This window comes from Taudactylus pleione, unplaced genomic scaffold (assembly GCF_031769625.1).
Source record: "Taudactylus pleione unplaced genomic scaffold, aTauple2 ptg000284l, whole genome shotgun sequence".
In the NCBI taxonomy this organism is placed as follows: Eukaryota; Metazoa; Chordata; class Amphibia; order Anura; family Myobatrachidae; genus Taudactylus; species Taudactylus pleione.
In genome coordinates, this window is record NW_028284686.1 from 2,627,750 (window position 1) to 2,771,928 (window position 144,179).

The following is a 144,179-nucleotide window of genomic DNA, read 5'->3' on the forward strand; positions in this document are numbered from 1 at the left end:
AGCTCCGGCCACAGCCCGCAGCTCTGCCAGCCCGCCGCCCACCAGCACCCAGCAAGGCCAGGCAGGTAAGTTCTTACGCTGATGAGCTGCCTGTAACTGAATGGGAGAAAGTTGCTATGAGGGGATGGGAGGTGGACCAGTGCTGTGAGAGCAGGAGTGGGTCTGTGCTGTGAGGGCAGAGGGGGGGGGGGGGGGCTGTGCTGGGAGGGCAGAGGGGGGGTCTGTGCTAAAAGGGCAGAGGGGAGATCTGTGCTGAGAGGGGGGATCTGTGCTGAGAGGGGGGATCTGTGCTGAGAGGGGGGGGTCTGTGCTGGGAGGGGGGATCTGTGCTGAGAGAAGAGAGGGGTCTGTGCTGAGAGGGGAGAGGAGTCTATGCTGAGAGGGGAGAGCTGTTTGTGCTGTGAGGAGAGAGGGGTGCTCAGAGGGAAAAGGGGTCTGTGCTGTGTGGATGAAGGGTTGTGTGCTGAGTGGGGTCTGTGCTTTGAGGAGAGAGGGCTTCTGTGCTGTAAGAGTACAGCTGTTTGTGCTGTGAGTAGAGAGGGGGGCTCAGAGGGGAAAGGGGTCTGTGCTGTGAGTAGAGAGGGGTGCTCAGAGGGGAAAGGGGTCTGTGCTATGAATAGAGGGGTGCTGTGACGGGAGAGGGGTTCATGAATTAGGATTGAAAGTATAGTGATATGGATTGTTTGAGGGAGGGTGGCCCCAAAATCGGTATCTTGCCTAGGGCCCCATGAGGTCTAAATCCGGCTCTGAATAAGCCCCAAAAAACACAAAAGTCAATTTCACTGAGGAATTTCCCTAAACCAGACTTGGAGCGTGCACCTAATTATGCAGAGGCCGACAACTAGGCAGATACACAGTGAAATGTCATGCTTTGCAATTTCAGGAATTAATTTTTTTTTTATGTTATTGAAGCATTAGGCAATTAAGTAAAGTATCAACCTGCTTTTAAAAAAAGGGTGAGGTTTTTAAACTTCTGGGAACCTTCTATAGTTTATAAGTATGGTTATCTAGTAATAAATTCATTACATATAACACATAACATTTGGCTCATTACTTTCAGTGTATGAAGTATCTCTTATCTTTATCTGCACATGTAAATGAACGTGTTTTATACTTACTGCCCTAACCAAGATTTATTATTAATAAAAATGTGAAACTGGTAAAGAGCAGAGGTAGCACCTTGTGGCTCCCTAGTTGCTGTCTAACTACAAGTCCCAGCATGCCCTGGAGCCCCACAACTAAAGAGCCAAAGGTTGTTTATCCCTGGTAAAGAGAATAGAGATGTGAGCAGATACTGGATGTAGGGAAGAGGATGTCTTACTTATTCCTTTTAATATACTGTATTTTTCCAGGAAATGAATTGCCCCTTACACCAACTTCTAACCCCAAGAAAATATGTATAATGAAAATATAATGAGCCACCCTCTCAGTTCTAATTTGATATCGCTGCCAAAATGGAGCTGCCAAAAGATTTTGTCTACTAGGTCGGAAATGGAAACACTGCTTCATCCGTACATATCCCACATACTGTAATCATTTGCCAGATAACCAGGAATGTTACACTGCTCTGTTATAGCTGAGCACAAGTGATTTCTTCTGGAATTTCTACAAACACCCAACGGCCATTATTTAATGCTTTTCTAGATATGGTCTCTGCGTGTATTTGTGTAAGTATGTAACAAGCTAAGAGTTTGATGCAATGCAAATAAATAAAACGTAATGGAGCAGCTAGTTAAAAACTAAGATTTTATTTTTAACTAGCTTGTTAATAGTATTTAGAGGCAGATTTATTAACTAATTGTTTGGGGGAAACACCCAGAAAACAGTCGTTATCGGATGATCCCCTTAGAATGCATGAAAGGGTGACTACAGAAGATTGGAAACGCAGTAACCAGAGGTAATCATGCAGTTTCCGCCTGATTACCGGTAAATTTAGCAATAAGACTATTTATTAAGCCTCTATTGCAGGAAATATTGCAGATGTGTTACCTAAAGTACCGGATCAGACCACATCCCAATACAATGGTTTCGCTATTTATCAACCTCCGAAGCTAACGCTTTTAGGATTCCTCGCGACATCTGCTTCTCCGAGCAACTGTCCTGGCTCGGGGGGTAGGGGGGTGATCAACAGCCCCCAAGAAAACATTACAAAGTCACTGCAAATAAGTTTTGAGGCATTTGTCCCCCAAGAATTGAGACTGACACTTCAGAATAACAATACAAGTTGAGACAGAACAAAACACTGGTTCACAATAGATACACTATGCATAAAACATTCCATGTGCACTATGTATGGAACATTGTAATTGTATTGCAGCATTTTAGGGGCCTATGTATAGGGCCATTTTTGACATAAAATTATGCAGAAACTGCAGTTCTGCATAATTTTATGTATCATTCCTATGTACTAATGGCACAATGCAGGGGATTTCACACAAATCTCCGACAAAGTGCTAATTAGCACTTAAGATCGCAGTACCCATTATTATCAATGGGGACTACGATCTGACCCCTATGTACTAAACTCCAAACAGAAATGCTTTTCGGAGTTTAGCCCTGGTAGTTTACACTATCTTCAGATGGTGTGAACTACTGCTTGCCTATGGGGGCTCCATGTGCAGGAGAAAGATCTTTCGATCTCTCCCTCTGCAGCCCCCGGCCAATCCAGGAAGCTGACGCTGTGCGCATGCGCAGTGTCAGCTTCCCCCTGGGAAGTCTTTCACTTCAGTGAAAGACTTCTCTGAAATGCCGGGGATATAACTGACAGGGACAGTGGTTACCGCAACCGGTAGTACATAGCCGGGATATTTTTATTAAAAATGAAAATAGCCCCGGCGAGTTGGAACATTAATAATGGAGCAGTGCCGTGATTATTAATACATAGAACCTTTAGTCTCTATTATACTAGTGGAAATTTCCGATGCTTAATATTTTTCTTTTTTTTTTTAACTGATTTATAAAAAAAAGAGTTTTGAGATTTTTTAGTACAGGAAATGAGACATTTTGGGAAAGTATTCAGCAATTTGATTTGGGCAAATGTTTTTTCTATTTTGTGTATAAGGTTACAGGGAAGAGAGAGACAGATCAGTGACTTAATTATATATGTTCTTTCAGAGACTTGCTGCCTAGCTACAGCATATGGGCAGGCTTTCCAAAATATTGTGAGGCTAAAATAGGGAAATAACAAATTCTCTCACGCACACTGGGCCTGATTCAGAGCCGGACGCTATTTGCGGCCGCTCGTTCTGAAAAAGGGGCTGGCTATTTAAATTAAGCGCTCGCTCTTTGCGGTCTGTTGACGCCTCTATGTCTGAACGAGCGAACGAAACAAGTGCTCACTATTTTGGAAAAAACGCCCCCCTGGCCGCTCGCATCCTATGTCATCTCCGCTATTTATTTGATTAATCGAATACATTGAAAGGCGTATGAACTGCTCGCAGTGCTTGTGGTTGGATTTTCCTACCGCAATCATGCGAGCAGTTCAGGCTAAAAGACAACCAAGCTCTGAATCAGCCCCACTGTTTGTAACGACTGAGCATGTAAGAGAACCGGCATTCAGCTGACACCGGTTCCTTGATACTGGTATCCATGCGTTTAGATTTTTCTTCTAAGTGTTTTTTTTTTTTTTTACAAAGGATTAAGTGTCTGTCACTGGGACTGAATCACAGCCTTTGTCTCAACTAAAGCCAGTATAGACACTGAAGTGCCGAAAGTCATGGGATAGCAGTATGTAAAGGTAATGGTAGGTGGCGTCACCGTACTGTGATGTCTTAGAAATGAACAAAAATGGCAGCTGCTCAATCAATCCAGCAGTACTAATCAGGTGCATGAAAGGGAGGGGTCACACTAAGTAGATAAAGGAGGGGGATTTAACCCCCTATTATGTCTTAGAAATGCCCAGACCTGCATCATTTGTAATCTGACAACTCATGAGTCAGTCTGAACACCGGCTAGCCTGCTCATGGCAAGGCAATATGAATTATCGAAGTTCGAACAGGACATGAGTTCGAAGTTCGAACAGGAGTGGGTGCTCGACGGATGGGACATTCCATTTCTGCTGTTGGAAATATTCAACATTCCTCAAGCTACAGCGTCACATGTGTACCAGGAATACCCCATGGACAGCATTACCACCCACCGTAGACAGAGCAGTGGCAGACCACAGATGCTTAATGATCATGACCAGTGGCGTCTGGCCAGAATTGTCCGTGAGAACAAACAAGTGCCACTGGCACAAATCACACCCACAGTGCAGCAGGTACCAGATGCATATCCAGCAGTCAGTGCAGTGTTCTTTAGCTTCCATAGGTATGGGAGCAGAAAACCCACTAGAGAGCAGGACACAGCAACTCACTTGGGCTTGTGACGTTTATATTTGGACCCTGGAGGACTGTCAACGTTTGGCGTGGTCCAATTAGTCACGGTTCCAGTTGTTTTTCGGGCTGATGGTATAGTTCAGCTGTGGCACAGACCCCATGAAGCCATGGACCCAGTTGTCCACAAGGCACTGTGCAGACTGGTGGTGGTTCCATAATGGTGCGGGGTGTGTGCACGTGGCATGGGTTGGTTCCACTGGTCCACCCCAACAGATCATTGACCGGTAACCGCTACATTGCATTGCTTGATGACCATTTGTAGCTCTTCTTGGATTGCGTGTATCCCCACAACGATGGAATATTCCAGCAGGATAATGCACCATGACATTGGTACCAAGTTGTCTAGAATTTGTTCGAGGAGTATTCTGATGAATTGTGTGACCACCACGTTTTCCTGACATGAACCCAATCCAGCATTTATAAGACACGGTGGAGAGGTCCATTTGCACCCAAGTTCCTGCACCTACAAATATCAGGGAGCTGTGGGAACATCTCTCCAGAGGTCTTCTGTCCACTTGTGGAATCGATGCCACATCAAGTTGCTGCACTTTGCCGGGCAAGCAGAGTCCTACATGATACTAGGGGGTATATTTACTAAAGTATGAGCTTTTAGAAGTGGAGATGTTGCCCATAGCAACCAATCAGATTCTAGCTATTATTTTAGAGAAGGTGCTAGTTAAATTTAACGTAGAATCTGATTGGTTGCTATGGACAACATCTGCACTTCTAAAATCTCTCACTTTAGTAAATTTACCCCTAGGATCTATCCCATGACTTTTGGCACTTCGGTGTTTGAATAAAGAGCCCCCAGAAGACCTTCAGAAAGTAAACTTACTTCACCCAGTGTCAACCTCTTACTGTATGCTCATGAGTGCCTTTATATGCGCACCCCAGGATGCACGCAAATGAGGACATAATACTGGGTCCCTCTCAGGAAGCAGATTGTGATTCAAACATCTTTGCACTGCTACTTGTAGCAGTGAAAATTAGCACTACCGAGACTAACTCAACAGTGCTAGTGCACCGGTGTGAACTAGGGTTCACACAGGCGCACAAAAGCCCCGGCATCCAGCGAAAGGAGATGGACATGGCCTGAGGATCCCTCTTCATAAGCCAGGACTCCTTCCCGTAGGGAAGAAGCAGGGTGCAGGAGCAAACAACATCTGAAGATGGCGAATGTTCCTGCAGTCTAGCTCCGAAAATACTGTATTTTCTGAGCTTGTCGAATTTAGGTTCCAATACTAGTGTATGGAACCACCGGCCCAGATCGGGAGCGAAAAGTAAGCAGGAGATATCTCCTGCGTTACCTTTATGATGAATGGCCAAATACCTAATTTCTACAAAAGTAGGTGATAAGTAGGTGAAAATGCTGAAATTAAGTGATGATGAATATGGGCCTATGAGTTCATGGCCAGGCTCCTTAAGAAGTAGCTCTATTCTAAAATCGCAATTAAAATGTTAACTTAAAATGTATCTTCTGCATGGTGATCCATAACAAAATGAACTACACAAGTGTTGTCAGTAATGGCATATCAACAGGGCCGGATTAAGGTCTGTGGGGGCCCCTGGGCAACAAACATGTGGGGGCCCCTATTACGTGCCCTCTATGCAGTGCACCCAGCAGTAGTGCCCCCAGGAGTGTTGCCCCTTATGCAGTGCCCCCTATGCAATGCCCCCTGTAGTTATACCCCCAGTAGTAGTGTTCCCAATAGTAATGCCCCCTGTATAAATACCCCCAGTAGTAATACCCCTGTAGTTGTGCCCCCAGTAGTCAAGCCCCCTGTGTGTGCCCAATCATAATGCCCTCAGTAGTAATACCCCTGTAGTTGTGCCCCCTGTGGTAGTGGCACCAGTAGTAATGCCCCCTGTGGTAGTGGCACCAGTAGTAATGCCCCCTGTGGTAGTGGCACCAGTAGTAATGACCCCCACCCCCAAGTAAGTTCCCCTGTAGTAATGTCCCCTGTAGTAATGTTCCCCTCGAGTAATGCCCCCAGTAGTAATGCCCCCCCCGAGTAATGCCCCCAGTAGTAACGCCCCCCCTAGTAATGCCCCCAGTAGTATGCCCCCTGTAGTAATGCCCCCAGTAGTCCCCCCAGAGTAATGTTCCCCCAGCAGTGGAAAAGCCGCTTGCGCTAAAGACAAAAAAAAAATCATATTTACCTTAAGCCCAGCTCCCGCTGCCTTCTGATCCGCTAGGCTGGCGCTGCTCCTCTGCACTATGGGAGAGACGCATGACGTCTCTCCCATAGTTCACTGCCTGAGCCGGAAACCGGAGCTCACGGTGTCTCCGTGCGGCAACGGGGTTATGTGTCCGGAGGAGGCGGAACTGGTTCCGACTCCTCCGGTTCACTTTAACCCCGATGGCTGGGTGTGGGGGCCCTTCAGGTGTGGGGGCCCAGGGATGATCGCCCCTGTTGCCCCCCCTTTAATCTGGCCCTGCATATCAATAAGATAGTAATGTAGGTGTAATGTAGTAATGGCATATCAATAAGATAGTAATGTAGGTGTAATGTAGTAATGGCATATCAATAAGATAGTAATGTAGGTGTAATGTAGTAATGGCATATCAATAAGATAGTAATGTAGGTGTAATGTAGTAATGGCATATCAATAAGATAGTAATGTAGGTGTAATGTAGTAATGGCATATCAATAAGATAATAATGTAGGTGTAATGTAGTAATGGCATATCAATAAGATAGTAATGTAGGTGTAATGTAGTAATGGCATATCAATAAGATAGTAATATAGGTGTAATGTAGTAATGGCATATCAATAAGATAGTAATGTAGGTGTAATGTAGTAATGGCATATCAATAAGATAGTAATGTAGGTGTAATGTAGTAATGGCATATCAATAAGATAATAATGTAGGTGTAATGTAGTAATGGCATATCAATAAGATAGTAATGTAGGTGTAATGTAGTAATGGCATATCAATAAGATAGTAATGTAGGTGTAATGTAGTAATGGCATATCAATAAGATAGTAATGTAGGTGTAATGTAGTAATGGCATATCAATAAGATAGTAATATAGGTGTAATGTAGTAATGGCATATCAATAAGATAGTAATGTAGGTGTAATGTAGTAATGGCATATCAATAAGATAGTAATATAGGTGTGACTACCAATGTTCTCTCTAATCATTCCTCTTTTTAATATAGCCCCTGCATCACATCATATACCTCAATGCACCTAGTAGAGAGAGGGGTGGTATATTATCACCATTGACATGTTACATAGAATACAATCATATTAATTAATTACAGCAAATGACAATAACTGTATGGTTTGTTATTATTTCTTCTCTGTGTCTAAGGGCTCTATTTACTACAATCCACATTTGTAATGCAGATTGTAGTGTGATATTATCGACTGAATTCGTATTGCGAATTCAGGCAATATCACAGGGATTTACTACAAATCCCTTGCAGGGACAGAGCTTGCGATAAAGCTCTTTCCCTGCGAATCCCCTCCGCACACTAGTCACAAAGTGCCCGTGCATGCGCTGACCGACCGCCGCTGCTACCTCCCCCTGGGGCTAAGCCCCGCCCTGTCATTAAGCCCCGCCCCCCGCGATCGCGGCCCCCCGCAACTCCCCTCCCTTAATAGCACTTACCTGCAGTCATCGGTGCTCCGGTGATGTCTTCCATGCCTCCGGTCAGCTGATATCCCATACTGCACTGGGACCCGATCACCTGATGACCGGGCCGCAGTGCACCATGGGAGACCAGCTGGCTGGAGGGAGAACATCACCGGAGCCCCAATACCGATCCCTGGAGTCAGGTAAGTACTTTTTTTTTTTTTCTTTTTTTTTTTTAGCAGAGATCAGCTTGCGGTCTGTTTAGACCACACATCTGATCACTGGGACCAGCTCCCGGCTCTGCTCTGCCTTTTAGAGCAGAGTAGGAGCCCGATAACCGGGGGAGACCCTGGATAACGTCACCTCCAGATGGCGTTATTATCACAGGGCTTTCCCCGATATTTTTTACATTTATTTTTAGTAACTTTGGCCAGATCACATTTCCAATTACAATTATGGGAAATGCGATCTGCTTACTAAAAATAAGTGATACTTAGGGGTTGGAGTAGAATTTTACGAATTCTACTCCAATTGCCCTGTAATAACTATAAGTGATACTAAAATAATGTGAAAAGGGTGTGAAAACACCCTTTTTCACTTTATTTTAGTAAAAATAATGTTAATAAATAGAGCCCTAAGGAAGCTCTGGGAAGAGATAAATTGGAGAGTGATAAACGACCAGCCACTCAGCTTCCAACTGTCATTTTTCAAACACAGGCTGTAACATGACAGTTGGGAACTGATTGGCTGGTCGTTTATCACTCTCCACTTTATCACATTCCAGAGCTTCATAAATCTGCCCCTAAGTCTTGTAGTTTTGCTTTTGCAGGACCCGCAGCCTATGCAAAACGGGACTGAAGCGCCCGTCACCTGCGCGCGGCTTTGCCACGTGTGGGCAAAATGGGGGTGTGGCCTAATTATCATAGGCTACACACCCTAAATGACATTATTTGTGGGCGTGTCCATATGGCACTCCTTCAGTAGCTGGGCTGCCCCCAGCCTTCCCCCTGCACTGAATGAATGCAGAGCGCATGCGGGGTCCAGCACCATCGCACAGCTGCGGCGATGGAGGTGCCCAACCTCCAGACCGCCCACTGGACACTTCTGCCCGTGGGTGGAACAGCGGGGCAGTGCCCGAAAAACAAGACTGTCCTGCTGAAATCAGGAATGGTTGGGAGGGGTGCGCCCTCTATGGGGTGGCGCCCCTGTTCGACCTCACCGTTCGAACGTGCCTCAAGCCGGCCCTGGGCACGGGGCTGCGGGCAATCCGAATGGAGGTGACCCGGTATATGCACATGCTGGGTCACATTACAATAGCCGCAGCATGGGTAGGATTGGGAGGGGGAGGCACTGGGTCAGCGTAGGCAGCCGCCAGCCAGCACTCAGCACTGCAGAAGGTGATCGGGGATATGCATATGTGTATACCATGGGCAACTCTGATTGGCTGCTGGCACATAAGAGGGAGGAGACAACAGGGAGAAGGCAGGAAGACAGCTGTCTTCGCTCCTCTTCTCCCCTAACAGCACTGATTAATCCATCCTGAGATGGCGAATGCGGCGCTAAGCTCCTGTATGTATCGCATCATCATACATTTATATGGTGAGGGCGATTCATCCTTTATGAATCGCACTCACCATACAAATGTATGGTGATGCGATACATACAGGAGCAGGTGCACCGCTGGAGAAGTAATCAGCTTCTCCAGCGGTACCCTCCTATATGAATAGCTCGAAGCAGGGGAGTGCCCTGTTTTCAGCTAAACAGGACACTTCACTGCTTCATGAATAGATCCCAAAGAGCTATGCCCTCTATCTGCTGAGGAACTACATATCCCAGCATGCCCTGCCATAGTTTTAGTATGCTCTAATATCCTTGTCAGGGCATGCTGGGATGTGTAGTTCCACAGCTGCTGGAGGGCTGCATGTTGAATACTCCTAGTGCACAAGTTCTCAAACTCAGTTCTCAGGATCCCAAACAGTGCATGTTTTCCTGTTCTCCTCACAGATAATAAGTGAAATAATTAGCTCCACCTGTGGAGTAATGAGTACACCCATGCAGCTGCTGAGTGACCTAGAAAACGTGAACTGTGTAGGGTCCTAAGGACCGAGTTTGAGAACCACTGCCCTGCTCTCGCCCTGAGCTCCATTACTGCTAGAACTGGCCCTGATAGTATACCATCCTTTTGTAGAATGAGAACATAGAATTTTTGGGTGAAAATTGTACTCCTTTTTTTATAGACCTGGGTTAGCTTTTAGAAAAATAATGCAAGTTTTTCAAAATGTAAATAATGTGTACAATGAAATGAATGAATGAGTTGCAAGTGAATATAGGGATCATTGCACAATAACATATGAGCTATCGCACAGTGGCTGCGCTTCTCTCTGAAATTCTGCAGGGCTTCAGTACTCAAGCTCAGCCCTATTTCACTTTGCGCATGAACCATAGACATAGCTGTGTTTGGATGAAGATTAACAAAGGGATGCAATAAGTTAACTTGTTAAATGGTTTTATCCATAATGATTTGCAACTACAACAATAAATCCATACCCATGGGTCTTTTCTATATATTGAGAATATTTGTGAACAGTCTCTGGGCCTGATTCAGATCCGGTCGCAAGCACTGAGCGCTCGCAACCGGGTCGATGGTGGCCCAGAGCGCATGCCATGCGCATGCGTGAGACCCGGATAGCGACGGGCAATCCGTCGCTTCGGGTCTCGCACCAAAGGGGGCGTGCTGTCGCTGAGCGCTCGCAACCGGGTCGATGGTGGCCCAGAGCCGGCTCAGCCATGCGCATGCGTGAGACCCGGATAGCGACGGGCAATCCGTCGCTTCGGTTCTCTCACCAAAGGGGGCGTGCTGTCGATGTTGAGTGACAGCACGACCCCTTTGGTGGGCGGGCCGGGGGGGTGGCTGCCCAGACGGAGGCGTTCCCATGAGAACGCCTACCATTTGGGGGCGGCCCCACTGACATCACAAGTGATGTCAGTGGGAGAGCTTTCGGCTCTGTTTGAGCCGAAAGCTCTCTGGGGCTTGCGGCCACGAGACCCTACCACAAGGGTCTCGACGCAAGCCCGATGGTTGCGATGGAAGACCTGGCCGCTCGCATTAGCTGTGGGTGGCAACCCACAGCAATGCGAGCGGCAAGGAGGCCGCTCCATAAAAAAAAAAAACACCCTGATTCAGAGCGAGCGCTCTGTCAGAGCGTCCGGCTCTGAATCAGGCCCTCTGTGCACAATGATTAACAGGAAATACTTCTCTTCCCAGAATGAGAATGTTTCTGTGACAGAGATAGGCAAAACTTGAAAAGTGTTTCACAATATATTAGCTCCACTCAATGTTGGGCTGGGATATTTTGCATTATTTGCAGGTGAAAAGCGTAACCTGAAGTGTTACCATTCCTATTCTAACAATAACCACCAAGGAGAATGAATTCACCTTTTGCATCCCATTCATAGGATAATAATTCTGTAAAAGGAAAATACAGAGCACCTCTTCTAAACAACCTGTTCATCTGAGAAACTCAACTTTTATGATGACACTGCACTGATGAGCTCAAAAATGGAACAAATACTATCAGAGTTGCCTACCTTTAATATTCTCTTCCCGGGAGAAGCCCGGGTAAGAGAAGCAGCAGGGGGCCGACGGGGGCGGGGCTTGACGATTCGTGTCATTAAGCCCCGCCCCTTCGCGTTAAAATTGCCGCGATTGGGCACAATTTACATAGTGGGCGGGGCCAAATGCTGTGATTCATGCAGAATCACATCTTAAGCCCTGCCCCCTTCACGGAGACCCGCGATTGCCGCGGGTATTCTCCTCATTCTGCCCACTTCACTAGGAAGTGGGCAGAATGCGGGAGAAATGCCTACCCTTCCGGGGGTGCGGGGGGTTACCCGAAAAATCGGGAGCCTCCCGCGAAAACCGGGAGGGTAGGCATGTATGATACTATATACGTATATTTTGCATTGGTGCAAGATAATATCACATTCTAAAAATCCAGTTAGTAAAGGCAAAGCTGTAACTAGACTTTTTGGTGCCCTGTGCCAGAGAGAGCATTGCCCCCAATATTTTTTAAATAGGGGCTTAAGATAGTGGACCTGAAAGAGGGCCATGGCCACAGGGGGAAGGGCCAGGGAAGAGATAGGGGAGGCCAGGAGATGCTGGGGATAAAAGAAAAGGAAGCTACAAGTGAGAATAATAATAAACAGGAAAATTGACAGGCCCAAACAGCGCCCCCTGCCCTGCAGTGCCCTGTGCCATGGTATTGGTCGCACTACCCTAGTAAAGGGATGTCATATATATGGCAAGTACCTAGAAGTCAATTCTTCCCGAAGAGAAAACACAAATTACAGTAAATAACATGTACACAGAAATCTTTTTAGGTGTATTACATAAACTACAGAAGTCACCATTAGGGTAATAGAGTGTATCTAAGTTTATTTTCAAATTAAGCACATGTTTATTTTGTATTCTCTATAATACTATAAAACTTTACAAACAGAATATTTCATAGATTTTACATTACAATCTTTGTTCTGCAACTCATACCTGTGACATTGATTAGGACAGAAATAAAACACTTATAAGACAAATAAAAAGAGTTGGAAATGTCCTGTTTGGATAGAGTCCCCGTTGTAATGTATAAAAGAGTAATAACAATCCTATAATGAATATTCACATATATAATATCACCAATTCATCATTGTAAATCAGGCAGTTAGGTGTGACGTTATATATCTGACTTCCTGATTTAAAATTAAGCATTTGTATTTGAAACTTGCATTTTTCAATCCATAGCCCAGAGGTTTCTTAACTCTGTCCTCAAGGCACCCTAACAGTCTAGGTTTTAAGGATATTCATGCTTGACCACAGGTGACTTAATTAGTACCTCAGTCAACTTGATTTAACCACCATGGACAGAGCCGTAACTAGACTTTTTGGTGCCCTGTGCCAGAAAGAGCATTGGTGCCCCCCTCATTTTTCAAAGGGATATAATGCACCCAAAAAAGGGGAATGGCCTCATGGGGAAGGGCCAGGGAAGAGATAGGAGAGGCCAGGAGATGCTGGGGATGAAATAAGAGGAAGCTACAAGTGAGAATGATAATAAACAGAAAATTGACAGACCCAAACAGCGCCCCCTGTCCTGCGGTGCCCTGTGCCATGGCACTGGTCACACTACCCTAGCTACGGCCCTGACCATGGATATCTCTAAACCCTTCCTGGCTATAATACAGCAAATGTATGCTCTGAATGCTTACCAATGCTCAGACCTGACTATAGTCTGGCTATAACACTTGCACCCTTCCCAGCTCTGAATTATATGGCTGGCTGATCGGGTTTGTTGTAATCACTGACACAGAGCCGGTTTGGATAACTGTAATAGACCTTCATTGTTTTTTCTTTTCAAATTCTTTTCCTAATACATTTTTTCACTCATAAGACAACTGGAATGGAGAATAATATTGACTAATGAATCATCTTGCTATGGATTGGGGGTTATACATTTAAATATGGATGGAGTTCTGCTTTAAATATGACATATTGATTACTGTGGTGTGTTAGAATACCTCTAGTCAGCAGTCCAGAACTGAGGAAGTTTTAGGATAGAAAATATTAATAACCAATTACAGTGGCTTGGTGTCATTTTTATTAATTTGTTATACATGAAATAATGTACTAAACCTAATAAGGAGATAGATAAAGTGGAGAGAGATAAAGTACCAAACAGTCAGCTCCTGTCACTTTACAGGTTGTGTTTGAAAAATGACAGGAGCCGATTGGTAGGTACTTTATTACCGTCCACTTTATCTCTCTCTAACGCTTATTACACAGGCCCCCCTAGGTTATTGTAACACCCTGGATTCTTAGATTCATACCTCAGAAGATTAGTTCCATAACAGAAATTGCTTATTTATTAAAAACGATGTTTCCTGAATTGTACACAGAGGGATTATCATTGCTTCCCCCTATTTAGTAACAGTGATACCGCATACGTTTGGATTTCTGCAGTTTACTGCATCCCCATAGCCTGCTATGGGGACTGCGGCGTCTGTGCAATTTAACAAGTGACAGAAAGCCAAGATTCAGATGTCGTTATCTGTACTCAGCAATAGGGGACCTGCGAAGCCGAGCAGCTTAAATAGTTCCTATTGGGTCACTCTACTGCAGATCCACCAACATGACCTGTTACTCTGCTCCTGGACTTCCTTTTTAATGTATGATTGCAGACACCTATGGTGAAACACCTGTCTTATCAATTACCTAGCTCAACACAGGTGTCTTCAATCACAAAATAGGTGGGTAGTCCAGGAGCAGAGCATTTTGTACCTGACGGAAGGGGTCATGTTGGAGGCTAGGCTACTGTGTGCAACAATGACACTTCAGTAACAGCGCTAGGCTGCCAGTGAATTAGAGAAAACACTTACAGAGGTGCAGGTTTTTTGCTGGGGCAACTAAAATCTGTTGCACTTGCAACAACCCTGCATATTTTCAGTTAGCAAGGGATCTCCATAAAAGACTGCTACAGGCAGTGCTGTATTTCAGCAGGAACAAGCAGGAACAGAGCCTGATTCAAACCTGGTCGCAAGCACTGAGCGCTCGCAACCGGGTCGATGGGCACTCCGTCGATCCGGGTCTCGCAACAAAGGGGGCGAGCTGTCGATGTTGAGTGACAGCACGCCCCTTTGGTGGGCCGGCCGGGGGGGGGGCTGCCCAAACGGAGGCGTTCCCATGAGAACACCTGTCATTTGGGGGCGGCCCCACTGACATCACGAGTGATGTCAGTGGAGAGATTCCAGCTCTGTTAGAGCCGAAATCTCTCTGGGGCTTGCAGCCATGAGACCCCACCACAAGGGTCTCGTCGCAAGCCTGATGGTCGCGATGGTCTTGACCATCGCGACCATCATCATGGCCGCTCGCTGTAGCTGTGGGTGGTCACCCACAGCTATGCGAGCGGCCAGGAGGCCGTCCTAAAAAAAAAAAAACCCGGCCCTGATTCAGAGCGAGCGCTCTGTCAGAGCAACCGGGTCTGAATCAGGCCCTCAGTTCCTGAACCTCTCATTAACTATGATGTAATGTCCTGGGCCAAAATGTATTTTTCATTAGATAGGTTTTATTTTAAAGTCCCTTTTGAGTGCCTTATTTTCTAAATACTATATATATGTATAAATAATATATATGTATATGATATACCATTGTTTTTCAATAGCTCCACCCCTAGTAGCTCCACCCACTTTTCCTGAACCTCGTATTCCAGGAAAATAGCCCAGGGCCTATTTATTATCCCTTATGGCAAGGTATTAAACATATGGCCCTCCAACTACTATCGAACTACACATCTCAGCATGCACAGCCACAGTTTTGCTATAAGGACATACCAAAACTGTGGCAGGGCATGCTGGGATGTGCAGTTCCACAGCAGCTGGAGGGCCACATACAGAATACTCCTGCCTTATGGGCTCGTTACAAATTCAGAAAGGCTAGTTACCTCATGCTTTTAGTAATAGACCCATTCATTATTAGGGACCTGATGGGTCTGTCTAATGTTCAGCAAACTCTGAAAACTAAGCATTCGTAGTTTGCCCGCACACTCCAATTGGAAGGAGCGCATGGTTGGGATGAGGGATGCAAATGGCCGCCCCTTCCACACTGCAATGCACACTAACACTGCCATGTACAGTACTGCTGCTATTAATTAGCATTGGAATCGGCAGGTTTAGGGATCGAGATGACAGCTGGTTTTCAGTGGATCTGTGCCCGCATCGTAGTGATCATGAATTGCTCTGGAAATATGTATTCTGGCACCGCAACACGCAGCAAGTCGGATACCAATATATTGGGCCACTTAAGAGGTATATTGATGAATATGCCCCTTAGTCACTTGTTTATAGTGCAAATTCTTCATAAATCACACAATTGAATTGCCTTGCATGAATTTCAGGTGATTACATTTTCCTTTATACAGTTTAATAGGATGAGCCATTAATTTCTCATTGAGTGGATCTTAGGGCATTATGGACAGCAAGTGCTAACTAAACAAAGAACTATGGGAGGTTTTGTTCTCTTTAGGAGATTTATTGTACAACATGAAATATAGTCACATTGTGTTTTCTTAAGAAACAAACACACATCATTGTATAATTTCCATTGTTATATCATTAGTTGCTCTTTGGTTCAAGGGTCCAGTCATTGTACAACTGGCCAGTTTGTGTATACACAGTATTAGTTTATTACTTCAATGTGTTCATACAGTTGGTTCACACTGAATACAATTCTTATTGCTGGTTTCATGGCAGCATCCACATCTATTTGCCATGGATGTAGTCGGTATTATTTCCGGACGCATGGCCGGCGGTTCAAATCCCGACAGCGGATGCCCGGCAGGGGTGAAGATCCCGATCGCTGATTAAGGTAAGTGCTGCTAACCCTACTCCCTACCTTAACCCTCCCTTAGGAGTGCCTAACCCTAACCTCCCCCCTAGTGCCTAACCCTAACACCCCCTTCCCCGCAGCCTAAATCTAAGTCTCCCGGGGGGTGCCTAACCCTAACCTCCCCCTGGGGGTGCCTAACCCTAACCCCCCCTTCCCCTAGCCTAAACCTAACCGTCCCAGGGGGGTGTCTAACCCTAAGTACCCTCAGGAGCCCTACAACCTAACCCTCCCCCCCCTCCCCTGGCTTACCTTAGTTCGGTATGCCGTGCATCGTGCTCCCGGCGTAGGTCTAATGACAGGCGTCAGGATTTTGACGCCTGTCATTAGTACCTTGCCGGGATTAGACAGTCGGGAAGCTGGCAGTCGGCATTTAGAACATCGGCTTCCTGACTACATCCCCAATATACAATATGGGAGTATACCACAGGGGAACCTCCTGTCCGGCTCACTACAACTATATACTGTACATGTTTCAAGACTTTACCAGAACTGAGGAAGTTATCTTTCATATACAGGGTGGGAGTTTTGGCCGCATTTTAGCTTTAGTACATCCCACCCACAGTACAGAACAGACTTCCTGAGAGTAATCTTACAGAATGACAATGCATTCACTGACAATAGCTGATATCAGAGAACAATAGCTTGTTATCAGCTGTACACTAAAGGCAAATACAATGTCAAATAGCTCAAGTTCTGTCAAATATTTCAATTGGAGCTGCTTTTTCATTTAAGATAACTTGTCATTATTCTATATTACTTACTATGAGTAGACAAGCAATTTTTTAAATACTTTGTTACAATGCTATTAAAACCCTATGTAAACCTTCCATAGACTGGGCACAGACCTGATAGATTCTCTGGCAGCGTGATGGTCATTAGACAAATGGTTTCTGGAGAGCATCACGTTATGTAACAGACCACATCTGGGCTACACATGACAATAAAACTGAGCTCATGCAGCAATTACATGTACTGTAACTACAAAACTGCTTGACCCCTAACATTGATTTACCCTAGATATTCTGTCATTCCACCTGCCCTCCGTTATGATTTATCCAGATGAATGGAGGCAATACAGAAGTTCATATAGGTACGCCAAGACAGGTGATGGGGCTGGGATTGGCAAAAGTAAAACTCTCTACTTTTTGCCAATCCCTACTATACACTTTGCTAATACCGCCATGTGCACTACACTGAAGATCAATGAGCTCTATGTAGGCTTCCATTTTATCATCCTTCACTGTCAGCAACAAAATGGAGGGGAGACACAATGACTGAATACCAGTGTGTACAGCCCTTACTTGGTTTCAGTGGATATCCCCTTTAAGTCCAAAAGGAAAAAAATACATGAATTGCCTGCTATTCACATAGGACGGTTCTATAGGAAGCTATTGCAGGAAGCCATTACTACATTATCATTATGGTAAAAAAAAAGTACCTGAAAAGTTATTTATGAAATCCATCTCTTGCAAGTTACCGGAAAAATAGGTAAATAGTATAAAACAAAGTATACATTCCACTGAGGCATCTTAAATGTCTTTAATATACTGTTTTATCTCTGCTGAAAATGTTGCTACTATTGGGAAGAGTGATCTGAAGATATGGCAGCATGTACAGGAGACACAGACAGAAGTAGCAGACAGCCTGAATGAAGATGCTGAAGAATCTTCTAAATCCTTTTCTTTATTGACATTGCAGCTTCTGGGCCAGCCAGTAGCATGAATTATGTCCTATTTACAATATTCCTTGCGAAGCTCTGTTGGTAAAAAGAAACATGCCATTATATTTTTCATCACAAAAACTTGCCTGGAGGTAAATTTCATATCTCTACTACTCTTGCTGCAAAGATCCCTTTCCATTGCTGCTACTGTAGAGAATCCTTTCTAATACTTTTGATGAAATATCACTGCCCTGTATTGTGCATGGAGAGCTATTTATGCAAATCCTCTTTGTAACAGTAAATAAATTGTGCATAGTGTTCAATATAAAAAAATGTTTTAAAATGCTTACTTCAAAGCTGCATTATGCCCAATTGTGTCATTTCCAGCATTTTTGGGGTCTGTGTTCCTAATGGTGGAATATGGCATGTCATGGGAGGGTAGCTGCCAGTAGGTGCTAGAAGGGTCATAGCCAAGTGGGAGGGGTGTGGGTGGGGTTATGTGTCATGCCCCATTGTCAGGGCCGGATTAAAGGGGGGGGCGACAGGGGCCCGGTGCCGCACCCAGACACCAGGCGGCCACTGAGATTGTAACCAGCGGGCGCCCGGCTCCCTCCCCGCAGCGGCAGCCAGAGCCGGAGACTAGAGCTCACTCGTGAGCTCCGGCTTCCGGCTCAGGCAGTGAACTATGGGAGAGACGTCATGCGTCTCTCCCATAGTGCAGAGGAGCAGCGCCAGCCGAGCTTAAGGTAAGTATGATTTTTTTTTTCTCTTTAGCGCAAGCTGCTTTTCCACAGTTGTGGGGGACATTACTCGGGAGGATACTACTGGGAGCATTACTACAGGGGGCATTACTCGGTGGGGACATTACTACTGGGGGCATTACTCAGGGGGGGCATTACTACTGGGGGCATTACTCGGGGGGGTATTACTACTGGGGGCATTACTCGAGGGGGACATTACTACAGGGGACATTACTACAGGGTACATTACTCGGGGGGGGGCATTACTACTGGTGCCACTACCACAGGGGGCATTACTACTGGTGCCACTACCACAGGGGGCACTACTACAGGGGTATTACTACTGAGGGCATTACTATTGGGCACACACAGGGGGCATGACTACTGGGGGCACAACTACAGAGGTATTACTATTGGGGGTATTTATACAGGGGGCATTACAATTGGGAACACTACTACTGAGGGTATAACTACAGGGGGCATTGCATACGGGGCACTGCATAAGGGGCAACACTCCTGGGGGCACTACTACTGGGCACGTAATAGGGGCCCCCACATGTTTGTTGCCCAGAGGCCCCCACAGACCTTAATCCGGCCCTGCCCATTGTGATTATCAGGGCTGTCTGAAGAAGCTGCATGCTTCCACAAGGGAGCGTGGCTACACCATCTTGGAGACGTGGGACCAGATCCCTAGACTGTACCCCCCCTTCCCTTACACGGAACCCCTGGGAGGGGGAGACCACATTGCCCATTGTTTTAGTGGGAATCAGCTCCGTATGTCTAGTGCTTGTACTGGCAATATTTGTAGACTGGTTGTTCTCATTTTTTAATTCTATTAGAGGGAACAGGGAGGACTGAGCAATGTAAGAGTTCAGACTGCTATATTTTCATTCACATAATTCATATCAACTGAACCTTCGTCTACACAAGTACATAGGTTACAAACAGACAGCAGTAGAAAAGTGCATAACAAATGTTTGCAAATGTGTTATAATTTGGAAAAATGAATTGAAAAAAATATGTGGACATCCCTTTTACATTTATGCAAAACCCTTATAATGTTCCTACAATAAGTTAGTTGTGTAACAAATCAAATCCCAAAACCTAATTGTTCACATTCGATACTAAACCCTTTTGTGCCATATTATTATCATTAACCATCATGAGCCTCTTTCTGAAAACACCACAAAGATCCACTTTCATCTTGGACCCACTTATTAGAACTCACGGCCTGTCCCAAAGAATTTCATTCTAAGTGATCTCCGGCCAAATTCCTCCCCTTTGCCACAGTGTCCCCAGAGGCTGAAGTTCTAAAATGTCTCTGCTAACTATTACTTCCATCCTTTGTGATTACTTTGAAATGCCTGCTGCTCTATGTCTGCACTGTTGATGTAGCTGCATGTTCCCTATTATAAGAGGCAGTCTCTACGGGAGCCACCAATTAGTGGTATGAGAAAATGAAAGCATGGGCTTTGCTTACCGAGGTCTAAGTCGATGGTCTTTGGAGTGAAGGTCCTCTCCATGGATGCACGCTCCTTCAGAATGTTATTTTTATAATCTGGGATGCAAAGATATTTTTATGATTTATTTTCAAACAAGTTTAGAACCATAAAAGCACATTTACAGGCTATTTGTAGTTACATTTCACTCCTCTACAACACCCTGCACAGTTATACGTAGGCAGCGATATTACCTATAGCATCTAGTTACACAAGAATTCGGTGTGGGTAGGACATCTTGTACACTGTAGCCAAGATATAAAGTAAAACAGTAATAAACATGAGAAAATAAACCTGCAGAGCCCCAGCTAGTGTCCATGAACCATCTGTATATTATATTTGGCTTTTGCAGTGTTTGCACTGCTTCAGAACTATGCACAAAAAGACATTAACCCTTCTGCTATCAGGGGCGCATGAAGGGGTGGAGTAGTGCATTTCTGGGCTCCATAGCAAAATGGAGGTTGGGGCCAAGCTATGCTGCAGAGCGGGGGCTTCCTCTCAGCCTGCGCAACCACCAAATGCGCCCACTGCACATTACAGTTGAGAGGAGGACTCTGTTACGCTGGGGGTTTCATAGAGTGTTGATGGTGCTTCAGGGGAAGGGTACAATGGAGGGATCCAGGATTGTCAGGGCCTCCTCAACCCACAGTGGTTCTGCACCACAGGAGGCCCCTGCATAACAGAAATATCTTTCAGTTTTTACTCTACACAGGTACATTTTATATTGTTTTTACGTAGGACAGATGGGACTTTGTTTTAATATTTTAGTTGAAGGAATTATTTTTTTGCATATGCATTTTTCAGAGATCTACTGTATGAGATCCCGTTCTCTATGTCTTCAAATATACTGTGGGCCTGCCCAGATCCACCCAGCCTGATGCAGCAAGAAAGGCCTACTTTTAGGGTGAATCCTGGCCCATTCAAGGTCAACAAATAGTGACTGTCCAACGTAAATCAGGACAGTTGGATATATGGATTATATAATGATCAGACTTCCAGGAAGATCAGCGGCTTTGACCAATGAATTTAAATTGGCAACAGAAATACATTCTAAGCCCGGATTGTTTAGCATTTATTTCTGCCACTTTAAAACTGTCAACGCCGTCGGTCATTGGTTGCTTTGACAAAACGCCAAATAGTAAATATACCCCTTCATTTCTATTTACAAGTGCGACAGGTGCTTTATTCAATAACATTTAGAATACGGGAGGCACCACTTACATGAGCTTAAGTACTACATTTTAATATGGGATGGGTACGGGATGCCGGTGCTTGGGATCCTGGCGATCAAAATCCCGACTCTGGAATCCCGATAGGGTTAGGATACCGACACATGTCTGTAGATATCCTAACCTTCCCCCTCTCCCTACCCATAACCCTTCCTCCCCGATGCCTGAACCTAACCTCCCCCTAGTGCCTAACCCTCTCCCTAGTGCCTAACCCCAACCTTAACCCTCCCCCCAACCCCGCTACTTACCTTTGGGATGATGGCGCCAAGATTCTGACAGGTGTCCGGGTTTGCGCCGCCAGTATTCTAAGCGCCGGCATCCCCTGCGTCGGGATACTGAACATATCCCTTTAATATTACTATAAATATTGTTTTCAAGCATACTCTCATTTTTGTAAGTGAGGCTTATGTATATACATTACAAATATTAGTTCCTCACCAATTCGAAGTTCCTCGTTTTTGTATTGGACAAGGTCAGGAGGTCTCAGACAAATTTCCTTCATGTTCACCTCTTTCCTGTAAAAACAAACAGATATTTTCTCCAATTGTACATAAATAACAGTGCTCAGTGCATGATCGCACAATTCATATCTAAAGCTTACAGCAGCACCCCTGTCATGCATTTCATACCATGGACACTTCAGTGAAATGACTCACCCTTGAGATTTATTCAGATTGTAGCCATAACCTGCAGAGAGAATACAAATCTATATTAAAATCATAGTGTAGAGTGACCGATTTGTCTCCTCAGATAATTCAAAAGTATTAACATTTCAAATGTGTTACTAGTGTAACTAGAGGAAGAGGATTCTTCTGGTATCTTTCTCCTGTTTTCTGCATAAGCATGATCCCTCTAATTCTGTTGGTGCTGAGTGCATAGGAGTATTGGGCTCATTGTTGTATACAGGGACTGGGCGTAAAATACTGAGTAACCAGCCAGAGCCACTATTCTACCTGGGCTTATTCCTGGGGCCCATGCAGAAATAGCCGCCAATATTAAATGGTGACAGACAATGGGCCTGATTCACAAATTTATGTTAGTAGCACAACCGCTGTTTCTTTGTACGCAGGAGCTGTGCTAAAATAGGCAAATGCCGTAGGAGGCACCCAATGCCGGCTTCTGTGGTCCGATGGCTGCCTCCAAAGACGCAGTATTGGATCCTCAGCGTGAACATCTGACATCTGAGGAACCTTTAGGTTACTCAGGATGTCCAAGGACGCAGCCACTGGCTTCGGCATGACCAGGGAACGGCCCTGTTATTTGGAAAGCTCCTTTATGTTGCAGCCCCCAAACGCCAGCAGAATGTCAATCATGCTGCATGTTTTGGGGCACTGTAACTGACATCGCAGCACCAGATCTGCACATGTACAGAGCTGCCCCTGTTCATGTGCAGGTTATTAAACATGGTAGATTTTGTAAATATCGTTTTTATGTAAATCTCTGAATTAGGCCCAATATTAAGCAGAAAAGCTCGTTATCACTATCAGTTCTGTGTTCAGAAGAGAATATAGGAGAGAAAACTGCGTGCTGCACCCACAATATCAGATCACCCATAAGCCAGGCCAAAACAGCCACCAGACAGATCCACTACATCACAGGTTCTCGGGACCCCAAACAGTGCATGTTTTGCAGGTCTCCTCACATAATTACTAGTGAAATAATTAGCTGCACCTGTGGATCTTTTAAAATGTATCAATGAGTAATGAATACACTGGTGCACCTGCTGGGTGACCTGGAAAATGTGAACTGTGTGGGGTCCTGAGGACCGAGTTTGAGAACCACTGCACTACATTATTTCAGTTTATCCATTATCTAAATTGTTTTACTAGTGTTTTGAGACTCTTCTTCCAGGCCATGAAGTGGTGCTACTGCACAGACATAGGTAGTGTACTAGCTTTGAACTGAATTTGAATTGAATTGTCTGATAAATAGCATTATAATACAGTGTTGTAGCCATTTCATTTAAATCTATTTTAGATTGTTTTATTCAATCGATAATTGGCTCCCAAACGCCAGAAAATGGACAAAACGGTCATTTGGACAAATTGGTTAAATCAAAGGGATTTTCCCCTGTTTGAGACCAAATGTTTGATTGTCACTCGCTCCCATACATTATCAGATTTTCATTACAGCCAGCCACATCGGTTAGATAGTCTTATAGTGTGTAGCCAGTTTAAGAGGGAAAGTGCCAGGACATCTGATTGGTCAACAGCTGATTAGTCAGCTGCCTTCCACACAGTAGATTCACTGGGGTCGGTGACACCCAGTATGGCCAATAGACTCCTTGTTTGTGTCAGAGGTGTGCACACACTAAAAAGGGATGGGGTGTAACCTCATAGAAAAAGGATGTGGCCTTGTGGCACACCCCTGTTTCAACACACTGGGGATGTGATGGGCATTGCTACCTGACTGTATTTTAGATTAATAAAAATGTGTAGTAGCTTGATATACTTAGAATTCACAGGATTTCACTGTACTAGCAGGTGGCACAATTGATAAGGTGACTGACTGCAAAGCATGAAGATGTTAAGTTTGATTCCCAACTGTATTTTAAATTAAGGAGAATGTACAGTAGCTTGATATAGTTATAATTCACAGGCTTCCCTAGTAACAGCAGATAGCTCAATGGTAAATTGTCTGGCTGCAAAGCATAAGTGTACAGGTTCAGTTCCCAGCTATGACTGTATTTTAAAATGTGTATATTACTTAGGGGGAAGGAGATGTGATCAGACTCTGAGAGGAGGTGTTGGCCAGGGACTCACAGAGCAGGAAGCTACTTTTCCGAGGGACGTTCCTTGTATAACGGCAACTTCAGGATATGCTGCCCTGGCCACGGTGCCCCCCTCTGCTGGGCCTGTTACAGCGCCCAGGGTATGTGCCCTGCTCGACCGCCACTGCGCCAGAGACTCTCCCTACACTGCTGGTTCCCCCTCAGTGATCGTAACATCATAGTGCAGCTCCAGGACCCTAGTCACTGAGGAAGAGCCGGCATTTTAGTGTCTTCCCCTCGGAGGGTGAAACCCGGTGCTGTCCGGACCAACTGGACGCCACTGTTTCCACATCATTGTAAGCTTGATGTAAATTTAGAATATAAGCGCTCTCCTTTTTTTCTCTGTGTAATTTGTGAGTTGTGTGTGTGTGTGTATGTGTGTGTTTGTGTTTATTTGTGAACCTGCCTGTATCTGTCTAAATTGTTCACCTTACACCTACGTAATCATGTGTGTTCTATCCTTGTGTACATTGCTACGGAGCCTTTTTAAAGTCATATATTTAAAAGAGGATAATTATAATAATATAAAGAGTGATGGACATAGGATCACTATTTTAAAGCCCTCACAAGTCTAATTCTGTAATGTGATACAACTGAATCCTAGTCACCCAATTATTAATAAGTCTCTGTATCGATGGATAAGGATTTGGGCTTTCAGTTCCTGCCAAATAAAAAATATTAGAAAAAAAGTAAAAGTAATAAAATATCTTTAAAACTTTTATACATTAAAAGAATGTCATCTGATAAATGTCATAATGTTGGCCTCTTTTCCTAGGTACAGGAATACATTTTTTTAAGAAAACTATTAGCAGAAAAAAACATTTGTAAAACAGCTACTTTTACGCATGCACAGGACTAATAATAATAATAATGATAATAATAACATTATTTATATAGCACTTTTCTCCAATAGGGCTCAAGGTGCTTTACAGATAGTATGAACAGTATACAGGTTTACATTTTCATAAAATACAGAACCCATCCATATAATACAAAGGCACGGCAGCCATTTTGGGTCATCATTCCCAAGTACCTGGTGCACAAGAATCTAAGGGGCTTATTCATCAAATAATATTTGCGATGTATCCCCCGAATACACCTGGGTAACCGCAAATATTTAGGAAAATATTTAGGATTCCCTGAATGTATGAAGGAGGTACAGCAGGTCCCTCCATTTCCCTCCATATCTGCCGTGGTCCCTCCATTTCCAACAACAGCCGCAGACCTCATAAGTTACTATGGGGGCTGCAAAGCTGTCAGATTTACTAAGCTCTGAAGATGGCGTGAGCTGCTGCTGCCTATGGGATCGCAGAGATCACAGAGAGAAGGTTCCTCCGGAAGCATCCCATGCAATGGCCGCTTCATAGCAGATTGAGCATGCACAGAACCCTGAAGGAGAAGTGGAATGATTGATTCTGCGATCATTTCACTTCTTACACATTGCATGGACGGGCTCAGAAATATGATCCTGTCTTTGCATGTGATGAATAGTACATTCCTGTGATGTATAATCTCTTATTGCTGCGAATAATGGCTATAAGAAATTATAATTATCGGGTCTGAAACCCAATAATTAGTAAATATGCCCCTAAGTCCATGGAATCTATGGACACAGCATATGTAATTTATCAATTATGGGAAATTTATAACAATATGGAAACTGATTTTTTTATATTAATGTACATATTACACACGCTTGTTAAAGCTTGTTTTACCATATCACCAAATTGCCCGATAGAAGACTACCAATGAGCAGCATAATAAACCCTCCCCTGATCTGCCCCTGTACTCCATATGTATGCAGGACATGGCCTGAGGCTGCCTGTACCCTGTGTGTTACATATCACTCACCTTTCCTGCGATGTTTGCGGGTGATGAGGATCACAGCTGTGAGTAGGAGAAGGAATAGCAGCAGAGTCGCCAAGATGTATCCCAGTTGTTGGAATAAGTGAAGTCTGTTTTCCGGAATTATGACATTAATCACTTTGTTTTCCCGGACGATGGTAGAATCTGGGGCCAGGATTACAGAAGAGTATAAACATATGATATAGTAAGAGAGAGTATAGTGGCTCTAATATCACAGACATACAGTATGGGGGCAGGATTACAGAAGAGTGCACAACATATGATATAGTAAGAGAGAGTATAGTGGCTCTAATATCACAGACATACAGTATGGGGGCAGGATTACAGAAGAATACCCAACATATGATATAGTAAGAGTATAGTGGCTCTAATATCACTGACAGAGTATGGGGGCAGGATTACAGTAGAGTACACAACATATGATATAGTAAGAGACTAGTATAGGTGCTCTAATATCACAGACATACAGTATGGGGGCAGGATTACAGAAGACTACCCAACATATGATATAGTAAGAGTATAGTGGCTCTAATATCACAGACATAGAGTATGGGGGCAGGATTACAGTAGAGTACACAACATATGATATAGTAAGAGTATAGTGGCTCTAATATCACAGACATACAGTATGGGGGCAACATTACAGTAGAGTACACAACATATGATATAGTAAGAGTATAGTGGCCCTAATATCACAGACATAGAGTATGGGGGCAGGATTACAGAAGACTACACAACATATGATATAGTAAGAGTATAGTGGCTCTAATATCAGACATACAGTATGGCGGCAGTCTTACAGAAGACGACAACATTTGATATAGTAACTAAGAGTATAGTGGCTCTAATATCGCAGACATACAGTATGGGGCAGGATTACAGAAGACTACACAACATATGATATAGTAAGAGTATAGTGGCCCTAATATCAGACATACAGTATGAGGGCAGGATTACAGAAGAGTACACAACATATGATATAGTAAGAGAGAGTATAGTGGCTCTAATATTACAGACATACAGTATGGGGCAGGATTACAGAAGAGTACACAACATATGATATAGCAAGAGTATAGTAGCTCTAATATCACAGACATACAGTATGGGCAGGGCCGGCCTTCCCGTTACGCCAAGTACGCAGCTGCGTACGGCGCCAAACTGTAAGGGCGCAGCCGGCATCACAATGCCACTGCACAACTTTCGACTGCAGTCCCTGCTCCCGGACCCTGACTCAATGAGGAAGCCCGCCGAGGCCCGCCTGCTCCTATCGCTACTCCCTCCAGCGGCGCTCGCCGCGTCCAAAACAAACTTTGTTGAATATACCCGCCGGCGGCAGCCAGCGGGCATCCCCTATGCTCAATAATGTATGTTTTTTGACGTGGCGCGCGTGATGACGTCACGCGCCGCTGGAGGGAGTAGCAGTAGGAGCGGGTGGGCCCCAGCGTTGTGAAGTGGTGACAGGGCTGCGGGAGCCTCTATGTACAGGAAGGTGAAGAGGGCAGAAGAAGATGGAGGCTGGGCCAGAGGAAGGTAATGAGGACTGGAGGGCAGAAGGTGACAGGTCACAGAGGCAGGTGAAGGGGGCAGAGAATAATGAAGGAGGCTAGAGGCAGAGGAAGGTGATGGGTTAGGTCTAGACAATACAGGGCTGATGGCCCTGTGACGTCACACCCACGTGACTCGGCCTGAAAGGGGGAGGGGCGGGGATGGTAACGGGGGACCAATAGTGTCCCCTCGCGGGCTCGCTGCGCTCGCCGCGCTTCGGGCACGGTGGCTCGCTGCGCTCGCCACAAATATATATTCCCCCTCTATGCCCTAGTGGATGGTAACACAGGAGCGGTCCAGCCTCCTGCAGCGGTCACGTGGTGTCTACGTCACAGAGGTCCTTTCTCCAACTTGGAAATAGCAGCAACCGAAGGTGATGGGGTCAGGAAGCAGAGGATGATGAAAGAGGCTGGAGGCAGAGGTGATGGGGGTAGGAGGTGACGGGCTGGAAGCAGAGGAAGGTGAAGGGGCAGATGCAGATGAAGGAGGCTGGGGCAGAGGAAGGTGATGAGGCAGAAGATGAAGGAGGCTGGGGCACTGTCATCAAGAAGACCTTGCACAAAAGACGGAAGACAAGAACTACAGCCTGAGAGACAGTGTGGTAAGTCATAGCGTATTTTTACTTTATTTAAAGGCTGGCATATACTTCAGTTCATATATATATATTCTGGTAAATAGGCGTCACTCCAGAAACTTCTACCTCCGTGAACAAACGTTTTATCTTCAACGTTTCAGGGTTACATTCCCTTCATCAGGATATACACACGGATGGGGGAACATGTTCTTGCACCTGGGCCCACCACTCTAGTACAGACACTGGGGGGAGGCATTACATGTATGTGGCATAATACAATATAAAGGGCATTGCATGTGTGGCATAATGTATTAGGGCATTACATGTGTGTGGCATAATACATTGTAAAGGGCATTACATGTGTGTGGCATAATACATTGTAAAGGGCATTACTGATGTCACCCCCTTTCTGTTACCAACTGCTGTCACTCTCTCCCTGCTGTCACCGTCTTCCTGTCACCCAGTGCTATTACTCTCTCCATGTCATCATCCACTGCTGTCACTCTCTCCCTGTCACCCACTGCTGTCACCGTCTCCCTGTCACCCAGTGCTGTCACCCTATCCCTGAATATGTATCTTTGGGTATAATTGTAACTTAGCACCCAAGGTGGTCATGCTCTGCTGTATAAGGACTTCATACATATTCATGTGGGGCCTATGTGTTTTTTTTTTTGCAAAGCATAAAAGCATAATTATTTTCACGTGGGGGCTTATGTTCTTATTTTTTATGCGTAGCCTATGGGGGTTATTAAATTAGATGCAGGGTTTCCCCCATGACTAATTACCGTAAACAAATCCCTGCTGCATGCGGAAAGGCTGTGCAATTAAATAGCCTTTTTCTGTCACCGAAAAATGGGGGATATTTCATAAGGGGCGCCAAAATTTATATCCGCTTACCAAAAAAATTAGGCTCGGGCCGGCCCTGAGTATGGGGACAGGATTACAGAAGAGTACACAACATATGATATAGTAAGAGTATAGTGGCCCTAATATCAGACATACAGTATGAGGGCAGGATTACAAAAGACTACACAACATATGATAGACTGTAGTAAGAGTATAGTGGCTCCAATATCACGGACACACAGTATGGGGGCAGGATTACAGTAGAGTACACAACATATGATATAGTAAGAGAGAGTATAGTGGCTCTAATATTACAGACATACAGTATGGGGCAGGATTACAGAAGAGTACACAACATATGATATAGTAAGAGTATAGTGGCTCTAATATCACAGACATACAGTATGGGGGCAGTATAACAGAAGACGACACAACATATGATATAGTAAGAGTATAGTGGCTCTAATATCACAGGCATACAGTATGGGGGCAGGATTAGAGAAGATGACAACAGTATGATATAGTAAGATTATAGTAGCTCTAATATCACAGACATACAGTATGGGGCAGGATTACAGAAGAGTACACAACATATTATATAGTAAGAGTATAGTGGCTCTAATATCACTGACATAGAGTATGGGGGCAGGATTACAGTAGAGTACACAACATATGATACTGTAAGAGTATAGTGCCTCTAATATCACAGACATACAGTATGGGGGCAGGATTACAGAAAATGACAACATATGATATAGTAAGAGTATAGTGGCTCTAATATCAGACATACAGTGTGGGGGCAGGATTACAAAAGACTACACAACATATGATATACTGTAGTAAGAGTATAGTGGCTCCAATATCACATACATACAGTATGGGGGCAGGATTACAGTAGAGTACACTACAATATGATATAGTAAGAGTATAGTGGCTCCAATATCACAGACATACAGTATGGGGGCAGGATTACAGAAGACAACAACATATAATATAGTAAGAGTATAGTGGCTCTAATATCACAGACATACAGTATGGGGGCAGGATTACAGAAGAGTACACAACATATTATATAGTAAGAGTATAGTGGCTCTAATATCACAGACATACAGTATGGGGCAGAATTACAGAAGACGACAATATATGATATAGTAAGAGTATAGTGGCTCTAATATCACAGATATACAGTATGGGGGCAGGCTTACAGAAGACGACAACATATGATATAGTAAGAGTATAGTGGCTCTAATATCACAGACATACAGTATCGGGGCAGGATTACAGAAGAGTACACAACATATGATATAGTAAGAATATAGTGGCTCTAATATCACAGACATACAGTATGGGGGCAGGATTACAGAAGAGTACACAACATATGATATAGTAAGAATATAATGGCTGTAATATCACAGACATACAGTATGGGGGAAGGATTACAGAAGAGTACACAACATATGATATAGTAAGAGTATAGTGGCTCTAATATCACAGACATACAGGATGACGGGGGCAGGATTACAGAAGAGTACACAACATATGATATAGTAAGAGTATAGTGGCTCTAATATCACAGACATACAGTATGGGGGCAGGATTAGAGAAGACGACACAACATATGATATAGTAAGAGTATAGTAGCTCCAATATCACAGACATACAGTATGGGGCTGATTTTGAGTCATACACAAAGAGGCTGTAGTTACGGGCAGCCACAGAGGCCAGATTTACTCCCTTATGCTTATGCAAGTCTTCGTAGGGCTAATGTGTGCCTGCAAGCAGAAAGTTGCGACGGCCATTAATTTTACTCCGGCCACTGCAACGGTCATCATTAGTTTTGGGACTTGAACCAACCCCATGCTACAGGTAAGAGATCCATCAGAAGCAGGCTACCCTTCCCCATGCGCACGGACAAATTAGCTACATGGCCACAATGCGCCCATAACTCAGAACAGTTCCATGTGCTCGCATTGTTGCCATCCCAGTTCCCTCCCCAAACGCCCATTTCACAAAAAGAGATCCTGCAAAGATCTGTCCAATGCAGAATGGGATGGACATATGCAAACATGGGTGAATTCGCATCAGCAGTGCACAGAAGCTGAATACTAAGACTCGCCATTTGCGCCCATGCACAGAGATCTGTCGGACTCAGCCCATGCAGTGGCTGTCAGGAATCGTGGATTATATGTTACATCTGTAATCCCAAATGCCCTTTAATTCATGTATGAATTAGTGTTCACTCTAGGTCTGGGGTGCGCACGAAATGGAGGCGATGGCCACGAGAAAAAGGGTGTGTGTCTTCAAGCTCTCCCTTCTCTGTGAATAGATGCCAGGCACATGCGCCTGGCATCTATTCACCGGCGGCAATCGCTACAACGTGGGTGGGGACTGAGCTCCACTAAAACAGCCTAGCGGGAATGCTATATGAATGAACGTGAACCTTTCAGTGAGGTAGCCATATTGTGGACATGAGAATGCAACCTATATATCTAAGAACAAGGATTGAAATACCAGGCTCCAAGGAAACACTAATCAAAACAAAGAGCAAAATATGTTATAATAAAAAATTTTATATACACTTAAAAAGATGTCAAAAATAGCTCTGGTATATAGACAATTGGATCTAATGATTTGTCTCTAATAACACATGTAGCATAATAAACCTTTTATAAACATCTTTGTATGTGCAGCGCTTTTCCACCTATTTTACACTATATCAATCTAAGAACCAGTGACATAACTGAGGTAGGTGGCATGTACACTATTGATTCACTAGACACTAGCCAGAATACATCAGTCTCCTCCAAAATGCTACCAAAACTGTAATCCACTCTATGATCATCTCCCGTCTTCACTACTGTAACCCTCTTCTATCTATTTTTCTTGTCACCCATTTATCCCACTTCAACCCATTACAAATGTTGCAGCAATACTTAGATTCCACTCTCACCACTCCACATCTGCAGCACCACTCTGCAGTTCTGTACACTGGGTCCCCATGTCCTCTAGAATCCTTTTAAAATTGCTCACCCTTACTTGCAACATCACCCTTCATTTGTCTCAAATCTCATCTCAAAATACTCTCCCTCCCTGGTAACCGCCTCTCACTCCCTTTGGCCAGTGGCATGTAGAGTATATGTCGCACCGCACTCAATAACAAGGAATTATGACCTAAAACATTTATGAACTAAACCACTCACGGTTTTATATGGAAAATAGAGCCCTCAGTAATCACTAAGGCTTATTATTTCAATACATGCATGGTCATGTTAGTGGTTACAATATAGTATGGCTGCTGAGAAAGTTATCATCATACACTAGGTAATGCACTACCTATGGCTGGTGCTGAATCCACGTTGGTTTTCTTGGGTTCTTCTTTTTTGGGAGGCTCTTTGGGTGGATCATAGACCGTCAGATGAAAAATCCTGCGTTCATGGAGCCCACAGTAATGATGGTGCAGATGACACGAATAGATTCCCTCGTCTCCTTTTTTTAAGTCTGATATTAGAAGTGAGAAGTCTCCATGTGAAAAAGATGAATCCGTGACATTCATCTTCCTTCTGACAAAGAGGGGACCATAAGACCGTCGCTCCCCTGACGCATACATGTCAATCAAGCGGTCAGCTCTGTCATGGGGGATCCCTGGGGCTTGGCGATCCCAGTGCACCACCTGTTGGTCTTCTTCACGATGGCGGTCAGTCCATATGTGGTTCCAGTTCTCGCAGGGTAGAACGACAGTGGAACCAACTAAAGCAACAACAACAGCCTTTTCTCCATCCCAGTATATTTTTACTTTACGCTCTAAAAGAAAGAAAGAGGTGCAATTAATCTGAATGGGTTAAACATGTGTTTCCAAATTCAGTAAAAATGTCCTACTAAAAATTATTTTTATAAATTGTTTCTTAATGACAGATTTTCTTAAAATCATTATTTACAGTAGAAAGCTTAATACTTTGATATTTATGTTTCTTGAAATGAGCTGTATTTTGCCTTTGCTTGTCTTGTGTTTTGCCTGTTGGTCTCCTATGTCCTTTTACTATGCTATATTTTCACAGTGTTCTGTGTTGAACAATTTAGTGGTGTCATACGGGGAACAATTAATTCCCTTTCTCTTTGGGATAGTTGGACTACAACATATAATTCTAATTAGGTGCAGGGAAGATTTTTTTTTGAAATCAGTAAGTTACAGTATCAACAATGAAATTGTATCCACATTCACTAAAACCACTTCACTATTGACAATTATTATACATTCCACTGAGAACATTCTTACCAGACTTGGTGATGTTCAGCTGGACTTTGACGGTCTCATCTAGGTGGCAGTAATGGTGATGGAGATTACAGGAATACAGCCCCTGGTCACTCACCAGCACACCTATACATAAATAAAAGAACCTATGAGTACAGTTTAGCATGGTAGAATATTGTATTGCCATCTTTTAGGTTTAGTAAGGCTCCTGTATGTTGAAACAGAAAGACTGGCTACATACTGTACGTAACATGTATTTTCCTAAAGTGTGCCCAATGCCTACACACAGTACAGGCAGATAGTCTGTGAATCAAATGACATCACTGAGTCATGACATATTGTATATAGGAGCTGATGCTAAGTCGCATGCTCGGCCCATGCAGCATATGTTTTCTTCTGTGCATGTGTCTATGTCGCACTGCTCATGCATCCCGATAGCATGTGCACAGGAGTAGAGTTGCGATATAGGGACATGCACGGTCTCAGACATGTCTTGATAATGTAGTGGCCATTCCCGAGCGGTGACAGGGAGGTGGAGTAGCTGACGCACGGAGATGGTCCGGCTTATGGGCGTATTATGGAAGTGTTGCTGAAATCCTTCACATAGGGGGCCATACTAAGTTCCATGGTGCAACCGATGGTGGAGTCTAAGGACTCACCAGTTGGTATTAAAGCATCTACGGACGCTGACAGTGGGCGTCTCAGTCCTTGCACACTCATACACACGGTTGTACACCAGGGCAGGGCTTGTAGCTGCATTTGCATAACGTCGGAGACAGGGGCATTGAGAGTAGGGCCGGGACCGGGAGAAGGGGCGTGGATTAGTCATGGGATAACCAAAAATTGAATAAAATTTTTTTGCAGGGCCGGGGAGGGGGGAGCTGTGCAAAGTCAGGGGGGAGGGGGGCGATCAGTGTGATCACTCCCCCACAGGCATAGGAGACTGCTGCGTGTGCTGGACTGCTGTGAGGTAAGAGGGAGGGATGGGTGCGCTGGACCCGGGCCCTCGTCGGGCCCCTCCAGCAAGTCCGGACAGTTGTTACCCGACCCCCCTCTCGGCGGCCCTGGTCACAGACAGGTGACCGCCAACAGGCGCACACACGGACATGGCTGCATCTGACTCAGTCAGCTCCATAATGTCTGATGTAACTTGTTCCTTGTGAAAAGATTGTGTTTGTGTACATTGGTTCTGGTCACACATGGCTGGATTTGCTGGGTTAATTAGCAGGTTCATACATCACATGTGCCTGTTACTGTATCTCCAGCACTGTGGGAATATACACTGTGACCTCCAGGGCTTTGTATAGTTGTTGTCAGAGTACTGACAATCTCAGACAGAAGCTACTGTAGGTTGATGCTTTATTAAGCCCATAAAACAAGTGCCTGGCGATGCCACTCAGACATAAGCAAGCGACCATGCCATTGCCAGTCCAATGTACTTCATTACTGGAAAATTGCATTCATCATTAGACAACTGCCCCCTAATAATGTCTTGTACTGAATTATGTACGATGTGTGTGCCCAGTTTTATACACTATTATACCTTTTATCACCAATGAAAAATTGCCATCTTGGAAAGCAGATTGTGACACCAGGATCCGGCCACGGTTGTATCCATTATAAATGCGCTGGTCTCCAGCAGAGAACATGTCCAATAGACGCTCCCCGCGGTACACCCCTTGACTGCTATATAGGTCCCAATGTGCAACTCGCTGTCTGTCCATTAGGCTGTCTTGTGTCCATACCATGCGGTAACTTTGGCAGATTAGTTGGGCCTGTGACCCAGCTGGTGCACTGATGTTAGAAACTGATACCACCACACTCTGGGAATTTTGCTGACTTGCAGGCACTGTGTACAGAAGGAGATAACACAAACAATTATGTGTAGAGGTGAGAAAATTGCAATACAATGCACAGGTGATGCCAACATAAATGTATAAACTCCTGTAAATGAAACTCGTATATACTGTGAGATCTCATGTCATTGCTTATAAGTGATGAGATTTCATGTAATCACTTTAGCGTTATGTAGGTAAACATGCATACAGCATGGAGAAGTTGATACACAATGTAAATTCCATAGTTTTGGAGCATCTCCACATCTGCCTGGGAAGTGTATGTGTCTCAGGCAGAGCTATCCCCTTGACTTAATTTTGAGTTTATCATGCCTAAAGCCAATATAAGTGCACTGTATTAAACACTATACCCTGCACTTCTTTGCTGCCCTGCTTATTCATACTTGCTTACTTTCCCTAAATGTGGCCCAGAGTAGACCAGCCAACCAGATCACACCCATTTCCCTAATAAAGGGGTTTGTAGGAGGACTCTATGACATTGAATTACATCATCATTGCCATGTTCCCTCACTACACAATTGTTTATTAACATTTACTTATATAGTGCAAGCATATTCTGTTGCGCTTTACAATTGAGAGCAAAACAGTAATAAAGCAAGTCTGAGTAATACCAGACAAACAGTAATGCCGGGTACACACTAGATGACATTGTAAACAAATTTGCCGATAACAACCAGCCGTTACGATAAATGTGTTAAGACGTCCAGTGTGTACGCACAATGTCACCAACGATGCTCGCTCCCTCACGTCATCAGTGACCTCGTCTGCCGGACCTAAATGTAGGTCTGATGGGTGATATTGTCAGCGGGGGCCATGCTGCCGAATGCAGCATGTCCCCTGCCGTCGTTCTGTCGCTGTCGACATCAGCAAATGTATATGCAGTTGCCGATGCCGACACCACGCCCCGTCGCGAGTGTGATCGGTACACACTAGACATCGTTTAGTGTGTACCCGGCTTAAGAGGACCCTGCTCACAAGCTTATCTATTGGGAAATAGGAATTTGATACATGGGGATAAATGCTATGTGTTGCAAATTGGTCATGTGAGATCGCAGGGGTGCCTGGCACGCTATATGATCCGCTCATACAACATTGTTGATCTGAGGTGAGTGGGTTGTGTGTGTGTAAAAAGAACATACAGTATGTAACTTGCCACATTCTATTGATGTAAAATTGTCAGGCAGGCAGTAAGACCTGCCCAGTGACAATAAGACCTGCCCAATGACAATAAGACCTGCCCAGACACAATAAGACCTGCCCAGACACAATAAGACCTGTCCAGTGACAATAAGACCTGCCCAGTGACAATAAAACCTGCCCAGTTACAATAAGACCTGCCCAGTTAAAATAAGACCTGCCCAGTGACAATAAGACATGCCCAGTTACAATAAGACCTGCCCAGTGACAATAAGACCTGCCCAGTAACAATAAGACCTGCCCAGTGACAATAAGACCTGCCCAGTTACAATAAGACCTGCCCAGTGACAATAAGACCTGTCCAGTGACAATAAGACCTGCCCAGTGACAATAAGATCTGTCCAGTGACAATAAGACATGCCCAGTGACAATAAGACATGCCCAGTTACAATAAGACCTGCCCAGTGACAATAAGACCTGCCCAGTAACAATAAGACCTGCCCAGTGACAATAAGACCTGCCCAGTTACAATAAGACCTGCCCAGTGACAATAAGACCTGTCCAGTTACAATAAGACCTGCCCAGTGATGATAAGACCTGCCCACTGACGATAAGACCCGCCTAGTTACGATAAGACCCGCCTAGTTACGATAAGACCTGCCCAGTGACAATAAGACCTGCCCAGTGACAATAAGACCTGCCCAGTTACAATAAGACCTGCCCAGTTACAATAAGACCTGCCCAGTGACAATAAGACCCGCCCAGACACAATAAGACCCGCCCAGACACAATAAGAAAAGGCCATAACTAAGTTTTATGGCACCTCTACTTTTCTGATTCTCCTTCTGACTTCTCCTTATCTCCTGTCACTTATTTTCTTCACCAGTGGTCATTCTCTGTTCCACTTCAGGTTTGCAGTGACATTTACATTGTCTTGTCGATGCAATGACCTATCTTCACTTTGCAATTGCAATGCCCAGATGACTATTTACTGCCTTAACCTTAGAGACTTATGGGTTGAAGATTGATGGCTATGAGGTAGTGGAGCTCTTTTCAGTAGTAGTCTTCTCAATCCTATCAAGAAACTCTTCACGGCTCAGAGGAAAGGACATCCCCCATCTTCCTTTAGACTCAATAACCGACACTGGACTAGTTTTACCAACTTTATTTCACCAGAGCTTTTCCTGAAAAGTTAAGTGACTCTGGGCCTCATTTATCAATGAGTATCATTCACAACGAGTTATAAAACTGTAATTTTTCAAACAGATGACAGTTAGGAGCTGATTGGCTGTAGCACAATTAACATACGCAATGAGTTTTATCACTCGTTGTGAATGATAAAACTCATTGATAAATGAGGCCCTTTGTTCTTTCATCAATTACTCAACCTAGTGTTCAGCAATATTAACTTATTAATTGTTCTATGCTGATCTCCCACCCAATATCAGCATCTGAGTAAACTGAAGTTTTTGCTCAAATATAATTTCCCGTACTTCAATTACACAAAATAAAGTATAGTTATTCAATAATTACTACACATGCATTTCATAGCATAACACTATAGCATACTTGACATGGGTCATAGAATTGGTTTCTCTCTCTTCCTTCCCCAGGTTATGGTCTGCTAGCTAAAAAATCAGTTCAGTGGAAATAGCAAAATAAGGGGCACATTGATAAACGAGTTATAACATATGCAATGAGTGCTAAATCTCGTTGTGTATGATAAATGGTGCTGAAGCCAATCAGCTTCCAACTGTCATTTCTCAAACAGATAGGTGGGAGCTGATTGGCTGGAGCACAATTATCATACGGAACACGATTTAAAACTCTTTGCATATAATAAAATCATTGATAAAAGGGCCCCTAAGTGGATCCTATAGTTGAAAGGTAAAGCTGGTCACACAACTAAAGATTATCTGTCCAACCAGCCAACTAGTTGATTGGTTGGAATGAAAATCTGGTATGGAATGAAAGCAAATGACAATCAGCAATTTGCTCCCAAACGCCGGAAAATGGACAAAAACTGTTGTTTGAACAAATTGCTTAGATCAAACATTTGACAAACTTGTCTGAACGACCATTATCATCTGTTTTCTGGCATTTAGGAGCAAATTGCTGATCATCATTTACTCCCATACCTTACCAGATTTTCATTCCAACCAATCAACAAATTGGCTGGTTGGCTGTAAGTTGGTCTAGTGTGTGGCCAGCTTAAGGGTCCTGCTGGCTAATTACATTACCTGAATTGCACTTTGCAGTTTCAACATGGGACGGCCTGTAACTCTTTTACCTATTGCTGTAGTACAGAATATAAAGTTATTTATGTGCTGTATTTGCACACTGTGGACAATAACGTCTTAAATTGATAGTAGTTATAGATGCAGAAGTTCATACGGGTTGGAACATTACTGATGGTTGACTCTGTACACTAACAGCTATCCCTGTGGGTTGGTTTCTAGTACACTGGATGATAACAGCTGTCTGAGTGGCTGGTCCCTTGCAGACTTTCTGTTAAGTGCTACATTAGGTGTCAGCTGAATGTATGGGCTGGATTCTTTTCAGACAATCTATTTAGTTATGGGTCTTAGGTAAAACAGTCTTTATACATAAACTATGCAGTTCAAGCTTACTCAGCTCTGAGTGCTATTTTTGTGGTAAATTCAGACGTAGACACACACGCAAGTGCCGCACTGTGCAAGCTTCCTGATGGTTACCGCCAGGGAACACAGATTGGAATTGTATGTAGATCCATATAATCCAATTAGGCAAGGTTGCCAAGAGGGTGGAGGGAGCAGGTATTAATTACTGGGCCCGGACTTGTTGGAGGGGCCCGTCTTTAGAGTGACGCGGCTGGCCGACCACCGCAGAATCAGAAGACTCTGGGCAGCGGCGGCCATTTTCCAGTGTTTTGAGCAGCACTGAGAGACCCGACGCGGTAAAGGTAGCCGTGTGCACCGCACACCCTGCACCGATTATAGATATGCCCCTAGCCCGGTGGGGGCCAAGGTCCACCCCCCCATAGATAAAACACAAACCATTGAAATTCTGCAATCATCCCCATAGTAATCATGACCCTTAGTAATGTATACAAAGAGGGGGCCCAGCCGCATCTTCTCCAGTGGCCACATTTCCCTATACCCGGGTCTGCTCAGTGTATGGGCGAGCAGACAGTGTCAGAGTCACTGAAGGAAAGAAGGAGACAAGAGACAACGGGCATTTGTGGTAAGAATAGTGGAAATCAGGGGTAGTTGAAGAAAGGAGAGGGCCCGTGTGCAGTCTCTGTGTGGGCACTCCATCTCATCGGCGTAGTTGAAGAGTAGACTCTAGCACTGAGCTAGAGTTTATGAGCAGGTCACCAGGAACATGGCACCCGCGCTAAGCTCACACTGATTTTTCATGGTCAGCTCTTCAGGAAAATGGCGACCATGCCATTGTCACAGTGATTTCTACTGTGCTGACACCAGATAGGTAAGTAGAATATATGAGTGTATGGTATGGGCCCCCCTGAACCCCATGTCCACAGCACACCTTGCACCCATTACAGAGGTGCCCATGGTGACTGCAAATATATATATTTGCAAAAATATCTGAGAGAGTATAAGTGTTGTAAGCAAACTTGCATGCAAACTTTAGCTTTCGCAAATCATATAAGTGTTGTTCAATGCAAAGTAAGTGTATCACTGCCTAGGAAGAAAGCTTCCACATTGTTATTATATTATTGGAATTTCAGACTTTGGAAATGTAAGTAGCTGGATTTATGCACTTATTATCATAAGCTCTTTGAATTCCAATGGAATATCTTCATGCAGGGGTGGGTAAAGGTCTGAAGAGTTAAACAAAGTTTGAAGAAACAGTAAGACTACATAAAAACACTTCTAGCATGTTGACTTTAAATGCAGACTTGTAATCTCTCCTTGCTAGTATTTATCATTTTTCATTCCTAATATTAGCATAACTGTGCATTAAGGAGCTCATTCAGACGCGCTCGCTAGATGCGTACGCTCGCACCCAGTGTATGCAAATTCGGCTAAGTGAGATCGCACTGCAAGACATAAGCATGCCCACTATGTCCTGGCGTGCGATCACTTTGTGTATGTAGACACCCACCAGCCTGTCTTAAGACGCCCACTTGCGCACATCATCTCCAGGAAGTGTATGTAACCATCAGTACATCGGGTACCATTGGAAGCGAACGCAGCGCTTGTGTTTGACTATAGCCTACTGCAAGCACTGCGAGCACTTCAGTGTGAAATACAACCAGGTGACGTGTACAATGACACTCCGTCTTAATTATGCACGCCTCTGCAACAGCGTTAAGACGCTCAGGCACGCCTGCGTTCACACCTTCACTCCTCTGTTTCTAGTGGCCAGACCCTGTTACCACCCACAAACGGCTTCTCCTGTCACTCAATCAGCTGGGCTATGCTCGGCGAACGTACGCTTCCCGATTGCTCAGACTAGTTTGCGCGCGTGCACTGCGATGCATACACATGCGCAGATTGCAAAAATCGGGCAGCTACGAGCCAACGCTTCTTAGCGACGGGTCAGAATCGAGCCCTAAATGTGCTATTATTCATGTTAATATTATGACTATTAATATCTTTATTTTTATATTTTCTCAGGGTCATTTACTAACATTGCTCAAAGGTGCAAATTTGCACTGAACAAATTACCAATTAACTGTTGTCTTAAAGCAAGTTAAACAATGTTGAAGGCTTACTGCCCACTCTCACACTTTCTGGGGAGAGTGCAATCATCTAGCACCCCTTTACTTCTCCAGTGAAATGGGCAGGAGAAAATATAAAGTGATGTGCTATAGATCGCATCAATGTTGTAATGTCACACCCATTGTTGTAATGGCGGGAATCACAGCAAAACAGCGCAGGAGTGTGACCGCAATTACGTCATTATTTGCGGTATTTCTTGTTGGTAAACTACTTTTGTAAACAAATAAAATACATAACAACAACAAAAACAATAATACTAATAACTGATTGATAAATATTCATCCTTCCTTATATAAAATGCTTAATTGTATTATTTTACCAACATATTCTAAACCATACAAATGGAGGTATGTCACAAACTGCCTGACCGGGTCGGTCTGTCACTGGTGTTGTTTAAATTGAGGCTTCTCTCCACTGATATTTGTCAGCGGCGGCGGCTGCTGCAGCGTCACATGTGACAGCAACGGTGCATTGGCGCCAACATCTAGGATTTATTTACAGCGGACGGGCCAATCCTTTCTTGGCCCTACAATCAGCTGAACAGTGTCAGCCAATTCTGGCTAGGAACTTTAGAGATGGCCTATGGTAATGGCTCCTTTCCACCCTCTCTTTGTCTGGACTTCGTCTAGCCTGTATGGCCAGCAGAAATATTGCCCCTGGTTCCTGGTTATCTTCTGAGCTCTTGTGTTCCTGCATCTCCTTCTGGAATCTTCTTGCAATACTTTTTGGTGCAGTCCTTGGTGCAGTATTCGATTCCTAGCTCACCAAAGCTGAAGTATTATTGTTTCCTCCTAAAATCTTCTTGTAGATTTCTCTGTCCATTCCTGCAGCATCCCCAGTCTTTCACACTGCTCCAGCAGTCCTGCTCCTTCACCAGTACATTAATCCTCACACTGCTCCAGTTGTCCTGCTCCTTCACCAGTACATTAATCCTCACTCTGCTCCAGTTGTCCTGCTCCTTTACCTGTGCATTAATTCTCACTCTGCCCCAGCAGTCCTGCTCCTTCACCAGTACATTAATCCTCACTCTGCCCCAGCAGTCCTGCTCCTTCACCAGTACATTAATCCTCACACTGCTCCAGTTGTCCTGCTCCTTTACCTGTGCATTAATTCTCACACTGCTCCAGCAGTCTTGTTGCTTTACCTGTGCATTAATCTTCACACTGTTCCAGCATTCCTGCTCCTTCACTTGTGCATTAATTCTCACTCTGCTCCAGCAGTCCTGCTCCTTCACCTCTGCACTAATCCTCACACTGTTCCAGCAGTCCTGCTCCTTCACCTGTGCATTAATTCTCACTGTTCCAGCAGTCCTGCTCCTTCACCTGTGCACTAATCCTCACACTGTTCCAGCAGTCCTGTTGCTTTACCTGTGCATTAATCTTTGCACTGTTCCAGCAGTCCTTCTGCTTTACCTGTGCATTAATTCTCACTGTTCCAGCAGTCCTGCTCCTTCACCTGTGCACTAATCCTCACACTGTTCCAGCATTCCTGCTCCTTCACCTGTGCATTAATCTTTGCACTGTTCCAGCAGTCCTTCTGCTTTACCTGTGCATTAATCTTCACACTGTTCCAGCATTCCTGCTCCTTCACCTGTGCATTAATCCTCACTCTGCTCCAGCAGTCCTGCTCCTTCACCTGGGCATTAATCCTCACTCTGCTCCAGCAGTCCTGCTCCTTTACCTGTGCACTAATCCTCACTCTGCTCCAGCAGTCCTGCTCCTTCACCTGTGCATTAATCCTCACTCTGCTCCAGCAGTCCTGCTCCTTTACCTGTGCACTAATCAGGATATAAATTGCCCATATATAAAATAACTAATGTTCCTAATTATTAAGGAATACCAATAAAAACTAATATGATTCCTTAAAATTAGCGGGTATTGATACGTCATATAAACATCGTGGTTGCCAGGTAACGAAGTAACCTATGATGATGGACAACGTCACGTACTATGTGACTAGAGAAATCACATGATCGGAGCTCTGTGGTCACGTGACTAGTGAAGTCACGTGATCGGAGCTCTGTAGTCATGTGGAGACCATCATTACACTCAGGGCTAGGTTACATGGATACGGATAAACAAAGCCTAGGATTGGTCTGTTATTACCATGTGATCGTAGTATGATCACATGATCGGGAAATATACGAACTTTTAATATAATAAAAATGAAAAATATAAAGAATAATGGTATGATTGTACATGTATTATATACCGCTTTCAGGTAAGATTGTCTCCTCTAATCTTTAATATTATTATTTATGAAAAACGGATGTGTCATACAATGATCATCAACAGGTGTTGTAGATCCCTGTAATTTACAGAGTATAAAAGAGCTCCTTTAGCTCTATTGCACTATGCTTCTGAAGAAGCTGGAGGCTATTGATCCAGCGAAACGCGTTAAGCAGATATCCAGATTTCACCTACCAACACCTGTGAGGTCGTAAAGGACTTCAGGACATTTTGGACTCTCCTTTGGAAAACACCATTTTTTGGACAACTAAACAAGCTCCCATCTTGGACTTTGGACCAGCAACCACAAGTGGACTAATATACAGCCCCAGGAATTTGCACAGGACATGCTAAGAGGACTGTTATCACTTCAATCCATCAATTGGTAATTATCGCTGTGTTCAGATATTCAGTCAGTTTGGGAGCCAGTCCTAATACCATCCACATATAGGAGAGACATTAATTACCCACAGGGTGTTTAGATTCAATTGAATTTTTTACTTCTACAAGCTTTTATAATAATGTCTTTTTAAAGGTTTAATAAAACAATAATTTTCTGAAACATTCGTTTGTATATATGTAGCTACATTTTCTTTATGTTATTTGACTAGCGCTGGTTTCACTATATTAATATCAGTCCTGCTCCTTCACCTGTGCATTAGCCCAGGGCCGGCCCGAGCCTTATTTTTTTGGTAAGCGAAGTTAGATTTTGTCGCCCCTTGGTGGACTTTGCGTGTACCGAAGTCACAAGCCCGAAAAAGGAAATGGGCGTGGTACCATTGGTATTGCTTACCCACGTGACATACATTTAATGTTGTGAACTTGTTATACAGTGTGCGCCGTCTGCAAAGGGCGTGTGGCCTCGTGACAGGGGTATGGCCTTGCCTCACACCACCGTTTCATCACTGTGGGGGCGTACTCAGCACTCCTGGAGATTATGGGCTCCCCCCAGAGATTCTCCCCGCACTGTTTAGATGCCTGTATGCATGCACTTCTATGTATTTTTATGATAGAAATACATGGAAATATGTCCACTTCAAATTTAAATAACTTAACAAAAAACAGCAAGATATCAAACATAATCCACATTGAAAACACATATACTGTATGTATATATATATATATATATATATATATATATTAGGGGTGTGCACCGGCCACTTTTCGTGTTTTGTGTTTTGGTTTTGGATCTGGATCTTTCTTCGTGTTTTGGATCTGGATTGGTTTTGCCAAAACCACCCTTCCGTGTTTTGGGTTCTGGGTTTTGTGTTTTGGATCTGTATTTTTTTGAAAAAAAGCATAAAAACAGCTAAAATCACAGAATTTGTAGGTTTTTCTGCTCCTATGCTATTATTAACCTCAATAACCTTAATTTCCACTCATTTCCAGTCTATTCTGAATACCTCACACCTCACAATAGTGTTTTTATGTCCAAAAGGTTGCACCGAGGTAGCTGGATGACTATGCTAAGCGACACAAGTGGGCGGCACAAACACGTGACCCATCTAGGCGTGACACTGCAGTGGCAGACAGGATGGCATTGAAAAACTAGGCCCCAAACTGTACATAATGCAAAGAAAAAAAAGAGGTGCAAGATGGAATTGTCCTTGGGCCCTCCCACCCACCCTTATGTTGTATAAACAGGACATGCACACTTTAACAAACCAATCATTTCAGCGCCAGGGTCTGCCACACAACTGTGGCTGAAATGATTGGTTCGTTTGGGCCCCCACAAAACAAGCTGGCAATTTATCTGTCCCTGCACAAACTGGCTCTACGGAGGCAAGATGTCATCCTCATCCTCCTCATCCACCGATTCCTCACCCTCTTCAGTGTGTACATCCTCATCCTCACAGAGTATTAATTCGTCCCTGCTGGAACCACAGGTCCCTCTGTACGTTCTGGAGGCTGGTCTCCCTGGAAGAGTTGATAATTCATTTTATGAACATCATCTTCTCCACATTTTGTGGAAGCAACCTCCTACGCCTTTCGCTGACAAGGTTCCCGGCTGCACTAAACACTCTTTCAGAGTACACACTGGAGGAGGGGCAACTCAGGTAAAATAGAGCCAGTTTGTACAGGGACCTCCAAATTGCTTCTTTTTCCTGCCAGTACAGGTACGGACTGTCTGACATGCCTACTTGGATGCTGTCACCGATGTAATCCTTTAACAGACAGACGCACACGCTTGTCGCTGCTGCTTTGAGGATTCAAGTGCGGCTACAGCCCACACAATTCACAAAGACAGAAAAAAAAAAAGAATATTTTTATTGTTTGTGGAGCACACTTTGAGGGTTACACCACCCTTTAACAGACAGACGCACGCTTGTCGCTGCTGCTTTGAGGATGCAAGTGCGGCTACAGCCCACACATTTCACAAAGACCGAAAAAAAAAAGAACAATATTTTAATTGTTTGTGTAGCACACTTTGAGGGTGTCACCACCCTTTAACAGACAGACGCACGCTTGTCGCTGCTGCTTTAAGGATGCAGGTGCGGCTACAGCCCACACAATTCACAAAGACAGAAAAAAGAAGAATATTTTTATTGTTTGTGTAGCACACTTTGAGGGTGTCACCACCCTTTAACAGACAGACGCACGCTTGTCGCTGCTGCTTTAAGGATGCAGGTGCGGCTACAGCCCACACAATTCACAAAGACAGAAAAAAAAAGAACAATATTTTAATTGTTTGTGTAGCACACTTTGAGGGTGTCACCACCCTTTAACAGACAGACGCACGCTAGTCGCTGCTGCTTTAAGGATGCAGGTGCGGCTACAGCCCGCACAATTCACAAAGACAGAAAAAAGAACAATATTTTAATTGTTTGTGTAGCACACTTTGAGGGTGTCACCACCCTTTAACAGACAGACGCACGCTTGTCGCTGCTGCTTTGAGGATGCAAGTGCGGCTACATCGCACACAAGTCACAAACACATTAAAAAAATAGTTTTTTATTTTTTGGAGCACTTTGAGAGTTACACCACCCTTTAACAGACAGACGCACGCTTGTCGCTGCTGCTTTAAGGATGCAGGTGCGGCTACAGCCCACACAATTCACAAAGACAGAAAAAAAAAGAACAATATTTTAATTGTTTGTGTAGCACACTTTGAGGGTGTCACCACCCTTTAACAGACAGACGCACGCTTGTCGCTGCTGCTTTGAGGATGCAAGTGCGGCTACATCGCACACAAGTCACAAACACATTAAAAAAATAGTTTTTTATTTTTTGGAGCACTTTGAGAGTTACACCACCCTTTAACAGACAGACGCACGCTTGTCGCTGCTGCTTTAAGGATGCAGGTGCGGCTACAGCCCACACAATTCACAAAAACAGAAAAAAAAAGAACAATATTTTAATTGTTTGTGTAGCACACTTTGAGGGTGTCACCACCCTTTAACAGACAGACGCACGCTTGTCGCTGCTGCTTTGAGGATGCAGGTGGAATCTAGACGGGATTTGGAACCGAGGACACACTACCTCCATCAATTGTCTAAATCCCACTGCACTAATGTCAGATACCGGACGCACGTCTAACACCAACATAGCAGTCAAGGCCTCAGTTATACGTTTTGCTTCAGGATGACTGCTGTCGTACTTCATCCTCATCGCTAGGGACTGTTGGAGGGTCAATTGTTTAGTAAAAGTAGTGATGTTCCTACTTCCTCTCTGGGATGATGAACAACTCCCAGCAGCAGCAACAGCACTAGGAGGAAGTGGTTCTTGATCTTTCCCTATTTTATTTTTATCGGAGAAAGTTTGGTCCTCCATTTATGTTATATTGATATATATACGTGCGGCTAAAGCGCACACAAACACAGAAAATATTTTTTTATTTTTGCTGGAGAGTAGTGCACTTTGTGGGTTACACCACCCTTTAAGAAATGAGCCAGCTGGCTCTTTACTTATGGGACACAGGCGCACGCTTGGCGCTGCTCCTTTGTTGATGCACGTGCAGCCACAGTGCACGCAAGTCACAAACACAGAAAATATATATTTTTTTGGTTTGGAGTGTACTTTGGGGGTTACAGAACCATTTAACGGTCAAGCCAGCCGGCCCTTTACTTATGACACAGGCGCACGCTTGGCACTACTTTGTTGATGCACGTGCGGCTACTGCGCACACAATTCACAAACACAGAAAATAAATTTTTTTTTGGTTTGGACTGGAGTGTACTTTCGGGGGTTACAGCACCCTTTAACGGTCTAGCCAGCCGGCCCTTTACTTATGACACAGGCGCACGCTTGGCACTACTTTGTTGATGCACGTGCGGCTACTGCGCACACAATTCACAAACACAGAAAATAATTTTTTTTTTGATTTGGACTGGACTGTACTTTGGGGGTTACAGCACCCTTTAACGGTCAAGCCAGTCGGCCCTTTACTTATGACACAGGCGCACGCTTGGCACTACTTTGTTGATGCACGTGCGGCTACTGCGCACACAATTCACAAACACAGAAAATAATTTTTTTTTTGGTTTGGACTGGAGTGTACTTTCGGGGGTTACAGCACCCTTTAACGGTCTAGCCAGCCGGCCCTTTACTTATGACACAGGCGCACGCTTGGCACTACTTTGTTGATGCACGTGCGGCTACTGCGCACACAATTCACAAACACAGAAAATAATTTTTTTTTTGGTTTGGACTGGAGTGTACTTTGGGGGTTACAGCACCCTTTAACGGTCAAGCCAGCCGGCCCTTTACTTATGACACAGGCGCACGCTTGGCACTACTTTGTTGATGCACGTGCGGCTACTGCGCACACAATTCACAAACACAGAAAATATTTTTTTTTTTGGTTTGGACTGGAGTGTACTTTCGGGGGTTACAGCACCCTTAACGGTCAAGCCAGCCGGCCCTTTACTTATGACACAGGCGCACGCTTGGCACTACTTTGTTGATGCACGTGCGGCTACTGCGCACACAATTCACAAACACAGAAAATAATTATTTTTTTGGTTTGGACTGGAGTGTACTTTGGGGGTTACAGCACCCTTTAACGGTCAAGCCAGCCGGCCCTTTACTTATGACACAGGCGCACGCTTGGCACTACTTTGTTGATGCACATGCGGCTACTGCGCACACAATTCACAAACACAGAAAATTAATTTTTTTTTGGTTTGGACTGGAGTGTACTTTTGGGGGTTACAGCACCCTTAACGGTCAAGCCAGCCGGCCCTTTACTTATGACACAGGCGCACGCTTGGCACTACTTTGTTGATGCACGTGCGGCTACTGCGCACACAATTCACAAACACAGAAAATAATTTTTTTTTTGGTTTGGACTGGAGTGTACTTTCGGGGGTTACAGCACCCTTAACGGTCAAGCCAGCCGGCCCTTTACTTATGACACAGGCGCACGCTTGGCACTACTTTGTTGATGCACGTGCGGCTACTGCGCACACAATTCACAAACACAGAAAATATATTATTTTTTTAGCACTTGGGGGGAGCACCCCTGATGGACAGAGCACCCCCTGGACAACATTACAGCACCCCTTTAGGACTGGGACACTGCACAGGACTTTGGAGTGGACACAGCCCCTATGGAGAACTGACTGCACAACACAGTCCAGCCAGCCCCTATGGACTTTGAAGTAGTGGACACAGCCCCTATTAACAACAGCAGCACAGCACAACACAGCCAGCCCCTAAGGACTTTGAAGTAGTGGACAACAGCAGCACTACACTACACTACACTACACAGCCCTAACTCCCACCCTCCCTCTTCACTGTCCACAGCCGAGTGAGAAAATGGCGCCGACGCGGGTACCTTATATAGGATCCAAAACCCGCGAGACTCGGAAGGTGGGATGATGACGTTTTGCCTCGATTTCAGATCCGAGTCAGGCGGGAAAAGTCGAGCCTGATTCGGATCGGACTCGGATCGGGGGGGCTCGGGGGGGGTTCGGATTTCAGAAATCCGAACCCGCTCACCCCTAATATATATATATATATATATATATATATAATTAGATATATATAGATTTATTTTTAAAGGCCAGACATTAACATATTTATTGGGAAAAAAAGAATTGGGAGTTATATATATATATATATATATATATATATATAATAAATACATACTACACATTTGGGAGTTAAATATATATATATATACAGCATATATTATATATATATATATATGTGTGTGTGTATATATATATATATTAATCTTAGAATTAAGTAATTGAACTTTATATAGTGCACCCCCTCCCCTTCTCCTTCCCCCCTCCCCCAACGTCCTCCAGGATCTAAGGCAGTGACAGGCAGCCTGACAGGTGAGTGATCATTGCTCACCTTGACTTCTACTGTGAATTACAAGTGGGCGTCCTAGGAGGAGCGCCAGTGTGCAGCTCCTCATCACGGTTACAGCAGCAGGAGAGCGGATGGGCGGCGCCGGCGTGACGTCACCATGCCACGTTGCGCAGCCAGAGGAGTTGGAGCTGCTGACTAAGCTGCTGAGTCAAAAGGAAGCCATTAGTCATCCCGGTCAGTAAATCTATTCCTGACCGGGCGGACATTAAGTATGTGTATTCGTGCATCTGCGGTCTGGCTAATGGGTGGTCCGGTGCACATCCGGACCACCCCTTAGCTTTCCTACAGACAGTGGAGAGATGAACCCAGGGTTCATCATCTCTCTCACCACTTCATTGTCCGTGGCCGCGCCGGGAACAGAACTGCAGCTTCACGGCGCCCTCTGCCCGCTGACGCCCTACGCGCTTGCGTAGTCGGCGTAATGGGTGGGCCGGCCCTGCATTAGCCCTCACTTTGCTCCAGCATTCCTGCTCCTTCACCTGTGCACTAATCCTCACTCTGTTCCAGCAGTCCTTCTCCTTCACCTGTGCATTAATCCTCACACTGTTCCAGCAGTCCTGCTCCTTCACCTGTGCATTAATCCTCACACTGTTCCAGCAGTCCTGCTCCTTCACCTGTGCATTAGCCCTCACTTTGCTCCAGCATTCCTGCTCCTTCACCTGTACATTTATCCTCACGCCTGCTCCTTCACCTGTGCATTAATCCTCACACCTGCTCCTTTACCTGTGCATTAATCCTCACACTGTTCCAGCAGTCCTGCTCCTTCACCTGTGCATTAATCCTCACACTGTTCCAGCAGTCCTGCTCCTTCACCTGTGCATTAGCCCTCACTTTGCTCCAGCATTCCTGCTCCTTCACCTGTACATTTATCCTCACGCCTGCTCCTTCACCTGTGCATTAATGCTCACACTGTTCCAGCAGTCCTGCTCCTTCACCTGTGCATTAATCCTCCCACCTGCTCCTTCACCTGTGCATTAATCCTCACACCTGCTCCTTCACCTGTGCATTAATCCTCACACTGTTCCAGCAGTCCTGCACCTTCACCTGTGCACTAATCCTCACACTGTTCCAGCAGTCCTGCTCCTTCACCTGTGCACTAATCCTCACACTGTTCCAGCAGTCCTGCTCCTTCACCTGTGCATTAATCCTCACACTGTTCCAGCAGTCCTGCTCCTTCACCTGTACATTAATCCTCACACCTGCTCCTTCACCTGTGCATTAATCCTCACACCTGCTGCTTCACCTGTGCATTAATCCTCACACTGTTCCAGCAGTCCTGCTGCTTCACCTGTGCATTAATCTTCACACTGTTCCAGCAGTCCTGCTCCTTCACCTGTACATTAATCCTCACACCTGCTCCTTCACCTGTGCATTAATCCTCACACTGTTCCAGCAGTCCTGCTCCTTCACCTGTGCATTAATCCTCACACTGTTCCAGCAGTCCTGCTCCTTCACCTGTGCATCAATCCTCACACTGTTCCAGCAGTCCTGCTCCTTCACCTGTGCATTAATCCTCACACTGTTCCAGCAGTCCTGCTCCTTCACCTGTGCATTAATCCTCACACTGTTCCAGCAGTCCTCCTCCTTTACCTGTACATTAATCCTCACTCTGTTCCAGCAGTCCTGCTCCTTTACCTGTACATTAATCCTCACTCTGCTCCAGCAGTCCTGCTCCTTTACCTGTGCACTAATCCTAACTAAAGCAGTCCTGCAGCATCTCAGGGCACAGTCTATCACATTGCTTCCGCAGTCCTGAAGCTTACACCTGTGTAACTCTCTTTGCTCCAGCAGTTTTGCAACATCACTGGTGCTAAGCCTCATTGCTCCACAGTACCTCTCCTACAAGTTTGCAAGTGCTCCTAAATCCCTCACCAATCTCCCCCTTTGCCTGTCTTGGGGGACGCAACCTGCAAGCCCTCAGCTGCTAAAGTCCATCCTACCATGCTGCTTCATGGCGAACACCAGGGTGTTCGTTATACTCAGAGCCCCAACTAGCAACACTAAATCAGGGTAGAGTGGGACAAGAGACCACTAGAAACCTCAGCGTTGTGATAAGGTAATGTGGCCATAAATAATACTATACATTTAAATTATTTAATTAACTAACTCTAAATTGTGGTCAATCACTCAATCAACAGTTTTTACATTTAAAATACTATAAGGGCTCATTTCAAGTGATACAACTAGTTTATGTGTGGCTTGCTAAGCCCCCTTGATAAGTCCTGTCTGCATGGAAATAGCACATGTATAGTATAGGAATCACTGATCCTTATGATATGTGTGTCTTAGTTATTATATGTCATTAGATCCTAAAGAAATTATAGGGTTCATTTTAATGGATATTGATTCTGACAACAACATGGATGATTCCACTATGTGTAGAGAATACATTAATAAAAAGGATCCTTACCTGAGTATAAATAAGCACATGGACCTGCAAAACAAAGGAACAAACACTTGTTAGACCTACAGTATGCAGACTTCATACCATTAGTTTATGCTGTATTTACAGTGGATAATATGAGGCGGCCTTCATACAGCTTCAGTGTCAGGAAGTTTATATACTACTCAGGGGTCTATTTACTAAGCAGAGTTAGGAGACAGTGAAAAGTGATAAGAAAGTGATAAGGTGCCAGCCAATCAGCTCCCAACTGTCATCTCACAGACTGTGTTTGAAAAATGACAGTTGGGAGCTGATTGGCTGGCACCTTATCACTTTTCACTCTGTCTCCTAACACTGCTTAGTAAATAAACCCCTAAATTACATAAGCAATTCCCCACATTAGTGAGAAGTAGAACTACAATATTGACAAGAGAGATGTGTGTTCTTATTAGGGATGTGCAGGCCCGGATAGGTTCAAATTTGCACGCCGAGTTCGGATTTTTCCCTCCAAAAATCGGGTCTCAGAATGAGGCAAAACATCATCTTTCATGGACAAACATCATCTTCCATGGACTTTTGTCAAGGAATAATGATGTTTGTCCATGAAAGATGACGTTTCCCTTTTTCTGAGACCCGATTTTTGGAGGGAAAAATCCGAACTCGGCGTGTCAAATTCGAACCTATCCGAGCCTGCACATCCCTAGTTCTTATTCTGCTGCCTGAGGCATCATCTTCAATGGTGACCCCTTACTCCTGACTCTGATCATAGACATTACAGTTTGGCCCTCAGACCGACTGCAGGATTATATAATATAACATAAGTGCACAGACCTGTTAGACAGAGGGGCCTATTTATCATAACTAAAAATCGATGGAGGTAATTAGGTTTAGAACTCGCATGGAGTTCTTCCTAATTACCAGAGGAATTCATCATTCCTCCTCCCCATAAGTATCTATTCCGAAAAGCTGTAATTTTAGCGATGACAGCTTTTCAGAAAATAGATACTTTTCCCTATCTACTCTACCTTACCGCAGCTGTAATCAATACTGCGCATGCGCCGTTACGGTCACAAAAGCGGCACATGGGCAGCACTGATTACAGCTGCGGTAATTCTGTGTTCGTCCTCCCCCAAACCCTTCTCCCCTCCCCCACAAACCTGGCCGCCTGTCACAGGTTGCAGCCATGGACCCCGACGTCCCGCCCGGGCTGACGTTTTTTTAAACTTTACTGTGTTCTGCCGGGAGAACACAGTCTGTAGCAGCAACCGGAGCCAGAGGAGGGAGACACAGAGGGAGCCGAGGAGGACCTACCCACACTGAAAGCAGGTAAGTATAACCCGCTGTACGCCACCTGACAATGGCGTATAGTAACACCGTCAAATTCCGAAAATACATAGTTTTCGGAATTTGATGAATAGCCTAATTTGTACATCCCCATACTAATGTACTAATGTATGGAGAGTGTAGAAATTATTGCAGGCTGACTTAACCAGGAGATATATTGGTGATATCTCCTGTGTTAAGTGTGGTAATGAATACTAAAAAAACGGTAATTAAGGAAAATGTCCTTAAAATCATCATTTTAGTGTTGATGAATAGGCCCCACAGGGTCTAACAAGACGCATAGCTACAGTGGGTGCAGGATTTGCGACCTGTAGGTGAAGAGAGCCAGACAAGCTCAATTTCCCCCAGGCCCCCGTCCTGCCAACAAAAGAGCAGAGGTCTCTAAACCTTTTAACAGCTGATGTTATTCATGTTTGTAGCTCAACAAAATATAAAACCTTACACCTCTAAAATAAAGACATGGAGACATATAATATGAGCAGAAATTGTTAGCTATTTATTTTAAATCATGAATTAAAACTTAAAGGGAAAAGAACTGTGTGGTGGCAAAGAAAAGGAAGTCCAAAATCAATGCAACCCATCAATGTACCACAAACAACAACAATATGTATTGGAGGCGGATACCGCCAAGGATACCAGACAATAGAAACAAACACAACACAAAAAGAGTATCCAACTCAACCTTCTAACTTGATTACATAGCAATGAAGGTGAAGATGCTGTCCCAGTTTTGGGTGGTACAGCCAACTAATAGTCAATGAAATTAATGGCACCCAAATTAAAGAATATGCACCTGAGATGATGACCGGCTGTTCTTTTCCCACCACAAAATAGCTGACAAACAAAAACAGCTGAAATTCGGCTGGGAGAGAGGTGGGGCGGGGTTCACAAGTCAAAGAGGCCAGGAGCCAGAACCAATCCACTTTCATATGTTCAGATTTTCTGGTCTCTACCAGTTTTTGTCCTGGTTTTCCAGGAACAATTCTCTGTAAATTCCCTGACACTTTTTTTTTACCTTAAAATTATGTGGTAATTACATAATAGGAGAGCTGACAAAACCAACTACAGCAAAAAAAAAAAAAAATTATTAAAAACTAAGGGGTCTATTTACTAAGCAGTGTTAGGAGACAGAGTGAAAAGTGATAAGAACGTGATAAGGTACCAGCCAATCAGCTCCCAACTGTCAATTTTCAAACACAGCCTGTGAGATGGCAGTTAGGAGCTGATTGGCTGGTACCTTATCACTTTTCACTCTGTCTCCTAACACTGCTTAGTAAACAGACCCCTAAAAAAGGTAAAAAGATAATTCCATCCCACCAGGAAAAAAAATCCAAAAGGTGGAAACACTATAACTTAACACTGCCAAAAACCATGAAAAACCATGAAAAAAAATCCAAAAGTGTAAACACTAGGGTTGAGCGGGTTTGGATTTCTGAAATCCGAACCCCCCCCGAGCCCCCCCAAGCCGAGGCCGATCCGAGTCAGGCTCGACTTTTCCCGCCTGACTCGGATCTGAAATTGAGGCAAAACGTCATCATCCCGCCTTCCGGGTCTCGCGGGTTTTGGATTCTATATAAGGTACCTGCGTCGGCGCCATTTTCTCACTCGGCTGTGGACAGTGAAGAGGGAGGGTGGGAGTTAGGGCTGGCTGGGCTGTCTAGTGTAGTGTAGTGTTGTGCTGTGCTGCTGTTGTACATAGGGGCTGTATCCACTCCTCCAAAGTCCATAGGGGCTGGCTGTGTTGTGCTGTGCTGCTGTTGTCCATAGGGGCTGTGTCCACTCCTCCAAAGTCCATAGGGGCTGGCTGGACTGTGTTGTGCAGTCAGTTGTCCATAGGGGCTGTGTCCACTGCTCCAAAGTCCATAGGGGCTGGCTGTGTTGTGCTATGCTGCTGTTGTCCATAGGGGCTGTGTCCACTGCTCCAAAGTCCATAGGGGCTGGCTGTGTTGTGCTGTGCTGCTGTTGTCCATAGGGGCTGTGTCCACTCCTCCAAAGTCCATAGGGTCAGGCTAGACTGTGTTGTGCAGTCAGTTGTCCATAGGGGCTGTGTCCACTCCAAAATCCTGTGCAGTGTCCCAGTCCTAAAGGGGTGCTGAAGTGTTTTCCAGGGGGTGCTCTGTCCATCAGGGGTGCTACCCCCAAGTGCAAAAAAATGTAATATTTTTTCTGTGTTTGTGAATTGTGTGCGCAGTAGCCGCACATGCATCAACAAAGTAGTGCCAAGCGTGCGCCTGTGTCATAAGTAAAGGGCCGGCTGGCTTGACCATTAAAGGGTGCTGTAACCCCCAAAGTGCACTCCAAACAAAATAAAAAAATATTTTCTGTGTTTGTGAATTGTGTGCACCGTGGCTGCACGTGCATCAACAAAGGAGGAGCGCCAAGCGTGCGTCTGTCTGTTAAAGGGTGGTGTAACCCCCAAAGTGCACTCCAACAAAAATAAAACATTTTCTTCTGTGTTTGTGAATTGTCTGCACTGTACGAGCATCCTCAAAGCAGCAGCGCCAAGCGTGCGCCTGTGTCCCATAAGTAAAGGGCCGGCTGGCTCATTTCTTAAAGGGTGGTGTAACCCACAAAGTGCACTAGTATCCAACAAAAATAAAAAAATATTTTCTGTGTCTGTGTGCGCCTTAGCCGCACGTATATATCAATATAACATAAATGGAGGACCAAACTTTCTCCGATAAAAATAAAATAGGGAAAGATCAAGAACCACTTCCTCCTAGTGCTGAAGCTGCTGCCACTAGTCATGACATAGACGATAACATGCCATCAACGTCGTCTGCCAAGGCCGATGCCCAATGTCATAGTAGAGGGCACATACAATCCCAAATGACAAAGTTCAGGAAAATGACCTTGAAAAAAACATTTAAATCATCTGAAGAGAAACGTAAACTTGCCAAATTGCCATTTACGACACGGAGTGGCAAGGAACGGCTAAGGTCTTTCCCTATGTTCATGACTAGTGGTTCAGCTTCACATGACGATGGAAGCCCTCCTCCCGCTAAAAAAATCAAACGAGTTAAGCTGGCAAAAGCACAGCGAAGAACTGTGCATTCTAAGAAGATATCACAAATCCCCAAGGAGAGTCCAAGTGTGGTGGCGGTTGCGATGCCTGACCTTCCCAGCACTGGACGAGAAGAGGTGGCTCTTTCCACCATTTGCACGCCCCCTGCAAGTGCTGAAAGGAGCACCCACAGTCCACTTGCCAATATGCAAATTGAAGATGTCACTGTTGAAGTACAACAGGATGAGGATACTGGTGTAGCTGGCGCTGAGGAGGAAGTTGACGAGGAGGATTCTGATGGTGATGTGGTTTGTTTAAATCAGGCTTCGGGGGAGACAGTTGTTGTCCGTGGGATGAAAAATCCCATCACGGTCATGCCTGGGCAGAAGACCAAACATTCCACCTCTTTGGTCTGGCAATATTTCTATCCAAATCCGGACAACAACTGTCTTGCCATATGTACCATATGTAAAGGTGAAATAAGTAGGGGTAGGAACGTTAACCACCTAGGAACATCCTCCCTTATACGGCACCTGCAGTGCGTTCATAAAAAGTTACTGTCAAGTTCAGAAACTTTGGCTAAGACCGTAAGCAGTCCAGGGACACCTAAATCCTGTTGTACTGTTGTATCCAACGCCTGCAAACCACACCGTCAACTGCCTCCTCGTCAATTTCCTCCTTAGTCAGGATCGGAAGTAGGCTTGCAGGCCATGTCACTGGCATGACTGACTCTCCTATCTGGGATTCCTCCGGAGGATCCTGCATTGCTATGCCTCCTGCTGCCGCAGATGCTGGGAGTAGTTCATCATCCCAGAGAGGAAGTAAGAACACCACTACTTTTACTAAACAATTGACCCTCCAACAGTCCTTAGCGAGTAGGATTAAGTACGACAGCAGTCATCCTGAAGCAAAACGTATAACTGAGGCCTTGACTGCTATGTTGGTGTTAGACGTGCGTCTGGTATCCGCCATTAGTGCAGTGGGATTTAGACAATTGATGGAGGTAGTGTGTCCCCGGTTCCAAATCCCGTCTAGATTCCACTTCACTAGGCAGGCGATACCGAGACTGTACAGAAACGTCAGAAAAAGTGTCCTCAGTGTCCTGAAAAATGCGGTTGTACCCAATGTCCACTTAACCACGGACATGTGGACAAGTGGAACAGGGCAGACTAAGGACTATATGACTGTGACAGCCCACTGGGTAGATGTATTACCTTACGCAGCAACAACAGCAGCGTCACCAGTAGCAGAATCTCAGAAACGCCAGCTCATTCCAAGGCAGGCTACGCTGTGTATCACCGGTTTCAGTAAGAGGCACACCGCCGACAACCTCTTAGAGAAACTGAGGGAAATCATCGCCCAGTGGCTTACCCCACTTAGACTCTCCTGGGGATTTGTGATATCTGACAATGCCACCAATATTGTGCGGAATTACATCTGGGCAAATTCCAGCACGTCCCATGTTTTGCTCACACAATAAACTTGGTGGTGCAGAATTTTCTGAAAAGCAACAGGGGCGTGTAGGAGACACTTTGGGTGGCCCAAAAAATTTCGACCCACTTTCGCCATTCAGCGACTGCGTGCCGAAGACTGGAGCGCCAGCAAACACTCTTGAACCTGCCCCGCCATCACCTGAAGCAAGAGGTTGTGATGCGGTGGAACTCAACCCTCTATATGCTTCAGAGGATGGAGGAGCAGCAAAAGGCCATTCAAGCCTATACATCCACCTATGACATAGGCAAAGGAGGGGGTATGCACCTGACTCAAGCGCCGTGGAGAATGATTTCCGTGTTGTGCAAGGTTCTCCAGCCCTTCGAACTTGCCACACGTGAAATCAGTTCAGACACTGCCAGCTTGAGTCAGGTCATTCCCCTCATCAGGCTTTTGCAGAAGCAGCTGGAGAAAGTGAAGGAGGAGCTAAGACGGAGCGATTCCGCTCGGCATGTGGGACTTGTGGATGAAGCCCTTCATTCACTTTGCCAGGATTCCAGGGTGGTCAATCTGTTGAAATCAGACCACTACATTTTGGCCACCGTGCTCGATCCTAGGTTTAAAGCCTATGTGGTGTCTCTCTTTCCGGCCGACACAAGCCTGCAGAGGTGCAAAGACCTGCTGGTGAACACACTGTCAGCTGAAGCGGAACGTGACACGTCAACAGCTCCTTCTTCATTTTCTCCCGCAACTGGGGCTGCCGGGAAAAAACTTAGGTATCCTATGCAACCCGCTGGCGGTGATGCAGGGCAGGCACGACCAAGTTTGGACATCTGGTCCAGACTGAAGGACCTGGCAACAATTTCTGACATGTCTACTGTCACTGCATATGATACTGTCACCATTGACAGAATGGTGGAGGATTACATCGGTGACAGCATCCAAGTAGGCATGTCAGACAGTCCGTACCTGTACTGGCAGGAAAAAGAAGCAATTTGGAGGCCCCTGTACAAACTGGCTCTATTTTACCTGAGTTGCCCCCCTTCCAGTGTGTACTCCGAAAGAGTGTTTAGTGCAGCCGGGAACCTTGTCAGCGAAAGGCATAGGAGGTTGCTTCCACAAAATGTGGAGAAGATGATGTTCATAAAAATTAATTATCAACTCTTCCAGGGAGACCAGCCTCCAGAACGTACAGAGGGACCTGTGGTGGTGAATTCCAGCAGGGACGAGTTAATTCTCTGTGAGGATGAGGATGTACACAAAACTGAAGAGGGTGAGGAATCGGTGGATGAGGAAGATGAGGACGACATCTTGCCTCCATAGAGCCAGTTTGTGCAGGGACAGATTAATTGCCAGCTTGTTTTGTGGGGGCCCAAACGAACCAATCATTTCAGCCACAGTCATGTGGCAGACCCTGGCGCTGAAATGATTGGTTTTGTTAAAGTGTGCATGTCCTGTTCATACAACATAAGGGTGGGTGGGAGGGCCCAAGGACAATTCCATCTTGCACCTCTTTTTTTTCTTTGCATTATGTACTGTTTGGGGCCTAGTTTTTCAAACTGCCATCCTGTCTGCCATTGCAGTGTCACTCCTAGATGGGCCACATGTTTGTGCCGCCCACTCGTATCTCTTAGCATAGTCATCCAGCTACCTCGGTGCAACCTTTTGGACATAAAAACACTATTGTGAGGTGTTCAGAATAGATTGTAAATGAGTGGAAATTAAGGTTATTGAGGTTAATAATAGCATAGGAGCAGAAAAACCCACAAATTCTGGGATTTTAGCTGTTTTTATGCTTTTTTTCAAAAAAATACATATCCAAAACACAAAACCCAGAACCCAAAACACGGAAGGGTGGTTTTGGCAAAACCAATCCAGATCCAAAATACGAAGAAAGATCCAGATCCAAAACCAAAAACCAAAACACGAAAAGTGGCCGGTGCACACCCCTAGTAAACACAGGTGCACTGCAAACCAAGAAAAACTGGAAAGAAAAACAGTGGAATCACTGGCCAGAGCCCTATAAAAGCTGACACAAGACACACTCAGTGGGCGCGATGGATCAAGCATTGCAATTTGCATGCGATGCATCCCACCACTCATCGCATTCATGCTGGTGTAAGTAACGTTGGTATGCATGAATAAAATCACAAAGCACAGCTCTCCTGGTAAGAGCTGTCCATTGCGATAGAGGGACATCCAGGTTTATGACCCAGAAGTCCCTCTGACATCCTTCTGCAGATGCGCAGAAGGACGCACACGCCGCGGTAGGTGCTGGGAAAGATCCGATTGGGCCTCTATTGGGCAACGCCATCCGCAGAGGAGCACCTCAAACACATTGGTATTGTACCGGTGGATGGTCCTCTCAGTGCACTTCAAGAAACACATCTGTACTCTGCTGTCAGGAGCTGCCTCTGCAACTGAGTAGTGCGCCTAGTTGCGTGGAGTGGAAAATAAAGGTCTATTGGCGCTCTGCATAGTAGGGTAAACCATACTTGCCGACATTCAGCTCCCTCCTTCCGGGAGGGGGCTGAATGTCAGTTTACAGCGGGGTGCGTGGCCGCACGTTAATGTTGCGGGGGCGTGGCCAGTGCGGGCCAGGAGCGTGGCCGTGAGATTGCATCATCGCGGCTCCGCCCCCTCTTCACAATGCCCGAGTAAATGGCATTGTAAAGCGGGGGGGCCACGATGACGCGATTCAGCGCGAATCGTGTCACCGGGCACCCCGCTGCGGGGGTTTTACTAGTAACTCTGCGGAGAGGTAGGGTGGGATGACGGCTTGAGGGAGACTTGCCTGCCTTCCCGGGGGGCCGGGAGCGGCACACGATAATCGGGAGGCTCCCGGCCAAATCGGGAGAGTAGGCAAGCCTGGGGTAAACACTGCATTAAAATTCAGCCTCCTAACACTCCTAAATACTGACTGATTTATGTCATTATACACACATTCTTATATACAGTATGAACTGCGCTCAGGAATATACTTCTTCTGGAAGAGCAGAACAGACACCATTAAAAATATAAGATGAAGGCACTTTCTAAAACTCAAGTCTGTCTATAGAGTAATAAATGGCAAACTTTACTAAACGTTTCACTTTACCACATTTCTTTAATATCATGCCATAAAATACAATCTTCAACTCCTGCTCCTACGCAAATTCCGCCATCTTGCTTCATAAAACCATGCTCTCCGGCTTTTGCACTGTGCAGTAAATGTTTTGTGCCTTTGACATAAATCATGATCTAAGCCCTGTTACGTAACGGATGGTCCAGTTACACTGAGAGATGGAATACTTATTTTTGTACTTCATTTGCTCAATACTTGATTGAGCTATTTGTCTTTCTTCAGACTCCCTTAATACTTTTGATAAGGATGGCATATTATGTAAATGTATTTATTAATAGTTTCTTAAATAGCGTAGCATATTCAGTTGTGCTTTACAAATGGAAACAACATTAATAGAACAACACTGGGTGGTAACAGACAGACATAAAAGGTAATAGGGCCCTGCTCGCAAGCTTACAATCTATAGGGAAATGTGTTGATACACAAGGACAGGTGCTACATATTGCAAATTGGTCCAGCCAGATTGCAGAGGTTATTAGTGAGCTTTATGATCCAATCACACAGGAAAGTTGGCCTAGGGTTAGGAGGATGTCAAATTGAAGAAAGAGAAAATATGTGATGATATGTTTTGACTCTGATAAGGGAGTTAGATAGGGAAACTTTGAAGGTGATGTGGGTGGTTCTGGAATCTGATAAGCTTGTCTGATTAGATGAGTTTTCAGGGAATACTTGAATATTTGGAGCCTAGTGGAAAGTCTTATTGTACGTGGGAGGGCATTCCACAGGGTGGGTGCAGCCCGAAAAAAGTCCTGTAACCATGCATGGGAACAAATAATCCGTATGGATGAGAGGCGCAGATCTTGTGCAGAGTGGAGATGTGGGGTTGGAAGCTTTATGTGTGAGTGTAAGTATTTTATATTGAATGCGGTAGAAGACCGGTAACCAATGTAGGGACTGACAGAGTGGATCAGAAGACAATGAACATTTGGCGAGGAAGATCAGCCTCACAGCTCCATTCAAAACGGATTGTAGCATCAACAGTATGTTTTTGGGAAGATCATTAAGGAGACTATTGCAATAGTCAATGCAGGAAGTAGTGAGTGCATGGATTAGAGTTCTTGCAGTGTCTTGTGTAAGATAAGGTCGAATTTTGCCTATGTTTTTTCGATGTATGTAACATGATTTTGAGACAGATTGAATGTGGGGAACAAAGGACAGTTCAGAGTCAAGAATGATACCTAGGCAGTGAGCTTGTGGGGTGGGGTTGATTGTTGAGTTGTCAACAGTGATAGAGATATCAGGTTAGTAACTACTATTGCCTGGTGGAAATATAATTAATTCTGTCTTGGATATTTTAAGTTTGAGGTGGTGATATGCCATCCAAGATGAAATGGCAGAGAGACATTCTGTGACACGGACCAGCACAGATGGTAACAAATCTGGGGAAGATAGGTAAATTTGAATATTGTCCGAGTATACTTGTTACTGAAAACCAAAAAAGCTGATTAGTTTGCCTAGAGAGGTGGTATAGATTGTGAAAAGCAGAGGTCCTAAGACAGAGCCTTGCGGTACACCAACTGATAGAGGTAGCGAAGAGGAGGCAGAATCAGAAAAGTGAACAGTGAAAGAGCGATTAGATAGGTAGGGTGAGAACCAAGAAAGGGCTGTGGCTTGAAAACCTAGGGATTGTAGTGTTTGTATGAGAAGAAAGTGGTCAACAGTGTCAAAGGCAGCAGAGAGATCTAGACGAGTAATGACCTTTACCAGATCAGGGGGCCTATTCATTAAACGTAAAAATTCAATGGAGATAATTAGCTTTAGAACTCTCATGGAGTTCTAGCTAATTATAGGTGGAATTCATCATTCCACCTCTCCATAACTATCTATTCCGAAAAGCTGTCATTTTTGCGATGACAGCTTTTCGGGAAATAGATACTTTTCCCTCTCTACACTACCTTATCGCATCTGGAAACAGTGCTGCGCATGCGCTGTTACATCTGTAAAATCAGCGCATGCGCAGCACTGCCTACAGATGCGGTAAGTTTCCGACCCCCCCCCACCCCCCTCCGCTCACCTTCCCCCCCCCCCGACTTACCTGTCCGCGCAGCAGCCTCCGACTCCGTCCTGCTGGTCTGTCATGTGGTTTCCCAGCAGACCACATGACAGATTAGAAAAAAAAAATTTTTTTTTTCTTTTTCTAAACTTTCTTGTGCTCTGCTGGGGAGCACACATGACAGACCAGCCTCCGGAGCCTGAGGACGGAGCAGAGCGCCGGAGGGACTCGTCGGGGGACCTGCACACGCTGATACGGGTTAGTGGATTCTGCTATTCGCCACCTCACAGTGGCGAATAGTAACTGCATCAAATTCCGAAAATTTATAATTTTCGGAATTTGATGAATACCATAATTTCCACATCCCCATACTAATGTATGGGGAGTGTGGAAATTAACGCAGGGGGACTTAGCAAGGAGATATCTGTGATATCTCCTGTGTTAAGTCTGTTCATGAATACCAAAATAACGTTATTTAAGGAAAATGTCCTTAAAAATTTTATTTTAGTGTTGATGAATAGGCCCCCAGATCATTTACTACCTGAGTCAGTGCTGTCTCTGTGGAGTGTTGGGAACAAAAGCCAACACTGCCAACACTGAAGTGGATCCAATAGTTGTGCAGCAAGTCTCTTCAGTAGCTTGGAGGGGCATGGGAGCTGAGAGATAGGACGGTAATTTGAGAGAGAGTTAGGGTCAGAATTTTGTTTTTCAAAATGTGAGTAATCACTGCATGCTTGAACAGAGATGGAAAGATACAAGTAGAGAAAGAGAGATTACAGATTTTAGTTAAGGGTGGGATGAGGAGACAGAGCTTTACTTTATGAGGGTATAGGATCCAGAGGAGATGAAGTAGAGTAGGAGGATGAGAAGAGTGTAGATAATTCATCTTCATTAGTGGGGTCAAATGATGAGAACATGCCACTGGGTTGAGGTAGGGAATTGAACAAGTCCCTGGCTGAGGAAGTGCATTCCATTTCATTTTAGATATTATCAATCTTGTCCTTGAAATAGGAAGCAAGATCTTGTGTACTGATAGTAGCAGGTGGGTTGTGAGAGGAAGGGGTAAGAAGTGATTTAAATGTATTAAAAAGTCACTTGGGGTTAGAGGCTTGGGCAGAGATGAGAGATTAGAAATATGTTTGGCAGTTTCAAGGGCATTACGATAAGAGTGGTAGATAGTCTTGTATGTGAGAAAGTAATTTGGATTACAAGATTTACGCCATTGACGTTCTACGTTACGTGTTTTTGTAGGTGTCTTGTTAATTTGGACTGCCACCGTTGACGTCTAAGTCTACTGTACGCGTAGTGTGATGGGTAGCTGGAGCCACTTAATCAAGTGCTATCTCTAGGGTCTGGTTCTGTTGTGAAACAGCAGTCTCAGGAGAAATGAACATAGAAATTGGTGAGAGTAAATGATATGAAAAAGACAGAGTAGTAGGGGTTGGGCACGGGATGCCGGTGCTCAGGATCCTGGCGGTCAGGAACCCGATGCCGGCATTCTGACAGGGTTAGGATACCAACACCTGCAGGTAAGTATCATAAGCCTACCCCTACCCCTAATCCTCCCTACCCGCAGCCTAACCTTAACCCTCCCCCCTTGCAGCATAATCCTAAACCTTCATCTAGTGCCTTGCCCCAACCCCTAACCCTTCCTCTAACCCCAATACTTACCGTCGGGAGGCTGGCACCGAGATTCTGACTGGTGTCGGGATTCCGGCTCCGGCATTTTGAGTGCTGGCATACCGACAGCCAGGATATGAACTACATCCCAGTAGTAGACCCTGTAGTATTTGTCAAGAATATGAAATATTTTGTGCTGGACTTTTGCTCTATATACTGTATCAGCCATATTAGGTTTAGTTTCCATCTAAAGGTTTTGTCCTCAGACCATGGAGATGTTTGGATGTGGCTATAACTATAGTGAAAGCAGAGCAAGAATGTATAAAGCACAGCCATGCTGTACATCATGTACACTATAATTATGATTTCATTGGCATTATCCTGCAAAGTGCTTACACTGCTATATTAAAAGCTAGTAGGAACACCAACATATAATAACAGAGAGGCAACCAGTCATTATAAACATCCCTCACAGGCACAATACTGCTGCAAGTATCTGTGCTGTAATGTTCTGTGTGGCTTTATACTGGAGGGCAGGGGGGTGAGAGTAGCTTGGTCATTCATCCTCTGCCAATGGCGGGCACTGGTTCACTTACCCCTGGCTAACAACTGCTAACAAGCACCTTCTTTTGCAAAAGCAATTATATAATCAACTTACACTGCAAATTTCATCCTGTGTGATATTCCATGGCAATGGAAAGAGGGGGCTGCTGAACAAAATACAGGATTTGGTTGGAAATATAATTTAAATGTTAATTTTGAGGCAACAGAAAAATAGTAATAATAATACTTGCAAATCATCAAAGCAGTTGCAGGATGTGCATTGAATAGAATGTATTGAAAGGACATTGATTTTAACTAAATGTTATGATTTTTTTATTTCAATACATGATTTAGTGGACAGGACTAGTATTCAGCCTATCCATTTTCTGTCATGTATCATTCTCCAGTGATGTCATTAGATTCTAGTAAATTGTACATTGATAAAGACTGTAATTAACAAGACTATTAGATCAGCCCATAAAATAGCTTCCTCTAATTGTGACCAAGGGGTCTAGCCGAGATTATTATCTACCTAACTCGCCTGGTATATTTTAATTTTTAATAAAAATATCCCAGCTATGTACTATGGGGAACTCGCAGAAACAGCAGTTGCGGTAACCACTGTCCCCACGATTTATATCCTCAGCATTTCGGAGAAGTCTTTCACTGAAGTGAAAGACTTTGCTGGGGTAAGCTGACACTGCACATGCACACAGCGTTTCTGCATAATTTTATGTAAAAAATGGATTTATAAATAACCCCCCAAATTACATTAGGTTAGTGCAGCTGTAGAGACTGTGAGTAGTGTGTCTGCAGAGACAACAGGGTGTTTAGAGTCAACGCGTTCCACTTTGTCTACCCAATACTTTTTCAAGACTTACCTATTTTGGATAGAGATACGATCCGGTATAGGACTCACCTTGTCAGCACAGTCTTACTGACTTCCCATAAAGCAGTGTGCACTGCGGCTCTACACAGAGCTATACTATGGCAAACAACTTATAAGGACACTGATTTGGAGGTCACTTAAAGCTTCCTAATACACCAGACCCACAGATACCAACTAGGGGCTCATTCTGCTGGACTGTTTAACTAATTACCACTATCTACTTTCCCATCAGACAGCAAGAACTTGATAAGGATTATACCCTGGATTATAAACTCTATTTCTTCCAGCTTTATATTTGTCAGTCACACTATATACTAATTACCGTGAGTTTATGATGTGAACCTACACAGTTTCATCAATTGTACTAATTTTATCTATTTCTAAAGCTGCACACAGACACAACAATTTTGTTACCAACGATTTAAAGTGTAATGAACGATTTTTTGAACTATAAACGATTTTTGTAACTTCCCTTAATGAAAATCGTTCAGTTGGTAGTCAGAATGAACTACAAACTACAAACGGGAGCGCGCATGAACGATAATCGTTCATCGTTATAACTCAGAAACTGAACGATTTTTTCAACGATTGAACGATAACGATGTCGTTATAGTTAAATCTTTAAAAAAATCGTTACGTGCGTATGCACCTTTAGTATATATATTTCAATTTAATTTATGTTTTTGGTTATATTACATTATATTTAAATTGATAAATCTACTTGTACTTCACATAACAAAGTAAAGGATTATTATACTATATCTACATCATTATTTATTTTTCACAGCACAGCTACTGTGCTACTGCGCAAGTTCTGATGGACATCGGCACATGCGCAAGCCGGATCAGCTGGAGGGGGGGGGCACCGCTGTCTAGATCACCTCCAGGCCCCTGGTACGTACTTACGCCCCTGCATGATCGTTGACTTAATCTCCATCCTTGGCTTAGTAAATAGACCCCTTAAATACTTATGTTGAATTACCAGCATAACATTGTTATCAATTTTTAAGCTTGTATATTGTATTAATGTACAATGCTGGTTTATGTAAACACTGTCACAGATCAGCCATGTTAATGGTATAGAGCAAATATTGATTCGTATGACCAGCTTTACTTGAAGAAAAACACCCTTTGCCAGTAACGGGTATTCATTCCATTGGTAGCCTTTACTATGTGTAAATAGTTTAAATTGAATGCAGATGGCTGCTAAAACTGCAACTCATAAACTCTATTTTTTCAGACCATTTTTCGGTTTCGCAATAAACCCTAAAAATTCCTTTCACCCCCTCTCTACCATCAAAGTCTCATTTTAATAAACTACAGAACCCTGTAAATTTTTTTTTGTTAACCACTATTTCTCAACATGTCCTTCTTAGTGATCATGAAAATAATCCTGTTTATCTATCTATATACCACAATAATTATGTGTTGATCAATATATCTATATATTATATATACTGTGTGTATATATATATATATATATATATATATATATATATTATATTAGAATGTGTTTGCATATAGCTGTGTGAGCAAACAAACAAACACTGCAACTTATATGTGGATTGTTCTGCTGATTTGTGGGTCCATTGTTTCAGCACAGAAGTAGCCGTGATACTAACCGAGGGGACAACTGCTTTTCGGAGCAGCTGTTCCTGCACCGGAGCAAAGATGAGTTGTTTCGTTGTCAAGTTTCGGCCGCTGCTAAAGTGCCACACAGCCGGCTACCCTGTTTATGACATTAGCAGGAGCACAAAGTACCTGCATTAATTTATGAGCGGTGCCGGCATTGCGGTATTGGTGGCATAGCTCTCTGTATTACTGCTGAACCATGTGAGAAAGGTTATCACAAACATATTTGCTACTTTATTAAAGGACATTGCGGTGAACGTGGGAACTATTCTGAGGATATCCTGTATACCTGTACTGCAGACGTATACAGGTATTATAGTACTTCACCTCACCATGCTCTATTTGGATATATAGAGCTAATCACTTAAAATCACCTAAACACAGATGGATACTTAGAGACAGTTTTTCAATGGTATCTGTATTTCCTGGTCTACATACAGGTGTATATACTATATTGATTTAAACCAGAAGGGTGGGTAGTACTAAATTAATATATTGACTCTGCTATCTCTCCGTATGTGTAGCCTATTTGTTGTATAGGAAGAATCACATCAATCAGATGACAGCTGGTTTATAAAAAGTTACAGTTGTTTCAAAGGGAATGTAGTTATAAAGCTGGCGGATGGTATCCTGGACACCGATATACCAACGCCGGAATCCCGTCCGCCGGCAAAATGCCAACGCCGCTATCCCAAATGAGATCAGGATAGCGGCTTCGGCATCCCGACCACTGGAATGCTGAACGTCTAGACGCCGGGTAAGTATCACTGTCCCCGGGGATAGAGCGGTCAGGTTTAGGCACCCCCTGGGGGAGATTAGGGTTAGGCATCACCCTGGGAGGGATAGGCTACAGGGAGGGGGAATTAGGCACCCACCGTTGAAGGGATAGGTTTAGGGTGCGAGAAAGGGGGGGTTAGGGTTAGGCATCACCAGAGGAGAGGTTAGGGTTAGGTCCCATAACATCGGGAACAAGAAACAACATTAGGTACCAGTCTGCCATTGATGACAGAGAACCATTGGATCTCTGCCATCGATGGCAAAACTATAAGCCTTCGATAGTTAACCATCAATGGCTCTTAACTATCAATGGTCAGTGGCCATTCCAACTGTACCTCTTAATTAGGCCCTCAGTGTGCAGAATGGGCTGTGTGTGATGGATTTTTATGTGACTGCTGTGATTGTTGGTATATATTAGCTAAGCATCTAAATGGCAATCATCTAGATGTGTCAGCAGTGTGTTGTCTTTAATATGGATTGTTGTCTTAAAGGAACTGACCTCTGTTCATATGTTGCTTAGTTTCATTTTATTAGGGAGAGTACAAACTACAAAGTATTGTGATTTTTATGGAAATGCCTACTTCACATGCAGTCCAGGTGAATCAGGATATCACCAATGTAGCAGAGATAGACCATGGCATTAGTGCTACAAGTAGAGATATATTCCATTTCCTCCTTCCATTAGACTATGAACAGATTAAATTTCAGACACACAAAGCATAGAGTCTGAGTGAGTAGTCTAGAATGCTTCTATGCGTGGCTAACACAGTACAACACTTTGATGACATAGTAGAGGCATCAGGGGCAAACCCAGGATTTTCATAGGGGGGTTTACACACACACACATATACTGTGTGTATATATATATATATATATATATATATATATATATATATATATATATTGTGGCAGTATCACCAGAGGTGGCACTGGTGAGCAGCAGATTCTGTGTGGGGCAGGGGAGATCCACCCACACAGACTAGAAAGGCATTGTGGGAAGATGCCTAATGGCTGCCGAGGGAACTCAGTCCAGGGAGGACTGAGGCAGACCAGTCAGACAGAGCTCACTGTGCTAGCGAGACAGTGAGGGCCAGGAGGCCTGAGCCTAGACCTGTGAGATACAGGGAAGGCTATCCAACTCTGGGACTGAGCTATGGTACCTGCAAGGAAGGAGGCCAGACTGTGAGAGGCGTCAACCAACAAGCTAAGGAAGCTATACCAGGCCAGCAGGCCAGTGTCCAGTCCTGCATGTGGCAGGAAGGACCACCAATCTCAGAGACTGTGAGAGACTTTTATGCAGAGTAGCTGCTTCTGTAGAGAGGGTTCAAGAAGTGAGCTAGTGCCCTAAGAAAGGGCTATGGGTTTATTATTTTCTGTTTGTTCCTGATTATGCTGGAAGTAAAGCACCACGTTCATTTGTTTTACTGGAATGCCATGTGTGGAGTCTGATTCTGCATCTAATCACTGCACCACTGACACTAGTCTACCAAGCTAATTACTCCAAGTATCACATATGGTGGAGAATGCTGGCATAAAGATTCTACGCACACAGGCCCTGATTCAGAGCCGGATGCTCTGAATCAGGGCCGTCCTTCTCTTTTTTTAGAGCGGCCTCCTGTCCGCTCGCATAACCGTGGGTGACCACCCACAGCTATAGCGAGTGGCCAAAAAGATGGTCGCGATGGTCAATACCATCACGATAATCGGGCTTGCGACGAGACCATTGTGGTAGGGTCTTGTTGCCGCAAGCCCTGGAGTCCTTTCGGCTCTATCAGAGCCGAAGGCACTCCCACTGACATCACTTGTGGTGTCAGTGAGGCCGGCCCCAGACGGTAGGCGTTCCCATAGGAACGCCTCCATCTGGGCAGCCACGCCCCCGGCATGCCCACCAAAGGGGGCGTGCTGTCACTCACCATCAACAGCACGCCCCCTTTGGTACGAGACCCATAGCTTGGCCATCGCTATCCGGGTCTCACGCATGCGCACAGGGCCAACATCGACCCGCTTGCGAGCGGGTCTGAATTAGGCCCACAGGTCTACGCAACAAGATCTGCACAGAAAGTGGTTTACAGTAGCTAATGGAAATATGGATGTTTACTGCACATGCATAGTGGACTCAACAGTACAAAGCTCATCAGGTTGGTGAGTGAAGATAAGTCTGTTTAAACAAAAAAATTGTATGTAAATGTGCACTATTGCTGCACGTATATTGTCTGTGAAGAGAAGTGTGTACTTCCTTAGCATTGGAAGGGTTAAAAGAAATTGTGTGGTTTATCCTGGTGAATTGCTCATGCTCGTTAAATTAAGGTGTGGTACTAAGAGAGCAGAGGTTCCTATTGAAAAGCTATTGAGACTGCTTGATACATGCTGGTAATTGTAGTGCCACATGAAGAAAAATGTTAAAAATACTTGTGAAGCCAAAGTGTGATACAGTGAAAACAAAACAAGTTGTTCCTGTGTATTTTTTGTGCCAATAATCATGGGAAACAAAAAGAAATATTCTAAAAAGTTTAATTCTCAATCTAGAGAGATGGAAAACCCGGGCTGGAGTTTACAGTCTGAATGTGAAGATAGTCAGTTACATGGAAGGGATTTAAAACTGTTTGAAATCCTCTGTGGTGAATCCTTTCAAATTGATGGGGTAAACAATGTTATTACATTGAAAGAGACATTTAAAAAGCAGAATAAAGATGTCAGTGTATGGTGCAAGGTCTGTCCAGAGAGGACTATGGACCTCATTCAGAGGCGGTCGTTAGTTGCAAGCGGTCGCACTGAATCAGGGCGGCCGCTTGCACCCTGAACGACCGCCTCCTTGTCGATAACACCCACAGCTCTAGTGACCGACATGGGTGATGGTCAAGACCATAGCGACCATCAGGTCTTACGACCAGACCCTAAGGTTGGGTCTGGGCACTCGTAAGCCCCAGGGAGCTTCCTGCTCTAATCGAGCAGGAAGCTCCCCACTGACATCAGCAATGATGTCAGTGGGGCCGCCCCCAAACAGCAAGCGTTCCAGTGGGAACGCCTCTGTTTGGGCAGGCACGCCCCCTGCCCGTCTCCCAAACGGGGTGAGTTGTCACTCACCATCGACAGCTCGTCCCCTTTGGTGCGAGACCCCTAGCGACGGAGCGTCCACCGCTAGCCGGGTCTCGCGCATGCACACGACGGAGCCGGTGGGGCAACATCAAGTCGGTTGTGAGCGCTCAGCGCTTCCGACCGACTCTGAATGACCCCCCATGTCAACATGGAAAAAGTTGACTCTCTGTGTGAAGTTTGGTGTGAAACACTTCTGCGCTATTGCGACCAGATAAGCGACTTGGAGGACAAGTCTATAAAAAAGAGAAGCTTTTGCAGGCGCAAATTGAAAAGACGTTACAGAGTGAGTTGTCGTCTTTGAAAATGGCATTTGAGCAGCAAGAAATAAAAAAACGTGAAGTTCTTAAAGAGACAGACCTCAAATTGGAAGCTATTTCTGAACTTCTTGAGGAAGCTAAAATGTTCCAATGTGTTACCAAGTATGAGAATGATGTGCTCCTAGCAAAGAATGACGTATTAGAGCAGGATGTTGTGGAATTGCAGCAAAAGTGTGTGGTACTTCAGCAGGAAGTAGAAGAGTTGAAAGAATGTGTCCAGAGACATCAGTGATGTAGAGCGCACGCAAGTGAAAGTGGTGGATCTGTTAAAAGGAAAATACTCTTTAATTGTCTCCACACAAGTAAAACTTAAAGATTGTGAATTGGAGAAAAGTTCTCCGGCTGAAGAGTTCTGTTAAGTAAAAGAGAAGTATCTCCAGATGCTGCAGACTCGCACTCAGTGGGAAACTGACCGTGAAGGAAAAGAGATGGAGATGGTCCGTCTTAAAGTCAGCTGTAAGGAGCAAGTACAAACTCTCCATTCCAATTTACTTGCAGCTAAAGCAGTTTCAGAATGTCTGACAGAAAGAAATGCATTCCTGGAGGAAAGTTTGCATAAAGCCGCAAAGCAAAGTGAATCTTTGTAGAGAGAGCTTAACCTTGCCAATGGCAGGGCTTGGAAGTTGCAAGAACAGAAGAAGAACCTTGAAAAGTGTCTGCTAAGTACACAGGACCAGTTGCAAAGATTCCAAGCGGAGAGGAATACCAAAGAACTGGAGTTGCAATGTGTATTAAAAGTGGCAGCGTCTGAAATAGTTGTATCAAAGTTGAGAAATTCCCTAAAAGTCTGTCTTGGAAAAGTGGATGAGAGTCCTTGCAGTGACTCCAGCTTACACTGATAGCTGAGGGTGTGAAGTCTTCCCAAAGAGACACGGTTCCAGATGGCAAAACCGTGTCTGAAGTTGATGATTAAGAACTGACGTATACAGATGGTGATCGCATGACCTGTCAAGCAAAGGTACAGGATGTACAGAAGTCTACGGAGATAGTGATGGCTTCAAAGGATGAGATTCTCTTGTTGCCGTGGATTCAGGGTGATGTGAATGTGACGCAATCACACAGTTTTGCAGTGCAAAGCAGAACCTTAAAGAAGGTTAATTCTGAGAGTCTTGTGAAGAATAATACTCAGGTGTGTGAAACAATGCCTTCATGCAAGCAGGATGGAACTTGCAATTCTGCTGGATTTGTCTATGAGGAAGTAGGGCACTATGGGAAAATGTGCCTGAAATCCTTAAAACTTGACATGCTCAAGAATGAATCTTAAGTGCTTCAAATAGAAAGCAAGAAGTACCACAAAGTCAGGAAAAAAGTTAGGAGGAAAATAAATTCTGGAATCTGGAGGATGAGACCCCCAGAGATCGCAAGAGTTTGTATGACCGTGAATGCGGTGGATTTCCCTAATGAGGAGAGTGAAGAGGGACATCGTCATGAGAATGCCTCGCACCATGTAGCTGAACCCAGGGGTTTCAACTGGGGAGGGGGATATGTGGCAGTATCACCAGAGGTGGCACTGGTGAGCAGCAGATTCTGTGTGGGGCAGGTTAGATCCGCCCACATAGACTTGAAAGGCATTGTGGGAAGATGCCTAATGACTGCCGAGGAAAATCAGTCCAGGGAGGACTGAGGCAGACCAGTCAGACATAGCTCACTGTGTTAGCGAGACAGTGAGGGCCAGGAGGTCTGAGCCTAGACCTGTGAGATACAGGGAAGGCTATCCAACTCTGGGACTGAGCTATGGTACCTGCAAGGAAGGAGGCCAGACTGTGAGAGGCATCAGCCAACAAGCTTAGGAAGCTATACCAGGTCAGGAGGCCAGTGTCCAGTCCTGCATGTGGCAGGAAGGACCACCAATCTCAGAGACTGTGAGAGACTTTCATGCAGAGTAGCTGCTTCTGTAGAGAGGGTTCAAGAAGTGAGCTAGTGCCCTAAGAAAGGGCTAGGCATTTATTATTTTCTGTTTGTTCCTGATTATGCTGGAAGTAAAGCACCACGTTCATTTGTTTTACTGGAATGCCATGTGTGGAGTCTGATTTTGCACCTAATCACTGCACCACTGACACTAGTCTACCAAGCTAATTACCCCAAGTATCACAAAATATATATATATATATATATATATATATATATATATATACATATACTGTGTATATATGTGTGTATATGCACACACATATACTGTATACACAATACACACGCATATGTGACACATACATTACACACACACCCTTGCAGACCTGGCAGGCTGGCACCATCATGTCATTAGGCCCCTCCCCCTAGTGTGAAACTGCCATGATTCATGGGTCAATCGGGAGAGGACGGAGCCGATAATGATGCGATTGTAATAGAATTGTGTCATATTGGCTCCGCCTCCTCCCGATTGACCCGCGAATCACGACATTTTGCTGTGAGGGGGGCAGGGCTTAACAACATGATGCCTGCTCTCCAGTCTGTCGGGGGGGGGGGTTCTGGGTACTCAGAAACCCCCCTCCTCGTGCGATACTGGGCATTACAGGGGTTTGCATGAATATCAGTTGCAGTACAAAGACACTAGACACCAAAGCATAGATGCCAAATTGCGAACCAGCTCATTCATGATCCCATCATGCAGACTAGTAAAGGTATATAATATAAGCCTTTTGACGTTAAGCTAAAACAGCATTATAATAATATAAAGATAATCACAGCATAGCACAGTCAGGTCAATATCTACATAGTTGCTCAGAATGACAAAAGCCATTTTATATGTCTGGTGAGGACCATTTTACATTGGCAGAGTAAGGGCTATGGTTATTAGTAAGGGATGTCATAGATGTCATAATGGGTTTAGCCCTGTGTTATATGATGCTACATGGTAGGTGGATTTTCAGTTTTATATTAGGATCTGGAAGTTTTTGTTTCCCTTCTACGTTTGGCATTCCCACCCTCCCTCCTTGTTTGTGTGTCAGCTTTTTCTGGTGGGCTGAAAAAACGGTAACAGTGGCTGTCTTGCTATAATTCTTAAGGTGCTCTCCCAGTCAGTACACAGGTTAGGCTGATTTCTAGCCTACTGGGGTCAGCGGCACCCTCGTCACAAGGGGGTCTGTTATTTGTATCATTGGGAGGGGAGTTTGATACAATGGGAGAGAGATAAAGCACGGAGAGAGATAAAGTACCAGCCAATCAGCTCCTAAATGCCACATTACAGGATGTTAGAAAAATTACAGTTAGGAGCTGATTGGTTGGTGGTACTTTGGGCCTGATTCGGACCCGGACACTAAGCCGCGATCGCTCGCTGCCAAAAGGGGCCGGGTATGCAAATTCCTCGATCACACTGTGTGGCGTAAGGACGCCCTCTATGTGTTAGAGAGCGACGGCAGTGAGCGAACACTGGTGTATAAAGACGCCCACTTTCCTTTCTTAACACACGTCATCTCCAGGAAGTGTATGATTAATCTGTAACATTGAGAGCCATCGGAGCTGCACGCATCGCTTGAGGTAGACCCTACCCCGCCGCAAGCACTGCGATCAGTGCTGACTGAAATACAAACAGGTGACGTGTACAATGACGCCTCCTTGCTAATTATGCACGCCCTTTAAACTCTTGACGCCCAGACACGCCTGCGTTCGCATCACCACTCCCCGTTCACAAGCACCTACCCCTGTTACGACCCACAAACGGCACTGTCACTCAAGGTAGCGCTCAGTCTTTGTGCTACGAGTGCACGATTCCCGATCGCAGTGACTGGCTTGTGCACTGCGATACATATGCCTGTAATGAGTGATCGCGGCTTAGCGTCCAGGTCGGAATCAGGTCCTTTATCTCTTTCCACTTTATCTCCCTCCGAGGCTTGATAAATTTCCCCTCCTTGAGTGTTGTGTGATCGGTTGGTAGTTGACCCCCATTTGGCCTGATGAGTAGATCTGGTGGATGGTGATACTGTGAGTTTAACTTTGTTTCTTATCTTATTTTTATTTCATTCCGTTCTAATTTAGGTAATAAATATTTTTTCCCTCCATAGTCGTTATTTTAGCTAAGTTACTGTGGGTGTTATATATATATATATTAGCGTTCCCGCTAGGCTGTTTTAACGGGGCGCGGCGCCCTGCCCTCCTTCTGGAGGGCAAAAAGCACCCTGCCCTCCAGGAGGAGGGCAAAAAGCGCCCTGCCCTCACAGCCTGCGGGAGCCGTTCTCACCCGCGGGACGCAGTGTCCCGCGGGTGGAGAAACATGCGGTGACCCTGTCTGCAGGGCTTGGGGGCTACCCGGCGTGTCCGTAAGTGCCGGGCACGCCCCCAAGAGTGACGAAAAGGGGACGCGTCTTATAGACACGCCCCCTTTTCCGATGACCACGTCCCCTTCTCGGTCGCGCGCGCGTGCATGCCCTCTCTAGCTCCGGCGCCCTGCCTCCCGCCGGAGCTAGAAGGAACACTATATATATAACTATATATATATATATATATATATATATATATATATATATATATCAGACATTATAGTGCTCTAATTTTTTGAAAGCAAGCCTCTTCAATACATCTAGCAGGTGATGATATCAGGGAGTATAATGTTCCTAGTTTGCAGGGACAGGTGCGGGTTGTGCAGATTTATCCCTTGAATTTGTATGGCCCATATTTCTGAATACCGTGAAACAGCACACTGCAATTTGTATTATTCTATATAGGAAATGCAATTTGCATGTTCTATTCTTATGTTTTGAGTTTATCATTTATAGTAAATATGATTATGTGAAACACAAAAACTGACATTATTATGTATTATCATGTTTAGTGGCCACATTCTACTGCATTGACATGTAGTCCCTGTTTGAGACTAGTGCACAAATATCAGTGACTGTGGGTGGGGCTTGACACACATAACAAAGTTCTGCATGTGCAGTTTGCAGGTTACCTTTAGGACTCAGGCCCTGATTCAGAGCCGGTCGCTCTGACAGAGCGCTCGCTCTGAATCAGGGCCGGTCTTTTTTTTTTTAGAACGGCCTCCTGGCCGCTCACATAGCTGTGGGTGACCACCCACAGCTATAGCGAGCAGCCAGGAAGATGGTCGCGATGGTCACGACCATCGGGCTTGCGACGAGACCCTTGTGGTAGGGTCTCGTTGCCGCAAGCCCCAGAGAGATTTCGGCTCTAACAGAGCCGAAATCTCTCCCAATGGCATCACTCGTGAGGTCATTGGGGCCGCCCACAAACGGAGGTGTTCACATGGGAACGCCTCCGTCTGGGCAGCAACCCCCCCGGCCCGCCCACCAAAGGGGGCAGGCCGTCACTCAACATCGACAGCACGCCCCCTTTGGTACGACACCTGGAGCGTCGGATTGCCCGTCGCTATCAGGGTCTCACACATGCGCACGACGGAGCCGGCTCCGTCATGCGCATGCACTCTGGGCCACCATCGACCCGGTTGCGAGCGCTCAGCGCTTGCGACCGGGTCTGAATCAGGCCCTCTGATCAGTCTGGAAAGCAGAGAACCTAGGAGCTAGGACTATGAAAAACATCTTGGGACTGTCCGAAACTGACATGTTGTGCATTGGCTGAGATAACTATTGACACTTCAGGTTCCACTTTAGACTGCAGAATCAATAGGCTAATTAGAATGAACTTGTATATCAAGTATACTACAGTATATCAGAATTTGATATTTAAAACAAAAAAGAAAAGAAAAAAGCTTACTGGCAATACATGCAGTGCACTAAATCATGGAATTTGCAAGTGTTTTCTGTATTCAGATTGCTAGACTTATGAAGCATCTCATCCCTTCTAGGGATGGGGCTTATCTGACTGACTGGCTGGTATGGAGGGAAGGAAAGTGAGGCAGGGGTTTGCTGCAGCAGACACTGGAGTGACTGTACAGCTGGACCATGGGCAGATCTATAATGGGTGCAGGGTGTGCAATGCACATTGGGTCTCATTCAGACCCGCTCACAAGCACTTGAGCGCTTGCAAGCAGGTCGATGTTGGGCTCTGCACATGTGCAGCCGGGGCTCGCTACAAAAGGAAGGCAATGAACCTATTTCCATGTATGCAGTATAATACAGAAATAAAGGTGTCCATCAGGGTTGGGTAACTTTGGCACGCTAGTTCTAAAGCATTATAAGAAAAGTAGCCCAGGAACAGCCCGCCTGACGAAGGTTGCTCTTTTCTGACATAGATAAGTTGATTTTCTTTTTGATTTTGCTCCCTCTTATTATATTGCATTACAATGACATCTCTCCATTATGTTTGCTCATCAGTCACATAGTCGCCCGCTGCTCATGCATATTTCAGCCCCTTATTCTGACTCCATAACACCCACCAGCTTTATATCTAAATACTTTACTATTATATATTTCTGGGTTTTCACATAACTCATAAATATTAAGTCATATTTATTTTCTACTCCACTAAATACATTTGTGCCTGGTTAATTGCTCTCCATGCCTCTATGACAGTTATCCTTTCTCCATTCATGCACTCTACAGACTGTAATTTGCCAAATCTCTGCCCACGGGGAAACAAAGACAGATACAGCCGTTATTCTTCATGTAGAACAAATGATGCCAGCTACGATGACTAAATGTAATAAGAATGAATGGTTCCACCCAGCAATTCCTATCCAATCACCTGTCATTCAAATGTCATAGGACGCAGGATCTAATGATTTTTAATATCAGACAGTTAGAAATATCTCTATACGAACAGAAAGACACATATGTTAGCCTTTTATATAGGTCTTCATTATCAAGAAATGCTTTTTGGCCATAGTGCATCCTTTGGTATCCAGCTCAAGACACACTAAGGTGTTACCAATTACCATACACACAGCGATGTACTTGACAATACTACTTAATGCACCTGTTCACATAAAGTGTTCTTGAAAATAAATGTTAAGTGTTGGCAGCTCCGTGGTGAGTGTGGTGAAGGCTGATTGGACCAATGCAGATACAGACAGAGGGCCTGATTCAGAGCCGGACGCTCTGACCAGAGCGCTCGCTCTGAATCAGGGCCCTCCTACATGAAAATGGAGCGGCCTTATGGACGCTCGCACAGCTTATGCGAGCGTCCATGATGATGGTCGCGATGGTCAAGACCATCGCGACCATCGGGCTTGCGACGGAGACCCTGCGGTAGGGTCTCGCTGCCGCAAGCCCTGGAGTGATTTTGGCTCTATCAGAACCAAAATCACTCCCACTGACATCACTAGTGATGTCAGTGGGGCCGGCTTCAGACGGTAGGCGATCCCATGGGAAAGCCTTCGTCTGGCAGCCACGCCCCCGACACACCCATCAAAGGGGCCATGCTGTCAAACAACATCGACAGCACGCCCCCTTTGGTGCGAGACACCATCTTGTGAATGGCAGCAAGACTCCATTTTAGAAAAGAAAGCTTACACAAGCGCCATTTTGTCAAAAATACATAGTACACAATCCACAGTGCAAAATTGCTAAAAGTAGCAATTTTGCTACTCACAACGCAATGTTGCTAAAAAGTAGCACGAACAGCTTTTTCACAATCTTCCCCAAACACCTACCGACGGTGTTTAGCAGACATAAAATAACTTTGCAACACATAAAAATCACCACAAACATATTTGAGCAGTAGCAAAGTAGTGGTGTTTTCCCCTGCATTCACATTAACACATACGCGATGTAGCAAAAAGTAGCAAATTAGTGGTGTTTTCCCTGCACTTCATGTTAAACATAGGACAACGCAAAATAGCTATTTAGATGCACAGCCAGCTTTTAAGTGATCTTTCCCAAACTCATACTGGCATGCTCACACACATACACAGAAGCCTTTCCAACTTAGTGCTGGTCGCTAAGTGCCCCACAGACCCTCAAACGCACAACACAATTTAATGTCATTTCTCCCCGCATACACATTTAAAAGCAATGGTCCCGCAGCACGAAAGGAATGATTATTATTTGGTTTAATCGCAATGTCAGCATATGAAGAAATGAATGTTTTCTGTAACTATGGTTTAGTAAATGGCAAATGGACCGTGATTGGTGCTGTACTGATCTACTCTTTTCCCACAGCGTTCCGGTGGCATCGGTGAGGAGATCAGAACATGCGGCTATGAAATATGAATGATAGAGAGAATAACTCCTTGAAATGTTGTATGCCATAGTTTAGACTAGATTTATTATGCAGCGGGAAAGTGGACACAATCAGGCTGTTAGAGGCTGGTTTGAGTCTTTGCACTGACCTATGAATTGTACCGTAACGGAAGAAGCAAGAAGAGGAACCAATGAGAACCTGCCAACGTATTCTATTGTATTGCTTATCCCAGTACGGGTATATGTGTGAGTGCTCTGAAACGAGATGCCAGTCTGCGGTCGTCCTGTTATGCTGTTTCGACGAAGGTTTCATTACTGATGCTGGTATCTGGTCCCAGAGCGCACGCGTATGTATTGACTGTACCTTATGACCTAAATGTTTGTACAATTTAGTTTGCGCTCATTGTTAGATCATAGCGTGGTAACATCTGTACTTTTACCTGAATAATAATCTTTAGCGCGTTGGACCGCTATTCCACTGTCTTAGAGTCTTATTAATGGTATATTTAAAACACAGCGCTAATTAGCGACACCTTATGGTTTTAGGAGGTATAGGCAGGTTTTGTCTTAGAGGTTCTAGGCAGGTGAATCTGAGAGGTTTATAGGCAGGAATGTACTAAAGGTTCAGTTGCACGATTTAACATGGCACACACCTTTTTACAGGACTCCCCCCAGGCTCTCCCCTCACAGTGAAGAGATGCGCTCACAGGTGATAACCTTCGACAGGGGACTACTGCAATGCTTCGCCTTGCAAAGCCGGGGGAATCCTATTTATTATGGACAGCAGCGGCACAATTATTGATTTAAGTATTTTTTCTGTGTTTTTTTTTATAAATGTCTTATTTTTTCATGTTTTTATGATTTATGTATATTATTTTTAAGAAAAACTTTTTTTCTCTTTAAATGAATCCGGAAATGGAAGCCTGCATCCAGCTGCCATTTCCAATGAACATGAGGGAGCTGGTAAGCCGTTAATAAATTAATACATTCATGTTGTGTCTGTGCACTTGAGGATGTCATCTTGATCAGAGTTATAAAACTGAGGTGCAAAAAACTAAATCAGTTGCAGGTAAGTGAAATAAGAATTAATTATGAACTAGAATAAAATGATTAGCCAATGTACTGTAAATGTTTGCAAACACAATTCATTACAAACTGTTAATTGTTGTAATTACAAAAATAGCACTAATGGCTGTAATTGTTGTATTGTTACAATGTTCCGAATCCCTGGGGCTGCTCTATTGTTTTCCTGGTTTAAGCACAGTTTACTCGCAATGAATGCACCTTGAGCAAACAGATACAGTAAATGTGAAGACTTCCATTATTCCTAATGAAGGTTTGTCACCTAGCAACAGCTGATAGTTATAAGATCAAGCCTTCACTGACGGTGAAATGCTTTTAATTAGTTTACTCTGCCCTGGAACAGTGGAGTGTAATGGCGGCCAAATTCTGAGATTGTCCACATGTGATTTGCTTGAGCACTCTTTCACAATTCCCTTCAGTGCTGACATGGAAGATGGGGCTTCATGATGAGTTGGGTATAAGGGTCTATAGAGAGATGCTTTTCAAATTTGCACCTGGACATTAGAAATTTTGGGTCCAGAAGTGGTTGCATAACTCCCAGGACTTATCAGACTCATTGTCCCACCAAAAATGTTCTATAACCTCTGTATCCCAAGCCTGCCTTATTTATAAATAAAACAAACATATAGGGCGGGATGCATGACACATCACATTTTGAATGCAATGCATCCCGCCACTCATGCGGTAAAACCCCCTAAAATGCTGTTTTCGGGGTTTTACCACATTTCCCATATGTTCAAAGCACCGGAATGCGATTACGGTGCTTTGTCCCGATGGGTAACGCCACCTTCAGGTGGCATTACCCAATAGAGGCCTATGAGCTTCATTTTGGGACACTTCCCCTTCGGAGGGTTCAGATCGGATCCCTCCCATAAGCCCCCGCGGCGCGCATCCTGCTCATGCACAGAAGGACGCCAGAGGGACTTCTGGGTGTTAAATGCAATGCTTAGTACATCCCACCCTGTAAGAGCTGTCATTTGCGATTGAAGGACCTCCGGGTTTGGATGCCTCTAAGGGGGACTTGCAGTGCGCAACACATCAGCAAGTTTCCGGCGAGTCTGACCAATGTCTTAAAGTGGCAATCATTGAAACAGCAAACCCAGCCTGGTTTTGCCTTTTAAATGATTGTCACTTTAAAACATTGGGTAGATTCACCGGAAACTCGCTGATGCCTGCAAGTCACTGGCTATTACATTTACCGCCACAAACTTATTTCCCAAACCATCCAACATACAGAAACCACGGTTTGTATCCAGCGTCTGGTCATTAGGTGTTCAGAAGATGGACACTATGACAACCCTTATGTCTTTCCTCTCACAGCTCTATTACTTGGGGGTCTATACACTAAGCAGTGTTAGGTAGAGTGAAAAGTGATAAGAAAGTGATAAGGTGCCAGCCAATCAGCTCCCAACTGTGATCTCACAGGCTGTGTTTGAAAAATGACAGTTGGCAGCTGATTGGCTGGCACCTTATCACTTTCTTATCACTTTTCACTCTGTCTCCTAACACTGCTTAGTAAATAGACCCCTTAGAGTCTTACACAAAATGAAGGCTGATTGGGAGTAGAATATTGTGTTAATATGTCCCTTTGGCCCACCAGGGTCTGATTCCCTCTGACCAGACTACAAATCAAGAATCCAAAACTTCCCCCATTGTTCTCCTGGAATTTCTTCCTAAGAACAAAAGTGTATCAATAAAATGAACTCCAAAGATAATTATAATATTTTTTTCATAAATCCCATGAGAGATAAATATGACTTTCACTTTTCTAAACTGAAAGATCCTTAATAAAATCCTGATTGGACGAAGTGCGTTAGAGTAAACACACATTCACCCTGTCTCATTGGGAATTTCACATTAACAGTCTCTGCTGTTATATATGTGTCTTTCTATGGGGCAAATCTGTTAATAAATGCTGTCTTCCCCCGATAATTTCTAATCACCACAATCCACGGCAATTAGGAATCCTTATTTGCCTGAATAAGGATTCTTAGTCACTGTTACAGGGGCTCTAATTGGAGCTCGCCCCGGTGATCAGTAGAAGTAAAGTGATCGCATCTCTGGATAAATTCTGCCTTGGTAACCCATAGTCTGAAGATAACATTAGTTGCCGGGACCAAGCTCCGGAACGCGTCAGCCAAGCAGCATCCATAAAGAGCTACAGTATGGGCGCCTCTTCTGCTGACAGCGGCAGATATCCATGGTACATCCAGGGATCCTTAATATTTGCTGGTACCCATTCCCCCCAAAAAACACCTGTTTTCAGGGGATACCCCGTAGACCCCTACTTATTAAACACACTACTCACATTAGACCAAGACAAATTTGTATTTATATTCATTTTTTATTATTATTTTTCCTGTTTCTATCTCTCTCTTTCTCTAATGTATATTGTTGCTCTACTCAGTTACACTTATTGCTAGACGGTAAGCGCTCCTAAAGGGGATGTAGTTATTAGACCGCCAGAGGAGATGCCGGCGGTCTAAATGCAGACGGTTCAAGCCTGACACGGGACTTAAGATAGACCTCGAAATACCGATGCCTTCCTTAATCCCAACGCCGGAATCCTGACAGAAGCCATGCAGAACAAGGTGTCCGGGTTAGCTGCAGGGGGGGAGGGTTAGGTTTAATCACCCCCAGGGGGACTTAGGGTTAGGCACCACCCTGGGAGTGTTAGGGTTAGGCACCACCAAGGGAGGGTTGAGCTAGGGGGGGGGGGCAGGAGGGTTAGGATACTAGCCGGCATCTGGATCTCCTCCTGTCGGGCTTCCACAGTCGGGATTTGGACCGGGTGCTGAACGGTATTTCAATCCCATTCCTCCTGAAGAACTAAACATTGGTTTGCAAGGCTGTATGATTTGCACACAAATTTGCTGTGGGGATTTAAGGCTCGACATTTAGCATCAGTGCCTGCCCTCTCTCCCTGTATTTAGAAATGATGAGTCCTCTTTAGAATGGTATACTATTTATACATTTATTGTGTTCTTCAGGGGCTGTGAGAAGCCAGAAACATCTGGACAATCCTCAGAAGGACAAGGAATAGAGGGCCTGATTCAGAGCCGGACGCTATTTGCGCTCGCTCGTTCAGAAAAAGGGGCCGGATATTTTAATATAGCGCTCGCTCTTTGCGGTCTGCTGACGCCTCTATGTCTGAGCAAGTGAACTAAATATGCGCTCGCTATTTTGTAAAGACGCCCCCTGGCCGTTCGCATCATACGTCATCTCCGCTATTTATTAGATTAATCGAGTACATCGAAAGGCGTCTGAACTGCTCACAGTGCTTGTGGTCGGATTTTCCTACCGCAATCATGCGAACAGTTCAGGCTAAGAGACAACCAAGTGACGCGGCCGATGACGCTGCTTTGTTAATTATGCACACCCTTAAAACACCCGTTTTGACCGTTTGGCACGCCTGCGTTCGGATCTCCACTCCCCGTTTTCAAGCACCTTCCCCTGTTACCACCCACAAACGCCTCATCCTGTCACTCAAATTAGCAGGCACTCGCTATTTTTGCGAACACACGATTTCCGACCGCACTGACTGGTTGGCGCATGCGCATTATGACCCATACGCATACGCAGATGTGCGAACATTGCTCGGAGCGAACGAACAGCCGCTTACGAGCAGCTCTGAATCAGGCCCAGAGGCTGATACTGAATATTTAAGCAATATTGGACACTGCTAGTTCAATTATTTGCTATCACATTCTCTAGTTACTTGTTGCGTCAGTGTAAGTAAGTATTGTATTCTCCTATCTGGCCTCCCCAAATCCCTTCTTTCCACTCTCCAGTCTGTCCTCAATGCTGCTGCTCAGCTCATCTTCCTCTCAAAACGCTCTGCATCTGCCTCCCCTCTCCTACAAGCTCTCCACTGGCTCCCCTTCCCCTTTAGAACCCAATTTAAGGTTCTCACACTCACTTACAAAGCCCTCAGCCATTCCTCTCCCATTTACATCTCTGATCTCATCTCCCTTCACTCTCCTGTCCACCCTCTTCGTTCAACAAATGCACGTTGCCTCTCATGCCAATTGATTACTTCCTCCCACTCCCGCCTCCAAGATTTTGCCAGCGCTGCTCCCCACCTTTGGAACTCTCTCCCGCTTCCCATCAGACTCTCCACCTCTCTACAATCCTTCAAACGGGCACTACTTCATCAAAGCCTTCCAGCTCTCCACCTAACTTGCTGCTACATGCTCCTTCCTCCCTGCCTACCCCATCTGTGTCACACCTGTTTGTCTGTCCCTCCCCCTTAGAATGTAAGCTCCTATGAGCAGGGCCCTCTACCCTCTTGTGCTTCTCCTTACTATACCTTCATCTACTTCTTACTCTCTACCAGGGCACCTAACACTTGATTGCTTTGCATTGTTGCTTATCTGGTTGTTATGTTCGTGAATGTAGCAAAGTATATCATCCATGTCCTGTAATGTATTGAATTGTACTGTACTGTAAGTCACTGTAAATCAATCTATTTGTTTATGTACTTTGAAAGGCGCTGCGGAACACTTTTGGCGCCATATAAATAAACAATAATAATAATAATAATAATAATAATAATAATAATTGTATTCTTATTCCTAACACAATGAGGTGTAGTAATGTTTTCTGTGTCTTTTCCGCTCTTTCCCTAGCGATGGTTTTTTCATCAGTAAACTTCAGGAAAATATGATGAGTGCTCAAGCGTGTTCCGTTGGTACAGTCTCAGATATGTTCACATGCACACGCTTGCATCTATCACATGTGCGCTCCTGTCCTCTCTATCAAGGGCAGTGCAAAATGCTTAATAGCATGCATAGTATTTGACTGTTAGTGCTCTCCAGGAAAGATCGCTCCTATACCCATTAGCAGATGCTAGATAACAAGTGTAAATTCCCTAGGTTTCCTGTAGCCCTCTAAATCCTATTCCATCAGTTTGAAATTGGAATGTAGAACATCTTCAAAGTCACTCTATGAGGATTATTTACTTACACATTTCAAAGTTGCAAATCTGAACTAAAATCATATCAACCATTTTGATATATATAACATAATTTGCGGGCCCGGTGCAGGCCGCGGACCCTCAATGTGACGTCACACGGGGCGGAGCCACAATCGCCGTTGATTACAGCAATACCCAGAGCATCCTGAGGATGCTCCAGGGAGGAGTAAGGGCAGCGGTGTACAGTCAAAAGGATCCTAAGGATGCTCCTGGCGGCACTGATGGCAGGGTACCATTCTGGGAACCCTGCTAGCCAGATGAGGCTAGCAGAGAAAAGCTCTGAGGGCCAGACCAAATGATTCTCCATCCCTGAACTATAGTATTAAAAAATATTCTTATCTGTCTATTGCTTGGTTGCTACAGTATTAGCTCAGATTTTCACTTTCAGCCAATGTAATAAATGATACTCATTTTGCTGAAGTGATTGAGAAAAAAAAATATTATTAATTAACAGAACTGCCGCAATTATTATCTATCCATATCGCAGGGAATATATATATTTTTAAAAGAGGTACATGCAGGGACAGCGGTTGCTGTAACTGCTGTCCCTACGCGTTATATCCCCGACAAGTTGTTTCATTTGTGAAAAGGTTGGTACAAATGGCAAGATCTGGTGAATGACCACATGATACGTTGTTCACCTGCCGCATCTAAATGCATCTAAAGATGGTGTAAACTACCAGGCCAAACTCCAAAAAGCTTTGTTATTTAATTATAATTGATAATAATGATAATAATGGGGACTGCGGTCTGCATCGCTAATTAGCACTCTGCCAGAGATTTCTGTGAAATCTGCAGTTTTTGCATAATTTTATGTAATAAACAGCTTGATACATAGGCCCCTATGACTCTAGGTCATGTTATTATTATAAATTCAGCACATTTACTGTATGTGAGATGATTACCTGACACATACCTGGGAAATGCATAGCATCAGCAGTAACACACCTGTGCTAAGTCATCTGTTTCAGTGGCAAACGCAGGATTTTTAAGGGGGGGTTTCCACATACATACATATATATATATATATATATATATATATACACATACAGCAATTCATACACACACATAACTCATAAGTATACTTACACAAAGCATACATGCATAAATACATGCATACATACGCATACAAGAATACTTGCACACAAGATACCTACATATATACATAGTTACACACAGCATACATTCATACATAAATACACACAGCACATATAAAGACACACACACATGCATACTTATGCACAGCAAACACATACACACACACAAACATCATTATACTTACCGAGGACTGAGGAGAGAGGGGGAGGAGGTGAGCGGAGTTCCTGCTGCTTGGCATGCGTAACAGCTCCTTCCCGGTGATCTCCTCCTGAAGACCAGGGACTTGGAGCTGAGCCAGGCCCAGAGCAGCTGCACCAGGACGACGACCACAGCGTTGAAGATGGCCTTTACGGCACCTGACCACCCACACAGCATGACTGAAAACACTGGGAGATAAGCGGCTACTCCACCCCCTACTGCAGCGGCACCAACACGCCCCCTCACAGCTGGCCAGTCACAGCACAGCAGGGACTGACAGTGACACACAACAGCGCTACCTGCCCAGCGCCCGCTGCACGTGTATCCTGTATCCTTTGCGGAGAGCTCTGCCAACCAGAGCTCTCTGTTTGTGGATCCGCGGCAGCTCCATTGAGCCCGCAGTCAGTGCAGAGACGGAGACAGTGCTGTCTCCGTCTCTTAAAAAATTATTTGGTCCGTCAGGGGGGGTTCTGGGTACTCAGAAACCCCCCTGCGTGCGCTACTGTGTTTATTAGTTTGGAGGAATGGGCCTCTCTGTAAGCCTCCAGTGTTATGCCTGTGCTCGGTAGGAAAATGTGGAGGTAAGCCTCTAGTGTTATGCCTGTGCTCGGTAGGAATATGTGGAGGTAAGCCTCTAGTTTTATGCCTGTGCTCGGTAGGAATATGTGGAGGTAAGCCTCCAGTGTTATGCCTGTGCTCGGTAGGAATATGTGGAGGTAAGCCTCCAGTGTTATGCCTGTGCTCGGTAGGAATATGTGGAGGTAAGCCTCCAGTGTTATGCCTGTGCTCGGTAGGAATATGTGGAGGTAAGCCTCTAGTGTTATGCCTGTGCTCGGTAGGAATATGTGGAGGTAAGCCTCTAGTGTTATGCCTGTGCTCGGAAGGAATATGTAGAGGTAAGCCTCTAGTGTTATGCCTGTGCTCGGTAGGAATATGTGGAGGTAAGCCTCTAGTGTTATGCCTGTGCTCGGTAGGAATATGTGGAGGTAAGACTCTAGTGTTATGCCTGTGCTCGGTAGGAATATGTGGAGGTAAGCCTCTAGTGTTATGCCTGTGCTCGGTAGGAATATGTGGAGGTAAGTCTCTAGTGTTATGCCTGTGCTCGGAAGGAATATGTGGAGGTAAGCCTCTAGTGTTATGCCTGTGCTCGGTAGGAATATGTGGAGGTAAGCCTCTAGTGTTATGCCTGTGCTCGATAGGAATATGTGGAGGTAAGCCTCTAGTGTTATGCCTGTGCTCGGTAGGAATATGTGGAGGTAAGCCTCCAGTGTTATGCCTGTGCTCGGTAGGAATATGTGGAGGTAAGCCTCTAGTGTTATGCCTGTGCTCGGTAGGAATATGTGGAGGTAAGTCTCTAGTGTTATGCCTGTGCTCGGTAGGAATATGTGGAGGTAAGTCTCTAGTGTTATGCCTGTGCTTGGTAGGAATATGTGGAGGTAGGCCTCTAGTGTTATGCCTGTGCTCGGTAGGAATATGTGGAGGTAAGCCTCTAGTGTTATGCCTGTGCTCGGTAGGAATATGTGGAGGTAAGTCTCTAGTGTTATGCCTGTGCTCGGTAGGAATATGTGGAGGTAAGTCTCTAGTGTTATGCCTGTGCTCGGTAGGAATATGTGGAGGTAAGCCTCTAGTGTTATGCCTGTGCTCGGTAGGAATATGTGGAGGTAGGCCTCTAGTGTTATGCCTGTGGTCGGTAGGAATATGTGGAGGTAAGCCTCTAGTGTTATGCCTGTGCTCGGTAGGAATATGTGGAGGTAGGCCTCTAGTGTTATGCCTGTGCTCGGTAGGAATATGTGGAGGTAAGCCTCTAGTGTTATGCCTGTGCTCGGTAGGAATATGTGGAGGTAAGCTGCTAGTGTTATGCCTTGCTCGGTAGGAATATGTGGAGGTAGGCCTCTAGTGTTATGCCTGTGCTCGGTAGGAATATGTGGAGGTAAGCCTCCAGTGTTATGCCTGTGCTCGGTAGGAATATGTGGAGGTAAGCCTCCAGTGTTATGCCTGTGCTCGGTAGGAATATGTGGAGGTAAGCCTCTAGTGTTATGCCTGTGCTCGGTAGAAATATGTGGAGGTAAGCCTCTAGTGTTATGCCTGTGCTCGGAAGGAATATGTAGAGGTAAGCCTCTAGTGTTATGCCTGTGCTCGGTAGGAATATGTGGAGGTAAGCCTCTAGTGTTATGCCTGTGCTCGGAAGGAATATGTGGAGGTAAGCCTCTAGTGTTATGCCTGTGCTCGGTAGGAATATGTGGAGGTAAGCCTCTAGTGTTATGCCTGTGCTCGGTAGGAATATGTGGAGGTAAGACTCTAGTGTTATGCCTGTGCTCGGTAGGAATATGTGGAGGTAAGCCTCTAGTGTTATGCCTGTGCTCGGTAGGAATATGTGGAGGTAAGCCTCTAGTGTTATGCCTGTGCTCGGAAGGAATATGTGGAGGTAAGCCTCAGGTGTTATGCCTGTGCTCGGTAGGAATATGTGGAGGTAAGCCTCTAGTGTTATGCCTGTGCTCGGTAGGAATATGTGGAGGTAAGCCTCTAGTGTTATGCCTGTGCTCGGTAGGAATATGTGGAGGTAAGCCTCTAGTGTTATGCCTGTGCTCGGTAGGAATATGTGGAGGTAAGCCTCTAGTGTTATGCCTGTGCTCGGTAGGAATATGTGGAGGTAAGTCTCTAGTGTTATGCCTGTGCTCGGTAGGAATATGTGGAGGTAAGTCTCTAGTGTTATGCCTGTGCTCGGTAGGAATATGTGGAGGTAAGCCTCTAGTGTTATGCCTGTGCTCGGTAGGAATATGTGGAGGTAGGCCTCTAGTGTTATGCCTGTGGTCGGTAGGAATATGTGGAGGTAAGCCTCTAGTGTTATGCCTGTGCTCGGTAGGAATATGTGGAGGTAGGCCTCTAGTGTTATGCCTGTGCTCGGTAGGAATATGTGGAGGTAAGCCTCTAGTGTTATGCCTGTGCTCGGTAGGAATATGTGGAGGTAAGTCTCTAGTGTTATGCCTGTGCTCGGTAGGAATATGTGGAGGTAAGTCTCTAGTGTTATGCCTGTGCTCGGTAGGAATATGTGGAGGTAAGCCTCTAGTGTTATGCCTGTGCTCGGTAGGAATATGTGGAGGTAGGCCTCTAGTGTTATGCCTGTGGTCGGTAGGAATATGTGGAGGTAAGCCTCTAGTGTTATGCCTGTGCTCGGTAGGAATATGTGGAGGTAGGCCTCTAGTGTTATGCCTGTGCTCGGTAGGAATATGTGGAGGTAAGCCTCTAGTGTTATGCCTGTGCTCGGTAGGAATATGTGGAGGTAAGCTGCTAGTGTTATGCCTTGCTCGGTAGGAATATGTGGAGGTAAGCCTCTAGTGTTATGCCTGTGCTCGGAAGGAATATGTAGAGGTAAGCCTCTAGTGTTATGCCTGTGCTCGGTAGGAATATGTGGAGGTAAGCCTCTAGTGTTATGCCTGTGCTCGGTAGGAATATGTGGAGGTAAGCCTCTAGTGTTATGCCTGTGCTCGGTAGGAATATGTGGAGGTAAGCCTCTAGTGTTATGCCTGTGCTCGGTAGGAATATGTGGAGGTAAGCCTCTAGTGTTATGCCTGTGCTCGGTAGGAATATGTGGAGGTAAGCCTCTAGTGTTATGCCTGTGCTCGGTAGGAATATGTGGAGGTAAGCCTCTAGTGTTATGCCTGTGCTCGGTAGGAATATGTGGAGGTAAGCCTCTAGTGTTATGCCTGTGCTCGGTAGGAATATGTGGAGGTAAGCCTCTAGTGTTATGCCTGTGCTCGGTAGGAATATGTGGAGGTAAGCCTCTAGTGTTATGCCTGTGCTCTGTAGGAATATGTGGAGGTAAGCCTCTAGTGTTATGCCTGTGCTCGGTAGGAATATGTGGAGGTAGGCCTCTAGTGTTATGCCTGTGCTCTGTAGGAATATGTGGAGGTAAGCCTCTAGTGTTATGCCTGTGCTCTGTAGAAATATGTGGAGGTAGGCCTCTAGTGTTATGCCTGTGCTCGGTAGGAATATGTGGAGGTAGGCCTCTAGTGTTATGCCTGTGCTCGGTAGGAATATGTGGAGGTAAGTCTCTAGTGTTATGCCTGTGCTCGGTAGGAATATGTGGAGGTAAGCCTCTAGTGTTATGCCTGTGCTCGGTAGGAATATGTGGAGGTAAGCCTCTAGTGTTATGCCTGTGCTCGGTAGGAATATGTGGAGGTAAGCCTCTAGTGTTATGCCTGTGCTCGGTAGGAATATGTGGAGGTAAGTCTCTAGTGTTATGCCTGTGCTCGGTAGGAATATGTGGAGGTAAGTCTCTAGTGTTATGCCTGTGCTCGGTAGGAATATGTGGAGGTAAGCCTCTAGTGTTATGCCTGTGCTCGGTAGGAATATGTGGAGGTAGGCCTCTAGTGTTATGCCTGTGGTCGGTAGGAATATGTGGAGGTAAGCCTCTAGTGTTATGCCTGTGCTCGGTAGGAATATGTGGAGGTAGGCCTCTAGTGTTATGCCTGTGCTCGGTAGGAATATGTGGAGGTAAGCCTCTAGTGTTATGCCTGTGCTCGGTAGGAATATGTGGAGGTAAGTCTCTAGTGTTATGCCTGTGCTCGGTAGGAATATGTGGAGGTAAGTCTCTAGTGTTATGCCTGTGCTCGGTAGGAATATGTGGAGGTAAGCCTCTAGTGTTATGCCTGTGCTCGGTAGGAATATGTGGAGGTAGGCCTCTAGTGTTATGCCTGTGGTCGGTAGGAATATGTGGAGGTAAGCCTCTAGTGTTATGCCTGTGCTCGGTAGGAATATGTGGAGGTAGGCCTCTAGTGTTATGCCTGTGCTCGGTAGGAATATGTGGAGGTAAGCCTCTAGTGTTATGCCTGTGCTCGGTAGGAATATGTGGAGGTAAGCTGCTAGTGTTATGCCTTGCTCGGTAGGAATATGTGGAGGTAAGCCTCTAGTGTTATGCCTGTGCTCGGAAGGAATATGTAGAGGTAAGCCTCTAGTGTTATGCCTGTGCTCGGTAGGAATATGTGGAGGTAAGCCTCTAGTGTTATGCCTGTGCTCGGTAGGAATATGTGGAGGTAAGCCTCTAGTGTTATGCCTGTGCTCGGTAGGAATATGTGGAGGTAAGCCTCTAGTGTTATGCCTGTGCTCGGTAGGAATATGTGGAGGTAAGCCTCTAGTGTTATGCCTGTGCTCGGTAGGAATATGTGGAGGTAAGCCTCTAGTGTTATGCCTGTGCTCGGTAGGAATATGTGGAGGTAAGCCTCTAGTGTTATGCCTGTGCTCGGTAGGAATATGTGGAGGTAAGCCTCTAGTGTTATGCCTGTGCTCGGTAGGAATATGTGGAGGTAAGCCTCTAGTGTTATGCCTGTGCTCGGTAGGAATATGTGGAGGTAAGCCTCTAGTGTTATGCCTGTGCTCTGTAGGAATATGTGGAGGTAAGCCTCTAGTGTTATGCCTGTGCTCGGTAGGAATATGTGGAGGTAGGCCTCTAGTGTTATGCCTGTGCTCTGTAGGAATATGTGGAGGTAAGCCTCTAGTGTTATGCCTGTGCTCTGTAGGAATATGTGGAGGTAGGCCTCTAGTGTTATGCCTGTGCTCGGTAGGAATATGTGGAGGTAGGCCTCTAGTGTTATGCCTGTGCTCGGTAGGAATATGTGGAGGTAAGCCTCTAGTGTTATGCCTGTGCTCGGTAGGAATATGTGGAGGTAAGCCTCTAGTGTTATGCCTGTGCTCGGTAGGAATATGTGGAGGTAAGCCTCTAGTGTTATGCCTGTGCTCTGTAGGAATATGTGGAGGTAAGCCTCTAGTGTTATGCCTGTGCTCGGTAGGAATATGTGGAGGTAGGCCTCTAGTGTTATGCCTGTGCTCTGTAGGAATATGTGGAGGTAAGCCTCTAGTGTTATGCCTGTGCTCTGTAGGAATATGTGGAGGTAGGCCTCTAGTGTTATGCCTGTGCTCGGTAGGAATATGTGGAGGTAGGCCTCTAGTGTTATGCCTGTGCTTGGTAGGAATATGTGGAGGTAAGCCTCCAGTGTTATGCCTGTGCTCGGTAGGAATATGTTTTTTTTTCTAATCAACTCCAGCACTAACAATAGGCATGAAAGCATTGATGGATTCACAAACTAAAGGGCTCCATTTACTAACGTAATATACCATCTTTCTGTATCTAGTATAAAGCGGTGATCTTAGATTATCGCTGTTTTACAGCATCGATCTCGCCATCTTTTAGATGGCGAGAGCGATGCAGGCCCCATTGCCGGTAATGGAGACCCGGTAGTGCCTTTCCGGCTTCAGTGAAGCCTTCCAGACACTGCCAGGTCTCCGTGTCATGCACATGCATAGACGGACCGTTGCGCATGCGCATAACACTGGAGCCCCGTCGCTGGCAGCATTAGGCTGCCAGCGGAGGACCTCGCTGAGGACCTGGACTTCGCTGGACCTCGCCGGAGGGGTATTACTAAATATCAGTGGAATTTTTGTTAGTATCACAGTTTTGTGATACTAAACGAATATTTCCGCTGGTATTTCGTTCGTTTGTAAATGGAGCCCTATGCAAGGTAATAAGCTAAGACAATGATTTCTGATATATATACAGTATTTAAGGAGCTGAGCATTTACTTCTAAAGGGCAAGTAACATTTTATATAGGAAAAAAGTGTCTTATTACAGGCTTAGCAGTGTTGCTCGGTGTCAATATGCAGCAGCAAAGGCTACAATATTTCATAAAATAAATCTTTAGTAAAACCTTGTCTTTATTATGTTCCTTGTTACTTTGGACAATAAACCATAAGATATTATGAAGTTTATGTGGGGAAAAGCACCAGGGGGCGGAAAGCAGCCAGGCACTCTAACAGCTAGAAAAATATACTTTTATTAAGATCTATTAAAATGATCCCTAAGGGCTTATACATACGGGTGTTGAAAAACAACTCCTGTTAAAAACATAGGCAAGTCCTTGTGCTTTGTGTTACTTTCAACAGTGTTTAAGTATGTTCTAGAACCCTCCCTGCAGCATAGTCTACTATGAACCTATAGCTGCATTACCACCTAGGGAGGGAGCTGAGCATTATAGCGCCACTCTGTCACCAAGGGATTACTCTGTGTTGGTGTTTTTCCTCATGCACCATGGTTAGTGGGGTCAATGTACTAAAGCTGGGTACACACTAGGACAACGGGTTGGCCGACCAGGGGCTGGTTGGCAACTTTTAGCCTTGAGGGCAGACACAAGTAAGTGACCTAGTTTTTCCACCAGCGCATTGCAATGGGGCAAGACACATGATAATAGCTGGTTGAGTATGGGATGCTGGCGCTCAGAATCCTGGCTGTCAAAATCCCGATGCCAGCATCCCGAAAAACCTTGCCCCTCTCCCTACCCTAACTCTCCCTCCCTGGTGCCTAACCCTAACCTCCCCCTTAGTGCCTAACCCTAACCTCTCCCTTCCCGTTGCCTAAGCCTAACCCTCCCCCCTTAGTGCCTAATCCTTACCCTCCCCTAGTGCCTAACTCTAACCTCAAACCCTCCCCTGATACGGTATTCTGGAGCCGGGATCCCGACCATCGGCATCCCGTGTGACGGGATGCTGACTACATCCCGATAATCGCCTCTGCAGGTAAGTTTTTTCTAATGTGGCTGTGCTTTAAATAGCCAATGAAATATATGAAAAATTGTTATGTCAAAGAGCTATAAACAAATACAATAACCAGCCCCATCCCAAACCAGAAACCATAATGCACACAGCACTCTAGTGACGGATATACAATGCAGGAACCATTCTACTTACCAATATACAATACACAATACAGGGACAATTCTTGTGACAGATATATAATACAGGCACAATTTTAGTAACAGGTATATAATATAGGGCCTATTGCAGTGACTGGTAACTATGAGATAATTTATAAAAAGTATGGTTAATAAATTCCAATTCTATAATTAAAAAATAAATAAAAACATTACAAATGTGGCATCATAATAATAATAATAATAATAATAATAATAATAATAATGTATTTTACTACTTGTTAGTGAACAATAAGCAAACAGCCAAGTTAGAATACCTGCATTATGCTCATAGACTATGAAGCTGCAGCACATGTAATGTTTTTATTGATAAGTGCAAAGGTGATAGAACGGCAAATATTAATTAATTAAAAACCTCATATGGGACCTTATAGGCCACAGTCAAGCAAGAGTTCAGCACATCTAACCATAGCAGCAGCAGTGAACGTGTGAAATAGGTTTTTACTCATTCACGGACTTAAAATAGTTTAGCAAAAAATTGTAAATATGAGCAGCATAGCCAAGATCCTGGAATTGGGTCTGGCTCTATAACAGAGCTATGTCCTTTGTCTAGTCGCACTGTCACACACATAGCTGTACCTAGACCCTGTCCTTAAGAATTTTTTTTTAATTTCACCTAACATTTATTTTTCTAGAATAAGGCAGGAGAGACTTTAAGATGATTTAAACAGTGGGCAGTAACCAGTATATAATATACAGTGAGCGTTGCAGTGACCACTATTGTAATGCAGAGAATATTACGGCGACCGCCATAAGAAGCAAGGAACATCACAGTGACATCCATATAATGCAGAAAATACTACAGTGATCACCATACAAAGTAGTGAACATCACAGTGACCGCTGGATAATGCAAAGAGGTTCACAATGACCGTCAGATCAGGGAGTGTCGCAGTGATGTGCCATATAATGCAGAGAGGCTTGCAGTGATCACCAGATCAAGGAGCATCACGGTGACCTGCTATGTAATGCAGAGAGGTTTGCAGTGACCACCAGATCAGGGAGCGTTGCAGTGATGTGCCACATTATGCAGGGAACATCGCAGTGATGTGCCATATAATGCAGAGAGGTTCACGGTGACTGTCAAATCAAGGAGCGTCGCAGTGATGTGCTTTATCACAGGTTCTCAAACTTGGTCCTCAGGATCCCAAACAGTACATGTTTTCCAGGTCTCCTCACTGATCACCAGTGAAATAATTATCTCCACCTGTGGATCTTTTAAAATGTGTCAGTGAGTAATGACTACACCTGTGCTCCTGCTGGGTGACCTACAAAACGTGAACTGTGGGGGTCCTGAGGACCGAGTTTGAGACCACTGTGCTATATAATGCAGAGAGGTTTGCAGTGACCACCAGATCAGGGAGTGTCGCGGTGGCTGTATATAAGTCAGATATGTTTCACAGTGACCACCAGATAATGCTGAGACCATCAGTGACCCACATATAACACATATTATGAATATACCCCTCCACATACACACACATTACACCATACCCAGCACCGACAGTATTAAAACACCCCCTCCCTCCCCAAGATAAAAACATCTACACACCTCCTTCCTCTGGCGATTCATGCAAGACCCACAGAGCATAAGCCCAGTGCTGATGCGCTATGTATTACCTCCTCGCCGGCCCCACTGCGCATGCGCAAAAATCGCAAAATCTCATGCGCACTCTGAGATGCCCACTGAATTTGCCCAGTCTGCGGAATAATAATACACATGTTGGCATTTAATCCTGCCGATATATGAAAAAATAATAAGCGATATAAGTGCACTTATCGTTTTTAAGAACATCTAAATTATTTTCTTTTGCTATATAAATAGTATGGGGACAGCGAAATTGTTAGATGTTTGCAGATAACGTAGAAAAAGTGATTTTTCTCTTATCTGCTTTCATACATAGAGGTTCAATGTAAGTGCAGAGGTTCAAACAGCGCTGATATTATAGCACATTTGGTACTTACAACCTCTTCTTACATCACCCTCTATGGCCACAAAAATGAGATGGTATGATGTATTGACCACTATAAACACTTCCAGTAGTTCCCTAAACTGTTTCTATGATTCAGATGCAATATGATAATATACATCTTGCATCCATGGTGAATTGTGGATCCTTGTGGTGTTCAGAGCAATGTACAGTAATTTACATTATATATGAATTGATATAGAAAAGTCTGACGTGAGTGTTTGCGTGTACCCATCCTGCTCTGCAAGGGTCTGTTTACACTAACCTGAAAATTCTTCTCAGTAGTCAGCAAAATGTTGGGAGCAATAGAAAACAACCAAAAAGTTAAATCCCAAATAAAAACAATAATTAAGGATAAATACCAGCTGACATGTCAAAAACATTCACAAAAACTTAGTTCCACTACTCTGAAATGAAGCGATGAGCTATCTGCACCTTTAAATAAGAATGGCATCTGTATTTCATGGAAAATCCTGGTGTACATGAAAGAATAGCTAATGTTTCAACCTGGCCCTGCTTTAGAATTTTGTATCCTTACACAAACTGTACCAACTGCAAGTTGGAAACTCCTGCCAAATGCTGATGGCTGTGCAAACACATTGTAGAACCAAGAGAAAAATGATACAAGTTGGAGAAAGAATGACATGCCTCCACACAGCAGCCCAGCAACAACAAGCAGACAGCCCATGGCGACAATCATATTAATAGCTAGTAGACAATCCTGAGGAAATTGGGCATTTCAACTTGCAGACTCATGTGATATACTGTACACTAACTTAAGAAAAACTTTTCCCTTTTGCACAAAATTAGCATAATAGCCATACTAAACCATAATCCACCTCCTAAAACAAATGCAAATGTTTCCTACAATTACCTTTTTATCCTTCTGAATTATGATATATAAATTCTACATTACATCTCTCCTATTATAATAAGTGCTTTGTGTCTCATCAAGCCACCTAGAAATTAACTTTTGCTCTATTGTGCTGTATAATACAGTAGCATCAACATTTTATCATTTATTGCACTTTGGTCCTCTGTTCCACTGATGTGGAAATAAAAGTCCATCGGACAGGGCATGCTGCAACTATTAGTTCCACGACACTTAAATAGCTACAGGTTGCTTACGCCTGCACTGGCAAATTCTGCCAACTGGTTGGTCTCCTGCGGTTGTTGGACTAAATGTTCTGCCAGCCAGTGTGCAATGTACAGTTCTACAACAGCTGGAGAGCTACAGGTTGCATCTGTTCAATGCAAGACCTCACCTTCTCAATTCACCTTATACAAATGAGACACATTCCTCCATTCCGTACACATTGGGTAATAAAGAAAAATCTTACTGTGCAGAATAACGAGCTGACATAACAGAAATTTGTGCATTATCCCCATCTCTTAAGCTGAGCGTTGTTGCTGCTGGTCAGGGTCACCTGTGTTTCAGTTTACCCGTCCCCTGCTCTTGTTATTGTGCTGCTCAGTGGAGATGTGACATCACTCCTCAGTGTATAGTCATGAACAAATCAACATCTGCATAAAGTCTTTCTCTCCCACTAATAACTTACAGCCCTTTTCTTTTTTTTTTGTGCTCTGCCCTATCCTGTCTCAGCAGCTCTGCCTGATCCAGCCTCTCTTTGTGGATTGCACACACAGACCCAGAAACAACTGGGAACTATAAAACCTCCTCTTTTCCCTTCACCCCTCTCTTTCTTGCTCTTAGCATGGAATTTATTTTCTTGAATCCTGTACAAGGCCCAGCTGTTGTGAGTGCAAGTTGTGTTTGATGAAACTCCTTTATCTAGTTTGTTTGCATTTAACTTTTTCATGCAAAGTGCTGAGTGATGATACAGCCACTGAGGGGACTCAGAAGAATTTCGGGAAACAACTACACAAGAGAACGGGACAGGGGCTATTATATTACTGTGCACCTTAATATGACTGCAAAAAATGTAATCTGTTTACAGTGCATTACAAAGTATTTCCTGTAAAGTTACAACCAGATACAACTGGACTGTAACTGTTTATCAAAAAAAGTATGCTCATTGGTAAGGACTCCTTTAGGAACGTACAATAACCTCAGTAGTGCTCGCAAAAGGGGTTATGGCATCCATTCTGTGTATAGCACAGTCTGTTGCTGTTTGTGACAGTACTGCTTACGCCATCTATGTATGGCATTGGTGGTACAGTCCCCATTGCCAACAATGAGGACCAAGCAAAAGCCTTTGCTGAGTCTCCACCGGTGTATGGGCATACGTCCGTCACCCATGTGCTTTAACCAGCAGCCCATTTCTGGCAGTGGTAGGCTGACGGTGAAACAGGATAAGGCACTGCCGAGGAGGGGGGCAGCATGGGCCCTCGCCAGATTTTGTTATATACTGAAGGCATATTTATTACCATCACGGTGATAGTGAACAAAATATACTGCCAGTTACTTAGTATCACAGTAATAGTAACAAATATGACTCCGGTATTCTTAAATGGAGCCCTAATATGGCCATATTGTTCACAAGGTGGTACTAGCATGAAGCATCATAAATATACCTTGTTAAGTGCCAAGTGCTGCTATTCGTAACAGGGATAACCGCCTTGCTTTGGTCAGTGTTCAGATTGTGGCACATATTGAGATGTACAGCTACTCTGAATCCCCACCATTACTTATTTTTGATGTTTATAGGCAATAATGCGTTCCAGCATGGAGAAGGGACATTTCCCTTCACAGTGTTTTGGCGGGAGGGTCTTAGAGATATCAGCTGTGTGATAGATCTTACAGCTAAAAAAACAGTGACATTCGCACAGGCCAAACTAATTTTTCCAATATTTCAAAGATGCCCTTGGTCGTATTTTCAAATGCAACACTACGCTAACTCTGTCATTTCAACGACTGCTTATGGAGATCTCCACCTGCCATCAGAAAAGCCATTTCTGAACATTATTCCCTGTTAAGGTCACCAATGGACCATTCTGTTACCCAGTCAGGAATGCAACAATGGTTAGCGGATTTTCTGGCACTAAACTGCCCTATACTGCTTAAAAACTTGTTATCTTCATGCCGCCTGCTTTCCTCTGCACAGTATCAAGAAATGTTCTTGACCATATTTCACAGAGCATATTACTAACCTCATAGGCAGTGCCAATGAGGTTTGATGCTGCCGCACACCAGAAGCAGATCTTTTTCATTGCTTTTGGGCATGCTTTTGATACAGCATTTTTGGTTACAGGTTCGGAATTATTCAATGGCACATCTAGTGAATTAAATACCATTCACTGTGGAATGGGTAACTTTTGGAATTGTCTCTGACGGCCAAAGTGTCACCAGAGAGTGTAGGAAGTTGTTGCTGGCAATTAGTGTGGCAGCCCACATATCTATTCTGCAAGCATGGATTATCCATCTCCCACCTTCTCTAACCCTTTTCAAAGGGAAATGACACCTCATTTCTCAAATGGATTGGCTGGAGACGACTTTAGATAAAGAGAAAGTAGTTTCTAAATGTTTGGAGTCCTGGGAAACCTGCGTACTTCTCTATTTGGGCAGATCAGGAACTCTCTTAGAAATACAAAATGGTATGAGACCAGACTGTTATTGGGAGATCCCCCATAGTGCTGGATAGTTACATTTTATATTAGACTAAGACTTTTTTGAACCCAAGATTCCTCCTATTTCCTATAATTGGGTTAATGCAGTGGCATCACAAGGGGAGTGTGGGCCGCATCCGGGCGTCACCCATCAAGGGGTGACACAAAGGTGCAGACTCCCCCTCAGTGACAGGAGCCGGGTGCTGCACTGTAGTATTAAGTGCAGCACTCGGCTTCTGACACTGTGAGGGAGCCGGCACTGCACTTAGGGCGGTCCGTGCCTCCTGCACCCCCCCTCACAGTAAGAAGCATGAGGGTACGAGTTGTGTGACCACGCTCCCTTCCTACGGGGCCACTCCCCCTTTTCAGCGGCACGCATCTGCGCCACGCACACAGCATCCTCCCCACACTGGGTGACACCGCGGGGAGGGACGCCACTGGGATAATGATATGTGGACCTGAACCTGGTATTGAACTTGTTACTGACAGCGGATTTGATGATTACCTTGGGCAAATGAGGAACGCTCTTGATTATATTTATGTCTGTTATTACACCGTTAATTAGTACACAATGTGGACATGGCTTTGTTCTTCTATTTTTCTTGTATACATTTGAGTTATTGTAATTGATGTATGTGATTGATGTGATGCTTTAAAAAAAAGTGTTGGTCTTTTTCCGTTTGTTTTTTAAAAAGCGCAAAATGATTTTCTGACAAGGGATGTAAAGTATAATGCTCACTGTGCTTGTGTTTAAGGATTACAGTTGTTTTTTATTTAGGAGTCTATTTATGAAACAGTGATCACCTCATTTTCTGGCTTTTTTGCTGCTTCCACTTATTTGACAACAGGGACACCTCAGATAAATCACTGATAAATTTCCCTTTAGGTCTCTCTATTTTCACAATTTATCACATCCCCATAGACTGCTATGGGGACTGTGGTGTCTGCTCGATTTGTTGTGAGGTGTAATTACATATCTGCGACAGTGGGAGGTATGTTGGATCCTCTGTAGGTCAATTGGCTGTGTGCATTGCGAGGCTGCTGGTGCTCATGTTCATTTCACTGGAACCCTTTGCAGACAGCTTTATACTGTGACTCTGACAAAACCTTGGCACAGAAGAAGCCCTGATTGATAAATCCAGGCACAATTGCATTTTGTATTGCTGAGTTTTTCAGGAATATGTAATGCTCCTACTGTACCACTAATGTCAAATAGACCCTTTAATGCAATGGTTCCCAAAGTTTCATGAATCATGGCACCCTAGAGTTTCAGCACTTTTTCACTGTACCCCTAGGCAAAAATGTTCATATTGAGAAATGAAAAAAATAAAATAAAATAAAGTAAGTAAATTGGGCCTATCTGTCATCCTTAGGTTCAGTTCTGTGGTGGTGGATAGGGATGCGCTTCTGTTTGTCCACATATTTTATGATTGGCAGCCACAAGCACTGGATTTGCCCATCACGTTAATCATAATTTGATTTGATACTGGACCACCAACCAGTGGCACCCAGGCAAGCACTATGTGGTACCCCAATTTGGGAACCATTGCCTTAATGCATTAATCACTGGCTGTAAATTTGACGAGTGCTGAAGGTGGGTTACAGCACAGTCATAATTTCTATGAGACATAATTCAGGACATAGGACTTGGCCTGTGTTGCCCTGTGGGGTCATCTGTGTCAGTCACTCAGGGGCAAATTTATGAAAGCTTGTATAGCTGTATCTCATGGCAATGTAAGCCCATGTCCGGCGATCAATACAAAGTAAAGTGATCTAATTTGCGATCACTATTGTACCAGGATCAGACCCCGTCTGGGCAATTGTTCATGCGTGTCTGTTCAGCTGCAAATGCACAATGCGTATATCACAACTGGCGTTGCAAGCAACTCCAGCCAACTGGAGAGGTATCACAAGGTTTATCTGCTGCCCCATTGAAGGTAATGTGCTGAAGAAGGCGTACGCCCACACATGCAAGATACCTAAAGCTACGCTTTGTGGATCTTGTACATACCGTCCCCATAGAAAGGGGATGGCTCCTGCGAGGGCTGACAACCAAAAAGCAGTAAATAGCTCTAATATCTCTTGCTTTCTATATTGATACATTAAAGATATACTTAATTTCTGTCCTTAAACATGCAAAAAAAGCAACATAATTACTTTATAAGTAGCCCCCTATATGCGAATCTACTCCATAGGATTGTGAAGTGCATTCAGTGTTTCCTCCTGTCACTTGAAAACTGTCATTGTTATACTTGGTGATGGAATAACTGTCACAGTTACAGTATATTATAGAAGGGCTTGTGTCAGAGAGTGGATGCAGGTGGAGCTTACACTATAGCTAGCTAATAAGTGCTGGAAGAATACTGGGGACAGCAAACTGGCACCAACACAGCAAAGTGACTTTGGGACATTACACTGCTCACCCTGCACTCAGGCATTTACATAGACTTGTCATATAATTCATGTAATTTGGGACACATGAATTACACCATTTCACCTGGTTTTAATCAGCCACAGAACCTGTGTAATTCACATGTGTCCCGAATTAAAGGGATGATTTGGCAAGCCTAAATACACAGTATGCCAGTGGTCTGTGGGGATTTTCTTATAGAACTCTGTCATGTCCCCATATTGATAAACACAAACAGAAAATGTTCTGGGAAGTAGCAGTACCAACCCCATCACATGTATGTGCAACAGTATGTATATTACTGCTGTAATTGCTATGATAAAGGAATGGGTGTTGATGTATTAGTGAAAAGAATGAGGAACTGGATCAGTGAACAAGTTTTCCATAGCAACAAATCAGCTTCTCCCTAACAATTTCTAGCCTGTACTAGATAAATGCTACATTAAAGCCGATTGGTTACTATGGGGAACTTCTCCACTGGGCAACTATGGGCAACTTCTCCTCTCCACTCCTCTCCACTCTTTTCACTGCTTGATAGATACCCATAGATTCAAACAGGATTTGAAAATTGTGCAAATGCACCAGTAAGTGCATGGATTTGAGGACTAAGATAGTTGCATCTGTGGGGAACAAAAACTTGCAGAGAGTGTGAGCAGATTGTGTGTGGACATATGAATGCACCTTCTTGCATTTGCACTCTTAAATAGTATCTTGTCTTTTGAGATGAGATTATTTATCCCATTCAGAGCTAAGGCCGAATGGGACCTCATCTTCCATCTATACCGTCCAAATTGCTGAGAACAAGTCCCACTGGTCCTTCACACCCAGGGGGTTCAGGGATACAAAAACAGGAGTCACTGTTCATGTACTGCAGAAATGGTGAGCGTGTGTTGCCGTTGGATGCCTGGGAAAAGGCAGTGCATAATAATGTCATTGACTGGTGCTCAGGCCTATTCTACAGAAATGCTGCAATGGCCAGGAGAAGGGCACTGAAAGTACCCGATCACTCCCATCCTGACACCAGAAACTCAGGGCACCCGCATTTGGGCACCTTAATGCAATAGTAATTTGAAATAGAAGAATGAGCCCTTCTGCACTTGTTGAGAGGTAAAAATGAGATGTCAGCCCCCTAGCTAAAAAAAAAAAACATAATGTGAAGAACTAAATAGCTAGTTCAATCTATAAACTCAATTGATTTTCTTAAAAATGTAATAATCTATGTGGATCTGTATATAAAAGTCCAAACTATGGGCCTGATTCATCATGGATCGCAACTGCAACAGCATATGCAGATCGGCCGATGGTGTGTACTGCGTATGCGTATGTACCAAAGTGAGTATGTACGAGTTAGCATTGCAATTGCACTGCAATCACTCGCGCAGATACTAAGCAATCGCAGAGTGAGTGACAGGCTGAGAGCATTTGGGGGTGGTGATGGGGAAGTGGTCGGAGAAACGCAGGTGCGCCTGTCCATTTGAACGCCGTTACATGGGCATGCTTAAATTAGCCGCTGCGCCTGCATACGCAGCTTGAGTACTTACTCCGTGCAATGAGGTTAGCAATTTCTGAGTAGAGTCAGACCTGCTGTAATTGTGGGGGCCAATGTTACCGATGTATACGCAGAACTGTAAGGCATTATGGATGTGAGATAGCGGTAGTGTGCGTCTCTATGCTGGCTGTGCGACAGCTTTGCGGTTACAGCGATTAGCATATTTTCGCAGCAGACCTGCGTGCGTAATCGCAGCTGCGATCGATATAGCAATCCGTAATGAATCAGGCCCTGTAATTATTAACATCTTTGCACAGAGTAAATAATAGACCAAGTCATATGTATTGTTGAGTATAAAAGGGCAGTATAGCTAGATTAGAATATGTTGGATCACAATAGATTGTCCGATATAATAGATATGAGCATATGTACAAAGGTATATGGCGCTCCCTTTTTGCGAATTGCCATGATTCTGGATGTCTGCACCTCAATGCAGATTTGTGTTTGGACCTGCACAGGACTGCAGTGCTGGGTCTCTGCCTCTAATAGTCTTTTCTAAAGGAACATAGATAGATTTTTCCTGTAGGATCTTATATTTAGAATAGTTTTTGACATTTAATCCAGGAGTGCTATACAATATATCTGTTCTGGGTCACAATGCCAAAAAATGAAGCTCTAAACTAAGCAGGAAACTATCATTTTCAGATGTCACTTTGCGGTTACATGGAACCTGTTGCAGCTTGCAGTATATGGCGGATTTCTCAAGGTTCTGAAGAACAGTGGTTCTGGGTAAGAGCACATGATCATACTCACCTGGGAATGCGCAAACGTGTCCAAGCAGACAGCCTACAGCTGTTTGTGTCTGGAAAGATGTTCGTAAGACTTGTTTTAATTAAAAAAATAAAAAAAATTGTATTTTAGTAACGTACTGTTGACGTGCAAATCTGTTTGGATAATTTATGTCTGTAAGTGTACCCTGACTATGAAGAACAATTTGTGTGCAAATCTTCTTTATATATCTAAAGTCAACCTTTTTGCTATCCTTTTTTTTTTTAACCCTTAGTGGAAATTTATTTAGGATCTATAAAGTGGCTTTTTCATTTTCAATTCTATGGGCGGTATCCAATTAGCCCTGAACATTGTTTGGATGCTGATTGATCCCCGTAATCGCCGAAAAATTTGGATTATTTTGCCGATTATTCCCATTTTTCGACGAATTTTCACCCTATCCTATTATTTCAAACAAAATAATAGGATATTTCTCACGAAAACACATAGGGTCCGCGATAAGCTCGCAGACCTATGTGTTGTTGCCTTCTTTGGGGTGAAAAAATGGTACTTATTGTGGATTCGATTTTCGGGACACAGCAGGTCACGAAAAATATTCACTATAAGTGTCGGCGTCGGACGGCACTTTGGGGCTAATAGGATAGCCCCTCCGCGATCAATTTGCAGCGCTACTTTAACGCTGCTAAGTGGATACCGCCCTGTGTGTCCTTATATATTTCAAAAAAATGTTGTCAACAGCTTTGAATTTGTTAAATTGTTAAATTTGTTAAAAAAAACAATAATAAAAAATATTATGCCCACCTTCCCCCCCCCCTTTCCTCTAGTCCTTGCAAATTCTATAATCAGCAACATCATTAGTAAGATTTGGTCCATTATGAACAGTGCTATTTTTCAGTATGAACTCAGGGCCTGATTCAGCTTTGGGAGTAGAGTGAGATATTGCAAGTAAAGGCCCCCACCCATCAGCAATCTGAAAGCCACAATTGAACAATTTGAAGATTTATTTCCCCGATTTTAGGATTTCCCAATCTAGCAATCTGCACCCATACATTACAGATCTTTTTCAGGGAATACATACGAATTACCGCTGGACATAAATCCGGCGGTTCAAATCCCGACAGCGGCAGGCCGACACAGCTGAAAATCCGATCGTCCCCAGGTAAGTATCAACTAACCTAACCTAACCCCCCTAACCCTAACCATCCTTAGGCGTGCCTAACCCTAACCTTCCCCCCACTGCCTAACCCTAATCCCCCCCTGTAAGTGCCTAAACCTAACCCCCCCTTCCCCGCCGCCTAAACCTAAGTCCCCGTGGGGGTGCCTAACTCTAAGACCCCCTGGGAGTGCCTAACCCTAACCCTCCCTCCCCTTACCCTAACCCTAACCTCCCAGGGGGATGCCTAATCCTAAATCCCCCCCGGGAGCCCTAAACCTAACCCTCCCCCCCTGCGGCTGTCCGCAGTGGCGCCCGGCATCACTTTGATCGGGATGCCGGGCGCCGGTCTCCCGGCATCGGTAAATGACAGGCGTCTAGATTTAGATGCCTGTCATTTAACCCTCGCCGGGATACAGCAGTCGGGAAGCTGGCTGTCGGGCTTACGTCAGCCGGTTTCCCGATTGCATACCCTTTTTCAGTGATTTTCAGATTGATTGCAGCAAACACAGATCTTCCAATCTTGAAAAGGCCCATCATTTTACTAGTAACGGTCTGCAAATCTGCTGACAATGGCCCTGATTCAGAGCCGGACGCTCTGACCAGAGCGCTCGCTCTGAATCAGGGCCCACCTCCATAAATATGGAGCGTCCTCCTGGACGCTCGTATAGGCTGTGGGTCACCACCCACAGCCTATACGAGCGTGCAGGATGATGGTCGCGATGGTCTTGACCATCGCCAGTGCGAGCAGAAGCCTGCGGTTGAGTTTCTCAACCGCAAGGCCAGGAGTGATTTTGGCTCTATCAGAGCCAAAATCACTCCCACTGACATCACTAGTGATGTCAGTGGGGCCGGCTAGTGATGTCAGTGGGGCCGGCTTTGGCCTACCAAAGGGGGCGTGCTGTCAATCAACATCGGCAGCATGCCCCCTTTGATCAGACACGAGCGAAGGAAAGTCCTTCGCTTGTCGCGTCTCGCGCATGCGCACGACGGAGCTCCCTCCATCGTGCGCATGCGCAGTGCACATCATCGACCCACCTTTGGTGCACCGAGGTTCAGGTGCACCAAATGGGGCCCTGGCACCTAATAGTAATTTAGAAACGAAATGCTCCGGGACGGCTGCCTGTCCGCCTCGTTCCGCAAATAAGCAAAAAAAATTGAAGCCGCCCAACACCCCCTTACCGCCATTGTTTAGTCCGGTTCGGCGGTCCTGTCCTGTACAAGGCTTATGAATGGCGTTGCAACGCGTGATGCTGCCCCAAGCGCCGGCTCTTCCATGCAGCCGCGGCCTGAGAAGAGCAGCATGGCAGTCCACAGCCAGGGGGCAGGAAATAAGTGCCGCCCCCGTGTACAGTGAGTTGCCATACAGCAACTGCAGCACCCCTCCACCTCTGCAAACACCCTCTTTGGCAGCCCCACACTGGAGCCACAATGACGGGCAACGCAGCAGCATGAGCCTTCACCCCCAGAGTGCGGTGTGGTATGTCAGCTTACTTTTTCTTTAATTCTGCTGCTACTTCCAAACATATACTATACGAAAATGGGGTGTAATTTTTTATACATATGTGTGTCTATGTATGAATGTATGTATATATGTGTGTTAGTGTGTGTATATATATACTTACTGACACAGATAGTACTTACACCACTTACTGACACAGACAGTACTTACACCACTTACAGACACAGATACCACTTACTGACACAGACACTACTTGCTGACACAGACAGTACTTACACCACTTACAGACATAGACACCACTTACTGACACAGACAGTACTTACACTACTTACTGACACAGACACCACTTACTGACACAGACAGTACTTACACTACTTACTGACACAGACACCACTTACTGACACAGACAGTACTTACACCACTTACAGACATAGACACCACTTACTGACACAGACAGTACTTACACTACTTACTGACACAGACACCACTTACTGACACAGACAGTACTTACACTACTTACTGACACAGACACCACTTACTGACACAGACAGTACATACACCACTTACAGACACCACTTACTGACACAGACAGTACTTACACCACTTACAGACACATACACCACTTACTGACACAGACAGTACTTACACCACTTACAGACACATACACCACTTGCTGACACAGACAGTACTTACACCACTTACAGACACATACACCACTTACTGACACAGACAATACTTACACCACTTACAGACACCACTTACTGACACAGACAGTACATACACCACTTACAGACACCACTTACTGACACAGGCAGTACTTACACCACTTACTGACACAGGCAGTACTTACACTACTTACAGATACCACTTACTGACACATACAGTACTTACACCACTTACAGACACATACACCACTTACTGACACAGAAAGTACTTATACTATTTACAGACACCACTTACTGACACAGACAGTACTTACACCACTTACTGACACAGACAGTACTTACACCACTTACAGACACAGACACCACTTACTGACATAGACAGTACTTACACCACTTACTGACAGAGACAGTACTTACACTACTTAAAGCCATAGACTCCACTTACTGACACAGACAGTACTTACACTACTTACTGACACAGACAGTACTTACACCACTTACTGACACAGGTCCTGATTCAGAGCCGGACGCTGTGACAGAGCGCTAAATCTGAATCAGGGCCGTCCTTCATTTTTAGATATCTGTGGGTGACCACCCACAGCTATAGTGACCATCGCGACCATCGGGCTTGCAATGAGACCCTTGTGCTAGGGTCTCGTTACCGAAAGCCCTGGAGTGCTTTCAGCTCTATCAGAGCCGAGAGCACTCCCATTGACATCACTTGTGATGTCATTGGGACCGATCCCAGACGGTTGGAGTTCCCATGGGAACGCCTCCGTCTGGGCAGCCACGCCCCCGGCATGCCCACCAAAGGGGGCGTGCTGTCACTCACCATCGACAGCACGCCCCCTTTGTAGCGAGACCCATAGTGACGGCTTGCCCGTCGCTATCCGGGTCTCGCGCATGCGCACGATGGAGCCGGGTCCGTCATGCGCATGCGCCCTGGGCCACCATCGACCCACATGGCCTTCCCCTCCTCCTCCGTGACTTACTTACCGCCGCTGGCCATGGACCTGCTCCTCCTCTGTGGTGCTTGTTGTTTGGCGTATGATGAACAGCAGCACCTTCCCTGGGTGGGTGGTGACTTAAAAGGAAAGCCTGGGTACTTTACTAGCTGTGACAGGCTGCTGTCATGCAAACACAGGGACAGTCTGTGACGTGATTCGAGGGGGCAGGGCCACAGATCACAAGCAGCCCCACAGACCAATCGGCCCACCGGGATTTATCCCACTGAAGATAACGGCCAATCCGCCCCTACCCTTGCCTATGTCTCCTACGACGCTCTTTACATAGCAGCCTGCACTTAGTGCACCTGCTTTCCTAACAGCAGTCATGTGAACTGCCGGCATCCTTTGCATCAGCCAAAGGACGCTCCGCAAGGGCTGCTGGGAGATGTAGTCCCTTCCACCTCTGTGACCAGTGTCACAGTGGTGGAAGGGACTACATTTCCCAGCAGCCCCTGCGGAATGTCCATTGGCTGATGCAAAGGATACTGGGCGGCAGATGGATTCGGTGGCGGAGCGGTGGCAGGGACAAGCGGTGTGAATACATACAAGGGCAGGTCTCTCTCTACAGCTGGCTCCCGTCTGGCCACCTCTCTTCTCCTGTATGCAGAGATCCGGCAGCGCTGATGGTAAGTACTGACTACAGTAACTCCCCAGCAACGCTGCTGTTTTCCCCTGCTGCTAAATTCTGTCATCTGTATATGCATGTGCTGAGGCTACATGTGTATGTGCTTGTATGTATGTGTGCTGAGTCTACATATGTGTCTATGTTTGTTTACTGAGACTGCATGGTGTGTGTGTGCATGTGTGCTGAGACTGCATGGTGTGTCTGCGTACATGTGTGCTGAGACTGCATGGTGTGTGCATGTGTGCTGAGACTGCATGGTGTGTGCATGTATCCGGAGAGTGCATGGTGTGTGCATGTGTGCTGAGACTGCATGGTGTGTGCATGTGTGCTGAGACTGCATGGTGTGTGCATGTGTGCTGAGACTGCATGGTGTGTGCATGTGTCCGGAGACTGCATGGTGTGTGCATGTGTGCTGAGACTGCATGGTGTGTGCATGTGTCCGGAGAGTGCATGGTGTGTGCATGTGTCCGGAGAATGCATGGTGTGTGCATGTGTCCGGAGAGTGCATGGTGTGTGCATGTGTCCGGAGAGTGCATGGTGTGTGCATGTGTCCGGAGAGTGCATGGTGTGTGCATGTGTCCGGAGAGTGCATGGTGTGTGCATGTGTCCGGAGACTGCATGGTGTGTGCATGTGTCCGGAGAGTGCATGGTGTGTGCATGTGTGCTGAGACGTAATTAAAAAACAACAACACTTACCTGAATCCCTGCCCCGACTCCTGCTCCCGCCGCCCCCATCCTATCCTCCATCCGTCCTCCTGGGCTGGCCCACTCTACATTATGGGAGAGACGTCATGACGTCTCTCCCCCTACCCACTGATGGAGATGAAGCTCATGAGTGAGTTCCAGCCCGGCTCCGGCAGTGGGCGCAGCAGCCAATGAGAGTCTGTCTGACTCTCATTTGCTGCTAATTAAAACAAACACACTGCTGCCGGCGCCGGCGTCTGTGTATTTGTCACTGTGTAGTGCTGACCGAACTCCGTCCGGTCAGCACTACACACGCGGTGCAGCTGTGTCACAGAGACACAGTCTGCCTGAGGCCCGCATGGTCACAGCTGAGGCGCCCTCCACTATGTGGCGCCCTACTCAGCTGCGTACCATGCGTATGCATAGAAGCGGCCCTGTGTGTATGTGTGCTGAGACTGCATGTTGTGTGCATGTGTGCTGGGACTACATGGGTATGTATATGTGCTGAGGTTACAGATGTTATTGCAGAGATTATATATGTGTGTGTGCTGTGACAACTCTCAGTCCAAAAAGAAGAAAAAAATTTTATTGCACAGGAAATATGTCCGTTTATTACAAAGAGACCCCAAAATTAATTATTCTCAGAATCCACATTAAATTTCCTTCTGGTTATTGGGGGTACTGCCACAGATAGGTAATTTATATAGGGCCTGATTCAAACCCACTCGCAAGTGCACAGCGCTTGCAAGCGGGTCGATGGCCCCGACTGCGCATGCGCTGCCTCCGGCATGCGCGAGACCCGTACTGCGACGGCAGCTCCGTCGCAGTGGATCTCGCTACAAGACGGGGCGGCTGTTGATGTTGATTGACAGCTCGTCCCGTTTTGTAAGCGGGGAGGGGGGGTGTCTGCTTAGGAACGCCTGGCGTTTGTGGGCGGCCCTACTAACATCACTCGTGATGTCAGTAGTGGGCTTCCTGCTCTATCAGAGCAGGAAGTCCACTCGGGCTTGCCAGAGCTCAGACCCTACCACAGGGTCTCCTCGCAAGCCCGATGGTCGCGATAATCGCGACCATCGCCAGGCCGCTTGCAAAAGCTGTGGGTAGTCACCCACAGCTTAGTGAGCGGCCTGGAAGACGAAAAAAAAAAAAATCCCCGCACTGATTCAGAGCAATCGCTCGCAAACAGCGAGTGGCTCTGAATCAGGCCCATAGCCTTTAGAGAGGAGTAAGATCTGTATATGGCGCACTTCATATAGACAAAATATAACTTTTATTAATTGCATATAAAAAACATATATGGTATATAAACTAGCGAAATATAAAAAATAGCAATAAAGAAATAGTGAGTGAAATATACAGATGTGAACTAAACTCTTCTATGTGCCTGTTAATGATCTTCACAGTTAATTTTCTGTCCACAATTCATGAGCATATATCATGTGACTATTATGTAACGACTGAGCTGATCATGAAATGTTTCTAAATATGCATTTTTCCCAATAAATCTGTGTATTTATCTTGTGTTCCTCTGTAGTTAATTATAAGGAGTTTCAGTCAGAGTTAGATACAAATCTGCTGTTTTTAGAGTTTTGAATAAGTACACCCCAATGTCAGCACAAGTTGCAGAAACACCAGACATAATGGCAATAATAAATGGCAAAAGCCAAGTATTCTCTACCATTGATGTAGCCAATGGTTTCTTCTCAATATCATTGACAGAAGACTGCCATTACAAATTTACCCCAGGGACTCCACAGTAGTCCCACATATTTTCATCAGGCACTAGCAACAGTGTTGGGTGTGTTTTCACAACCAGATTGCCTATTGCAATATGTGGATGATTTACTCCTCCATACAGAAACTATGGAGGAGCACTTAACTCTTCTACAGAAATTGTTAGGCCTCCTTTTTCATGGAGGGCTCAAATTGAGTCCTCATAAGGCAAACCTTGCTAGGTCAGAGGTCATATTCCTAGGGGTTAAGATTTCTCATGGGACAAAAGGTATAATGGCTGCCCGTATTGAAGCAATGGTCAAGTTTCCCAAGCCTGGCACTCTACAAGACTTACACAAGTTCTTGGGGGTTGCAAACTTCATGAGGGAGTTCATAGAAGATTTTGCTTCAAAAGCAAAGCCCCTTTATGAACTACTAAGAGGTGAGGACCCTTCATTAAATACTGGCCAGAAACACAGGCAGTGGCATTTTCTACTCTGAAAAGAGATCTTTCCTCTGCCCCAGTGCTAGCCACTCCACACCCAGAAGGTGAAATGGCCATTCAGGCCCATGCTGGCCCAGAGTCTATATCAGCGGTCCTGCTACAACAAGTAGGATCTGTGAGTAGACCACTAGGATATTTCTCAAGACTCCTTTCACCCGATGAAAGAGGTTTTGATGAGTGTGCAAAGCAACTTGCAGCCATTCATTATGCTGTCAAAGTAACTGAGCATATTGTAGGGTTCAGGCAGCTCAATGTGCAAACACCACACTCTCCATTAACCCTCCTACTTCAGGACATGCTTCCTGGAGTCTCTCAACAGAGGTTTGGGAGGTGGATAATGGACCTCAGTGGATGGAATATCAAAATCTGTCACAAGACTAAATATGTCCTTTCCCAGTTGTTGAACACAACTGGAACAGAGCATGATTGTGGTCAGATAACACATTCCTTTACAACACCATTCTACAGACAGGTAGTGCACCCTGATGACAGAAACATCTTTGTTGATATGTCACGCTTTCATCAGGATAGGTCATATGCGGTCTTGGATGATACCACAGGAACTCAGAGACTCCCAGGTCACCTGTCAGCCCAACGTGCTGAATTGGAGGCAGTGAAGGAAGCACTCTTCCTGCATCTCCCAGGGAGACGCACTATATATAGCGACAGTTCATATGTAGTGCGGTCTCTCACATTACATCTTGAGACTTGGCAAGAACGTGGATTCATGGACAGCCAGAATAAACCTCTGGCGCATGTTTCAGTTTTAAAGAAACTTTGGGAATGGGGTAAGACCCATCCTGATGATGAAGCTATCATCAAAGTGCCTGCACACCAAAAATGGAGAGATCCCCTAATCTTGGGTAACAATGCAGCGGATAAAGCGGCAAAAATGGCAGCAGTATCTGGGATCTTTTGGGATCCGGATGCTGAAACTTTGCCCTCAGTCCAGGTAGCAGTATGTAGAAAAGTCCTTGAAGAAGGAATGGTGTCATTTGAAGAGGAACAGGCAAAAGACCCTGTTCTTATGACTCACAGAATTTCACCACAAGATCCCTGGTCTATCAGACAAGGTATACTGTGCCACTCACCAGGAGAAGGATGAGAACCTCTCCCTGCAGTACCCTCACACCTTCAAGTTGAACTGACAAGGCTCAATCATCAGCTCCTTGGACATCCTGGCCGGGATAAACTTTTCTCTCTTTTAAAGAGCAAATTATACTTGCCAGGAATGTTCAAAACAGTAGAAAATGTCACCCAACAGTGTTTGGTGTGTGTCCAAATCAACCCTCGGGCACCAGCTCTTAAACCAGTATTACAGCGTGTGCCTCCTGCAGAGGGGCCCTGGTCAACCTTAAAAATAGACTTCATAGGACCACTGGCAGCTGAAATTGTCGCTATGCCTTGGTAGTAGTTGACATGTTCTCAAAGTTGGTAGAAGCCATTCCTACAGTGAATGACTCAGCGGCCACTACAGCACGGGTTATATGGGAACAAATTTTGTCATGCTGGGGTATCCCTAGGATCATAGAATCTGATCGATGGACCCATTTCACTGGCAAGGTCATGAAAGCCCTTTGTGAACTTCTGGACATAAAGCAGTGCTTCCATGTTTCTTATCATCCCCAATCGGCAGGGATTGTGGAACAAATTAATCGGACCATCAAGGCCCGGTTAGCCAAAGCACTGTTACAGAAGGGCTCTTCTTGGGTAACAGCCTTACCCACAATACTCATGGGTATCAGGGCTACGGAAGCATCCAGCACAGGGATCACTCCGTTTGAGCTCATGACAGGTCGCAAAATGCCACTTTGTTTCCCTAATGAGCCACAATTGTCAAATCCCATTAAAGATGCTGTCGCGAGAGATATGTTCCTGCAACAGGTGCAAGATTATCTCAAGGGACTTTTGCCTTATGCAGCTATGCGGCTGCATAAACCCTATCTACAGGGGGAGACACCTATACCCTCTGTAGGTGATTTAGTAATGATTAAAGTTTTCCGTAAAGCAGATCCTTGGATGCAAACTGGGAAGGGCCTTATCAAGTTCTTGAAGTCATGGGTGGTACTATGCTAAAAGTATAAAGACCATTGACAACTAAAAAGGAATCTCAAAGGAGGCGCAAGGTATTCTGGGTACATATCAATCAGGTGAAAACCACATGTGCTGTTTCCACACCTTATTGGAAAAAAACAAGGAAACATTTTTTTCTTTACTATTTTGTTGTAAAGTTTTTGAAAGAAATCTGTATAATTATATTTTTATTTTTTTTTCTCCTCCGCCAATGAGAGCAGGTTGTTTAAAAATGGTCTAATAATTAAAAAGGTTCTACAGGCTGATTGATTGGGTACACCTAGCTTGTGTGTTTGGAAATAAATAGGAGCTTCACTTTTTTATTTTCATTCTTTATATGCAACTCTGGCTGCTCTTAACTATCTCTTTACACTGCACTTTTCTTACTATGGCAGTGCCCTGGGGCGGCTTAGCTGGGCTAGTCTGGGGGTGTCTTGCATTCTGGATTTGAACCCTAGTATGTTAGGGACCTACCCTAAAGAGGTTACCTGGATATGGTGGGTAGGCCCATAACCTTGGCCATGATTATGCTAAAAACCTCTATTGATTGCAAAATTGTATTGCATTTATATATTATCAGTAATTTGGAGTTGTGCACCTGAGATTTGTCTGTTTCTGTGCCTGCAATTAGTCTCATCAGATAGCACATCACATTATATATATTCAGGGTGTGCAGTCCAGGAACCTTTCCTATATACTCCATTTAATGTGCTCTATTGCACACCTGAGGGAAAGGAGATGCCCCCAGTCTGGATTAGCACCCCTTCTTTATTGGTTTAAAAGCATGGAGTCTGCTAATGTATATGCACTCCAGTATTAGGCACAATTCTAGGTAAGTCCTACAAGTTATAAACTGTAGTGCAACTTTGGTTCATTTTTGGGGTGTGGGTCCCCCTGGATTGCTTTGGTTGATCTGTTTCAGGGCATGGAATATAACACATTTTTCTTTTATAACACATTTTAACCCTTCACTGTTTGTTTATTATACATGTACTTTACTTTTTTATTTTCATTCATTATATGCAGCTGTGGCTGCTCTTAACTATCTCTTTTACACTGAACTTTTCTTACTATGGCGGTGGCCTGGGGCGGATTAGCTGGGCTAGTTTGGGGGTGTCTTGCACTTGGATTTGAACCCTAGTATGTTAGGGACCTACCCTAAAGAGGTGGGTAGGCCCATAATCTTGGCCATGATTATGCTAAAAACCTCTATTGATTGCAACATTTTATTGCATTTATATTGTGGTAGTATCACCAGAGGTGGCACTGGTGAGCAGCAGATTCTGTGTGGGGCATGGGAGATCCGCCCACACAGACTAGAAAGGCATTGTGGGAAGATGCCTAATTGCTGCCTTGTGGATAGAGCTCAGGTGTTGGCTGATGAGAAGGCAGACCAGTCAGGCTGCTGTGGGAAACAATCTATGTGTTACGAATACCATTGCCTGCTCTATGTGAGACCCCTAGAACCCGGCTAGCGAGATCTTCTGCCAATAACAACTGCCCGTTGTTCCCTTAGAACTGGGATACGTTCACCGGTACTTAGGCGGCCGCCTGGACTTATGCTCAAGGTAGTAGCAGCTCACATGGAGATACAGGGGAATTCAACAGGTAAAGAATGTACCATTAGTACTGACACAGTTGATGATTTTAAGGATATCGATGGTAAAGATGTTGTGAGAGTACAGTTTGGTTTTTTGGGCAATAGCTTGGGAGTCGATGGTGTGGCAGCTGTGCTGATGGTACGGCAGTGATGCCGATGGTACGGCAATGGTGCCGATGGTGTGGCAATGGTGCCTATGGTGCGGCAGTGATGCCGATGGTGCAGCAGTGATGCCGATGGTGCGGCAATGGTGTGACAATAGCCGTAGATAAACAGTCTACGGTTAGTAAATTGCTCTGAGAGCCGATGGTGCAGCAACTGTGCCAATGTTGCAGCGATGGTGCCGATGTTGGGGCAGTTGCCGTAGATAAGCAGTTTATGGTTTGATAATGGCTTTGAGAGCCGATGGTGTGGCAAGTGTGCCGATGTTGCAGCGATGGTGTCGATGTTGGAGCAATAGCCGTAGGATGAATGTTGGCAGCACGGGGGCTGCTGGATACGGCTAGGAAGCCGTTAGGAGATTGGTGGTAGCACGGAAGCTACTTGGAGCGGCCTGGAAGCTGTATGGTGAACGATGGCAGCACGGGAGCTGCTGGACACGGCTAGGAAGCCGTTTGGAGATTGGTGGTAGCACGGAAGCTACTTGGAGTGGCTAAGAAGCCATATGGTGAACGATGGCAGCACGGGAGCTGCTAGATGCGGCCAGGAAGCCGTTTGGAGATAGGTGGTAGCACGGAAGCTACTTGGAGTGGCTAAGAAGCTGTATGGTGAATGATGGCAGCACGGGAGCTGCTATATGCGGCCAGGAAGCCGTTTGGAGGTGGTGGCATGGAAGCTACTTGGAGCAGTTAGGAAGCCATGTGGGAGTTCAGTGAATCGGAGAACAGGAACAACCTGACTCTGCAGATAGGCTGAGGGAACTCACAGACACTCTATAGTCGGCACAGGTGCAATAGGTCAGTGAGTATAAATAGGTTGAAGTCCCAATCAGGTTTGCACTTGTGGAAAACACATCACTTCCTGAGGTGTGCCAATTTCCTAGCAACAGGAAGAACTGGAGTAACTCCGTCCTGTCTGGGCATACTGTCAGAAAGTGTCAAGTCGTGACCGTGACTTGTAACACTATGTGGGATTGTGGCAGCCAGAGAGCCCAGTGAAGCTAAGCGAGCCATTGGGGGCCAGGACGCCTGTGTCTGGACCTTGCAGGCGGCAAGGGGGGACCACAAACTCTCAGACTGTGTGACATTGGAGCAGTAAAGCTGCAGGCTGAGGAAGCCAGGGCCTATATCTGTATGATACAGGGACGGCCACCAGGCTGGAGCCGGTGATAGACCTGCAAGAAGCAGGCAGTGACTTTGTTGGCAGACTAGCTGCACCACATTAGAGAGGGCCCAAGAAGTGAGCTAGACTCCCTAAACAGGGGCTAGGTTGTTTATTGTTTTCTGTTCCTTTGTGTTGTACCTGTTTTTCCCTGCTGGAAGTAAAGCACTATCGTCTTTATTTTACTTGAAAGCCATGTGGTGGACCCTCATTAAGCACATTATTATTATTATTATTATTATTATTATCCTTTATTTATATGGCGCCACAAGTGTTCCGCAGCGCCTTACATAGTACATAGAGTAGGTGAACAAGAAACAAGTAACTTACAGTACATTACAGTGCAGGACAAGGACACGACTTATATACATTGCTAAAATAGTGATTAAAGCACTTACAATAAGCTGCCGGGCGTTGGCAGTCCCGTGTTAGGTGCCCTAATGGGGAGTAGAGAGTAGAAGAAAATATAAAGAGAAGCACATGAGGGAAGAGGTCCCTGCTCATGAGAGCTTACATTCTAAACACTGCACCAATCCACCCTCTGCCGAGCAAATTGCCCCCAAGATATCACAATATATTATCAGTAATTTGGAGTTGTGCACCTGAGATTTGTCTGTTTCTGAACTCTCACATTTACCAAGAAGTGAGTTTAGCTGAGAGTGAGTTGGCCGATAGCGAAGCAGAACGAGATCTCTCCCCCAAGTAGCACGTTTTGCAGAAGTTTACTCACCGGATTGCAGTGTCTTCTCTCGGCAATACTCTCCCGAGCAGGCAGCCTGCACATATCAGTGAGATATGTGAAGGCTGCTTGTGTTCTAGGCTGTTAAAAAAGGGGTTAAATGTTAGAAAAAAAAGACACAGGGTCCCCCATCCACTAAAGATTAACCAGCCCCGGACTTGCCAGCCAGTCCTGGTTCCTAAAATTACGGGGAACAAAATGAGTAGGGCTCCACCGTAATTTAGAAACCAACACCAGGCTGCAGGGCCAGTCCAAGTTTTAATTGTAGCGGGAAAAAAATTGCGTAGGGGTCCCCCTATAATTAAAACCAGCAATGGCCCCAAATGCCACAGCCCGGAGACCCTATTACCGGGGCTCTGTGGCCAAAGCATTATCAGCCCAAGCCACTCAGGCCAAGCCGGGGAAGTGGGGACCCCCCAAGAAGGGGTCCCCCCAAAACCCCAGGCCTGGTCTGAAGCCCGGGGCTCTTCCCCACACCCCTGGGCTGTAGGTACAGGGGTAATAAAGTGTTAAATATAAGTAAACTATTATATTTTACAGTGGGACTACAGATGCCAGCATGCCTGTCCTTTGTCACTTGTGGAACTGCAAGTGCCAGCAGGCGACCGGCACCTGTACCCCCACTGTAAAATAAATAGTTAAATAAAGAGACCACACACACACCGTGCCTATTACAACTTTATTCCATACACCTACCCAATCACAAATACTTACCTGCTTCCAGATGTTTCTTTCCCCTTCTCCAAGTAGAATCCACGGCAGGAGCTGAAAAAGAGAGTCTATACTCACCTAGATCCTGGTGCTGGTCTCCGTAGCATTCAGGGTCTTGTTAAAACAATAAAACAACTTACCCGAACCAGGGCAGACATGTGTAAGTATAAGCTGTTGCCTATACTTACACGTCGTGAAATGACAGATGACAGAAGTCAGCTGTAATTTCTCACAGGCCGCAAGCCATGTAGCGGCTGCTCATTGGCTGGGACCCACGTGGAACCAGCCAATGAGCGGCCGCTACATGTAAAGTGGCCGCTCATTGGCTCATGGCCCGTGAGAAATTACAGCTGACTTCGGTTATCTGTCATTTCGCGACGTGTAAGTATATGCATCGTTTTCTTGTTTTAACAAGACCCTGGATGCTACTGAGACCAGCCGGTTAGCGGGGTATGTAGTCATAGACCGCTTAAGTAAATGTTGGTTTTTTTTTGGCAAAGACCCTCCTGGATGCTGTGGAGACCAGAGCGAGGATGGAGGTGAGTATAGGATCTTTTTTTTCAGGTCCTCCAAACGGGATTCTATTTGGAGAAGTGGACGTGAACATCTGGCAGCAGGTAGGTATGTGTGATTGATGTATGTGTGTAATAAACTTGTACTATTTAAGGTGTGTGTGTACTGTCTTTATTTAGCTATTTATTTTACAGTGGAGGTACTTGTGCCGTCCGCCTGCTGGCACTTGTAGTTCCACAAGTGCCAAAGGGCAGGTATGCTGGCACCTGTAGTTCCACTTTGTAAACAAAAGGCAAGGACTGCGCTAGAATATGATCTTTGGACTACAAGGAAAGGAAGAGGTGGGACGGGAAGGGAAGGGTTAGGATAAAAAGGGGGCTGCTGGAACATGTCAGCTACCCAACCCACTCTAATCACAATGTAAACAGGGAGAAAACAGCGCTCACCCAAGGGGGGAAAGGAAAGTAAATAAACCATAAATACTATAAAAATGCACTCTGGGAAAACTTTGGAACACTGACAGCTTTTTACACACAGCTTGTCAGAAGTCTGCCAGCGGACGCTATTTGTCTCACATGGCATCCAGCACAGGCTGCCGTTACTGCGCTCGTGCCATCACAAGGTGAGCGCTCTCCCTTCCTTTGTCTGCGGCTACAAGAAGGACAGAGTTCCACGCAGTACGAGGAGACTAAGGAGGAAGCATACTGTTCGGCTTCCTACACCGGGTGAGTAAAACGCGGAATTAGTGTGTCACCCGTGATCCTATTTGACAATTACCGCTATCTGATACATCCCTACTAGATGGTTGTGTTTACTCCAATCTGACTGTTGTCTTTGGACCAATATTAACTTAAAGCTCAAACGTGAGGTGATATCACCTCAGAGCATTGTGGGGCAAACAAGGAGATCTTGTATACCTGCTTTCCTACAACTGTACAAACTTTGGACCTGATTCAGACCCGGTCGCAAGCGCTGAGCACTCGCAACCGGGTCGATGGTGGCCCAGAGCGCATGTGCACGACGGAGCCGGCTCCGTCGTGCGCATGCGCAAGACCCGGATAGCGACAGGCAATCTGTCACTCCGGGTCTCGCACCAAAGGGGTCGTGCTGTCGATGTTGAGTGACAGCACGCCCCCTTTGGTGGGCGGGCCTGGGGGGTGACTGCCCAGACGGAGGCGTTCCCATGGGAACGCCTACCATCTGGGGGCGGCCCCACTGACATCACAAGTGATGTCAGTGGGAGAGCTTTCGGCTCTGTTAGAGCTGAAAGCTCTCTGGGGCTTGCGGCCACGAGACCCTACCACAAGGGTCTTGTCGCAAGCCCGATGGTCTTGACCATCGCGACCATCATCCTGGCCGCTCGCATTAGCTGTGAGTGGCAACCCACAGCAATGCGAGCGGCCAGGAGGCCCCTCCATAAAAAAAAAAAAGACGCCCTGATTCAGAGCGAGCACTCTGTCAGAGCGTCCGGCTCTGAATCAGGGCCTGTTCAGGAAAAGAAGATCCTTTATACCTGCCCCTCTGTCATTTGTACCCTTTTATTGGGACAATTAATCAACCTTGGAAAGTTTATGTATGTCCTGTCTCTTGTCTAATATGTTTTGTATTGTATACCGGTATTAGGACTAACACATTAATGATTGCTATTTATACTTTGCAGTGTTAGAAATCCATTTATACATCCACTTGCAATAGAGATCATCTCAATACAGCTTTAAAAAGCTTGGTAGTAATTGTACCACATTTTTAATATACAAGATTTCAATAAACCTATATAATTTTTATCAAAGTTTGCTTTCTGGAATAATTTTCATAGTATTTACCTGTTCCACTGTAAAATACAATAGTTTACTTTGATTTTACACTTTATTACCCCCTACCCACAGCCCAGGGGTGCGGGGAAGAGCCCCGGGCTTCAGACCAAGCCTGGGCTTTAGGGAGAGGGGGAATCCTTTTTTCAGGGTTTCCCACCTCCCCTGAGTTCCCTGGCTTGGCCTGACCGGCTTGGGGTGAGTATGCTTTGGTCCTGGAGACCCAGTAATAGGGTCTCCTGGCTGTGGCATTACAGCCCGGTCGGTTTTGTCCAGTGCTGGTTTTAAATATAGGGGGACCCCTACGCAATTTTTCCCCCCCTATATTTAAAACCAGAACTGGCCCTGCAGCCTGGTGCTGGTACCTAAATTACGGTGGAACGCTACTCATTTTGTTCCCCATAATTTTAGGTACCAGGACAGGCTGACAAATCTGGGGCTGGTTAGGCTTTTGGGGGGGACCCTACGTCATTTAAAAAAAAAAATGTATCCTAATTTAATTATTTACAAGCAGAAACATGCACAAATCACACTGATCTGTGTATGTTTCTGGCAAACTCGCAGCTCTGGAGGTGAGTTTTTAAAACTTCAATTTGGCAGAGAGTTTGCTGTCATCTCACACGAGCTTGTCATCCCGATTCTTGGTAAATTTGCGAGCTGTATATTTTAGGTGAAAATTACTTCCGATTTGCCCAATGGTGAGTTGATTCAAGTTAGCTATCTCCCCCGAGTTTTACGAGTGAGAAGAGAGAAATTTCTTTCTATCTCGCCCGACTTTAACTTTAGTAAATTTGCAAGATGAAAATCAACCCGAAAATCTACCCCTTTGTCCCTTGTTACAAGTTTTTTGAATCTTTCTATTAAGCGTCCCTTTATATGTTGGGAATAAAATGTTGAGGGGGGTTTCTTATCTGAGTGTTTATAGACCTGCTCTTGTTTGTCTCGATGTGGGTAACTAACGGGGTTCTTAGCATAATTTTTGGCTAGGGTAAGTTTCCTTGTGAATTTATGAAGATGTAGATATGTCTCGAACTTATTAAGGCTTTTCGTGGGAGCAAATTTAAAGCCCTTGTAGAGTAGGGTATTGTGTTCTGGTTTCAGAGTTGTCCTACTTAGGTTAACTATCCCTGTTTTCTACTGGTGTTCGTCAAGTTTTCTGTGTTTTATTCATGCCTCCTCTAGCTCCTCTTCTAGTGTGTTTAATTTCCTTTTGTTTGATACTGTGGTACTCCTTTCGCAGGCCTGCGGGCCTGTGTCTAGATCTAAAAAAATATTCTCCCATGCTTGTGGTGGGTATTGTGTCTGAATCTGCTCCTGTGTTGGTTTTGGGTATTTCTTCCTGACTTAATATTTGGAACCCCTTTTCAATGGAGTGCCTGGCTAGATGGTCGTATTCTTGTACTTCGTCTAAACTGTATGTTGAAAAAAAACTATCTACAGTTGTTTCCAATTCTGTGTCAGAATCAATTTCTATATATTCTAGTATGTGCCCGGATTGTCTTGTTTTCCTTCATGTAACTTGGTCAAGTTAAGTTTCTTATATATAGTGTTCTGATCTTTATGTTTCCCTGGGGGGGTCATGTGTTGAAAGGGCTTAGGGTCTAGCTTTGGTTTACGTAACTCAGTGTTGGTTTTTCTCTTGCTGTTTATTGCCTCTTTTTGCCCCAGTTTGTCCCTGATTATCTTAGATCTTTTTCTACCAATAAGTTCTTCCTCGCTCTTATTTAGTCTATTTCGTGTGAGTTCCTCTAGCTGTTTGAATTATATATATTATTATGTAATATATACAGTCAGGTGCATAAATATTGGGACATTGACAGAATTTTCATATTTTGGCCTCTATTCATCACCACAATGGCTTTAAAATGAAACAAACAAGATGTGCTTTAACTGCAGACTTTCAGATTTAATTTGAGGGTAATTACATCCAAATCAGGTGAACGGTGTAGGAATTACAACGGTTTCTATATGTGCCTCTCACTTTTTAAGGGGCCAAAAGTAATGGGACTATCAACTCAAAAGCTATTTCATGGACAGGTGTGGGCTATTCCCTCATTATTTCATTATCAATTAAGCAGGTACAAGGTCTGGAGTTGATTCTAGGTGTGACATTTGCATTTGGAATCAGTTGGACTCTCAATATGTGATCCAAAGAGCTGTCACTATCAGTGAAGCAAGCCATCATTAGGCTGAAAAATCAAAACAAACCCATCAGAGAGATAGCAAAAACATTAGGTGTGGCCAAATCAACTGTTTGGAACATTCTTAAAAAGAAAGAATGCACCGGAGAGTTCAGCAACACCAAAAGACCCGGAAGACCACGGAAAACAACTGTGGTGGATGACAGAAGAATTATTTCCCTGGTGAAGAAAGACCTCTTCACAACAGTTGGCCACATCAAGAACACTCTCCAGGAGGTAGGTGTATATGTGTCAAAGTCAATAATCAAGAGAAGACTTCACAAGAGTGAATATAGAGGGTTCACCACAAGATATAAACCATTGGTGAGCCTCAAAAACAGGAAGACCAGATTAGAGTTTGCCAAACAACATCTAAAAAAGCCATTACAGTTCTGGAACAACATCCTATGGACAGATGAGACAAAGATCAACTTGTACCAGAGTGATGGGAAGTGAAGAGTATGGAGAAGGAAAGGAAATGCTCATGATCCAAAACATCATCAGTGAAGCATGGTGGTGGTAGTGTCATGGCTGGCAATGGAACTGGTTCCCTTGTATTTATTGATGATGTGACTGCTGCAAAAACAGCAGAATGAATTCTGAAGTGTTTAAGGCAATATTATATGCTCATATTCAGTCAACTGCTTCAGAACTCATTGGACGGCGCTTCACAGTGCAGATGGACAATGACCCGAAGCATACTGCAAAAGCAGCCAAAGAGTTTTTTAAGGCTAAAAAGTGGAATGTTATACAATGGGCAAGTCAATCCCCTGACCTGAATCCGATTGAGCATGCATTTCACTTGATGACGACAAAACTGAAGGGAAAGTGCCCCAAGAACAAGCAGGAACTGAAGACATTTGCAGTAGAGGCCTGGCAGAGCATCACCAGGGATGAAACCCAGCGTCTGGTGATGTCTATGCGTTCCAGACTTCAGGCTGTAATTGCCTGCAAAGGATTTGCAACAAAGTATTAAAAAGTGAAAGTTAAATTTAGGATTGTTTAGATTGTCCCATTACTTTTGGCCCCTTAAAAAGTGGGAGTCACATATAGAAATCGTTGTAATTCCTACACCGTTCACCTGATTTGGATGTAATTACCCTCAAATTAAATCTGAAAGTCTGCAGTTAAAGCACATCTTGTTTGTTTCATTTCAAAGCCATTGTGGTGGTGAATAGAGGCCAAAATATGAAAATTCTGTCCATGTCCCAATATTTATGCACCTGACTGTATTATTATGGAACACACCATGGATTATTGGAAAGAACAGCACACAGTAATTATTATATATTATTAATGCACATGTCATGGATTACCACAGAAAATTATATATATATATATATTTATTGAGGACAGGATAAAGTACTGTAATGCACTATAACATTATTGCACACATCATAAATTATTGGACAGGATAACACATATATTTATGATATACAGTATTACTATTGCACACTGCATGGATTTTTGGACAGTATAGCACACAGTAGTATTATAGGAATTGGCATGAATTACAGCCGGACCTCAGCCCGGCTGATGATATACCGACGCCGGAAGACCGGCAGTTGAATATCCCGACTGAGATGAGTAAGACCCCTAACCCTCCTCTCTTCCTCCCGAACCCTAACCCTCCCTTAGGGGTGCTTAACCCTAACCTCCCCCCTAGGGTGCCTAAACCTAATCTCCCCTCCCGCACCCTAACCTAACCCTCCCGGGTGGGGTGCCTAACCCTAAGTCCCCCCGGGAGTCCCTAAACCTAACACCCCCCCCCGCGCGGCTATCAGCTCCCATCACCCGGCTTACCTAAGTTCGGTGTGCCGACGTTTGGATTTTGGTGTTTGGCTAACGATAGTAGGCGTCTGTATTTAGAAGCCTATCATTAGTCCCATGCCGGGATTTCACTGTCGGGAAGCCGACGGTCGGCATCTCGACCGCTAGCTTCCTGACTACATCCCGTATTATATATTATTACACACAGCGTGGATTTTTAGACAGAATATCACCTTCAATTATTATACAGTATTAGTGCATGCAGCATGAATTATTGGACAGGATACAATACAGTATTTCTATTTATTATTATTTCACACAGCATGGATTATTGGACAGGATAGCACGCTGCATTATCTATTATTATTGCACACTGCATTGATTATTGGACATGATCACACAGTATTATTATATAGTATTATTGAATAGTTCATATATTATTGGATAGGAGAAGACAGTATTATTATATGGGATTCTTGCACAAAGCATGGATTACTGGACAGGATAGCACACAGTATTATTATTACACACAGCATAGATTATTGAAAAGAATAGCACACAGTATTATTATTTATTATTATTGCACACAGCACGGATTATTGAACAGTATAGCACACAGTATTATTATATATTATTATTGCACACAGCATAGATTATTGGACAGGATAGCACACAGTATTTTTATATATTATTATTGCACACAGCATGGATTATTGTACAGTATAGCACACAGTATTATTATATATTATTGTTGCACACAGCAGAGTTTATTGGACAGGATAGCACACAGTGGCCCTCATTCAGAGCCGTACGCTCTGAGCAGAGCGCACGCTCTGAGCAGAGCGCACGCTCTGAATGAGGGCCGCCCTCCATGAAAATGGAGCGTCCTCCTGGACGCTCGTATAGCTGTGGGTCACCACCCACAGGCTATACGAGCGTGCATTTTGATGGCCGCGATGGTCGTGACCATCGCCACCATCGAATCTGCGCGCCGGAGCCTGCGGTTGAGGTTTTCAACCACAAGCTCCGGAGTGATTTTGGCTCTATCACAGCCAAAATCACTCCCACTGACATCACTAGTGATGTCAGTGGGCCGGCTTCTGACGGGAAGCGTTCCTGTGGGAACGCCCCCGTCAGGGAGGCACGCCCCCGGCACGCCCACCAAAGGGGGCGTGCTGTCAATCAACATCGACAGCACGCCCCCTTTGATCAGACACAACGAGCGAAGGACTTTCCTTCGCTCGTCGCGTCTGGCGCATGCGCACGACGGAGCTCCCTCCGTTGTGCGCATGCTCAGTCCAGAACATCGACCCACTTGCGAGCGGACAGCCGCTCGCGAGTGGGTCTGAATCAGGCCCAGTATTATTATATTACATGTTATTATTGCACACAGCATATATTATTGGACAGGATAGCACACGGTATTATGATATGTTATTATTGAATACTGCAAGGAATATTGGATAGTATATTATTAGTATATCACAGAACAAGCTTTTGCGGGGTAGAGTTGATGATCATCCCTGGCACTCTTGGCATCTGGTCCTAGTGTCACATATAGGTGTTCGCATGCTAGGTGATGCTACAGGTCACCACTGAAGTGTAGGGCTTGCTGGTGCCCAGAAGGAAGAGAGAGACAGAAACGCACAACATGGAATGCACTCACCAGTGCTATTTTGGCCACCATTCGCGACCTATAATTGAAGAAAGAACACACCACCCACAAAACCGCCTGGTCTCTCTGGCCCTAACAGAGTGCCCAACCAACAAATAACTACATATACAAAGCCCCTTACTCCACCAGGCCTAGTGTAAATGAAACAAATACAAGCTGACTATAAGGTGTGGCCTTATAACTATCTTAAACTTACTAATAGATGCAACACAGTATGGTAATGCAATAACAATACATTATACAATCACAGTAACGCAGGGGCAGTTCTTCTAACAATCAATATGTGACTACAACTCTCAACCTTGGCTAGCAAGATGTATTCTTGAAGGTTCCTTCCTATCGTTGCTGGCCGGCTTCCAGTCCCTAAGCTAGGGTACCGCACACGTGGGGGCCAGACAGCCTTGAACACGGCAGGGGAGAGGATACAAATATGGAAGAGTTCGAGCTGGGCAACTCCTCTACACCATACCCAAACAGAGCGGTCTTATGATGCTTTCAGTGCAAGGGAATGCAAACCCTATTTGGAGTACCAAGTTGAGTGGGCCAGGCAGCCCTCCACACCCTCTCAGGATCTCCCATGGACAAGGGCACACTTAGGTTGGCTAAATGCTTTGGGCCTACTGTCCAGCTTTAACTAATGGCTACTGCCCAGCTTTATCTAAGATGTGGGGTAAAATGACTGTTAATAGCCTGGACCTAATGCCCAGTCTTACTACAAAGGGAAGTATGGGACTTGTGCTTATACTTTAGGGAACAGGATAGGGAGTGACCTGGAACTAATGTCCAGGGTCACTTTATTTAATGAGGTCTCAGTTTAGAGGCCTGCCTAACTTGGGGCACCAGAAGTGGCCTAAGCCTAGTGCCCAGGTTCACTTTATTTAATGAGGTCTAAGTTTAGAGGCCTGCCTAACTGTGGCACCAGAAGTGACATGGGCCTAGTGCATAGGTTCACTTTATTAAATAAAGTCCTTAGGATAGAGGCTTGCCAAGTTGTGGCCACAGGCCTAATGCTGATAACCCTGGTGGTCTAGGTGGATCTATAGGTAACTGGTAATGGCCCAAGGCCTCCTACCAGTATTGATGGGATACACTGCAATGGGGTGCTTCCTATAGCTCCTTTGCAATCCCCCATTGCAGTCCTCTCTGGTTCTCAACTTCGGCTCTGCCGCTGTTCTACAAGTGCTTCCACAGGGTCATGACCTGCTGCAGTTGCTTATGTTGTCTTCCGGTGCAATTGGAATACTTCCTTGCAGCCACAAATCTCTAGTTCATGCTTCACTCTGGGGCATCTAAAATAAGATACTGCGAGTGGGCAGAGCTATGACAATGTGAGCAATGGTTAGCCTGTCGCAGCTGCTCCTGATTGGCTGCTGGTCCATGAACCGTGGTTGGTTCATGGCCGGTGCCACATTCAAACTGCTGCGGTCCCAGTGGATGAGCTTGAATCTTGGCAGATCCAAGCTCATCCTCATCAGCACCATTTTGATGCTCCGGGGAGGAAAATGGTGTCCACCACTGGACCGTCAGACAACAGACAGAGGTGAGGTTCCCTGTCCTCATTGCTAGGCTTCCCCTCACAAGCCTGTAACATATCACTTTGCTGATGCAGCATTCTAGGAAACAGATTTATTGTAGTGCCATGGTTTTGAAAACTTTCCTCATCATCATAGTTGCCAAATCTCCCTGATTGTCAACTGAGACTCCCTGAAATAGTAGTAATCTCCCTGATTGCATCTTACCCTCATTATGTAGCTGTTATATACTTGGGGAAAAAAAAATCACAGATATATACATTTAAATAGTATAATCAGTACCATTTCCCTGCATAGGTTGAAAAGCACAATGATCCCTATGGTACATGCATTTTCATATAAGGTTTCTCTTGAACACTTATACCCCTTTTACACCAGAGCTAAAACCCAGGTTATTGCAGGGAGCTACCCGAGGGCTAACTCGGGTAGCTCCTTGGTGTAAAAGGGGAGAGGGTTGGATTCCCGGGTGGAGTGACCCGGCAATCCAATCCAGGTAATTTACAGGGTTTAATACAGGAATAACCCATGAAACCCTGTAGTGTAAACGGCGTGATCCGGGTCACGATGACCTGAAGCGCGCCGCATGCCTGACGATTGGCCGGCTTCAGTGGCGCTTGGAGATGACGTCATCTCCAAGCATCCACTTCAATGCCGGAAAAGCCGGGACACTGCAGACCTGGCTCCGGTGTGAATGGCACCAACTCAGGAATATCCTGGGTCGGCGTCGGTGAAATTCTGGGTCTGATCCAGATTGGAACCCTGTTCCAACCTACGGGTCAGACCCGGAATTTAGGTATAAAAGCAGTATTATATGGAACAACTTGTAAAACACAATACCATACCTCCCAACATGACTCCTTCCAGGAGGGACAAAATGCTCTGTTCCTGGACTTCCCTCTTAATTTATGATTGCCATCCCCTGTGTTGAAACACCTTTCTTATCAATTAACTTGCAGCATAATACAGAAGTTAAAGGAACTTGAGCGGTTTTATATATGTTTGTTCATGTACATCCCTGCATGGTTTAGGCACAACCCAGCAGTGTCTGTTAAACGCAATTTAATTAAATTTATTTTTATTTTTGACAATCCTCGGTAAAGTGATACATAATGCAATCATTGTTTCAATATATATACAAGATTATTCCGTTGACCAAAAGTCCACATACATCAGCAATCGATTGTGGCAATTCGGCAACTTGCAATCGATAGTGTATAAAAATCTGCAATGCATGGGCTACACAGATCGCAGATTGCAACCAAAAAATGATTGGATTTGTTAAATCAGATTGTCCAACATGTTGGATTTCACAGTTTGATTGGGACTGTAGATTGCTAGTGTATGGACTAGAGATGAGTGGGTTCGGTTCTCAGAGAACCGAGGCCACCAGAATTTAGCATAACCGAGTCAAATCCAAGCTGACTCGGAGGTTCCCGCCTTACTCGGTTCTCGAAACCGAGGCAAAACCATAGAGACGGAAATCTCGCGGTTCGCAAGCTTTCGTCTCTATGATCAATGCAGTACATAAGGGACCACGTGACAGACGTCATTTCCACTCCGGCTGTGTAAAGTGAACAGGGAGGGTGGGTAGTGTAGGGCTGGGAGAGTACTGGTGCTATCTGTTGTGTCCTGGGATGGTGACTGCTGATCCATTCTGGTCTCTGGTTACGGTGCTGTCACTGTCATTGTGCTGACTGCTGATCCATTCTGGTCTCTGGTCACGGTGCTGTCACTATCACTATCACTGTGCTGTCTGTGCTGATCCATTCTGGTCTCTGGTCACAGTGTTGTCTGGTGATCCATCTGGGCTGTCTGCTGTGTCCTGGGCTTGTGCTGTATCCATTTCTGGGCCCAAGTTCTGGACTCCAAAAAAAAAAGTCAAAAATAAAAAAATTGTCTTTTTAAGTTTTTATATTTTTCTGTGTGTGCATGCGTGTTAGGCAGGCTTAACCACAGTAGCGCACAAGAGCCAGCCAGCAACACACGTTGCTGCCCGTCTCCAGTAGATCTTAAAAAAAAAACCAATACAAGTGTCACTGATTTATATATTTTTTTCTTCTGTGTGTGCATGGGTGTTAGGCTTAACCACATTAGCGCACAAGATCCAGCGATTACAGTACAGTCGTGTTCAATAAAAAAAAAAACAATTTAAAGTGTCATATTTTTTTCTTGTTTGTGTGGGTGGGGTTTCGGCTTAACCGTAGTAGTGGACAAGATCCAGAAAGTTATGCAAGTTGCAACCTTGGCCCTCATTCAGAGCCGGACGCTCTGAGCAGAGCGCTCGCTCTGAATGAGGGCCGTCCTCCATAAAAATGGAGCGTCCTCCTGGACGCTTGTATAGCTGTGGGTCATCACAAACCCACAGCACATACGAGCGTGCAGGATGATGGTCGCGATGGTCTTGACCATCGCGACCATCGCCAGTGCGACCAGAAGCCTGTGGTCGGGTTTTTCAACCACAAGCCCTGGAGTGATTTTGGCTCTATCAGAGCCAAAATCACTCCCACTGACATCACTAGTGATGTCAGTGGGGCCGGCTTCTGATGGTAGGCGTTCCCTTGGGAATGCCTCCGTCTGGCAGGCACGCCCCCAGCACGCCCACCAAAGGGGGCGTGCTGTCAATCAACATCGACAGCACGCCCCCTTTGATCAGACACAACGAGCGAAGGAAAGTCCTTCGCTCGTCGCGTCTGGTGCATGCGCACCATCGACCCACTTGCGAGCGGACAGCCGCTTGCGAGTGGGTCTGAATGAGGCCCCTTGTGCTGACAGACTTCAATCGTTCTTAAAAAAAAAATACAATTAAAGTGTCATATCTTTTTCTTGTTTGTGTGGGTGGGTTTTCGGCTTAACACCATTAGTGGACAAGATCCAGCCAGCAACGCAAGTTGCAACCTTGTGCTGACAGACTCCAGTCGTGATCAATCATTACTCTGGGGCCAAGATGACAAAAAATATAAATCATCATTTGTTTTTTTTCTAATATTTTTGTGTGTGCGCACGACTGCACGTGTGTTAATTTTGTAACCGCACCTTGGCTACACTATTGGTGATTGTGACACTGCTTCTAGACTGCAGAAACAATATGGAGGGCTGTCACATGAGAGGAGAGCAAGGCCAAGAACCATATGTGGTAGCTGCCCATCAACTTCCTCGACCTCTAGGAAGGCCCATGCCCCAGGGCTTAAGTCACGCCATCGATATGGTAAAGCAGGTTTTACTGAAATTAAGAAAAAAAATTGAAAGGATATTTGACTTTAGATAAACAAAAAATTGGCAATATGCCATTCCTTACACGAAGTGGCAAGGAAAGGATAAGGCCTTGGCCTTCTTACTTTATGAAGAAGACTGCTGATTCTGATAGCCCTTCTGCTTGTAGTAGTAGTGGTGGTGGTCCAATTAAAAATGTGAAAGTTGTTAAGACAGCTCTGGAAAAACCAACTGTGTGCCCTGAGAAATCGAAATCACAAATCCCCGAGGAGAGTGCAAGTGTGTCCGCGGTTGCCATGTGTGAGCCCAACCTAAATACTAGTGTACTGGAGGATCCTCCAAGTTCCAACATTTGTGTGCCCTCTGTAAATGTGGGGAAGGGCAGTCAATATCTTGCACATGTAGTCATTGAGGATGCTTCTGTGGAATTGCACATGGAGGAGGAGCATATTTTGGTGGATGAAGGCACTAAGGATGATGAGGATGTTGATGATGAAGATGTTGGTGTTGGTGATGAGGATGTTGATGCCGAGGATGTCCTTTATGTAAGTAAGGCAACAGCTGTTGCCCATGGTTTGAAAAAGCCAAAGCCCATTGTTGTCATGCCGGGACAAAAGACAAAAAAATGTACTTCTCATGTGTGGAATTATTTCCATCCCGATCCGGACAACAGTTGTCAAGCCATATGTGCCCGTTGCCATGCAAGAGTGAGTAGAGGGAGGGATCTAAACCACCTAGGAACCTCTGCCTTGTTACGTCACTTGGCGCGCATTCATCAAATATCAAAGTGTACATCGCCAAGTTCCAAAACTCAAAACGTAACAAGTCCAGTGTCACCTATCTGCTCCCTCTGTGGGAACCAAGCGCCTTCGATCTCCAACACCTGCATCATCACCTACTTCCTCATTCGTGATCGGAAGTAATTAAAAAAAACAATTGACTATTAAACAGTCCTATGATAGAGGAAGTAAGTATAACAGCTGTCGACCAGTTTCACAGCGGATCACTGACGCCATGACAGCTGTGTTACTATTAGATGGTGAAATAATAAAAAATGAGGAAGATAGTGTGGAGGAAGTGCAAAAGGAGGATGAGGGGGAAATTTGTGTCCTATCTGACGCTAATGTGAATGTTGATGATAAGGATGTGGTTTGCGTTAATTAGCCACCAGTGGCAGCAGTTCTTGATAATGATAAAAAGAAAGCCAGAAGAGCAACGTCTTGGGTGTGGAATTATTTTAATCTAAATTCTGACAACAGTTGTGAAGGCATCTGTTCCATTTGTAAAGCCAAAGTTAGCAGATGAAGGGACGTTAACCATCTAGGCACCTCATCCCTGTTACGTCTTTTGCAGCAAGTTCATGCAATTTGTTTAACAAAATTATAATTTGTAAATTAATAACAAGCAGTCCAGTATCAGCTACCAGCAGTTTGGACCATAACATGCAATCTCCACCACCAACACCCTCATCATCAACCTCCTCCTTAATAATTGAAGGTAGTCTTTCCAAAAAATGTTTTGTGGGGCCCAAACAAACCAAGGAGTTCAGCCACGAAAGTGTCAGTCCTAGTCGCTAAAGTGCTTGGTTTGTTAAACTATGCATGTCCTTTTTAATATCCCACATAAGAGTGGGTGGGAGGGACAATTCCATCTTGCACCTCTTTCCTTTACATTTGGCACAATATGGGGCATTGCCGACTGACATTATTATAGTTTATTAAACTGCCATCCTGTCTGCCACTGCTGTGTGGCAATATTTCATGGATGTGCTATATTTTCTTAAACTGCCGTGCGTTTGTGCTGCTGCTCTGTTGCTTACTTTAGCCAGCCAGCTCGCTGCAGCCTTTGGCCTATATTAGTGAAAAATAGTGAAATCAATATTGTGAGCTGTGAGTTGGTTAAAAATGCCTAGAAATGGCTGAAAATTATTGCTATTAAGGTTAATAATACTGTAGGAACAAAAACAGGCCCAAATTATGTGGTGTTAGCTGTTTATATAATTTTTTGGAAAACATACAGATACAAAACCAAAACCAAAAAACAAAATACCAAGGAAAAAAATCCAAACCCAGATTCAGATCCAAAACCAAAACACGGGGGTCGGCGCACATCTCTAGTATGGACATGATCAGCAGATTTGCAGACCGTTACTAGTAAAATGATGGGCCTTTCAAGATTGGAAGATCTGTGTTTGCTGCAATCGATCTGCAAATCACTGAAAAAGATCTGTAGTGTATGGGCGCAGATTGCTCGATTGGGAAATCCTAAGATCGGGCAATAAATCTTCAAATTATTCAGTTGTGGTTTTCAGATTGCTGATGTATGGGAGCCTTAAATCTTCAAATTGTTCAGTTGTGGTTTTCAGATTGCTGATGTATGGGGGCCTTTAGAGCACTAAACATAATCAAAGCATACACAGGAAAAGTGCAGCACATTATCTATATTACCTGTTAATCAATTAACTAGTTCAACACAGGGGTTGGCAATCATAAATTAAGAGGAAAGTCCAGGAACACAGCATTTTGTCCCTCCTGCAGAGAGTCATGTTGGGAGGTATGCAATACATGAGCAAGCCCTGAGTATCCGGGTGTTTTCATCAACAAGTAGATCTTACTTACCGCTTTGGGGCGCATTTACATTTCGATGTAAATCAATTTTATGACATGTCTCTAATACCCCTTTTACACCGGAGCTAAAACCCGGGTTTTTGAAGGGTTAACCCGGGCAGCTCCCTGGTGTAAAAGGGCAGAGGGTTGGATCGCCGGGTCGAGTGACCCGGCAATCCAACCCAGGTAACTAGCAGGGTTTAACACGGGCGTAGCCCGTGAAACCCTGCTATGGGAACAGCGCACTCCGGGTCACGAGGACCTGGAGTGCGCTGCTAGCCGGCCGATTGGTCCGGCTTCAGTGGCGCTTGGAGATGACGTAATCTCCAAGCGTCCACTTTCACTCCGCAATAGCCGGGTCTATGGAGACCCGACTGCGGTGTGAGCGGCGCTGACTCGGGAATATCCCAAGTCAGCGCCGGCAAAATTCCGGGTCTGATCCGGATAGGAACTTTGTTCCAACTCCGGGTCAGACCCGGAATTTAGGTGGAAAAGGGGTATCAGATGCTTTTTCAAATGTAGGTAAGTATGCCTCAGGTTCTCAAACCTGTAGTCAGGCCTGCTTTATGAATCTCCTCACATGAACACAGGTTAATATATCAAATTGCAGGCACACTAATTACTCCACCTGTGCTAAAGTAACGTGATCCATAACTCCTGTACTATTGCTGAAATCTGATTCCCAGACTCCAAGGAAAGCATTGAGAAGTGTTTAAGCACTTTCCCTGACTCCTGTGGGTGTTGCTGTATTAGGCTATTTCCCGTTGAAGAAAAAAATAAGCAGCGTTATCCAAACCATGGAAATAAGACATTGAGAGAAGACAGGGTGCCAGTTGAATCACTCTTATCCAATAATCACGAAAAGGCTACCTTCCCACAATGCACTATGAGTGGAGCCATGCAGTTTTGCTGACCTGGATTTCAGCCAACGTTAGGGTGAAGATCTCTATTTATACCGAATAGAGAAGAGAGAAATGTAATTCTCAAAAGTCTAGCCAATAAAAATAGACAAACTGATTACAGAAAGAGTCAACACAGAAATGAGCTTGTGAGAGGGGAAGGAAAACACTGACAACCCAGGGAGGGATAAAGGCAACAGATAGCTGAACTCTCTGAGAATGTGTTCATGTATATAATGTATTCTTAAAGAGGCATTTAAATGTAAAATCTTATTTGCATTAGTATAAACAGTTTGTAAAGATCTTCTTGCAGACTAAAGGCCCCCATACATCAGCAATTGATTCCAGCAATCATGCAATTTACAATCGATTGTTTATAAAAATCTTTCCCTTTTTCAGTCGATTGCAACTTGCACGATTGCTGCAATCAATTGCTGATGTATGGGGGTCTTAATGCCGGGCATCCACTATACAATTATCTGTCAGACATCTGTCCAATCTGGCTGGTTGGAATGAAAAGCTAGTAATGTATGGGAGCAAATGACAATTGACCATATGGTCCCAAACACTGAAAAACGGACAAAAACGATTGTTCAAATTGGTTAATCCATTTGATTTAACCAATTTGTCCGAGAGACCATTTTTATCTGCATTTTTGCAAATGGACAATTTTCATTTGCTCCCATTCATTACCAGATTTTCATTCCATCCAGCCAGATTGGACAGATGTCTGACAGATAATTGTATAGTGCAGAGGTTCCCAAACTCGGTCCTCAGGGTACCCTAACACTGGACATGAACTGTTGGGGTTCCTTGAAGACCACGTTTGGGAACCTCTAGTTTAGTGTATGCCCAGCATTAAACAATGAGATGTTTTGGGGAGTCTGACAACTGAAGATGTCTACAGGGCTTAAATAAAATAATTGATTACAATGTGCATGCAAAAGAGAATATTATTCACCCTAAAGATAACATGATTGGTTGTAAACCAGACCATAACTTATACTTGCTGAATCTCAATGAATGTCAGGGAGACTCCCTAAAATAGTAGTGATCTCCCTGAATCCCTGTAGAGTCGAGCAATCTCACTGAATAGCAACATAGTGATAATGACTCTCTGCCCACCATAGGGGAAATCCTGAGGAATAAAATAAGCAGGATATGTGCTACAAGAAAATGGCCACCATTCTACAGCACACTGATTGGTGTGTGCCCAAGCAGGCCGAAACTAGGATTTTTGTCACCTGGGGCAAGGTAGTAATTAGGCGTCCTCCACCCCCCCATCCTGCCAAAACTATAGACTCTGGGCCTGATTCATTACGGATCGCTATTGCGATCGCGGCTGCGATTATGACTGCTACAAAAATATGCTAATGAAGGCAAACGCAAAGTCGTCGCACAGCCAGCATAGAGACGCCCACTACCGCTATCTCAAATCCGTAACACCTTACAGTCCTGCGTATACATCGGTAACATCAAGTAACATCGGCCCCTCATGCACAATTACAGCAGGTCTGACTTTACTCAGAAATTGCTAACCTCGTCACATGCAGTAAGTACTCAAGCTGCATATGCCGTCGCGGTGGCTAATTTATGCACGCCCATGCAACGGTGGTCAAATGGACAGACACGTCTGCATTTCTCTGACCACTCCCCCATCACCACACTCAAACGCTGACCTCCTGTTACTCACTCTGCGATGGCTTTCTATCTGCGTAGATGATTGCTATGCGATCGCAATGCTAACACGCGCACTACGATGTACCATCGACTGATCTGCGTACGTGGTTGCAATTGATCTGTAATGAATCAGGCCTTCTGTCCTTTCAGAACTCTCCCCCCACCCCCACCCCGGTGTCTCTACAGCAGTCTTTCCATATCACTGCAGCATCCTGTCTCTCCACCTGTCCTTCAGCGAGCATGATAGCAGTTATAACATTATGCCACATACAGCAATGCCCCTTATAACATTTTGCCACACGGTAATGCACCTTACACATTATTCCCCCAGTGTCCCTCCAGCAGCCTCTCACCTCTCTCCACCTGTATCCAGCCAGCAGCCTCTCACCTCTCTCCACCTGTGTCCAGCCAGCAGCCTCTCACCTCTCTCCACCTGTATCCAGCCAGCAGCCGCACGCCTGTACTGGCAGACAGCCATCCCCAGCCCTTGGGAAACACAGCATTGCTGTAATTCAAATCAGTTGCTACTAATTTTCTGCTGGCCTGCGAGCTCCAATTAGCTTGCAACTGCAGCATTGCGCTCCACAACTCCATGAAGTGGTAGCCTCCAGTACAGTAATGTCCATAGGCTTCTATAGAAGCCAGGGGTATCACATATATGTTGTTGACAGAACAGATATCAGACCCAGAATGCCTATGAAACATTAAGGGGTCTATTCATGAAGCAACAAAGTGTCCTGTTTATATGAAAGCAGGGCACTTATCTGCTTCATGCGATTTATAGAACAAGGTACCGTTGGAGAAGCTTATTACTTCTCCAGCGGGGCACCTGCTCCTGTGTGTATCGCATCACCATACATTTGTATGGTGAGTTTGATTCATAAAGGAATGGAAAGCTCAGCTTTCTGTTCCTCTGCTAGTACAGCATTCACCATCTTAGGATGGCGCAAGCAGCGTTGTTAGGGGAGAAGAGCAGCAAAGACGGCTGTCTTCCTGCCTTCTCCCTGTTCTCTCCGCCCCCTTCTGTGCCAGCAGCCAATCAGTGGATCCAGTGGCGGAAGTCCCGGAGACAATGGAGTCATTTGCCGCTGGGCACCAGCCCTGAAGGGGGCACCTGGCTCCATTGTCCCCGGGAGCTGCATGGAGGAGCGCCGCTGATCTGCGCTCCACCTCCATTGACGTAACTACGGAGTGTGCAAGGGGTGCGGTCGCACCCCCTGCACCCTCCATTTGCCGGGCGCCCGCTGAGTGTGTTACCAGCGGGCGCCCAGCTCCTATTCAAACCCCCGGCGGCAGCCAGAGGACGGAGCTCCCTCCGTCTTCCGGGTCCCGCAGTGCACTATGGGAGTGACATCATGACGTCACTCCCATAGTGCCGAGGAGCGGACGCCGGGGATGGACGGCAGCAGCACTGGAGCGGGGATAAAGGTAAGAGTTTTTTTTTTGTGTGTGTGTGTGTGTGTGCGCGCGCGGGGGGCAACTACAGGGGGCTCACTACTAGGGGCAGCAACAGGGGGCTCACTACTAGGGGCAGCAGGGGGCAACTACAGGGGGCTCACTACTAGGGGCAGCAACAGGGGGCAACTACAGGGGGCTCACTACTAGGGGCAGCAACAGGGGGCAACTACAGGGGGCTCACTACTGGGTGTAACTACAGGGGGCTAACTACTGGGGGCAACTACTGGGGGCTCACTACTGGGGGCAACTACCGGGGGTTCACTACTGGAGGCACTGCATAGGGGGACCACTACTGGGGGTATTGTATAAAAGGAACTGCATGAGGGGGCGGCGGCAGCTGGGGCCTGCGTAGGTGCTGGGGGGTGGTACATTTTAATTGGGGGGGCACCAACATTTATCTTGCCTCCGGGCACCTGGGGAGAAGTTACGCCACTGAGTGGAGCCCAGGGTTTATGCATATGCATATCCTGGGCCACCTCCTGCTGACTGCTTGCTGCCGCCGCTGATCAAGTGCCACCCCCCCTGTTCCTATCCCCACCAACGCTATAGTAAGGTGACCCAGCATATGCCAGGTCACACATTCCCCAGAAGAAGACCACAAGTTGGTTGAAATGTGTTGGGACAGGGCAAATTACAATACAATACAAATACTCAGACCTGAAATTACAATTGCAGTGGTCACGTGACCAGCCGAACCTACCAGTAAGGTATCTGGCCCCTTGCAATATTTTAATAAGTGCACAGGCTATTTCAAACTGAGCATCAGCGGGACGCCGCTTTGAATATCATTAAAACAAGCTTCCGTTCTTTTAACTTAGGATCAAGCTAAAGGAACAACATTAATTAGAATGTAAGCTCTTACGAGCAGGGCCCTCTACACTCTTGTGCTTTTCCTTACTTTAATTTCATCTACTTCTTACCCCCTACTAGGGCACCTAACACTTGGTTGCTTACACTCTGTTGCATATCTAGGTCTTATGGTCACAAATGTAGCAATGTATATTATCCATGTCCTTGTCCTATATTGTATTGTACTGTAAGTCACTGGTCTAATTATTTGTTTATGTACTTTATATGGCGCTGTGGAACACTTGTGGCGCCATATAAATAAAAGTATAATAATAATAATAATAATAATAATAATAATAATAATAGTGTACTTTAGACTTTTTGGACACTATTGACTCTAAGGGGTAAATTTACTAAGATGGGAGTTCTATTTAATAAGTGATGTTGCTCATAGCAACCAATAAGATTCCAGGTATTATCTTCTAGATAGTGCTAGATAAATGAGAAGTAGAATCTGATTGTTTGCTATGGGCAACATCATTTTTTTTAAATAGAACTCCCATCTTAGTACATTTACCCCTCAGGGGTAAATTTACTAAATCTAGAGTTTTTTGAATTGGAGATGTTGCCCATAGCAACAAATCAGATTCTAGCTATTATCTTCTAGAAGGTGCTAGTTAAATGTTAAGTAGAATCTGATTGATTGCTATGAGCAACATCACTTCTAAAAACTCTAACTTTAGTAAATTTACCCCTATGGGGTATATTTACTAAAGTGAGAGTTTTTAGAAGTGAAGATTTTGCCCATAGCAACCCATCAGATTCTACTTAACATTTATCTATTCAAAAAAGAATAAAGCAGAAAAACAAATAGGTGAAGGCTGTGCTGTACTCTGTAAGGGATGTGTTTTATTTAAAGTGTAGAATGCTTTGTTAAGGCAATAGGAAATATGCAATAAATAAACTAATAAATAAATAAACTAATACCGGTAAACATACCATATGACAAACACAACAGAAGGCTCAACTTAAGAACGGTGAGAATAACCACCATTATACCACTCACGTAGTGGTTTCTAAACTTGCGAGGACACATACCGCATTTCAGACTTGCACCAATACACCTCATCAGAGGTTACTTCTTTGCTTGGACATATACAGAATTTTGAACTATAAAGAACTGGAGGGTGAGAATAAAATGCCCTAGTGGTGTATCTTGCCCCCCATTTATATATTTTTTACCCGGAATTATTAGGGTTTGCACTGCTTGTTTTTATGTTTGTTTTTGTCATATTGTATGTATACCGGTATTAGTGTATTTATTGCATATTTCCTATTGCCTTAATGAATCATTCTATACTTTAAATAAAACACAAAATTGCTTCAAATCAAAATTGCCATTATTGCATTTTAATCCAAACTGACAAGTGAAGCGCCAGGGGTAATATTTTTCTTTCTATTGTAAAAAAGAATAAAGGTATACTGTTGAAAAGTAGCGCTGTCTGTGGCCTCTAAGTGTAGGAACGCTGCAGCCAATAAAGAAGAATGTGCAAAATACTTCAAAAATATAAATACAATGATTGGCTGCGCTTTCAACAACACTGACAGTTCCACAGCAGTGTATAAAAATAAAATTATTTTATTTCTAAAAAAAAGACATAGCATATATATGTTTTACAAGAGAACACAATACAAAATATACTGTGTATACTGTATACATCTAGACCGTAGTTCTTTAGTATAATCAGAGATCTCTGTTACCTATAAAAGCCTATATAAATAAGAAAGTGCACTTTAGAACAGAATTGATATATGAATCAATTCCAGTGTGAAAAAGAGATTTAGGTGTAGTATTCAATAACGACTTGCATTTGTCTACAAAGCCTTTGTGGTTTAGTGGAATGTAGCATAAAGATGTAGTTTTCTGTTTAAGTCCAGAGAAATGATGAATAGATGTATAGAAAAATCAGTTATTTACACTCCAGTCTATTTTCACAGCTGGACTAATTCCCAAAGGATATGATTCATCCCAAGGGGTTAAGGGGCCTATTCATCAACACTAAAATAACGTTTTTAAGGACATTTTCCTTAAATAACGTTATTTTGGTATTCATGAACAGACTTAACACAGGAGATATCACAGATATCTCCTTGCTAAGTTCCCGTGCGTTAATTTCCACACTCCCCATACATTAGTATGGGGATGTGGAAATGATGGTATTCATCAAATTCCGAAAATTATCAATTTTCGGAATTTGATGCAGTTACTATTCGCCACTGTGAGGTGGCGAATAGCAGAATCCACTTACCTGTATCAGCGTGTGCAGGTCCCCCGACGAGTCCCTCCGGCGCTCTGCTCCGTCCTCAGGCCTCGGAGGCTGGTCTGTCATGTGTGCTCCCCAGCAGAGCACAAGAAAGTTTAGAAAAAGAAAAAAAAAATTATTTTTTTCTAATCTGTCATGTGGTCTGCAGGGAAACCACATGACAGACCAGCAGGACGGAGCCGGAGGCTGTTGCGCGGACAGGTAAGTCGGGGGGGGGGAAGGTGAGTAGAGGGGGGTGGGGGGGGATCGGGGGGGGGTACGAAACTTACCGCATCTGTAGGCAGTGCTGCACATGCGCTGGTTTTACAGATGTAACAGCGCATGCGCAGCACTGTTTCCAGACGCGATAACTTAGTGTAGGCAGGGAAAAGTATCTATTTCCCGAAAAGCTGTCATCGCAAAAATGACAGCTTTTCGGAATAGATACTTATGGAGAGATGGAATGATGAATTCCACCTATAATTAGCTAGAACTCCATGAGAGTTCTAAAGCTAATTATCTCCATTGAATTTTTCCGTTTAATGAATAGGCCCCTAAGTCCGCTCAGTGTCTAATTAGTTTAGCCACAGAGTATACAGCAACTGGTGATTTATGGGACCTATTGGTCTTGCTGACATATACATATATTATATTATATATGGTAGACTGGAGATAGCTCATCCACTTTGTCACCGGCCCGCTGCATATGTATAGTATGAGGGAGTCCCTCGTTAGAAGATGTATGAACAAGCAGCAGGCTGAACTGGTGAGTATTAGGAGTTTTTCTACAGACTTCACTGCTGGTGGAGTATTGGCTCGCTTAATAGCCTGCAGGGCTGCCGCATCTGTGATGTACGGAGTCTTTAGAGGGATCTGACAATAGTGGGTGTGGTAATGAATAGCCTGTTGGGCTACTGAGTTGCTGGAGCGCTGGCCAGCTGTGCTGCTAGCATGCAGCCCGCTAATATGTGGAAGAGGAAGCAGATATTCCAGGAGCTGGATGTCAACAAGGATGCACCAGATGGAGCTGTGGGTAAGAGGTCATGGGAGGCGGGTGCCTGGAGCACCAGCAACCGAGTCTGGGGGAAGATCTTGGAGCAACTTCCTGGCATGTGAAGTAGTCAGCAGTAGACTGGGCTATTTGTGATTTGAAGTTCCATCACAGTGGCAGTCTTACAGTATCTTGACTCAAACTCAGTCCTCAAAGCTCCCACATCACGTGGTTTTCCACCCTACCTAGGATATCAGGAGGGCTCCCCATCCACGTCAGGTGGGTTTCCTCTCCACCAGGGGTATCAGGAGGGGAATCCCACCCCACATCAGGTTGCTTTCGCATCTGCTCTGAGCCAGGGCTATAACTAGGGTAGCTGCGACCAGTGCCATGGCACAGGACACCGAAAGGCAGGGGGCGCTGTTTGGGCCTGTCAATTTTCCTGTTACCATTCTCACTTGTAGCTTCCTATTCTTTTATCCCCAGCATCTCCTAGCCTCCCCTATCTCTTCCCTGGCCCTTCCCCATGAGGCTATGGGCTTGGCACTGGTCGCACTACCCTAGTTATGGCCCTGGATGGGAGAGCTGTATACCTTTGCATGTGTACCAGGCACATTAACTGAAGGGGATCTATACACAACACTAATGCAAACCATTCACTTCTCCTCCAGCACTACTGTCCATACGTGGTCTGTGGAGAGTGCCAGGGAGGGTTGCTACGGATCCAGAGGTGCTTTAAGAGAGGAGGGGGCCCGTGTGCAGGCTCCGATCGGACGCCCTACTCTCATTGCGCCCACGCCACGTTCCCTGGACATCTCTACCGCGCATGCGCAAATCACCCAGGAAATGGCCACGGTGGCCATTTTCACAGTATTTTCTGTAACCAGCACTGGGCCGACTGAGAGGTAAGTATATTTAATTGGGTGCAGGGATTGCAGTGTGTGGGCCCCCCGTGTGCACCGCTCACCTTGCACCCATTATAAATACGCCCCTGTACAGATCCCTCTCCTGGAACATTTTGCGATCTGTAGCCCATAGGCCACAACAGCTAACTCCACTTAAACCAGAGCCAGTCTCAGAATGCAGATACCTTCAAATTTATAGAATCCCTTGAATGTATCTCCCAAAAAAAGTGTGTTTTTGGGGGATATCCTGCAAATATACTTTACCAAATAAGCCTAATAGGAACAAATTTCTATATTAGTGTTTTTGTGCGTGTGGATAGATAGATAGATATGAGATTGATAGATAGATATGACATTGATAGATGGATATGAGATGGATAGATAGGATGGATATGAGATAGATAGGATGGATGATAGATAGATAGATATGAGATTGATAGATA

The 144,179-nt window shown here is 44.9% G+C and overlaps 1 protein-coding gene across 2 annotated transcripts; it reads right to left on the minus strand.

Moving 5' to 3' along the window:
* Positions 1-12,369: 12,369 nt before the first annotated feature.
* MXRA8 (matrix remodeling associated 8) lies at positions 12,370-109,577 on the minus strand. Of its 2 annotated transcripts, none has more exons than XM_088482239.1 (10): positions 109,434-109,577; positions 52,046-52,069; positions 34,910-35,215; positions 33,391-33,492; positions 32,451-32,918; positions 26,138-26,296; positions 22,173-22,203; positions 21,955-22,031; positions 20,269-20,346; positions 12,370-18,144 (listed from the first exon to the last, which is right to left on the minus strand). In XM_088482239.1, the coding sequence occupies exons 1-10, from the start codon at positions 109,444-109,446 to the stop codon at positions 18,119-18,121; spliced, it is 1,284 nt and encodes a 427-aa protein (XP_088338365.1). In that variant the 5' UTR covers positions 109,447-109,577; the 3' UTR covers positions 12,370-18,118. The 2 variants fall into 2 exon arrangements, with proteins under 2 accessions (XP_088338365.1, XP_088338364.1); XM_088482238.1 differs by lacking the exon at positions 109,434-109,577 and adding an exon at positions 98,243-98,427.
* Positions 109,578-144,179: the final 34,602 nt, after the last annotated feature.

What these genes read in the sequence shown, in the direction of transcription:
- MXRA8 (XM_088482238.1), bottom strand. Translation starts at nt 98,291, where the DNA reads ATGGGGATAATGCACAAATTTCTGTTATGTCAGCTCGTTATTCTGCAC. An exon ending in TCAGCTCGTTATTCTGCACA is followed by an intron (nt 52,070 to 98,242) that starts GTAAGATTTTTC and finishes TTTGTTTTGCAG; the next exon opens with GTCCATGTGCTTATTTATAC. An exon ending in TTTTTCATTGGTGATAAAAG is followed by an intron (nt 33,493 to 34,909) that starts GTATAATAGTGT and finishes ATTTATGTATAG; the next exon opens with GTGTGCTGGTGAGTGACCAG.